The sequence below is a fragment of the Mytilus californianus genome, unplaced genomic scaffold, assembly GCF_021869535.1.
Source record: "Mytilus californianus isolate M0D057914Y unplaced genomic scaffold, xbMytCali1.0.p SCAF_4, whole genome shotgun sequence".
NCBI classification, from domain to species: domain Eukaryota; kingdom Metazoa; phylum Mollusca; class Bivalvia; order Mytilida; family Mytilidae; genus Mytilus; species Mytilus californianus.
This window is the reverse complement of record NW_026262690.1, coordinates 86,439,670-86,561,565: the sequence shown is the minus strand read 5'-3', so window position 1 is coordinate 86,561,565 and position 121,896 is coordinate 86,439,670. Positions and strand designations below refer to the sequence as shown.

Sequence of the window (121,896 nt, the reverse complement as noted above, 5' to 3'; positions counted from 1 at the left end):
TATGCTTCGTCATGAAACTCATGCTACTTTTTATGCAGAGTCGTGGTAGCTTGGACTTATGACCTCTGTGTATTTGATTTTGCAACTATGTTACTACGAGACATCTCGTTAGACTTCGGCAACCACACAGCGCAAGCGCGAGGGGAAAACCTTGATGAAAGAATGGAAAAAAACATGCACTGGAATTTAAAGAGTAATAAACGATTCTTAAAGAACAAATCAAATACACAAAATCACTAAACAACTGTTAAGGAAAATTTTAATTAACAAATGACAATGCATAGAAAATAATTAAAAAAATATCATGGCTCAGTCAATTCACTTATTGTTCATGTGCTCTACATGATCTGTGTTGATTTTTTTTTATCAATGTCAAGATCCTGTTTACTTCGGTAACAAACTTGAAAGCTTGCGATCGACAATCCTGAATGAAATATTATTTGTCGATGGTACGTTATAGATCATAATGAATGTAAAACAACGTGCATACAGTACTTAGTTTAGTATATATGCATATATGCATGCATTGATTCAATGATTTCGATAACATAATAATTACTTGAAACTCGTTTCATATGACCTTAAGCTCAAACTATAATTTTTGTAGTATGAAAATATAACATACAAGAAATTATTTATAGTAAAGCTGCATTACACTATAAATGACCATAGAGACAGATTTAAGCAATTCAAAAATACCAAAATAGTTGTTTCTGTTCCTCACATAATAAAGAGTTCCATTTCAAGTCATCGTTTGAATTATCGTCATAACTAAATGGAAAAAAATTGTAAATTTTAGGGTAAAAGATACATTGGAATAGTAATGGAATTAAAATGCTCATTCTGATCTTGAATTAAAAAGCTGTGTTATGTAATGTTCTTTTCTGAACTTTCTTTTGGGTGCTAGTAAGCTTTTTTTTCTCCGAGAAACTTTGACCCTCCTCAGAGATCAAGGTATCAATCTCAATTTAAATGTCTAGTAATCAAGACGAAATTGGATAAATCTTTTAAAATATTTCTGTTATCTTTGAATGGTTTCAAACATTCACCTCAAATATATGCATATAATATAAACATTTAAAGCGAATATATCGAGAAGAACATGCAAACATGTATATGTAAAACAATTGAGACGACATGTTAAAGTAAAAGCTTTTAATGGATAAAGAATGTTTGTACAAATATTTACATTTTCATATTCTTTTAATGAGAACAGACTCGACTTTTAAACGTAATATTCCCCCTTACACAACAGTTTATATTGTAAAGTCCCGTGACAATGGCGTATTTGATAACTTTGTTATGAAAAGGATATATTTTGAGACATTGTGTTATGCTAAAAGAGAGGCAAAGGATCCCAAAGGGACATTCAAACTCATAAGTCAAAAATAAACTGACAACACCATGGCTAAAAATGAAAAAGACAAACAGACAAACAACAGTACACAAAACACAACATAGAAAACTAAAGACTGGGCAACATGAACCCCACCAAAAACTGGCAGTGATCTCAGGTGCTCCGGAAGGGTAAGCAGATCCTGCTCCACATTTGGCACCCGTCTTGCTGGTTATATAAGTACAAACCTAGTGATAAGTCTAATTCGGTAAGTCACATTCGGGGAAAAGGGGACGGGATTGTAGTTCCGACAATTGGAACATATCCACCGTCTTCTGTGAACCAGATATTCCATACCGGTCAACTAACTCGTGATGGCGTCCGTAAAATTTACGAAGGGAGGATTTTAACTTCACCACTTGGAACTATTGGTTTAGTAGCTTCCTTATGAGTAGCAACCCTCTATTAAGGAAATCATGATATATGAGCTAAGTAGTATTGGCTACACTCTAGAAATTGGCGTATGGAAAGAATATTGGCTTTTGTACGTACATGATTTTTATATACATATTAATTAGTGTTGTCAACGGTTAATCGGTTAACCGGTTAACCGTAGGAAGGACCAAATATCGAATACCAAAAACGCTAACCGGTTAATCGGACCTTTTTTCAATTCTAATAGATTTGATATGTATTGAAAACATTAAATACATTTTGTTCAATTCTAAAACGATTGTCGTGGTAATTAATTTGACAGATCAATTTCCAGTATTTTGATTGCTATTGTTAACCTTGAAAACATAAAATTAATTAGCACAAAGACAACTTGTCTATCAGCTCGGGCCAAGATCTTAAGTAAACATAATCAGCATACATGTATTATGAACAGTTGTAAGCCGACTAAATTTTACGATTTACTTATTTTTTTCATTTTTTATTTATCTATTGCGTAGCCTTACATCTAAATATGCCACCTCCATCGTCCAAGGCTTTGTCATGCAGATCAACGTGAATGGAACTAATGCATACTTGGTCGCCTAATCACTCCACATTATCCTCTGAGACATCAGAGAAAATAAATTAATCAATGTTTTCTGTTATTCGCTGACGTCGGCAAACGCAGTGTTTCTCCAGTACCCAATCGTTGGAAGATAATTTATTAGAATTGATCATGAATTGTTAGTTCTATCTTATGTATCTCTTAATTTACATGTTTTTCAACCAACTTTTATATTTCGCTTCCGTATTGTGAGTCAAATTATGATGTCGGCACAGAATGCTGATTTGATTTTTTAAATATACGCGCTTGAAATACTGTATTTATAATACCACGTGACATTGTTTGTCTTGGTTACTCAACTGACACAAACGAATGAGACTCAAAAAACGAATGAATTCCTCTTTGATCGTCCGCAGGTAAGAATGAGTTTCATAGATTTTCTTTTTCATTGTTCAGGCAGTATTATATGTTAACCCTTGTTTAATCTTATATTTTCTAGTTTTACAATATTAGCATTGCCCTAACTTTCGTTTTCTACTTTCTTATTTCGGTTGAATTTGTGTCGTCGGGTTTGACATGTTTAATTATCTCCAGTAAAATATTTGAGGAAAGAAACAAACATACATAAAATAAACTGAGCATGAGAAATAAGATATCTCACAATAGCAGATCTAAATACATTGGCAAAACATTATTACACATATTCACTCTCTCTTTAAAAGGTATTTTGACGTATAGAAATATATTTGGAATGAAAATACACCTATCTTGAATTTGTATTACTTAGCCGGAAAAGAAAGGCATGTGTTTTTTACTTTATTATTTTTTTCTATAAAAATACGTTTTTTGATCAAAATAATATCATATAAAACATGATACATAGAAATAAGAAGATGTGATATGTATGGAACGCCACAGCTGTCTTATGTGTTACTCTGATATTACGTTATGTTGTTTTGTTATTACTTGATGATATTTTGTCTTTACATAATATGGTTTTGACATTACGTAATGATGTTATGATATAACTCAATATGGAATAGTCATTACTTAATGATGTTTCGATATTACATGATTTGGTTTCGTATTGACTTGATATAGTTTTGTCATTACTTAATATGATTTTGTCATTACTCGATGTGGTTTCACAATTATTCAATGTGGTTGTGTCATTAGGCAATGTGGTTTTAACATTACTTGATGCGTATGTGGCTTAACGTAATGTAGTTGTTTCATTACATGATGTGGTTTTGTTATTTCGTAATGATGATTTGCCAATTCTTTATATGGCTTTAACATTACAGAATAAAGTTTCAAAATTTGACGATTTCACACTACATGATGTGTTCGTCCCAGTAATTGATGTGGTTCTGTCATTCTTTGATGTGGTTATCACATTACTTGATGAGGTAAAACCACGTGACCATTTGGGAAAAACTAGTTCTATTTTTAAACCGATTTCCATATGTTTAATGTGCTTCGGATGAGTGTCGCTATCCATTGAGTTAAAGTTCAAATTAAAGTTCGATTTGTTGTTTTGAGTTATTTGGTATGAAAAAATAAGAAAAAAAGTATTATAAAAAAATAACAATATTTCGGACATAAGGGGAATATCCTCACACCACTTGGTCCGGCCGTTTTTTTTTCTCCTTAGTTCTCAAATGGAAGCAGTATTATAATTAATTCGTGAAGGATTCCACGAAACCCTCTGTCTCGCTTGAGATTGCTGCTGTCACTTTAAAAGTGTAATGTTGACTGTAACAAATCCATTTACTTGTAAAAAGTTTGTTTTTCTGTAGATGCTTTATCGTGATCTTGAAGATTAACTCCTATACAATTTGTTTATAATAATTCATGGAGGTTTACAAATTTATCATGACAAAACTGTTTCATTCGGTAATATTTCCTGCAAAAAACTTATATAAAAATAAGAAGATGTGGTATGATTGCCAATGAGACAACTCTCCACCACATACCAAATGATTGAAAAAATTTTTTTTTGGGAATATCTGTTTCACAGGTGACGACGGATATGTTCCTATTGTAGTAATCACAATCCCGTCCTCTTTTTCTCGAATGTGACCTACCGAATCAGACCAAATCAATCGGTTTGTACTTTCACGAATAACACGACGGGTGCCAAACATTGTGCAGGATCTGCTTACTCTTCCGGAGCACCCGAGATCACCCCCGCATTTTGATGGATTTATATTGCCCAGTCATACCGATCTATCGAGTTAAGCCAATTGCAAATGATTTTTACAGTTTTTTCTTATGTTGTGCTGTTACACTATTGTCCCAGGTTAGAATTAGGGCTGAGCGCTCACAGACTTGTTTAACTCCGCCACATTCTTTATGTGCCTGTCCTAAGTCAGGAGAGTGCAGTTTAATTGTAGTCGTTGGTTCATGTTTTTCATATTTGTTTTTCGTAAATTGCTTTGTTATAAATTAGGCAGTTACTTTTCTCGTTTGAATTGATTCATATTTTCACATGGTGGCCTTTTATAGCCGACTATACGGTGTATTGAAGGCCGTATGGTTGCCTATACTTGCTTACATATACTGCATTTAAACTCTGATGGATAGTTGTCTCATTGACAACCATACCACATCTTCTAACTTTATTTAGATTTCTATGGTGTTTTGTATACTGTAACATTGTTTATCTTTTGTGCGCATACCCCTAAGCCATCTTTTCGGAAGCCCGAGTAAATTTCTACTCGAAATCTTAATCTAAATGAGACTCAAATTCGAAGTCTAGCTCGAACTCTACTTCAAAAGGTGACTCAAATTCAAAGTTGAATTGTAACTCGAACTCTGCCTTCAAATGTGACTCAAACTCGAAGTTCAACACGAAACTCAATGCTAACTCGAACTTTAATTCTAATAATGCCTTGAATTCTAACTCGAAATCGAAGACTAACCCGAGGTTTAACTCGAATGGTATCCCTAACTTTTATTTTAACTCTAACTCAATGGATGGCCACACTCATCCGTGGAAATTGGTTCTAATAATAGAACTATTTTTTTCCCAAATGGTCACGTGGTTTTACCTCATCAAGTAATGTGATAACCACATCAAAGAATGACAGAACCACATCAATTACTGGAACGAACACATCATGTAGTGTGAAATCGTCAAATTTTGAAACATCGTTATGTAATGTTAAAGCCATATAAAGAATTGGCAAATCATCATTACGAAATAACAAAACCACATCATGTAATGAAACAACTAAATTAAGTTAAGCCACATACACATCAAGTAATGTTAAAACCACATTGCCTAATGACACAACCACATTGGATAATTGTGAAACCACATCGAGAAATGACAAAACCATATTAAGTAATGACAAAACTATATCAAGTCAATACGAAACCATATCATGTAATATCGAAACATCATTAAGTAATGATTATTCCATATTGAGTTATATCATAACATCATTACGTAATGTCAAAACCATATTATGTAAAGACAAAATATCATCAAGTAATAATAAAACAACATAACGTAATATCAGAGTACCACATAAGACAGCTGTGGCGTTCCATAGATATGAGTGCCAATGAGACAGCTCTCTATCCAAGTCACAATGTGTAGAAAGTAAACAATTATAGGTCAAAGTACTGCCTTCAACACGGAGCCTTGGCTCACACCGAACAGCAAGCTATAAAAGGCCCCAAAATGACCAGTGTAAAACAATTCAAACAGGAAAATCAACGGTCTAATCTATATAAAAAACGAGAAACGAGAAACAATTATGAACCACATCAACAAACGACAACCACTGAACAACAGGTTCCTGACTGAGAACAGTTGCAAACAAATGCAGCGGGTTTAAACGTTTTAACAGGCGCCAACCTTCACCCTAACCTGAAACAGTAGTGTAACATTGCAACATAGAAAGACACACTATAAAATATCAATTGAAATGGCTTAACTCGATCAAAAAGACATATTTACAAAAACAAATATTTAGTCTTAGATGCATGATTTTTTTTATTAGTTGTTATTGGCTTTGAACTAACTGTCAGTAATTGCGAGTACTCTCAGATCTGTGCTAAGTGTCTTTTTGTTGTTGGGATGTACAAGTACCTGTCCACGTTCACTTTGTGTTTTTGTTGGATGTATTTCTATTTGTATCCATCTGATGAGTTAAGCCTTTTTCAACTGATTTTTATAGTTTGTTCTTATGTTGTACTGTTACACCACTGTCCTATGTTAGGAGGAGGGTTGGCGCCTTCAAACTAGTTTAACCCCGCCACATTCTGTATGTGCCTGTCCCAAGTTTAGGAACCTGAAATTCAGTGGTTGTCGTTTGTTGCTGTGTTTCATATTTGTTTTTCGTTCATTATTTTGTACATAAATTAGGCCGTTAGTTTTTCTTGTTTGAATTGTTTTACATTTGTCATTTCGGGGCCTTTTATAGCTGACTATGCGGTATGGGCTTTGCTCATTGTGTCAAGGCCGTACGGTGACCTATAGCTGTTAATTTCTGTGTCATTTGGTCTATTGTGGAGAGTTGTCTCATTGGCAATCATACCACTTCTTCTTTTTAAACATACACTGAACGAATAAATTTGATCTATGACACAATATAAATACAATATTAATAAGAAAAGGAGGTGTAAAACAATGTCAAAAAGACAACTATAACCTGGGACAAAGTGGAGTTAAATAAAATAACGTACACAGGTAAATTTAAATTATATGAATGAATGACTAGTCATTCTTATGCAAATATTAAATTTTGAAAAACTGAAGAACAGAAATATTTGACCGTTTATATGCAATTTGGACCGCCGGTTACCCGGAAGGCTACGCATTTTCTGCTCCACAAGGTGAAGTTGTTGTGTGGCTCAAGTCAAATTCTTTGAAACTGACATTTACAAAAACAAGATCAACCAAGTGGATTTAGATCCCAGTTACAGAATACCAGTCCAGTACCAACGAATGAAGTCTCTTAATAAATTTACCATCTTTTAAATGGGATATTGTACCGAGAAAAAAATTATGTAAAGATGCTTAAATTTCTAATAAATTCAAAGGGGAAACCATAAAGGGATACTAATATGAGAAAGTAATTGAAATTTGGTAGTTAAATATAGGGATTAAAAAAATCTGTCCTTCCATTAGAACAAAATTGCATTAAAATTAAAGTAATGGGAAAATAATTGCAAATGAATTGGGTGCCTGTATTTGTGAAAGGTAAGGTAGACCTGAAGGAATTATGCAACAAAAAATTTCAAATTGAGATTTATTTAATAGACATTGACATAATATTCGAGACACATGAAGATTTGTTTTATCTATCATATTGGTGTCATGTTAGAGACTATTATTAAATCATATTCAAGAAATACACGATTTTCTTTAGTTTGAGTAGATATTTAGATAATGCTACATTATATTGGCCGCAAAGCTGTTTAATATGACAGACAGTGTTAGATTCTGCAGTTTTATTCCATTCATTTCATAAAAACTACAGCTTCTTGTTTCTGGCTATAATATGCACAAATTAAAGCCTTATACACAAAACTTTTTGATTTTATTGAAGATAATTGATTTCCGTCAGCAAATACCAAAAATAAAGGCAACAGTAGTATACCACTGTTCGAAATTCATAAATCGATTGAGAAAAAACAAACCCGGGCTACAAACTAAAACTGAGGGAAACTCATCAACTTTAAGAGGAGAACAACGACACAACAGAAACACTAAAATGCAACACACACAGAAACGTACTATAAGATAACAATAGCTATTTTCCTGACTTGCTACAGGACATTTCAAGAAAAAATGGTGGGTTGAACCTGGTTTTGTGGTTAGCCAAACCTCCCGCTTTAATGGCAATGTTAAATATAACACTAAAATAAAATTTGTTCTTTTTGAGATGATCATGTGGTCTGATAGGAATAAGATCCCAGTTATAGGTTACCAGTCCAGTGCCCACGAATGAAGTCCCTTAATAAATCTACCATCTTTTAAATTGGATTTTTTTCTGAGATGACAATTTTGCAAAGATGCTTAAATTTATAATATATTAGAAGGGTCTTCATTAAACTTTCAAGTTTTGTTAAATTTTATGTGATTCTGAAATGCATAGGGTGAGATGATTGTCTGAGTAAATGGTCCACATTTTATTTTCGATTTTAACCAGGAAATGAATCAAATGACCTTATTAATACTAAAAAAAAGTATGGTTTTTTAAATGTCGGTAATGACCCTTCACGAATTCCCCAACAATCCATTAAGGCTATTAGATTGAGAAAGTAATTGAAATATGGCAGTCAAATATAAGATATGAAAATATCTGCCCTTTAATTATGGTAAAATTGAAAATTAAAGTAAGGGGGAAATAATTGGATCCCCAATTCCAAGTCCTTACTGATCCTCTTGAACATTTCACATTAAATATCATAAGATTGTTGTCAGTCGTCATTTCTTCACATCGAGCGTTCTTGATGAAAGGAAACACAGAAAAACACTTCGGACGTATGCAAGTGTTAATTCTAGAACAACCTTGCTAATTATCACATAGCAGATAGCAATGCATCATAACAATTGGGATAGACTTCGGATAGAAGCTAGTAGACATCCAGGTTTAGGAATACATTGTCTCTAATCAATAAAGAAGAAATTAAACGAAATCCTCTATTTATGTGACTTAAACTTAAACGAAGTAGATGAAAAAATATGATACATTGTAATATAGTTTTATTCTTTTTTTATGACCAGATGCATTAAGATATGGCTTCATTTGTTCCATGTGGACCCTGTGGTCACGAAAGATTAGAGAAGAGTGCAGAAAAATGGTGCACCGATTGCAACGAAGGATTTTGTAATATATGTGAAAAGGCACATAAATCTATGAAAATATCGAGATATCACAACTTGATTACCATCGACGAATACCGTAAAATTGAAAATGTCAATGTTCGCTTTGAGTGCGAAGAACATGGGTCCAAACTTGAGATGTATTGCAAATTACATGAAATGGCTATTTGTATGGCATGCTTTCCAGCAAAGCATAAAGGTTGCTTCGATGCCATCATTCCTTTAGCAGAAGCTGCAAAAAATGCAAAGACATCTACTGCTCTTGTCGACTTGGAACATACTATTAACAACACATTACAAAACATTCAAGGATTTGATAAGGATCGCGAGGCAGCTGCAGAAAGAATTGAAACGCAAATAATAGTAATAAAGAAAATGATCTTCGATACACGGGAAAATATTAATAAACATTTAGATGATCTGGAAAGGAAATTGTTAAATGAATTAACAACAACATCAACTTCTTATAGGTCACAATATTCGAAATTACAGAACCAACTTAGTAATATTGAAAAAAAAATTAAACCTCTCCAGGAACAAACAACTCAACTAAAGCGTTTTGCCTCCGACTTACACCTGTTCCTTAGTACACATCAGGTGAATAAAGGGGTACACGATGGTGTTAAGTCCCTCAAAGAAGCCTTCCTGTCCTTTAAGAATTATAACATAGACATTGAAATACACCAGGGTATTAATTCACTGTTGAAAGATGTCAACCACTTTGCTAGGATTAAAGTGGACGAAAGTACCATCAGCTGTCCATTTAAGGAAGCAAATATTGATCAAGCCCAAATGCAAGTACAACCTAGAAGATCTGTTCATGATACAAAGCTACAATTGAGAAGAAAGTTCACGATTAAGCAAACAGGAAATGAAATGTACATTGCAGGATGTACAATTTTGGCAAATGGTAACTTATTGATTGCAGACCACAATGGACAGAATGTACTAATGGAGTATAATGAAGACGGAAATTTCATCCGTGATATACCCGTCTCTGCACGGCCATGGGATCTGACAGTAATAGATACCGATCACATTGCTGTTTCTTATCGCGCTTTATGCTACATCGAGGTTATAGATATAAGGAAAAAGATAGTGAAAACAGTGAAATTCAAAAACTATTGTGGTGGAATATCATACAATGATGGAAAGATATATGTTGTAGTGAAAAATGAAGGAATAGTAGTGTTAGATATGGATGGAACCAAAATTAATACAATCAAGTGTAGCACTGATGTTTATGATATCACAACAAGCCAATCAAGAATCTACTTCACACAAATGAAACAGCACACTGTTAACTGTTGTACAGGAACTGGAGAGGAAATATGGAATTTCGAGGATATATTACTTAACTCTCCTGGTGGAATTGCCGTTGACAAAAACCAGAATTTGTTTGTTGTGGGTAAACATTCCAATAACCTTCTGATGGTACAAGATGACGGGAAACTGAGCAAAACATTACGTACTGAAGCGGACGGATTTAACCAACCAAGATGTGTATGCTACAACAAGGAAAAGAATATCTTACTGGTGTGCAACTCAAGATATGGGAGTGCTTTTTTATTTAGTGTTATTTAGTTTCGATACGTTTTGTTAAAAATGACGATGGAAAGTTAAGATAACTGTGCACTCGGACAATGATTTGGTACATTTTATTTTGATAATCGTTAAACTCATTTTCTTAACTGTCAGAATGCTGTGAATAGGGAACTGTTACAAAAATAGGCAAAACACGCAAATGAAAGACAACACTGTCTTCCCTGAATTATTTCATCATTTTCATGGTTTTGTGTATTTCTGAATATAAATCATTTAAATAAAATATAACTTATAAATTCATCAATTTTTTCCACTTCAATCCTCATCGGCAAATTAGTAATTTGAGATAAAGATTTAAATGACAAAATGAGGGTCTGCTAATTTCTATTTTTTATTTCATTTTTCATCTGTACCACCTTCAAATAAAGCTGCGACTAATATAGAAATACTCTTATACGTCTAGATTGTATTATTTGTTAAAACAAAGCTTGTATGTCCATTTCCCAGTATGTAAATAAATGGAGATGTGGTAGATATATTATTGAGACAGCAACCGAAGGACCAATGATTGACCAAAAGAACTCTCTGAGGGAAAAATACATTCTTCAATAGTATTCGGGTATCTATTCAGTGTCACGCTCTAAATTTTTTCGAATCTAAATAAGTTGTGAAGAAATTCAACAGAGACTATCAAAGATTTCAATCGGCATCAACATTAATTTCCAAAACAAAAACATTCAGATATTTTATAAAAGACAATCACTGGCCCGGTTCCTGGCCTATGACAAGCACGTACATTTATGGATGGGTTAAACTCTTTTTTATCTCAGCCCTCCCCTTTCTTATGTCGATCAGCGGACTAACAAAAGTGACACAAAGAACATAGTTTACAATAAAAATCTAAACAGGCATTAAACTCTTAAACAAAAGTACACTAGATACCAAAGACAAAAGAACTAACATAATATAAAAAAAAAAATTATATAGCATCAAAATATAAAATAAATTGCTTCGCCGAGCGCAGCTGGATACGACCGCAGAGGTGCAACCCTGAACAGTTGGGGCAAAAATGGTCACAATATTTGCGCTTGATACAGGTCTGAATTTGGATTGTAATTAAATATTTGACACTTAATAGGTTTCTGACACAGAATAACTGTAGTCAAAGAACTGAGAATTGGTTATATGATTTGAATTTATATTCCATTTTTTGCTTTTGTGCAATACACTTTGCTGTTGCGAATTGATCCCCCCCAAACAATTTTTTTTTACCCCCCCCTTTTTTTGCAAAAAAAAATATTTGAAGAAATTTTCTTTTTAATTTCTGAAATCTGAAATGAGAATAAATTGTCCCCCTCTCACAATTTCTTTTTTACCCCCCCCCATTTTTTTTCACCTCCCCCCCCCTTTTTCCCCCAAAAAATTCTTTCTCTCAAGATATGGTCATAATCTCAATTCAAATTTCCAATGGAGTTTTCAACCATTATTGCCCATTTAAATACATCATAAAAGTCTTAAAATAGAAAATGACATACATAATCATGGCTAAAATTAATATTCCTTAATAAGCATTTTTAAATAGTAACTTCTAAAAATAAATTGACAGCTAATCACCTCAAGACAATACAACATTTCTTTATACATAATTTAAAAGCCGTTTAAGGGATGTAATCCAAACATAACATTGTACTTTTTTTTAATTGTCCATTAACCAGGAAACCCTTGTTTTTCCCCCTTTTTTGCCCCTAATTCCTAAACGGTTTAAGCCATAACCCCCCAAAGCCAATCCTAACCATCCCTTTGTGGTATGGAAACTTGTAGTATAATTTCAGAGAGATCAATACACCGTTCCACGAGTTATTGTCTGGAAACTAGAAAAATGCTTATTTGGGCCCCTTTTTGGCCCCTAATTCCTAAACTGTTAGAACTATAACCCCCAAAATCAATCCCAACCTTCCTTTTGTGGTTATAAACCTTGTGTTTAAATTTCATAGATTTCTATTTACATTTACTAAAGTAATTGTTTGGAAACCAAATGTCTTCGGACGACGTCGCCGACGACGACGACGACGACGACGACGACGTGATACCAATATACGACCGCAAAATTTTTTGCGGTCGTATAAAAAGGAGATGTGGTATGATTGCCAATGAGACAACTATCCACTAAAGTTCAAATAAAATGGATGTAAGCAATCAATTATAGGCAACCATACGGCCTTCAACAATGAGAAAATCCATACTGTATAGTCGGCTATAAAAGGCCCCGACATGAAAAATATGAAACAATTCAATTGAGAAAACTATCGGCCTAATTTATAACAAAACAATGTACGAAAAACAAATATGACAGACGTGAACCAACGACAACCACTGAACTACAGGCTCCTGACTTGGGACAGGCATATAAAGAATGTGGCGGGGTTAAACAAGTTTGTGATGCCTGTATAGCCAGTCAAGTCGTTAAAAACTTCCATTTGTTGCATGTTTTTGAGCGCTCAACCCTTCCCCTAACCTAGCAATCAACATGGTTAATGGAAGAACACTCGAAGTAATTGACCATACTGGTATGCAATCATGCCGGGGAACACTCTAATATCAATTGCTGAACTTCAAAGAAAATTTTGTACAACAAAAATAAAAAAAAAGGTAAATATAAATGCAGAAAACAAAAGCAACATGTATTGCTTCAGATCATAATTTAACGAATTAAGGTAAATCTCCCCCCCCCCCCCCCAAAAAAAAAACCGGACGAAGTGATTATACAACAATATAATTACAATATTTTCAATATTTTAACCGTATTATAGTATTTCTTGAAAGTTCTGTTACTGAAAATGAATTGTAACGACTGAAACAAATTCTGTTATATCAAAGGAAAAGGTCATTTTATTCAATAGATCATTGGTATTAGATATGAGTGTATTGATGTGTAGTATGGTATGCATATGTATTTTCTACATTAATTACACCAACAAAAAAACGAGTCAAATATAGTGTCATCTCAGCTTGTCGCAAGCGTTCTACAACTATCTATTTATGTGCTTCTAACAAGTTCCCTTACTACAATTAAAGAACTTGTTAATTACATTTGTAATAAAACATATGAAAATATTCGCATTAATTATTTTTGCAGCGTCAAAAACGCTATGAACATTTCGTGCTTTTGATGGTCCGTCCATCTGTGTCTATATAAAGCATAAGATTAAGATATGACACTGACCATTTGGTTTCTGTTGTATCTTTAATCAAAAGATTAATTTGTTATATATGAGATGCAAGCACTCGCTGAAATGTGGGTTATTGAGAGACAGAACAGGTATAATATACATGAAAGTGAAATTAAAGAACTTTGGACGATGCTCTTTCTATTTGTTTTTGAGAATGTTCTATTTAAACTCATCATATATATACAAAAGACTCATCTGTGATGAGTTTAAAAAACTTTATTGCGAACCAAATGAAAGTCTTCCACAGAGTCGTCTGCTCCTGACCAGGGTATTTGAACTTTTGTCTATTCTCTTGTCCTATTGAATAAATACAGTAGCTATTGTTCTCTGTGTAGTTTTTTCACTGGGACCTTTAAATTTCTTCTAGGAGAAATCTATCACTCATTGATTAATTTACCTGACCAAAACATTATCTTCTTTTTTTGGGAAAATAGTTGTATAAACTCGCATAAACTGCATGCAATATTGTATTTAATCAATATCAATAATATATTTTCAATCTGTTCAATTATAAAAAGTTTATTTCTGACCAAATTTTTAGTATTGTTCCAATGAATTTGCATGTTTTTGTTGTTGTTCAGTTATAGAATACATTTTATCAAGACCTCAATTTAAACACAATAATTTTCAAGTTTTTATTTGTCAAACACACAAAAAAAGCAAATTTTAATAGGGAAAATATAAAAAATTTGTTCAGAAATCAACTTTTAATTTTTGAATCAGTGTTTATATTGAAACTATTAAAAATGAATTATTGATATTGAATAAAAACAACACCACATGCAGTTTTTTTAGTCCTTATTTAGTACTTGTACATGTATTTTCATTTTTGACAGTTCAATTTTTTGTTCAGGTAAATTAATCAGTGAGTGATAGATTTCTCTTGGAAGAAATTTAAAGGTCCCATCAAATAAACTACACAGAGAATAATAGCTATTGTATTTATTAGATGGGACAAAAGAACTTACAAAAGTTTAAATCGACAGGTAACTTGCAGGTGAATCTGTGGAAAGGTATCATTGGGTTCGCAATAAATAAAGTACAAAGTTGAGGAGCACTGAGGAAATAAAATTCCTAAAGGTTTTGCCAAATAGAGCTAAGGTAATCTATTCCTGGGGTAGAAAATCCTGAGTATTTAGAAAAATTCAATGTTTTGTTAACAGTTAATTTATAATTACGACTATTTCAGTGTACACAGAAGTTTTGATTACTGGGCTGATGATACCCTCGGGTATGAAACCTCCACCAGCAGTGGCATTGACCCAATGGTTGTAAATAAACTCATCATATATACCAGGAATAAAATTTTGTAAGCCAGGCGCTCGTTTCGTCTACAAAAACTGTGAATTCTGTTTCATATGAGTACAAAAACAAGTCGGTCAGTAGCTTATAGGGTATTTAATTAGTAATTAGAATTATCAATCCACCAAACTCAACTGATATGTTTGTCGATCAGATAGTCAAGCATTTTTATGATATTATCTTTGGTGTATTTGTTGGTGGTACTTGTTTGGTTGTTCACAAAGTAAGATTTTCGTTACCTTTAACAAGGAATTTATAGATATAAGTCCTATTTTTGTAGATAAAGAACTGTTTGATAAAAAGATGAAGTCGGTCTTTAAATTGAGCATGGAGAATAGTAGTGTAGAAAATCGGAAGTTTCGATATTTCTGCTAAATTTTATCGATTGTGATTGAAGATTTAAGAACAGATTTTTAGAATGTTTATGAATCCAGATCTGTTTGACACCACTTGTTGAATAAACCCATCACTATATTTCTAAAGTCTATATTTTACTGCAGAAAGATCACTAAGGATGGTAGTAAGACAAGTAGACAGATGTTTAGTTCGTTTTATTGCGAACCCAATGAAAGTTTTCCACAGTGCCATCTCTTTCTTGACCAGGTATTTAGACTTTTGTAAGTTCACCTGTCCTATTGAATGAATACGATAGCTATTTTTACTCTGTGTAGTTTATTCACTGGGACCTTTAAATTTCTTCTAAGAGAAATCTATCACTCATTGACTAATTTACCTGAGTAAAAAAATTTCTTATATATAGACAAAAATACTTTTTTTTATACTCATTAACTGTGTGTGATGATGTATTTATTCAATATTGATAAATCTTTATTGCAAAATTACACCCATAAGGGTCAAGCAATACATACAAACAATTATACATTTTAAATACAAAATTAATTAATAATATATTTTCATTCAGTTTAATATAAACATTGATTCAATCATAAAAAGTTGATTTCAAACAAATCAATGTTACTATTGAAATTTGATTTTTTTTTGTCTAGTTATAGAATACATTTATGAAGATCTTAATTTGAACATCATAATTTTCAACTTTTTATTCATGTCAAACAAATTTTTTTTTAAAAGGAACAATGTTGAAAGTTTTGTCAGAAATCAACTTTTTATGATTGAATCAATGTTTATACATGTATTAAACTGAATGAAAATATATTATTAATATAACATAAATCAACGCTAACATGTTTAACCCCGCCACATTCTGTATGTATGTGCCTGTCCCAAGACAGGAGCCTGTAATTCAGTGGTTGTCGTTTGTTTATGTGTTACATATTTTTTTTTCGTTCATGTATTGTACATTAATTTGGTCTCTTGTGGAGAGTTGTCTCATTGGCAATCACACCACATCTTCTTTTTTATATTTTATTAATGTTTCAACTTTGCATCACTGTTTACATTCAACCGATTGAAAATATATTATGAATAAATATAACATCACATGCAGTTTTGAGTATAAAACTTGGATGGAGAGTTGTCTCATTGGCACTCATACTACATCTTCCTATATCTATTTTCCTCTATTTACAAGATTTTTTTTTACTCAGGTAAATTAATCAATGAGTGATAGATTTCTCTTAGAAGAAATTTAAAGGTCCCAGTGAAAAAACTACATGGAGAACAATAGCTATTGTATTTATTCAATAGGACAGGTGAACTTACAAAAGTTTAAATACCTGGTCAAGATAGAGATGGCACTTTGGAAAACTTTCATTGGGTTCGCAATAACAATGCAGGTAAGGATAAGGTATCAAGAGGATAAATAATTCACAACCTAGTCTTTTTGAAAGGATTATATCGTATCGGTCAACAAATTCGTCTTGATGACCCTGCAACTTATGTAGTATCGATTTCGATCGTACTTCTGGTGGAGCAGTTGTCATGTCAGGAAGACAAACCAGTTAATGAAGTCCGTTTCAATTTAAAGGAACTAACTCCTGTGAAAAAAAGGTTAAGCGCTGATTTTCAAACTCGTACCAGACATTGCTGATATAAACCTTTAATATAAATTACACAGCGATTCTACAAAAAGTGTACAACGCAATTTGTTATATAATTAATATTTACAAGGAGCATTAACACTTTGAAAAATAGTTTATCGGCATTGATTTTCGAAAAAGTCCGAGACATTACTGATATAAACTTTGATATAAATAAATTGTAAACTTGAGAGTGCTTACAATGCAATTTCCTACAGAAATAATATTTCCATGGGGCATAACTTATGTGAAAATAGGTGTTTGGCACTGATTTTTGAACTTTTCAGCATATTGCTAATATAAACTATAATATAGAATTTATCAAAATCTGGAAAGAATTGTTCTCGTTAGAGCTAGAGTTTACAAGACGGACGAATGGATGCCTGGTATTTCTATGTCCGCCGTAACGCGTCGCACAACGGACAATAACCATAACATTCAAAACCTTTATCCATTTTCTGTGACAAATTGACTTAAACGGTTTCCCCGTATCGCCACTCAAATGTAATTGATGCATAGCTCATACGGGGCACATATCATTGCACATTGTATGTGATTTTATATGTAGCCAAGTTACATGATAATTCAATAAGTCTTGATCGTTATCATAATCTGTAGCATATCAAATTTGGGCTTTTATTGTTCTCCTTCATTTTTATCTTTTGTTTGCTGACATTGGATTCGAGACCTTGTAAGACCGCTAAATTAAAAAAAAAAATCTTTTTTAAATTCAGGAGTAAGATATTCAGTTATTGTCTATGTTGCATTATAAAGATATGATTCGTGGAAAAGTTTTTAAAACAGTTCTGACGTATATGGACAATTTTTAAAGCTCATTATTCTGAACATTTTTGCTCCTTTCAGATTTTTTCTATTTATAACGGTTCAAAAATTAATAGACAAAACATTCATTTTACCCCTATGTTCTATTTTTAGCCATGTCGGCCATGTTGGTTTGTAGGTGGGGTCATCGGACACAGTTTTTAAATTAGATACCATAATGATGATTGTGGCCAAGTTTGGTTAAATTTGTCTTAGTAGTTTCAGAGAAGTTTTTTGTAAAAGATAACAAAAATTTCCAAAAAATTGACTATAAAGGGCAATAACTCCTTAAGGGGTCAATTGGCCATTTTGGTCATGTTGACTTATTTGTAGATCTTACTTTGTTGTACATTATTGCTGTTTACAGTTTATCTATATCTATAATAACATTGAAAATAATAACCAAAACCTGCAAAATTTTCTTAAAATTACCAATTCAGGTGCAGCAACCCAACAACGGTTGTCTGATTTGTCTGAAAATTTCAGGGCAGATAGATCTTGACCTGATGAACAATTTCACTCCGTCAGATTTGCTCTAAATGCTTTGGGTTTAGAGATATATGCCAAAATCTACATTTTAACCATGTTCTATTTTTAGCCATGGCGGCCATCTTGGTTGGCGGGCCGGGTCATCGGACACATTTTTTAAACTATATACCCCCATAATGATTGTGGCCAAGTTTGGTTAAATTTGGTCCAGTAGTTTCAGAGGAGAAGATTTTTGTAAAAGTTAACGACGACGACGGACGACGGACGACGGACGCCAAGTGACGAGAAAAGGTCACTTGGCCTTTTAGGCCAGGTGAGCTAAAAACGAATTTAATCAAAGTAAGCTAGAGGCAACGGAACAGTTTCAAATGATAAACAAGTGGCCAACACCGCATTGTTTATACTAAATCAATGATGCGAATCAAGACAAGTTGAATACACATTCAACGGAAACGATTGCAGATCAGATAGGGACAACATATTCCTATCAGACAAGAATGTTAAAGAGAGCGACAACCAATGAGGTGACTCATGACCCAGTGCAAGCATTCACTTAAGGGTTAAATGATTAGCTAGATTTGCGACTAATTATTTAACACTTATATGTATATTAGATAAGACAAAATGGTTTTCTAACAATCAACACAATTTATAGCTGAAAAAGTATTACATTAAACATTAAAGGTTCAATATAATATGGAAACTCTGAGAGATAAACTGTAAGTTTTAATCAACGAACGGTCATTTATCTGCCTTCCCATGAACCAATTAAAATAACAACAGTTAACGGTTTTATAACAGAGAGGTGAAAGATACCAAAGGGACATTCAAACTCATAAGTCGGAAACAATCTAACAATGCCATGGCAGAAACGAAAAACGACCAACAGACGAACAAAAGTTCACAAAACACAACATAGATAACTCAAGACTGAGCAACAAAAAACCCACCAAAAACCGGGGATGATCTCAGGTGCTCGGTACAAACTCAGTGATAAGTCTAATTCGGTGGGTCAGATTCGAGGAAAAAATGACGGGACTGTGGTTACAATAATTGGAACATATCCGTCGTCATCTGTTAAACAGACATTCCATAACGGTCAACCAAATCTAATGGCGTCGGTAAAATTTTCGCACTATGAATTAAACCTTTATTTAAACAAACAGAAAATTCAAAAGAACAATAGTTTATTTTATTTTGCTTGATCATCACAGTATAAAAGGACTTGATCTTATATCCTGCTGTTATACCTGACAGCTTGTATGTACTCGATAAAAACGGGACTTTGTTGCCTATATGTTGCAAGATACCACTGAATGTGTATATTGCGTTTTGCTTGTAATCTGCAATTTTTAAAGACGAGTTGATCTTAAATGCTTTTAGAATCATTAATTTTGAAATTTCCACGGTTAATGGATTCATAAAAGAATTCGATAGTTACACCGCTTGTTTGGGATTTGTATTGACTAAACTAGTTTTCAATGTTTTTGTGAATCGATGTATGTCAGGCATTGTGATAAGTTTTGTTTATTCGTTTAGATTGTATACTGGACATATTTATAAGTTGTTGCTTAGTCTTTGTGATAAGTAGCGCGCTAGTCTTTTTTAATAGTTGTGAACCAGTCCCTGTAATGAGGTTTATGCTAATCTTGAAGTTATGTGCCAGTCTCTCTTCTTTCTTTTGATTCTCTTGATCTTTTAATAAAGATTACCGACATTTTGGTATGCATTTATGTGTGGTATGGTCAAAGAGATGATATTTGTCTTCTTTGAGCATGAAAGGAGGTGTGGTATATACGTCAACAAGACGACAACACAATAACACAATAAAACCAAAAAGTTATTAAAAAAAGGAGGCGCATACACTAAAGGGGATTTAAAAATCTATAAGTCGAAGGTAAACAGACAACGCAATGGCACAAAACGAAAATAAAAAACGACAAAAACACAAACAGTCTACAAAACACTACATAGAACGAAGACTAATAACTGAACAACATGAACCCGACCAAAAACCAAGTTGCTCCGGTAAGGTCAGCATTTCCTCGAATAAAAAACTTGCGTCGAAAACTATTGTCTCTTATTTTGTCATGTTTTTGTCTATTGTGATTAGTCCAAAATCCTTTTTACCTTCCGAAACACCACTAAAGCCAACAGTCCAACATTTACAATATAAGAGTGCAATATGTTTTACTACCAATTAGAAATAATCTATATCTCAACTCTCACTTCCAAGATAAAGTAGTTAAACATTGTCAACTGTTTTATTTCAAATTTACCAGGGATGTCAACGAGTACTCAAATACTCGAATATCGCTCGGTATACCGAGTATCAAATACCAAAATGATACTCGACTATCCAGTTTTATGCTTTTCTTTACAATTACAAAATGTAACTGTTGTTTGGTCTTTTTTTTTAATCGTTTATATTTGATAGTTGTTTATAAAATCATTGATTAGGCTATTGTTTACTGAAATAGTACATGGATAAATGAGCTATTAATTAAGGCCAAGTCACTTGAACTTCTATCAATAAAAGATTAAAAAAAATATCGTATATAGTATAGCCCTAAACAATACTATATACGATTTTATTTTTTGATTATTTATGGATAGAAATTCAAGTGACTGTGATTATGAAATATATTTTCTGTGACTTATTTGACTCCATTAGACAAAGATCTACATAGTGTTAAATGTGCATAAAGGTGTTCCCATTTTGTAGATATTTTTCCGAATGAGTACTCGATTAGCAATTTTTCCACGAATTAACATCCGTAACATTTCCATAGTAAATATTTGGTTTTATCTGTTTTATATATGATTTAATTCAATTGATAATCAGAATATACATATTTTATATTTAATTAATTTACTATTGACTATAAACTATGGACTTCGTTCTTTTTTAGTCTTTTTAACTTTTTTGATTCCAGAGTCACTGATAAGTCTGGCGTACCAATTCTGACCTGGTATCTATGATGAGTTTATCTATTTTGAATTAGACTCCTTGCTGTCAATTGTTGAAGACTTTATATTGCCCTCTGGATATTTTATTGTTATTTGTTTCATTGGGTTGCTGCAAACCCCAAATCTACTTTCATTCATACTTAAATGTTATATAAAGCGCTAAGAAAAAATACCCTATAAATTAAACAACATCACCGGCATACCAAATACATATTTTTTGTAAAAGGTAACCACCGTACTCTGGATATCGATGCTTTATTTGACGTGTATGCATGGTTGAAAAACAGTTCAGAAATTTAACGACGATATATACTATTTCAAAGAAACTATATTATTTTATTAGTTAAAGGATCCATTGTAAAAATCAAGGAAAGGTGAGTCTTAACGGTTTAATATTAATCTATTGCTTACACACGTTCATCATGCATCAGTTTCAAGAATACTGTAGGGCACATATATGAATAATTTTTTTGAAAGGTATTGTTTCAATCTTTGCCCCCGAAAATGTCGAACATCACAATATATTTTTGATGGGCTACATTAAAAAGCTTTCTTGACTGATTATAAGCACGTCTCTGGAAAATGAACCAAATACGTTATATTTAAAGGGACATTAGCTACGAGATATAAAAGTTTTTGAATATGATGTTTTTTTTTGTTCAATCATCAATGAAAGTGAAATAGTGTAATAAAAATTCGCTTTTAGCAGCCGGTTTGGTTCAATTTTGTCCGAATAAGCTAACAAACATCGCTGATGAATTATTCACTTGCAAGTGAATAATTCGACCTCATTGAATCCGTATTCATGTGATTTTAAATTCAACCCCTTAGCAAGAGATGGTTTACAAATAAACTAGGCGTGTTCAGCTATTAAAAGGAAAAGAATGTCAACATTGAAAGTGAAACAAGGGTAAACAATTTTGTTGACTGATTCGATTCACAAAAACTCATTCTTATACAGGTAAAAACGATGATTAACATTTTGTTTTACCTATATTATGAAATCAAACAGGCCTAGAAAAATCCAATTGCATGTGTTCGCTATCTATTTACATACCTGTCCTAAGTCAGGAATCTGATGTTCAGTAGTTGTCGTTTGTTGATGTGGTTCATAAGTGTTTCTCGTTTCTCGTTTTTCAAATAGATTAGACCGTTGGTTTTCCCGTTTGAATGGTTTTACACTAGTCATTTTTGTGGCCCTTTATAGCTTGCTGCTCGGTGTGAGCCAAGGCTCCGTGTTGAAGACCGTACTTTGACCTATAATGGTTTACTTTTACAAATTGTGACTTGGATGGAGAGTTGTCTCATTGGCACTCATACCACATCTTCTTATATCTATATATGTATGTTTATGTTTATATCTGGTTATATGACCGTCAGCAGTCTTCGGAGGTCACCTCCATGGTTAATTAGATGGTGTCTAGACTGAAATATCCGAGAAATGATGATACTTATTATCGAGTCCATGCATCGTAAATTGTTTATTTTTATACTTTTTATTATTTGGATATACGTTTAACCGTTTAAGTATGTTATAAATCAAATATGAGAATTTGAGTCAAATCGGTGAACATGAATTTGGGTCGATACTTCTGCTGGTGGACTATCAGTCCCCGAGGGTATCATCAGCTCAGTAGTCAGTACTTCGGTTTAACAAATCTTTCTAAAATTGTCCGTAAATAAATATTGAAATTATAAGAAACTAAGGTTTCAACTACCTCAGGCAAAGTTGACCTTAGATGGATTTGGCTATTTTTTTAGGTCCTTTTTGGTCATACAGCTCTTTAACTGTTTCGTTTCTTATACATCACTGGCTTTCAAATATTCGGCTTTGAGCGTTCCTGATGAAGGTAAATCCAGAAAAGAGCTTCGGACGCATAAAATTCATAACATGCTGTTTTTATTTTTTGACAGCTAATGCCACTTGAAGAAAGAAAAAGATAGAAACTTGTAGGTTGCCTTTAATATTATCCGCTTAACCTTAATGTTTTAGTTGTTCCAATGACAACTGTGCATTATGTGTAATTTAGCATTTGACTTTCCTAATTTATAGATATTAAAGAGCCTAGTGTAGGTTGATGTATAAGCAATTTAAAAAAAATGGTAAAAAGTAATTTTTCAATTTCAATACAGTTTGATTAAATTTTCTGATCTATTACTTTCAGTTACAGAAATGTTTTGAGTTATTCCCTGATGTTCAGTTGCTGGAGTTTCCCGTCTTCAATTTTGTCAAGGTAATTATACATATAGTCGTCAGCTGAATTCAATATTTGCTGCAAGGTCAACAATGTCAGAATGTTTACATTTGCATGAAGTTCGATTTCTGATTCGTAATTCTTAATGGGTAAGATGTTAGATCTTGGTAGTCCCAATATCTGAGAAACTCGATCTACACTTTCCTGGACGACAGGACTGAAGAAAATTTGTGATAGATCTTCACTTGTAGCCTCACATACTTTGTCTATTTTAGTAAGTAATACAATCTGTGGAATGCCTACAAAAATATATAAATGTTTTTGAAGTGTTTAATTTTAGGCACATATATACAACTATCATACTTCTAACCAATAAAGTTTGCACTTTTTTTTTATAAATTCAGTTAGGTTAGGCAAAATTGACCATGGACTGTTAGGTTATTTTACTCTGTTTATTTAGGCCACTTTATTTACATACCTTCTCATCTTTCTAATTTGATTTTGCTTAATAATTGTTTCCGTCGATTTAGAAGCAAGTATAAAACTCAACAAAGGACAAGGTATGATAAGGACACTTTTTTGACCCCCTGAAAATCATTTTCTCTTGCTGCAATCAACCAACAATTGTATGCAAATGATTTATTGTTTATTTGTACTTTGTCCTGTTATCCTGCTCCAAAATTGGGCGAACGGCAATGTTCATATTACTGTTTACGTCACTAATTTGAGGGTCCTCTTCGTGTTGCGCGTATAAGCCAATTTGATTTCTAAAAAACAGTAACCAACGGTGGAGATAAAACTAATAAATGTAAATCGTCAATATCAAAGTGCAAGGTAAAAACAATTTATGTACATTTTCGGAAAATTTATAATTTATTTGTACAAGATTGTCGGAAAATAAAAAAAAAAAAAAAACAGGAGAAAACATCGGAGGGCCTCGGTTTTCTTTTTGTTTCTAAAGCTAATTCATTTGTTTTTTATATTTTCGGATAATGCACAAGTATTATATATATACAAATCTGTAAAATAAAATACTTCAGATGTTCATAAAACATTGGACTATCAATCATCATTATCCGTAGTTGGTTTTGAATTCGTCTCACAAATTTGTACTAGGGCTTCAAACTACTTGTATGTTGTGCAAAACTGCAAAAATTGCAAAAATAGCCCCACTTAGAATTATTGTCCATGAAAAAATTACTATTCAAATACGTTCAAATCCGTTATATAAAAAACATTAAAGATACCAGGCTTATGATTTAGTATACCAAACGCGCGTTTCGTCCACACGGATAAAAAACGAGAACAACTTTTTCAGAAATACATGTATTCGCAAAGTTATTACAAAAAGTCCCCCAGGATATCACTAGCCCAGTGATACGGACATTGTTTTGCCTGAATTTTGTGTTAAAATTTCGAAATTATTTTAAATTAAGGAATGTATCCTTCTCGTGCATAGCTCCGATTCTCTGCCCGGGGTTGGCTTTACTTTGGTCCTTTTTGGTTTTATCAGCTCTTCAACGTTTTAGGACTTTGAAGCATTTTGGCCTCGAGCATCACTGAGGAGACATGCGCATCGGGTGCAGTAAAATTGATACCGCACACTAGCATAAGTCTCAAAATTTATATTGATTTGTTTGATATAGGATACAAAATCTTCAATACTAGTATCAGATTCAGTGAAATTCTTGGAATCAATGCATCTCTTAATTGGACTTTGATTTTTTCATTATGTACTAAATATATATTTGTTTACCTCTTTGGTTCATGTGAATCTGAAAACCTTTCATCTTTTCTATCACCTTTTCCGGCATTACGTCTACTGTGCTGCCATCTATGACAAATACAACACAGTGTATCTTATCTGCTAACTGTGGGATGGCAACAAATCCCGTTATGTCAGGTGTAACTGGTGCCGATGGATTAAACTATAATGAAAATATACTTTTGCTTAATACCTCTCCCAACCACGTCATTATTTTTCTTTGGTAATTTTAATCTAAAAATCATCTATGTGGCAGTTTTCTTCAATTAAAAATAAGGCGGAGAATACCAAAGGGACAATCGAATTCATAAGATGAGTAGAAACCTACAATACCATGACGAAACCGAAAAACGAAGAAAAGCCTACAACAGTCTACAAAAAACTACATAGGAAACAGTGCAACACGAACACCACTAAAAACCGGGGGATCTCAGCTACTTAAGTAGGGTAAGCAGATCGTGCTCAACATGTGACACCCGTCATTTTGCGTATGGCAAGTACAAATTTGGTGGATGGTCTCATTCAGTGATGTAACAATCGAACAAAAGCGGACAGACTACTACAATTTGAACATATCCATGGAAATCTGTAAAAAAAATCATCAAAGATACCAGGCTTATTATTTTGTAAGCATGACTCATGATGACGCCCGTAAAACTTTGGAAGGGATTACCACTTCCTTGTAAGCAGCAACTCTCTTTCGGGGAAGTTATGATAGGAAATACAAACTCTGAAATATAGCTACATAGAAATTGGAAGTTCTGAAAACCTAAATTATATCGTTTATCGTAAAGTTTTGTTCTCAACCGACACTCGATGTCAATTTCTTGATAAAGGTCAAGATATGAGGCCAACTTAACTTATCTGTGGTATCTTGGGAAGGATAGTTCAACATAATCAGTTGTTACCCCTGACTTTGTATTATGTAGTGACAGGACATCATCTGTATTTTAGACAGCAGAAATTTATCGATGTTCAAATCACACAAGTCCAAGTCGATTAAGAAGATACAAATCAAGTCTATAGACAAAAACCAAGGGAATCGCATGAATCCCAAATAGAGCGAGGCATTTTGTGCGACAGAATAAGCCCTTCCAACTATGTATGCATCACCCGCCTTGTGAATCTACACTCAGTCGTGATGTCGCAATCACGAAAAAGACACTTTCGGAAAAAAATACAGATTATTAGACTAATGTATCCAAGACCACACAGATAGTGAGTGAGACACAGACACATCGTGTCGGTCAACCAACTCGTGATTGTGACCGTATTACTAAAACTTATGTATTGTCAATTTCAGTCGTTCTTCCTCAAACCTCTAGTTGAGTGTCTTTTATGTAAGGAGCACACCACTGTCATTGAAGCCAGAATAGAGTGAACATGTACAGGCGTAATGTCTTTAGTTGAGATATTTAAACTCAATGCCAATTGGGCGAAGGGTATGTTACAGCTGAGAATAAGGAAGTAGATAATTGACAGTTTAAGTTATCATGGCTGTCATAGATTCCAGTTAGAAGTCGTTCGTTTGTATTAATATCGAGGAAAATACACCACCAATAGAGCAGGGAGTTTCACTGTAACTCTGAAGACCGGCTTTGATGGCAGATAAAATTATATGCATATAACTCGGAAAGAGATTTCGTAGATATTTAGCAGTCCTGGTAATAAAAACGGTTTTTTTTTACAATTACGTAGTTTGGATATTCAGTTTAGTGGAGGAAGATCCAGTTCTCCAATTTTTTGGTTGAAATTTCCAAGGAAAATAGAACAAACCTATGATTGCTTAGGATTTTCCGCTGTATTATTTTAACTGATCCTAGGGTTTATAGTCACTATTCTTCAAATTCACTTTAATTTCAAATATTCGTGTTCATGTACTACTATAAGTAAGTGTACCTGGAATCGATCAGGTAAATTGCCGTCAAGAAGATAGGACATTCCATGAGCATCCATTCCCTGGTCAGCTTCAAGTCCTCTAGTATCGTGTAGTCTAAAATTCAATGGTTTCCCGGAAACACTATTTCTGATTTGGTACATTCGGTACTGTAAAAAATCATATAGCATTATTTGTTAAAGGGAATCCATTAAACAGAATTGAATGCTAAAGCTGATATACATCACTGCAACGTACTTTAATATGTCATTTACAATAAAAGTTGGTCAACATTGTTTTCAGAAAGCTAAAATTGTTTCCGATAAGTTTCTATCTGTATTCAGTCTGATAAACTTTTAATAAGCCATTGGTTTTACTCGTTTGCATTGTTTCACATTTTATCATGCTGGGGTCTTTATAGCTTTATGTTTAAGGGCTAATTTCCTTTAAGGTATTTCACACTAGGTCTTTTTGTAGTCAAACTATAAATACGTATGATTTAATGATAAAAAAAGAATAAATAACCAAAGCTTCTGTTTGTGGTTTTTTATTTCACCCATAGTATCTTAATTTCACAAAAATATATAAATTTGCAATATTTAATCAAAATTATCTTCAACAGCTATGTGCAGAACTGAATAACATTTTCATTCTAAGAGCATATAGTAAATTGTTGAAAAAAATGTATCATTTAGACTCTTATATACTCAATTACTAGTATTCGCCAACTTTCGTATTCCACGTAAGTAAAGTAAAATATTGAGAGGAAATTGGCTATAATAAAAATATCGTTTACCATAAAATTATTCACTGCAAAACCCATTCTCCATAACATTGCAGTTGTATACTTTTGAAAAGTATTAAAACATACGGATGTTTTTCTCAAACAATATTTATTTATACATAAGCTAGATTATCAAATAACATCAAGTAAGAGATACTAGGCTTATAATTTTGTACGCCAGACGCGCGTTTCGTCTACACAAGACTCATCAGTGGCGCTCGAATCAAACCTGTTGCAAAACCAAACCAAATAAAAAAGTTAAAGAGCATTAATAACCGAAAATTCCGAGAAAAAAAATGCCAAATACGGCTCAGTCAATCTATACCTGGGGATAGAAAACCCTTATCGTTTTGAATGTTCTAACATTTCATAATCCGTAAATTTATGGGAAAATGATCATGTCAATGATATTTTGTGCTGACTACTGGGCTGGTGATACCATCCTCGAAGAAACGTCTACCATCAGTGTCATCGACCTTGTAATTGTAAAAATTCATCAAAGATACCAAGCTAATAATTTGGTCAGCCAGACGCGAGTTTAGTTTCAATAAGACAGATCAGTGGCACTCAAATCAAATCGAAAATTCCGACAAGTTGTGCCATATATTGATTAGGCAATTTATACCTGGGGTTAGAAAAACGTTACCGTTTTGAATATTTTAAAATTTTATAAGCAGTAATTTTACAGAAAATGAACATCATTGATATCTCATGTTTTCATGTCAGCAAAGGTGCTGACTACTGGGCTGGTGATACCCTCCGGGACGAAACGTCTACCAGTATTGACATCGACTCAGTGGTTAAAAAAACTCATCAGAGATACCGGGTTTAATAGTGTAGTTCGCTAGACGCGCCTTTCCTCTACGTCTCACCAGTTGCGCTCGAATCAAAACTGTTGCAAAGCCAAATTACGAAGTTAGAGAGCATTAATAACCAAAAAGTTTGAAAGTTGTGCCAAATACGACTATGGCAATCTATACCTGGTGGTAGAAAAACCTTAGCATGTTGGACATTTCAACATTTATATAAACAGTAAATTACAGAAAATGAAAAAAATGATATTTCATGTCAACACGACTGTGATGGCTACTTGGCTGATGATACCCTCGGGAACGTAACGTCCACAAGCAGTGGCATCGCCGAAGTGGTTGTAAAAACTCATCAACGATACCAGGTTTATAATTTGGTACAGTAGACGCGCGTTTCTACATAAGACTAAGATAATAAACAGCTGCGCCATGAGCGCATGATACGCCCGTCGTCTTGTGTGAAAATTTTTATGCAATAAGCATAAATAGTTTCTGACATACGGCGTGACATGCGAAAACCCCCCTTTTTTTTTTACAAAAAACTCAATATCTCTAAAATAAAATTTTGAATCAAAACCAAAAAGTATACAGATCTTTAGATTAATATAACTAAGAAGTGTGTAAAATTTTAAGCAATAATCATAAATCGTTTTTGAGATACGGCGCGACATGTGAAAACCCCCCTTTAAAAAAAAAAAAAAAAAAACAATATCTCAAAAATAAAATTTTGAATCAAAACCCAAAAGTATACAGATCTTTAGATTAATATAACTAAGAAGTTTGTAAAATTTTAAGCAAAAATCATAAATCGTTTTTGAGATACGGCGCGACATGTGAAAAACCCCTCCCCCTTTTTTTACAAAATACTCAATAACTCAAAAATAAAATTTTGAATCAAAACCAAAATGTATACAGATCTTAAGGTTAATATAACTAAGAAGTGTGTAAAGTTTTAAGCAATAATCAAAAACTGTTTTTGAGATACGGCGCGACATGTGAAAAACCCCTCCCACTTTTTTAACAAAATACTCAATATCTCTAAAATAAAATTTTGAATCATCACCAAAAAGTATACAGATCTTAAGATTAATATAACTAAGAAGTGTGTAAAGTTTTAAGCAATAATCATAAATTGTTTTTGAGATACGGCGCGACATGTGAAAAAAACAAGAACACACACCTGTTTTAGTTACTAAGTCCCGTAACTCAAAAAGTTTTAATCTTATTTTCACCAAAAAGTATACAGATCGTTTGACCATCATAAGAAACAACTATTTTAAGTTTCATGAAATTTGGATAAGTCATTCTCAAGTCACGGTGCGACATGTTTACGCCGGACAGACAGACGGACAGACGAACGGACAGACAGACGGACAGACAGACGGACGGACAGACGGACGGACGCCGGACATTTGTATACCATAATACGTCCCGTCAAAAATTTGACGGGCGTATAAAAACTGTTGCAAATCCAGATCGAATAACGAACTTTAAGAGCATTAATAACCAAATATTCCAAAAGTTGTGCCTTATACGGTCTAAAGCAATCTGTACCTGGGGTAGAAAATCTCAGTGTTTTGAATATCTTAACATTCTATAAACAGTAAATTTACAGAAAAGGAACATATCAATGACATTTCATGTCAGCACAAAAATGTTAACAACTAGGCTGCTCATACCCTCGGAACGAAACGTCTACCGGCAGTGGCATCAACCGAGTGGTTGTAAAGCTTATCAAAGATACAAAGCTTATGATTTGGTACGCCAGACGCGCGTAAGTTTTTGTTTATATTGTTCTTTTGATTTTCTTACCAATTCAATCCCCTCATTACGTAAGTCTCTAAATGTTTGCCAATGGATAGGTTGATTTTGTCATTTGGATTCGAACCTTACACGTAGCTTGACCAAAGCTAAAAAATTAACTCGCCCTCACATTTTCCCATTATGAATATTTTCTGCTGCTTTTCATTTATCGTTTCAGTTCTGAAAGAATGATTATAGAACCAGCATCATGACATATATAACACACCCAGTGTTCTAGAATTCCCCTTTCCCCGTCACCCGTGGCAAGTTGATTTAGGTCAAGGGAAAGTTGAAATTCAAACCTTTGTTGTCCGTGGGCAAATAAAATCAAATTACAGAAACTTCCTATTCATACAGATCAAACGATCGATGTAACCGTTTGTATTCTTTTATTTCAACCAAAGTCTCAAAGCGAGATCGTTGTTGTTGGTGTAAATCATGCAGGGGTTCTAAAGTCTAGGAGAGAAAATGTGTTTTTCTCTAAAGCTTTTGATTCTAAGTTTAATTGTTGAATTCAGTACATCATGAGGTCGAACAATGAGAATACATATGTAAACAATATAAGTATACTTACATTTATCTAGGCCCCTTTCAAACTATTTTTAAGACCATCCGTTGTTCGACCTTCTATTTAAATGCGTTTTGTTAAAATATATTTTTTCACTTTTTTGGTCTTTTGGAAAATGTTGTGTTCATCCTATTTCGACTCTTCAAAATTCAAGAGTCAATCCTAAATTGAGGTAAATTATATGGCCTTCCAAATACCGTTTCGATTCCTAACAACATCACTGAAGAGACATTAATTGTCGAAATCCGGATATGGTGTATAAATTTTTGCACCTCATGTTTGCGGTATACTATCTTTTCCTCAAGTTTATTGTTTTCTGTTTGGTATTAAATTAATAATTAAGATCCATTGTGTTACATCTGGTGATCCGTTTATTTGGCAATCGCCATGGCAGTCAGCAGGGTTTAAGAACATCTGTTGTTCGACCTGCTAGTCAAATGCGTTTTGTTAAAATAGACTTTTTCACTTTTTTGGTCTTTTGAAAAATGTTGTTTGTGCTGTATTTAGACCCCTCTACCAAGAAATTTGTTTTGCAAACACACGTATAAAAATTGCGGTTTTTATCCAACACAATCATAGGTTTGAACGTTGTTTTTAATTTAGACATGTTTGTATTTATATATATATATACATTAATTGAACATATACTTTACCACGACGGGTGTCACATGTGGAGCAGGATTTCGTAACCTTTCCGGAGCACTTGGATCACCCCTGGCTTTATGGTGGGGTTCGTGTTGCCCAATCCCTAGTTTTCTATATCTGTTGGTCGTTTTTCGTTTTTTGCCATGGCATTGTCAGTTGGTTTTCGACTTTTGATTATCCCTTTGGTTACTTTCGTCTCTCCACGAAGGATATAAATTTCCTTTTAAAAGAGTAACCTTTAGTTGCTTACACAGGTTCTTTTTTATTTTCCTATGAAACACTTATTACAATTTCCTGCAATGTAAGTTTTTCAGAATTCCTTTAAAAAGGAAAAAAAATGTTACAATTGCGTCCAATTATAGACTTTCTTAAAAACGCTGGGACTAAAAGTTTAGAAATGGAAAAAAAAAGAGCTTTAATAGCTAAAAGACGAATAGCCTAAACCATGCAAGTATACATACAGGAAGACAGGGATCTAAATAAAAAGAAGCAGATTTATGAATAAAAAGGACGGTACCTAACATTCAAATAGATCCAAAGTGTACAATTAGAAACTTTCTTAGTTACTAGTAACTGGACTAAAAAAAATAGTATTAAGATAATATAAATTTACCCTTTATCATATACTCACCACAGTTGTTAAGCTATGCTCTGCATTACCACTACATGCCTGTCTAGTTATATACCCTCGGAAAACAGAGTTTATGGTATTAAAAAAACTAGTCTTCCCAGCTCCTACTTGTCCGATCAACAAAACCCGTGCTTGTGGAACTTTCAATTCCTTCAAAGGTGTGTACTTATCTATCTTTTCTTTCAGTGCTTCAAATAACTGATATAAAATAATAAGTTGCAGTATATTATTGATCGTATATAACAATGCAATACCGTCTAAAGGAGTAGGGGCAATAAGGCCCTTATTTGGCCCAACTATTACTGCAAATTTAAAAGTTATCCTACATATTCTTAAATTTGTTCTAACTAGACTAAGGTACCAGGTATTCAGAAAATAAAAACAAATTTGACATTTAACGAGTAACCGTGGTAACAAACCATTGCGAATTCTTATATTTTGTAAAATTTCTCGATTTTCCTTGTTTTTCATCAAATTTTAAGTATATTTTAGATTGGCAAAGTATGTGCACGTCCAAGAAACAACTTTATATTTGGTGAGATTATGTCATTAGTTATAATAAAGCTTCTCTTAAATTATTTTGTTGTTTCGTGGCTGCGCACAATGTTTCCCCAATGGAAATAATGATGGAAAACTGCTTAAATTCTGTATTTTTCGTCATTTTCATGAAAACGGTACATATTATGACGTAATTGTGATGTCATCAGATAAAAAATCTTATGTTTTTCATTTATATTTCTTGACTCTTTGCATTTTTTAACATTATATGCCAATTTGGTATAGTTGTCAAACATTTTATTTTCTTGGGCCAAAACCTGACCTTAATGCCCCTACTCCTTTAAAAATATATTATCTTGACAGAAAATGCAATGGAAGTTCCATGATATTTTAAACATTTTAGGAACTTTTACATGGATAATAGTACGAATAAGTCCTCATTCCATATCAATTTAAAAGCTGCATATGTTTTTAAGTAAATGAATATAATATTCCATCCATGAAATGCAAAAGAAACTAATTATCAGGACAAATACTCAACAGGAGCTTCGACCTTGGGTGTCATGTCTTCTTCTAATTCACAAATTAAACTGTATGCTGTGTCTTGTTTTGAGTGTTAACTCTTTACATTATGTTCAACGTAAAGAAGGTTGAATACTTCTTTGTGAAATAAATTTATCTTTTAAAACTTTTACATCAGATTTTGTTTCGAATTCGAAGGCGAACTTTTCATTTCATCACCATGAGATGCGTGTCTTTGTAGAGGAGACCTGACAACTATGTAAATCTCAGCTAAGTTGGTTTAATTAGGGATACGGGTTTCTAAGGGATAGCCTTCAAATGGAGGAAAGATGGGCTAAAACTAAGAACTGTTCTACCTCTGTATTCCACTGAGGAGTGTTTCTCCATGGTGCTTCAAGAGGTGCATTGGTGGGTTTATCTGAAACTGAGAGTAAATATGATTTATACAATCTAATTTAAAATCAACATGGTTTGCTTCTTCGTTTGATTATTTATTGAATGGTTGTATTTGCTTTTTACCTACTAATTTGGATCCAGTTGTGCGTCAAGAGTATACATTTCTAACTAATGCATTATTTCATAACAGGTAAAAACAGTTTATTGTTTTTAGAAGCCTAAATGTAAACTTGATTCCAAAATATTTAGCCAAAATGATACCATGGCGACGCTTATGATTCAGCTCAAATTTCTTGCGCCCTTCGGGCATTTATAGAAAAAAAATCCCATTGCGACAAATTTCCGCAAAAAATACTTACCCGAAACGAAATTCTACCTAAGTCTGCATTGTGCGAAGCTATTTGTTTCAGACGATATACCCGCCATCTTGGAACTATTACTTAACAAAAGTAAGTGCTGATTGGTTGCTTAATGATGTAGATTCTATTGGCTTGAATGAGTTATAGATAGAATCTATAATACGTTTCGTACAGGAGATGAAATTATACATAGAAGATCAGAATCCGGATCAGTATGGGTTAACCAGACCAGATTGATGAATGTATTGCAATAGTATCGCGTCGGATACACACTGTTGGATAAGCTGATAGTCAAAACTGATAAGGGCCTAGATGGTCGAGTGGCCTAAGTAGATCATCTACAGTATCAAAAGCCTGTCAACATTGAGGTTGTATTTCGAACCTAGTCTAAATAATAATGACGTCTTAAAAGGCTTTTTTATTTTTTTGCTGTGACGCCTTCCTACGTCAAGACGTCAAAATCATTTGGACTAGTTCGAACCCCACATGTAAGCAGTTGCGTTCGACTCCGATCTTAATGGACTAGGATTGCAAGTTTCCCTGCCATAGGTCGGTGGTCTCTCGGGGCTCTCCGGCTTCCTCCGCCAATAATAATTGCAGCCACGATATAGCCAAGCGTGCTGTAAGTGGCGTTAAACACCAACAATCAATCAATCAATCAATCAAAACTGATACATTACGTATTCTCTTTGCTAAATCATCATAATACACGATTCGTTTTTCACATTATTTCCTATGAATGATGTTAGTAAGATCATGTATCACCAGTCATTAATTTACAAAACTATTATAAGAAATGGGATATGAATAGCTCTGTTCACCAATGCGTTTACTCAGTGCTGACCGATATGTAATTATAAGATATTGATTTGTTAAAGAAATGATATTATACAATTAAGAAAGTAAGGGTCTAGAACGTTAATTTCATTTAAAAAAATACAACAAAACGACACGCACGTCAATACTGTATGTGAAAATTTAAAGCATCAATGTATGTGTAACTCTCGCTATGCACAGTAACTGTTTATATGGCAATAAAATCGATGGTATGGATTGACTTCAACATGAAACAATTTAATTCATTATAGTAAAAGTATTTCAGAATCGTTTCAATCTAATCCGAGATCCGAATAAAACCTTTTTAGTCAAATGAATATTTTTTTTTATGTTCTAAACTATCTTATGTTATATTTCCTTTCTCTATGGAACGCCACAGCTGTCTTATGTGGAACTCTGATATTACTTTATGTTGTTTTATTATAACTTGATGATATTTTGTCTTTACTAAATATGGTTTTGACATTACGTAATGATGTTTTGATATAACTCAATATGGAATAGTCATTACTTAATGATATCTCGATACTACAAGATATGGTTTCGTATTGACTTGATATAGTTTTGTCATTACTCAATATGGTTTTGTCATTACTCGATGTGGTTTCACCATTATTTAATGTGGTTGTGTCATTAGTCAATGTGGTTTTAACATTACTTGATGTGAATGTGACTTAACGTTATGTAGTTGTTTCATTACATGATGTGGTTTTGTTATTTTGTAATTTTGTAATGATGATTTGCCTATTCTTTATATGGTTTTAACATTACGTAATGATGTTTCAAAATTAATGATTTTACACTACATGATGTGTTTGTTTCATTATTTGATGTGGTCCTGCCATTCTTGTATGTGGTTATCCCATTACTTGATGAGTTAAAATCACGTGACCAATTCGGAAAAACCTGTTATATTTTTAGATAGATTTCCATGTTGTATGTGCCTTGGATTAGTGTGGCCATCCATCGAATTTTAGTTCAAATTAAAGTTCGGGTTACTGTTTGAGTTATACTTTGAGTTAGTCTTCGATTTCGAATTCAAATCATTATTAGAATTAAAAGTTTTAGTTAGCATTGAGTTTCGAGTTGGACTTCGAGTTTGAGTCACATTTAAAGGTAGAGTTCTAGTTACAACATTAAATTTGAGTCACTTTTTGAGTTTGAGTAAGATTCGAATTTAAGTCTCATTCAGATTAATTAAGATTTTGACTTGAAATTCGAGCTATCTTATATGAGTTCGTAATTAAATTTTCTATCCTGGAACAAGGACTTTTGCTCGGGCTTCCGAAAAGAGGGCTCCTGGGTATGCGTACAAAAGATAAACAATGTTACAGTATACAAAACGCAACATAGAAGTTGAAATAAAGTTAGATGTAGGGTGATTGACAATGAGACAACTATCCACCAGAGTTTAAATGCAGTGGGTGTAAGAAATCATATATAGGTAACCGTACAGCCTTCAACACACCGTATATTCAGCTACAAAAGGCCACCATGCACCATGTGAAAAAATTCAAACGACAAAACAAACGGTCTTATTTATATTTAAACAATCTACAAAAAAATGACACACATTTATACAACGACAACAATATTGAACTTCATGCTCCTGACTTGGGGCAGGTACATAAAGAAAGTGCACGTGGCGGAGTTTACCATGTATGTGAGCGCTAAATCCAAACCTTACATCGGACTGTTACAGTTGTGTAACAGCACAAAACGAGAAAAAATGTAAACTAGACAAAGTGATGCCCCCGCACTCAACTCATTTAAATTCACCGCTTATACCCCAAAAATGACAAAAAAAAGTTCAATTATCTCCCAAAAGAGCAAAAGATAATAAAAATAAAAACCCTGACCACATGCACACCTTCAATAATTGTACAAATAGCCAGCAGAGTGAAAACTTCCTAGCATTCAAACTGTAGGAGGAGTTATCTGGAAACGCTCTTCTTATGCAAGTAAATTTCCCAAAAAATTACAAAAAAAAGTTCAACTATCTCCCAAAAGAGCAAACATTAATTAACATTAAACCCTTACCACATGCACACCTTCAATATATGTACAAACAGACAGTAAAGAGAAAACTTACTAGGATTCAAACTGTAGGAGGAGTTATGCGAAATAACTATATATTAGTATCCATAATGGGACGGACAGACGGACGGACGGACAGGGGTAAAACAATATGCCCCCCAACTTTCAGTTGCGGTGGCATGCAAAACAGTTTCATTTAACTGACTCAATAGATCGGTATGACTGGGTAATAGAAATCCATCGGGGTGATCTCGGATGCTCCAGAAAGGCACCCGTCGTGTTATTCGAGAAAGTACAAACCCAGTGATTTGGTTTTATTTGATAGTTCACATTCAAGGAGAAGATGACGGTATTATGGTTACGACCACTGGAACATGCCCGTCGTCACATGTGAAACAGATATTCCAAAAATTTTATTTTTCAATTAGTGCGAGGTAGATCAGGGAATTCAATTGATTACAAATAAATTTAAAGATTGATATTCATATAAGTTCGCTGAAAAAAAATCGGAGAATTCTTATTTTATAGTATTTATGCTTTGTCGCTAAGTCCGAGCCCCCTCCCCCCGTTTCCCTGAAACTTTAGTGTGAGTTGATTTGAAGTGTTTCATTTAACAATAAAGTTCAAGTCTTTTGATTTGTGTCGAGCCTGCGGCATCAATGTAGCGGCAGTGAGACACAACAAACCTATATTTCGTCGTCGATAGTGGCGTCGGCGTCTCCATCTCCATTTTTTTTTAATTTCTATTGAGTTTAACCTTTGTACTTTTAGAATATCATACTGTATTTGTTTACCTCAACTATTGTATCTTTATTTATATTGTATGTTTCTCTGAAAACTTGTAATTAGTTTTTAGAGAATAAAGTATCTATCCATCTATCTATCTATCTATCTATCTATAGATCGTTAGGTTTCTAGTTTTTTACATTTTTCATTTCGGGACCTTTTATAGCTTACTATAGGGTATATGTTTTGCTTATTGTTGAAAACCATACAGTTTTGTTTTAGTTAAATAAAATCGAATTAAACTGTTTTGACATGATAAATTTGTAAACCTCCATGAAGTGTTTTAAAACTTGTATAGGAGTTATTCCTCAATTTCAAGAAATAAGCATCTACAGAAAAACATTTTTTTTTAAATTTTTTTTTTACCGATAAATGTATAGATAAATGTACAGCCGATCGACATGACGCTTTTACACTTACAGCAGCAATATCAGGCGAGACACAAGATTCTGTGAAATATTTTACAAATTTATTACAAAAATACTGCTTCCGTTTGAGAACTTAGGATAAAAACAACAAGACCAAGTGGTTTAGGGATATCCCAATTATGTCCAAAATTCTGTAAACTTTTTAATACTTTTTTTCTTATTATTGTCTGCCGTTCCCCTTTTTCATACCAAATAACTCTGAACAACCACTCGAACTTTAATTTGAACTTTAACTCAATGGATAGCGATACTCATCCAAAGCACATTAAACAAATGATATATTGAAATCTGTTTAAAAATAGAACATATTTTTTTCCGAATTGGTCACGTGATTTTACCTCATTAAGTAATGGGATAACCACATCAAAGAATGACATGACCACATCAAATAATCATGAACAAACACATCATGTAGTGTAAAATCGTCAAATTTTGAAACATCATTACGTAATGTTAAAACCATATAAAGAATAGGCAAATCATCATTACAAAATAACAAAACCACATCGTGTAATGAAACAACTACATAACGTTAAGTCACATTCACATCAAGTAATGTTAAAACCACATTGACTAATGACACAACCACATTAAATAATGGTGAAACCACATCGAGTAATGACAAAACCATATTGAGTAATGACAAAACTATATCAAGTCAATACGAAACCATATCTTGTAATATCGAAATATCATTAAGTAATGACTATTCCATATTGAGTTATATCAAAACATCATTATGTAATGTCAAAACCATATTAAGTAAAGACAAAATATCATCAAGTAATAATAAAACAACATAAAGTAATATCAGAGTTCCGCATAAGACAGCTGTGGCGTTCGATATTTCTCAGTCCTTCCTTCGTGACCCTTAAAACGCACGGCGCTCATTTTTTTCTTCGCGTGCCTGTTCCGTGTTAGGTCGCACTTTTTGTGATTTCACATTTTACTAATAAAACTGAAACTTAAGTAAAAGTATCCAAAAAGGAAAAAAATCAATCAATACATATGAACTACAAATAAAAACTGGCTTTCCTCTAAAAGCAATCATAAAAACAAAAGCTGACGTAAATGAATGATACTGCGAAGCACTCATAAAATTGAGAATGGAAATGGGGAATGTGTCAAAGAGACAACAACCCGACCACAGAACAGACAACAGCAGAAGGCCACCAACAGGTCTTCAATGCAGCGAGAAATTCCCGCACCCGGAGGCGTCCTTCAGCTGGCCCCTAAACAAATATATATACTAGTTCAGTGATAATGAACGCCATACTAAACTCCAAATTGTACACAAGAAACTAAAATTAAAAATAATACAAGACTAACAAAGGCTAGAGGCTCCTGACTTGGGACAGGCGCAAAAATGCGGCGGGGTTAAACATGTTTATGAGATCTCAACCCTCCCCCTATACCTCTAGCCAATGTAGAAAAGTAAACGCATAACAATACGCACATTAAAATTCAGTTCAAGAGAAGTCCGAGTCTGATGTCAGAAGATGTAACCAAAGAAAATAAACAAAATGACAATAATACATAAATAACAACAGACTACTAGCAGTTAACTGACATGCCAGCTCCAGACTTCAATTAAACTATTGAAAGATTATGTCTTCATCATATGAATATCAGGCACAATCCTTCCCGTTAGGGGTTTAGTATCATACCATCATAACATATATGAGAAGAACATAACCCGTGTCATGCCAACAACTGGTTTTTAAATGAATGTGTTTAGTGCCGATGCAAAGACCCTATAAGTGAATCAATATTAACGCCAAAATATGCAATCTTTAATGACCTGACAACAGTATCGTAACTATATCCCTTCTTAATAAGTCTATTTAAAGGTTTTGTTAGTTTCAGAGGTGAATACTGACATTTTTGTGCTTTATAAAGAATATTTCCATAAAAAATTGGATGTGAAATACCTGAACGTATAAGAAGTCTGCATGTTGAGCTATATTTACGAATGATGTCCTTATACCGATGATAAAATTTAGTTAATGTTTTGACTAGTTTGTGATATCGAAAACCCTGGTGTAATAATTTTTCAGTAATACATAAATTTCTCTCATACCTTTTTAGGAAGGTTAAACTTGTACGATCTTTATACTAAATATCTAATTCAGTAATTACAGAAAAAAGTGTGGAAAATAAATATTTTGAAACAATTCACTTTGTCCAAGGCCCAGTCCTCCTAAAAATGTGTTCGACCAGAGCGAAAAATCAAACTAAATCTACAATTTCTTATGACATGACTATATACCAAATAACTTATCGATATGTTGCGGCATTACAGAAAACTACAAGACAGGCTCCACGGAACCTGTATCGCTCACCTGCGTGGTATAATTGAAAATTTCAATCGAATAGACTTTTTGTAGATATAGGTCTCGTTTTGCTCTATCTACTATAGTTTCCACCAAAAACGGAAAAAACCCCTTTGTCGTCATAAAGGGGCAGTAACTCATATAAAGAGTCGAAGACTCATTCATAGATCTTATTTTGCTGATTATTTTTGCTTTACAGTTTTGCTTCCACCTACTATTAGTTTCCAGAAAAAACTTTGTATTAGTAAAAATCGTCATTGAATGCCAAGGAACAAGTAAATGGCCTTCGTCACAGATTTTGGTAAACTCCTGCTGAAAATCGACAAAAAAATTAATTGTTATATTTGCCAGGTATTAATGAATCAAAATCCTAAAAATAGTTCAACATTTGTATATAATGTAGGTTAAATCTATAAAAAATTCTTTGTCATAGTTATCTTTACAAACTCCTTTCACAACACCCAGTCAGTAAAATTTTCTCAACACCCGTCAATTGATTTTTCTCAACGCCCAGTCAGTAGATTTTTCTCAACACTCAGTCAGTAGATTTTTCTCAACACCCAGTAGGTAGATTTTTCTCAACACCCAGTCAATAGATTTTTCTCAACACCCAGTCAGTAGATTTTTCTCAACACCCAGTCAATAGATTTTTCTCAACACCCAGTCAATAGATTTTTCTCAACACCCAGTCAATAGATTTTTCTCAACACTCAGTCAGTAGATTTTTCTCAACACACAGTCAGTAGATTTTTCTCAACACCCAGTCAATAGATTTTTCTCAACACCCAGTCAGTAGATTTTTCTCAACACCCAGTCAGTAGATTTTTCTCAACACCCAGTCAATAGATTTTTCTCAACACCCAGTCCATACCCTGCAGTAGATTTTTCTCAACACCCAGTCAGTAGATTTTTCTCAACACCCAGTCAGTAGATTTTCTCAACACCCAGTCAATAGATTTTTCTCAACACCCAGTTCATACCCTGCATTAGATTTTTCTCAACACCCAGTCAGTAGATTTTTCTCAACACCCAGTCGATAGATTTTTCTCAACACCCAGTCAATAGATTTTCTCAACACCCTGTCAGTAGATTTTTCTCAACACCCAGTCAATAGATTTTTCATCAACACCCATTCAGTAGATTTTTCTCAACACCCAGTCTATAGATTTTTCTCAGCACCCAGTCAATAGATTTTCCCCAACACACAGTCCATACCCCGCAGTAGATTTTTCCCAACACCCAGTCAGTAGATTTTTCTCAGCACCAAGTCAATAGATTTTTCTCATCATCTAGTCAATAGATTTTTCTCAACACCCAGTCAATAGATTTTTCTCAACACCCAGTCAGTAGATTTTTCTCAACACCCAGTCAGTAGATTTTTCTCAACACCCAGTCAGTAGATTTTTCTCAACACCCAGTCAATAGATTTTTCTCAGCACCCAGTGAATAGATTTTTCTCAACACCCAGTCCATACCATGCAGTAGATTTTTCCCAACACCCAGTCAGTAGATTTTTCTCAACACCCAGACAATAGATTTTTCTCAGCACCCAGTCAATAGATTTTTCTCAACACCCAGTCCATACCCTGCATTAGATTTTTCTCAACACTCAGTCAGTAGATTTTTCTCAACACCCAGTCAATAGATTTTTCTCAACACCCAGTCAATAGATTTTTCTCAACACCCAGTCAGTAGATTTTTCTCAACACCCAGTCAATATATTTTCTCAACACCCAGTCAGTAGATTTTTCTCAACACCCAGTCAGTAGATTTTTCTCAACATCCAGTCAGTAGAATTTTCTCAACACCCAGTCAATAGATTTTTCGCAACACCCAGTCAGTAGATTTTTCTCAACAACGAGTCAATAGATTTCTCTCAACACCCAGTCAATAGATTTTTCTCAAAATCCGATATGATGTTACAAAATAGATTATAGTGTGTTATTAATATTTTTTTGTTGTTGTTATTCATTAGTCAAAATGGTGTTCTTGTACCACAAAACGTCGAAATAAGCGTAAATCGTTGCGTTTTAGAGCAATTAAACGTAGTTTTTTGGACGTTTTTCACTTCCAACACGGTAACAGGTTGGTTAATACATCACAAACGAAGTCGGTGACCAATGATTATTTTATATCAATCAAACGGAAATTAATGTAGCAAAAACATATCAATCTTAAGAAAAAAAAAGATTTTTCCCTTATGTTCTAGTTCTGGCCAGGGTCGTCATGTTGGCTGTCAGGCGGGTTTATCGGACACAATTTTGAAATAAATTATCCAGTGGCTGATTGAGACCTAGTTCAGTTGCAAAAATAGTTTCAGAGGGGAAGATGTTTTTAAAAGTTAACGGAAGGTCGGACGCCAAGTGATGAGAATAACTCATACCAGCCTTTCATGCCATGTGAGCTTAAAATGCGGAAACCATAAATGTGAAGGACAGACGGACAGAGTGAAACCCTATAACCTCCTTCGGCTTCGCCGGTTTGAGACTAATAAACGTACTGAAATATGAACATTAAGGGTACACTGCTTTTTTGTACAAGGACATGGATCAGGTATACTAAGTCTAAAGCTTTATAAAAGTACCAGGATTTTTTCTATTTGAATGCAGTTTTCTTGTCAGAGAGTGCCATAGATCTTAATCGAAAAATATTCATAAAAGATGATACGCATTAGATCTATACGTATATTTTCAGTTTGTCGTTAGGTTTGCGCCAATGTTTATTCCAAGTACATTTTCAATCATGTAAGAGTAATTTAACCTTCCATATATCATAATTGTTCTCATTATTTCAGTAATATAGCTTACCTTCTACTAAATAAACTTCTATGTCCCTCATGTTTCTGTTTCCATTAGTAATGGATTCTAATGTTTCTCCATTTGTGGAGTATGAGTGTCCAAAAGTACCTGCGGCTATATTGAACTGGAAATATCCACTACTTGGATTAATCGTGCTATTAAATGTCGGCAGATCGTGTCCACCACCAAACGTTGGGCCATATGATGAAACATCATATGTAGAATAATTAGTGTTTTTGACCGGTAGTTTTACTGGCTTCCAATTTCCACTTTGATAGAGTCGAAACAAAAATGCATGTCCGTCAACTCGCCAACCCTCAGTACTGGCCCAACTAACGGAGGTATATGCACCATAAACTGAGTTGTTAGTGTTGTACATTATAGTCACAGTTGGACCTTTGTTATTGCACAAATTATGGAACGTGGTAGAATTACAGCCATCCCTAGATGCTTTAAACAAGCATGTGTATCTTTTATTTCCACCGAGCCACTGGTTCATTCGTGTTTGATCCCTCTTCTTGAATTCAACTGCCATATCGGACTCTATTTAAAGAAGATATAATTAAAATGATAATGAGTTATGCTGTATTTACGCAGATGAACAAAACGCTGTAGAAACGAATGTAAAATACAATTATGAAAATAAGCATTTTTGCATAAAATTGATCCAATGCAATTAGGATATTGAATGGAAACTGTTTCATTTATTTGACATGAATGTAGATCTTGTCTTACTTATATTTTTTGCCTATTCAAAGTTTCCCTTTATCCATTATAGTTTTCATGGTAAAAGCAAAACATGGTACAAATCGCAAGTTAAGGAAAACAACGCCTTTCCCCGTGTTGACTTATATTTGTAGATCTTGTCTAGTTGTTTAAAATACGCCTGTATCTATAATAGTTTTCAAGAAAAATAGAGCTAAAAAAACGCGAAAATTGTAAAATTGTCATTTTAGGGCAATAGTTCCTAAAAGCAGTCACAAAACGATTTCGGTTTGTTGACACAATTGTAGATGACTTAGCTGTCTATAATAGTTTTCAACATAATAGCAAAAAAATGATAAAATTGTCATTGAATGTGAATGACTCCTATAAGGTATTCAGCATTTTGACTTATTTGTAGATCTTGTCTTGATGATAAGGTTTGCTGTTTGAAGCTATTATTTGTCTATTATAGTTTTCAAGAGTATAGCCAAACAACGAGAAAAGATATAAAAATTGCCATTTCGGTAATTTTGACTTAATTATGGAACTTGTCTCGCTCACCACATTCGCGTTTTAAATTTTCTCTTTATCTATTTTAGCTTTCAAGATAACAGCCGAAATGGAAAAAAAATGATAAAAATATTCAGGTATAAAGGGCAATCATAGAATTCCTATAAGTTGTCATCTGGCGATTTCGGCAATATGACTTATTTGTAGACCATGTCTTGCTTTTCTTTTTTTGCTGTTTAAAGTTTCTCTCTATCTATTATATCTTTCAAGATAATAGCCAAAACTGCAGAAAATATGGTTCATGTTAATATTTTAGAGCAATATCTCATATTCGGATTCGTCTGACAAGTTTGGCCTAAAAGGACAGTAGGTAGATCTTGACATTCTGAACATTTTTACTTTGCCAGATTTTCTCCACATAAAAGTTTTCAAGGTATTACACAATACTGGATATTTTACCTCGATGGTATATAGTCATGTTGGTTGGCCGTCGGATTCATCGGACACAATTTTTTAAACTAGATCTTTACTCTAAGAATGATTACCGGACCAATAGCTTGGTAGTTTCATAGAAGAAGCCATGCTGGATCTATGTGATCACTCCAGATTTTGAGATTGTGCAGAATTCTAAGTTGAAGACATATCATGAAACAAATTATGTGTTTTTATGACTTGCAGAACTTGAGCTTGATACACCATTTTAATCATCTACTGCCAACTTTTGACATGTTATTTGATCTTAAATTATGAAAATATTGTTAGAACAGCTACTTTATTTTAAATATTCACTTGCATATAGTTCCTTTGTAAGTCAAAATTTATAATAAAGTTTTACTTTTTTGAATCGAGCGTCACTGATGAGTCTTTTTTTTTAGACGAAACGCGAGTCTGGCGTACAAAATTTCAATCCTGGTATATATTATGAGTTTATTTATGAATCAATGTGAAAAAGTAATATATCAAATTTAATCAGTTGTTAAGAATTATGAAAGTGTTTTATCAGTATCTTATGTTTGTGTAATTTATTGAATAAAATTTAGTACAAGATGTGTATAGATATCAAAGTTGATTCCCACGCTTTTTTTAAATGCTTTTATTCCAATAGTAAGAGTACTGATACAATACAATATGATAGACAACTGTCATTATTTACTAACAATTTTCACTCAAAGGTGGGTATTAATTGGGATCATGCACCTCCACTTTAATGCCAATCGTAATTGACCACAATTAATATCTCTTGTATTACATAATTGAATAGACACTTGTGACTTTATTTAAAAAAAATCATTTTTTTTTTGCAAAGAAAAGACAAAAGTCAATATATGTATAAAAATTGCAATCAGGGTCTATTGTACTTGTAAAATCAGTGTTATAATGATCAATTATTAGTCAATAATTTAGGTTAATTTAAGTTACAATTATAATTAATTTGCTAGAAAAAAATAAACAAATATTATAACTCTAACCTGGGCATTTTCTGCAATCAAATTTATATGTTTATTACACATTATATTGCTTTGTTCATGTATTTGAATACAGATTTTTTTTTTCTCAATGAAGAATGCACACCAGTTTAAATAAAAAAATAGTTATTTCATTTTTGTTTTTGAACAAGTGCATTTTCAATGCCTCTTTCTGTAAATTATTAAGTCAAACTTCAAAAAAAAAAATATACTCAGTCTACACCTTCCTTTGAAGATTTCTATTTCCAATCACGTCAAAATTTTCTAATTGAAAAAAAAAGAAGATATTAAAAATCAGTACCCCTTCTTAAAATTGAAATATCAAAAGAATTTGTATCAATATTGAGAAATTTTCCATCTTCGTGCTATTGAATAAATTTTTTTTAGTAATATTATGGAAATAAAATAAAACTGTTCATCTTCAGTGTCATATGATTTTTTTATCAAAAATCAAAAAATGATCCTAAGATGAGTTAGAAAAATTGCATACCAATGTTTCAACATAGAAATACTCCCAAAAGCAGCATTTACAAGTAAAGTTAGGGAGACAAGCTTGTTATATCAAGTGAAAAAAAAAAAACCAATTCTCTTTCTGAATTAAATACAAGAGTAATATATCAGGTTTTTTTGTTCACTACGATACCTGAGAATATGATTTGAAATTATGTACCCAACTCTTCCAGTCTTTCCATAGTGATTTCGATTACATTGATTGTCAGATGTACCTCAGAACAAGTTCACTTTTTTTCTGAGAATTTCATGAGCTGAAAGGGATGTTTATAAAAAGGAAAAATATCACTAGTAATTTTTTAATGAAATAATAATGAAAATAATGACGTTCTACATTTCAATCCTTGTGTTGTCAGTTTTTTTTTTAAACTTATGATTTGAGATTGTCCCTTGGTTTCTTCTCTGTTAAAAGTGTTTAAACACAAGTTAACATTTTGGGCTAAAATCACTTATCAAAAGTTATGATGGTTGTCTCTATATAAATGTCTTACAGAAGCTTGTATAAAGAAAAATTACGTCCTCAGTCAATATCTTTCAGGTCGATATAAATTATCCTCGTATCGACCTCGTATAAAGGCTACAGCTGTATCATGAACGACAACAGACAACGTTTTTTTTTAAGTCAGGGGAGCTTTAAATGTCTTTTGGATTTGGACTGTTGCTTATATTAGAAACATACAAGGAAATATCTTGTAATGTGAAAGTTTTGTTTCAGTTTTTGCACATTTCCTTGATTTCTTTTACAAATATAAAGAATGATGCAAGGAAGCCTTCAACAAATTGAAAGACAAAATATAATATATTATTACTTATATCGGACTGATTGACATTGGAAAGACGTATATACTTTGTGATCTTGCATACGTTCTTTTAAGTATTTGCTTCGCATCTAGTTTCACGCGATATTTACGCTATCTTGACATTATTACGTAACAAATATCGGTTCTCATTGGTTGCCTTACACTACAAACCAGTAAAAGTCTGAAATGGCCTATATCTGTACTCGACTGTACTGATTTTTACTCGACCAGTCTGAATTGGTCTGAAATTTACTTGATAATACTAGACTGTAGTCTGAACCGAACTTAACAGTCTGAACTTGTACTGGACCAGTACTTAACCATTTTATACGCGTCTGAACCATGCTCGACCTAGTCTGAACCATGCTCGACCTAGTCTGAACCATACTCGACCTAGTCTTAACTAACATAGACCTATTTTTTTTTATCTATCTATTGTATTTCATCAATTTAGGAACTGTTTTTAACAACAGCTATTTCCCTTGGCTAGAAATTTGAACAACAATTTGAAATTAAAATGTATTCAATATAGCATTGAAACCAAAATTTCACAATAAACATAATATAACTTCAACACCATATTCATCAACTTACATACATACATATATATCACCTTTAAAATAAAAATAAAACAAGCTGATCAAATAATCTCAAAACTGAATTGTGACTAATATTTTCAATGTTATTCAAAAGTTTTTGAATGTTTCAGATATATTTTATGGTTACTGGACAATTTTCACCATTAACTTAAGCCTAGTATAGATTTATGGTGTCAGTTGAGTTTAGTTTATAATGCAGTGAACATTTTTTTTATTAAAATATATATGAAATAGCATATAAAGCAACTTGATAAATTTAAAAAATGACACCTTTGTATTGTTAAACCAAGAATTTAATATAATCATGATAATAGAACTTCCATAGTAATCCTGTGATAAACTTTTAAAAAAGGAAATGTGTTCCAAAGTTACAGTAAAAATTTATTTCAATTAAATTTCAATAATTTTCGGTCTCTAAAAACACCGCAAAGGACCTCCTTTGTGCACAAAGGAGCACAAAGGACCACAAAGGAGTATGATAAGTGCACAAAGGACCTGAAATTGTTTATTGAATGGGGGAAAGGCATTTCTCACGAAAAAAATATTTTTTTTTTTTTTTTTTTTTTTTTTTTTTATTTTTATTATTTATAACTTCCAATTTACAACATAATACAGTGTATACACAAATAATAACAATATATAATATATAAATCTATTGATATTATCTTAACAATACATCTTTTTATTAGGAAGCAATTTTTTTTTTAAATATACAAATATAAGATAAAGAGTAAAGCAGTCTGAACACCGGAGAGAGAGAGAAAGAGAGTGAGAGAAAATAGTGTGGTGAGTTTTCAATACAATTCATCTAGACATTGAATTCTATTTTAGTATAGTAAATACAGCATTTTCATTTATAACATGTATAATATCAAATTTAAAGTGTATACATTTTTGTACTTAACTAAGTAATCCATCAAAAATGTTCCATTCTCTGTGAAACTGATGTTCACATTTGTTTTTCATAGCAATATTTTTGTCAATTGCATACACATATTTCATCTTCTCTTTTACTGAGTTTATTGACAGTTTTTTTTTAAAACATCTGGTATTATAAACATATTGCTTTATGGTAAGAAAAAGAGTATTTTCTGCATTGCCTTTTGATATTTTTGCAATGTAACCAAACAAAAAAAACTTCTTTTGTAAAAAATACACTAACTCCATTGGTCAGAAACCAATTTTCAATCTGTTCTAATAATATCTGTGTATGTTCACAATCCCAAAATAAATGTTCTAATGTTTCAATTTCTCTATTACAAAATGTACAATTTGGATTATCATAAATCTTAATTTTATGAAGGAATTTGTTTGTAGCTAAGATTCGATGATTGAATCTATACTGCAGCCACTGTAACTTAGTATTATTTGTGACAACAAATGGCATTTTATAATTTTTTTTCCAATGATTTTGATCAAAGCCAAAAATTTCAGTCCATCTTAACTGACTAGTGGGAACACTTTTATTTTTATTTAAAACAATATACATATCTTTAGATCCTTTTGAACTTTTAACAAGTCTTTTAATAGCAGATGGAATTAAAGGTAGTTCTAATTTGTGATTTTTTCCCACAAATGATTTTGATGCTTGATGTATAGCAGATATAATACTATTATATCTCATGAAATTCACATTTATCTGATACATTTCTTCTAATTCTTGATGAGAGAAAAAAGTCCCATCTTCATTTACAATATCATTTATAAATCTTATACCATTTTCAAACCAATCTTTATAAAAAATAGGTTTATTTGCTACCTTTATATTATTGTTAAGCCAGATTGGACTAGCAAGAAAGCATTCCCAACTGTCATATTCATCTTTTTCTCTGAGAAGTTGCCATGCTTTCAGAACATCTTGCCAAAATTTATTTTTTATATTTTGTTGTAATTTTTGTATATAAACACTTCCACAACCATAAAATTTTTCAAGTTCTACATGAACATTTGACAAAAAAATATTCTGCCATTTGTTGTCTGTTTTAAATAATCTCCTTATCCATGTACACTTCAGTGCTAAAATAAATGCACTAAGATTTATCATTTTGAGTCCACCATCTTCAATATCATTTTGTAAAACATCTCTCTTTATTCTATCAATTGGTGAACTCCATATAAAATTGTACATAAGTTCAATAACATTTTTTAAAATATCATCACTTGGATTTGGTAAGGATATAAACAAATGATTTAAAATAGGCAATATCAATGTCTTTACAACAGTAATTCTACCAATAACAGTAAGATTTCGTTTTGACCATTGTTTAATTACACATTTTATTTGTACAATTTTTTCATCATAATTAATTTTTACAATTCTATCAAGATTAACATCAAAGCTTATACCTAATAACTTAAAACATGTTTCTCCCCATGTAAGGTTTCTATTTTGGCATAATACCTCATTACTATACTTTTTATTTCCTATCCAAATAACTTGTGTTTTAGAAAAATTAATATTTAAACCAGATATATTTCCAAACCAATCTAATTCATTTAATGCTTCATTCAAAGATTCTTCTTTACCATCTAAAATAAGAGATGTATCATCAGCAAATTGTGAAAGTTTGTGCTCAGCTTGAGCAACTGTAATGCCATTTATTTTATCATTATTTCGTATTTTTAATGCTAATATTTCAGCACAGAGAATAAAAATATAAGGCGACAAGGGATCACCTTGTCTACAGCCTCGTTCTATAGAAAAAAATTCTGATAGATGTCCTCCCTGATTAACAGCTGATTTAATATTGTTATAAAAAACTTTAACCCAATTAATTATTGATTCTCCAAAATTGAACAACTTCAAGACACTGGTTAAAAATTCTCAAGAAATTGAATCAAATGCCTTTTCGAAATCTATGAGCAATAAAAGTCCTGGAATGTCTTTTTCCTCAGTAAATTGCATAATATCATAAATTAAACGAAGATTTTCTCCAATATATCTCCCACTAATAAATCCAGTTTGATCGAAATCTATCAGTTTATCTAAAACTGTTTTAAAGCGTTTTGCTATGACTCCAGAGCCAATTTTATAAACTGTATTTAATAAAGAAATAGGTCGCCAATTTTTTAAGAAATGTCTAGGTTTATTTCCTTTCGGCAGGCATGTAATGATTCCTTGTTTTTGCGTAACAGATAGTTCACCAATCTCAGTACTGTAGTTCAAGGAGTCTACAACAAAAATTTTTAAATCTTTCCAAAAAAATTTAAAGAACTCTGTTGAAAAACCATCAGATCCTGGTGTTTTATTATTTTTCATATTTTTCAATATCAAACCAGCTTCTTCACTTGTTATTTTACCTTCAAGATTATTTTTCTCATCATCAGTTAATTTTTTAAACTTTATATCTTTCAATCCTTCTTCAAGTTTACTGAATTTATCTCCCTTTGACTGATCTTTATTCTTATATAAATTTTCATAAAAAGATTTCACTTCTTTCAAAATATCTTTTTGTTTTGAAATTACATCTCCATTTTCTTTTTCTACTTTTGGTATTATCTTATTTGTAAAATTTTTTGATTCTAGCCCACAAAAATAGCTAGTAGGTTTTTCACCCTCTTCTACCCATTGTATTCTTGATCGAATTATTTTCCCTTTAATTTTTTCTTTTCTTATATTTTCTAATTCATATTTTTTATTTTCCAAAATCTTTATTGAACCTTCATCTACCTTTTCTTCCAAAATTAGGATTTCATTTCTAATATCTTTCTCTTGTTTTTCTTTTACTTTTTTCTTATAACTTGAATAAGATATAGTTTTGCCTCTAATTTCCATCAACATTGTCTCAAGAAATAAGTGACTGTTAATATTAAAATGGAGATCTTCATTATTTATGTCTTCAATTCTATCTATATCATAAACAGGTGTTACATATTGTTTTTTAACTTCTACTATTTTTTCCTTAACAATCTTTATATATTCTGGATCATACAATAATGAATTATTAAATTTCCACAATCCTCTACCTCGATCAAATGGATTAAATTCTAGATTTAATATAACCATAGAATGATCAGAGCGATAGCTAGGCTCAATATTACAATTATTCAAACAGCATAGTAAATTTTCAGACAAAAGAAAAAAATCTAGCCTTGCTTGTTTAAAGGGGGTTCTTTTTCTCCATGTGAAACGTTTCAAATCTGGGTAAAGTTCTCGGAAAGGGTCAATGAGACACCTTTCCTCAATGATTTCTAAAACTTTTCCCCGAGCATTTGGGTTATTTACATGTAAATAGTTAAAATAATCTATATCAGGGTTGAGAACAAGATTAAAATCACCACATATCATATAGCTATCATTACCAAAATCATCTATAATTGACATAATTTGATCATAAAAAATTGGATTATCTATATTTGGTCCATAAATAGTTACAAGTGTAAAATGTAAAGTATCAACAACTAAGTCTAATACTAAATAATTGCCACCAACATCTTTTTTTTCTTTTAGGACCTTAAACTCAAAGTTGTTATTAAACATAACTGCTACACCTCTTGAATTTGAACTATATGATGAAAAAAAACTATCATATCCCCACATAGCTCTTATATTATTTTCATTTTCACATAAGAAATGAGTATCTTGTAAACAGTAAATATTATAATTCTTTGTTCTTAAATAGTTAAAAACATCTCTTCTTTTAACTTTATCTCCCAAACCTTGGCAATTAACAGTTAATACCTTCAGGGCACACATGATATGATGTCGATAAATACACTAGCACATAACATGACCGTAAAAAATTGTAATAGTAATATCTGATTATTCTCCATATGTATAAAAAATACTAAAGAAAAACATTTCACCAACATATAGAAGCATAAAAAATGATAAGTAGGAAACTCACCATAAACTAAACCAAAACAAAATGTAATGGAATGATATTGCAGAAATGCAATAATTAATAAAAAGAATAAAGGACTGGAAAGAAAAAGATAGAGATAAAAACAAAAATTTAGCATCAAGATGGCAGACATTTTTTTTTATCAAATTAATGTCAAAACAATAGTTTTTTGCAGTATAATTGTTCTTTCAATTTTATATATCCTGTATATGATTTATCAGTTATGACATAGTCAACTATTTTACAAAGTGGAGACAACTTTTATAGTATTAAGATTTGTCCCATGAAAATAAGAAAAACACTTTTAAAAAAAAAAAAAAAAAATTAAAATTCATCAAGACATAATGTACATGTAACAATGAAAGTCATGTACTAAGTTAACTACTTATTTCCTTTGTCTCAATCTAAGAAAAATGTCATCAAAAATATTGAACTTCAGCTGTAGACCATCAGCTATCCTTCCATATACACCACAGTTGAAGTACCATACGTCGCTGAACCATTCAGTCTCATTTAGTCTTTTCATCAATTCAATGTTTCTTTTGGAAATGTCATCATAAAATCTTACATGGTCTTGTAAATTCTTCTTTTCTCGCATCACTCTTCGTTTAACATCGCTACTAAATAATCTCACAATTAGAGGCTTTGGTCCTAATTTATCAGATGGAATTCTATGGATGGCGACAACATCTCTTTCCTCAAGTTCTACATTCATGTCCCTTTTCACTTTACTTATAAAGTCCGCACGCAGATCTTGTCGCTCTCGCCATGGAAAGTTTATAACTCTTATGTTGTTTTTGCGAGAATATTGTTCATTATAGTTGCTGCTGGTAATCGCTTCTCTTGTCAGTCTTTCATTTTGGTGTAATTCTTTCTTTGTTGCAGATAGGCTTTTCATAGCTACCTCAGCCTTCTCCCTCAAGTTCTCATTTTCAATTGATAATGCATCTATTTTCTCTTGCATTTCCCCTATAACTTCTGATACTTTTTCATCAATTTTTGTCTCTAATGATGAAGTAAATTCTTTAAATAAATTCTTCACAATAGATGTTACAATGACTTCCAGATCACTTGACTTAACAAGATCTTTTGTTGCATTTTCAAGGTCTAATTTTTTTTAATCCACCCTCAAGGTTTTGTTTAATTTCTTCTAAGTCCCTTTGTATACTAATTATACCAGTCAGATCAACACTTGTATTTGATTCATTTGACACTTCAGAGTGAGTTCTTTTTGGTTGTTTATTAGGTTTTTCTGTTTTTTCTTTGTCAACTTTATCTACTTTGGCAGCTAGTAAAGTCTGAACAGTGTTTCCACATTTTCCACTTTTATTCACAGATCTGTTACTTGTAAGGCTATTGCCTCCAGGCATGTTGTATTAAATCCTTTGTGATCAAGTAAATATAATCAATAAATAGGTGAACACTTAAATCCAAAAAATGGTTTTCTGTAAATATCACAAAAGTTCCACCAAAATTTTTCTCATAAGTTGGCATCCAATGATTCAGCAAATTGTTATCTATCAGTCTATCCACTTTTTATCATGCAACAATTCATATAAAACACATAAAACTGCAAAAAACTGGGAGCTGACTTTTTACAGTGTTTTCAGCTCGGCAGCCATCTTAATCTTTCAAAAAAAAAAAATATTAATTTTTATTAAAATACTCGAGTTAAATCGGTATAAAGTTGAAGATTTACGAAACCGTGTTCCGTAACCGGTACGGATATGCATAAGATTACGGCCATTTTCGATAAGATGTTAGTATATCTATAATTATATATTGAAAGGTATCGAGAAAACATGAACATATAAATAATGACTGGACATTAAACCGGAGAGAAAAAGTTAAGCTAACACTGTTTGTAATCATTGATCATTTGACTAATCGAATATTTTTAGTTAAACATGTCAGATATGGATTAGTTATTAAAAAAAAAATGTCGAATAAGAAAATATATTGTCCAATGTGAATATAACTGTAAATATGTTTTGTTCCGTCTGTGTTTATGTTCTTCATGTGTGTATATAAACTGTTTTGTGTGAACAACGACAATTGACGTTTACAAAAGAAAAAAAAAAGGCGGGAAGGAGAACCAAAGCAATTACTGACTTAAGTATAAGCAACATATATGCACTAGCACTTCTTACTCCTTTCCCCACCATACCATTCCTATCATCCTATATATGTTAACATTTTGTATATTATAACAATATAAAACATATAAATAAATATGAGTGTGATATACTCGAGAGCCGCCTCAGATGGCGAAGAAGTGATAAAAATAGGGAAAATGATTCCAAGGCCCTGTACCCTGACAATACAATCTCAAGATGAAACACCAAACATTACATCGGCAGAAATGCTACACTACATAAATAGCGAGATCAATTTAGATATATCTGCACTCATAGGCTATTTCCAATCTACAGGCATAAATAAGTTCTCGGCATCTTTCAGAGATGAGCACTCAAAGGAAATCTTCCAAGAAGTATTTAGAGATCAATTCGAGGTTAGGGAGGTTACCTTTAATGTAGTACAAGCACAACCCCTACAATGGGAAAATAAAAAAAGAACCATTGACACTACATTGTTCGGTATACCGTATGAGCTAAAACCTGAGTATATCAGAAACAAAATGCAAAAATATGTAGACATAGGGGAAATAAAATATAACACCTACAAAGATTTCCCAGATATATCTAGTGGGGTTGTTACTGTTGTTGCCAACAGTATCAAAGAAGACATACCAAAAAAAAATTATATAAAAGGGCAACAGATTTCCACTAGATACGAAGGTCAGCCACACGGCAAAAAGTGCTTTAACTGCCAAGCATACGGACATATTTCATTAGATTGTCCAGAGCCACCCCGTAAAGTATGGAGTTCAGCGAGAACTCATCCAACTAGAACAAGAGCTAATAGTAATGAGTCTTTATCTACTCAAGACTCACAAGAGTCACAAGATTCACAAGAAAATACCATAGTAAGCTCAGGGGAAATAGAGGTAGAAATCTACCAAGATAAGGAAACAATGGAAGCAGCTCAAACCAGCACTTCCGATTCTACCTCCATAGAAGAAAATCTAAATGAATCAAAGAGCAGTAACGAGTCAATTGATCATGAGATTATAATTACACCAGCTCTAGAAGTAAAATTTGATAAACCACAGTCAGAGACTGAAAAAATCAAAGAAAAACAAAAAGGCAAAAAAAAAGCCAAACCAAATTGAGTACAATGATCTTATGGAAGATTTAACAGAGATATTGGGCACAATCTCTGAGTCAGACCCAGAAAACATTGAAAAGAAGAACAACAAATAAAAAATAAAGGGTCGGATACAAATTCTGGAGCCTCAGTGGCTCAAGGAAATGGTAGGAGCCAAAACAAACAAACAAAAGCCCAAACAGACAAAGAAAAAAAGAGAGAGAGAATAGAAAGACAAAGAATTGAAAAAAGAAAAATCTTAGCGATAGTGAAAATGAATTAGAAAAAAGGAAGCCAGAGGCAAAGAAACAGATAACAAAAAAATATTAAAATAAAACAATAGACATTAGACAAACAAAATTTAAATTAAAATTAAAGAAAGATAAAACTTTTATATTGTATACTTTATTATTTATTTATGATAAGTATCTTCTCATTACTATTATACTCTCTTTTACTAACCCACATGAGCACTCTTCATATTATATCACAAAATATAAGGAAAAATATAAACACTAAGTATAAAGTTATTATCAATAGCTACCAAGATGCAAATATCATCTGTCTACAAGAAACAGGGGTACTAAAAAGATCAACCCAAATTGATATTGAAGCGACAACAAATTATAAGATCTACAGTTCAGATGGAGGAAATAGAGCAAGGGGTGTATGTATACTAATATCAAAAGATGCAAAAGAAATAATTAAGAAACAAGTTTCGGCGACGCTAAAAGGAAATTTCATACATTTAGAATTTAAAATAGAAAGTAAAAAATATCAACTTCTCAATATATACAGTCCAGAGAATAACACAAGACCACAAACAGAATTTTATGAACAATTAGATAAATATGCTGAACTAATAAATGTAAAAACAGATATAGTAATTTTTGGAGGAGATTTTAACCTGATAACATCAGAAAGACACTCAAAAACAGGAAAAATTAAAACAGGTAGAAGGACAATGGATATATTTAACAGTATAATATCCAAACTAAACATAAAAGATACATACAGATACAGAAATAAAAATACAAGAGTATACTCATGGACAAACTTTGACAATAGTTTCGCAACAAGAATAGACAGAATTTATTTATCCAAACATATCTGTAATAGAATAAAAGAAACATTATATATACCCTTTGCAAGATCCGACCACAAAGGTTATAAGCTAAGAATATTAATTGGCCATATAAAATGGGGAACAGGATTCTGGAAACTTAATGAATCTCTACTACAACAAAAGAAATATACAGAATTGATAAGAAATTTTTGGAAGTCATGGGGAAAGGAGAAATTAAAAATGAATATTTTAGATTGGTGGGAAAAAGGAAAAAAGTCAATAAAGGATATAACAATAAATTACAGTAAGGTTATGGCAACAAAAGATAAGAACAAATACAAGGGTCTGATACAACAACTAGAAGAAGAAGAAAATAAGAATAAACATGATATATCTAATGAAAGAATAAATAAAATAAAAAAAGAAATAGCAATATTGGATGATAACAAAAAAAAAGGAGTTATAATAAGATCAAGGGAGGAATATTACAATGGAGATTTAGAAAATATAGAAATTTTTGAATTAGCTGAAGAGAAAAGGGGCATAAAAAAAGAAATAAGAGAACTTTATGACAAAAATGGGATATTAAGGGAAAACAAAGAAGAAATAATAAACATTGTCAGAGACTTTTATAAAGGATTATATAGTAGCCAAAATATAGAAAACGAAAAATTAACAGACTATTTGGAAGGGGTTAAACTAAATAAATTGGAGGAGGCGGATTGGGTTCATTTGAACCCAATTATGACAAATGAAGAATGCTTCAAAAATACAAAAGATTTTCAAAATAATAAAACACCAGGAATAGATGGTCTAGGGAAAGCATTCTATGTTGAATTTTGGGATATCATAGGTGAAGATTTGACAGAAGTTATAAATAATATATATTTAACAGGGGAAATGACGGAATCGATGAAAACTGGAATTATTACTCTCAGCTACAAGAATAAAGGAAATTTTAGAGATTTGAAACAATGGCGACCTATAAGTTTATTATGTTTTGACTACAAAATTATAACGAAGACCCTAACAAAAAAAATGGCAAAAATAATCAATCAACTAATCGATGTAAACCAGACAGGGGCAGAGCCTAATAAAAAAATCACGGAAAACATATATGGGATAGATTCAATCATAGAACTTATGGAAATAAATGATTGGAATGGCTATCTTGTATCCTTTGACCAAGAAAAAGCATTTGATAGAGTGGAGCATAACTATACTATTCAAGTACTGAAAAAAATGAATTTCCCCCCGGGCATAATAAGGTGGATTGAGATTATTTATAAAGACATAAAGAGTACGATACAGATTAACGGTCATCTTACAAAAGAAATAAAAATAGAACGTTCAATAAGACAAGGGTGCTCTTTATCTATTACAATCTATGCATTAATTATAGAACCTTTGGCCTCAAACATTAGAAACTCGAAAGACATAAAAGGAATAAACCTGCCAAACAGGAAAAAAAATGCGCATTATTCCAACACGCAGATGACTGCTCCACCATAACAACAGAAATTTCAGATTACGATCATCTAGTAAAAGAATTTAAAAGATTTGGCGAGGTATCGGGGTCAAAAATAAATGAATCCAAAACAGAAATATTAGAAATAGGAAGGAAAAAAACAATCTTTACTCAACGGATAAAGGATTTAATTAAGGAAAATGTTAAAGTGCTAGGGATAAAATTTGGGGAAAATAAAATTGAAAAAAACTGGAATCCAATAGTAGAAGCAATAGCAAAAACATGTAAGGAATGGGAAAACAGAAATATAGACATATACTCAAAAGTACAAATAATAAATACATATATGTTGAGCAAAGCATGGTTTGTAGCAAGAGTAATTTTACCAACTCAAGAAATAAAAAGTAGGATAAATAGAGCATTATATAAATTCATATGGAATGGTCCAGAGCTAATAAAAAGAGCAACTTTGAATAAAAAGAAAAAAGAGGGTGGAATTCAAATGCCTGATTTTGAGGAAAAGATTAATGCCATGTGGCTACAAAAAATTAGTGATATGATCACAGGAAAACCAACAATCTGGAAAACCCTATATACGTATTTTCTAGGGAAAACAACAAGAGAATTAATGCCGGAATTAGCAGAAAATAAATATAGCCACTCAGAACAATTTGGGAAAAATGCAAAAAAATTAAAAGAATTATATATACAATACAGAAGTAAAATCAAATTAACAGAAAACATTACAATAAAATATATTTATTATGAAATCATTGGACAAAGGAAAAATTCAGTAGAAGAAAAAAATAAAGAAATAGAATTTACAAATATTTGGCAAAAAGTAGCTGACATTAAAAATGATATTCACAGAGAATTTTTTTATAAAATAATACACAGAGCTGTATTAACGGGAGAAAAACAAATAGATAGAGGAATAAGAGGCATAGATCCACAATGCAAATACTGTAATAGACAGCTTGAAACATATGAACATCTATTTATAGATTGTAAAAAACTAAAAATGTTTAGAACCTATGTGATACAAAACGGTCAGTCAGAAGACCCAAACTTTGAAATAAGTAAAAAATCACTTCTACTGGTAGACATAAAAATGGAACTAATACCTATAATATATGGATATACACATACAGTTTGGGCCTGTAGGCATTTTGAAGACACACTAAATCTGTACAAATTACAAATGAAGTACCATAAGGATAAAGAAATATACCGGAAATATAATTAAAACAAAAATTAGAAAGAAATAATTTCAAAGGATACAAGATAGCAAAGAAAGAAGATAAAGAGAACATAAATAGCAAAAATAAAAATAAAATAGGATGCCGGGATTGGGAGACTACTATGTTAGAGCTTAACTCTAATAGGGTTTTATACCCGTTTAGTCTCCTAATGCCCAAAATTAAAATCAAATTGGAAATAACCAGCCAACCAAAAAGGGAATTAAAACGGGATGGAAAAAAAAAACGAGTAGTCAGTGTGGGTTGCGCCGCGCTATACTACATAACTATATAACAACAACAGAATCAGGGATCTACAGGGAATTAGGAGGAAACAAAAATAGGAACAATAGGAAATTTATATAAATTTAAATTGTATTTAGTTAAATTATATTTGTTAAAATATTGTTTTGTTAATGATAAGATGAAAATAATCATGTTTTTTTATTGCAGAATTAAAATATCGAAAAACTTTCTCACAATAGCACGATGATGATAAAGTGAACAAAAGCCATCTATCAATCAGTCAAAAAAACTGGGCTAGATGATAGATGAGAAAATTTTTCATTTTTCAAATTAAAATTCCGTATTATAAATAAAGTGGTTTATTTCTCCTTTTTCATTCTTCTAAGCATTATGTAAGCACTCTTTTTAGCACACTAAACTCAAATTAACATTCTCAACCACTACGGTTGTATATTGTATTAGTATTTTCAAATAAGTAAGGGACTGGCAAGTTCACACCAATCTGTGTGTTGAGAAGAAAAAAAAAAAAAAAAAAAAGAAGAAAAAAAGAAGAAGAAAAAAAAAAAAAAAAAAAAAAAAAGAATCACTCTCAATACGACTACGTGTCAAGTCTATCTAGACTTCAACAGGTATACTTTTTTTCAAGTTTGTTTAAAATTATGTTTAACTTCAAAGCAATTTATAAATTTTAAATTAAATATTTTATTTTCATCAGCATTGCTTTAAGGAAACTGAACTCCTTCTAATTTTTTTTTATCAATTATCTCAATATATGATAAATCTAATTAACAAGCTACTTAGCGTAGATGATTCTTTATACGGTATTTATTTCTTTTCGTATAATTATTTTAATAGTTAACCATATGCAAAATATCTACTTGCTATTGCAAAAAGTCTAAATTTTGATATTGCGAATGTTAAAATTTTCGAAATGATATATGATTTTTTCAATTATATATATAACCATTTATGTATTAACACATACATAGCAGAAAGTAAATTTCAGAAACTATTTGTTAAAATAATTAATTTCATTTCAATATCCAATTTTTATTTCAAATTTTGATTATCCATTAATCAGGCTGATAAAATACAAATAAATGAATTGAGAAGATGTATATATGTCAGTAACATGCAACCCAACGACACAAATAACCAAATGACAGCTCTACAGACTTTTCTTCATTGTGCTGTGTATACATTTTTGTTATGATTAAGATTCGTCAAGTAAGAAAATTTCGGTAAATACTTTGTTTTTGTGCAGAATAAAATTTGATAAAACAAAGTATATATTGAAATTTCTGAAAAACGGATAGCAAAATTCAACCCCATTTGCTACTTTTAGAATTACTGCCATACCGTTCCCCTTGGTACCTTCAGATTCTTTCCGTCATAGCAATTTAAGATTCGTCAAGTAAGAAAATTTCGGTACATACTTTGTTTTTGTGCAGAATAAAATTTGATAAAACAAAGAATATATTGAAATTTCTGAAAAACGGATTGAAAAAATTCAACCCCATTTCCTATCTTTAGAATTACTGCCATACCGTTCCCTTTCGTCATAGAAATATATTATTCGTCATGTAAGAAAATTTCGGTAAATACTTTGTTTTTGTGCAGAATAAAATTTGATAAAAGAAAGTATATATTGAAATTTCAGAAAAACGGATTGAAAAATAATCAACCCCATTTCCTATCTTTAGAATTACCGTTCCCTTTGTGTCTAAAAAAACGTTTTCGTTATAGCAATTAAAGATTTTCTCCTATACCATTTTTTTATGTGTCATGTTTAAAGACCAGTGACTGATATTTCAGACATTTTCAGACCAATTGACGTATACGCAATAGAAAAACCTTTTCTTAATAAAACAATATAACTTTCATTTTCTTCTTCTTCAGGAAGCAGCCAATGGCTATTCTTATTTAGTTACAGCTGCAAAGACAGAGTACAGAAATATGCCCATATTTGTGCGTCCGTCGGAATGCAATCAAGGATCACTCATAGTTGACCAGACAGCCCAGAATATTCTGACAAAGTGCCGTCTTCACGACGTTGGAACTCCGTATGAGGTTTTCTCGAATGGCGGTTGCTTGTTCGATTCAGTGTTCGTGTCATTGTGCGGAACACAAGAATTTTCAACAGAGTTGCGTGTTCGTACAGCCATAGAAATGATAAGACTAAAAAGCCGTATCATGTCTTTACCCGTAACTCCAAGTTTGATGATAGTATCACCCAATTATGTTGCCTCTGTGTTTTCTTGTGCGTCTCCAGGGGGTTACTCATCAATATGGACAATATTTGCTTTGGCAAATGTTATTGGTGTGCCCATAAAATCAGTGTATCCACCTATGAACGGCATTAACGATCGTCCTTTTAAAATTTTAAACTTGACTGTCATGCCACAAAAGCCATCAATAGTTACTGATACTTTGACAGTTATGTGGACACGTCTTCAAGGCTATCAAACTAAACACTACTGGTATGCTGACCACTTTGTTCCGCTCCTCAAAACTCTAACAACGACAAGTAGAAACTATCGGGTTGATTCACCGTCGCCTCCTTCTCTTAATAGCACTAAAGATTTTCCACCACTCGGTTCATCTGCTCCGAAAAGACGACGAATCCAACGTGACCCATTGTCATCACCAACACCAACTTCGCCAATTTCTGTTCAGGCGTCATCTCCTCCAAGTGCCGTCAAAAGCACACCTTCGAAGTTATTGTTATCACCTTTGCCAAACTTATCACGTATACCAGGTTCTACAACAAAAGCAAATACCATGCAAACATCAACACCAACTCATTCTGCTTCTACATTATTGACTCAAACTGCAAACTCATCTGTGCAACAGTCATCTAACAGTCTTACAAATGGCAAAAATCTAACAGTAAATGACTTGTATCATGCAATTATCGATGTAAACACAACTCCATTGGCAAGCACCGAAAGATCTTCAACAAGTCCATACAAAAAAACATTACAACAAAAAACAGGTTTCCCATGCTGCCAAAGCCAACATAGCCGATGAATTGCTACAAATTTTGTCAATGGTAAATGATCATGACTTTGTGAAAGAGGTTGTATATACACAGGATAACAGTAAGCCACCATCCATCATATGTTACACGTCTGAGCAGATAGCTGACATTAAAACACACTTGCAAGCTGATCCTAGTACAGTCCTGGGTGTTGACAGAACTTTCAATTTAGGTTCAGTTTTTGTGACAAACTTTGTTTATAAAAACAAAAAGGTCATTTCGAAGTCAACTCGTGACCATCCAATATTCATTGGGCCAGTGTTTTTCCATTGAGACGGTTCCATGGAGACTTACCACACTTTCTTTTCACACTTCAAAGCTCGGATACTAACGGAAGTGCAATGTTTCGACGTCAAACTTGGTAGCGACGATGAAGTTGGTTTGATAGTTGCATTAGACAGCGTTTTTTCAAAGCCGGACAGATTACTCTGCACAAAGCACATAAAAGACAATGTAACAGATTACATAAAAAAACAAGCTGCCTCTAACATCTAATCAAAGATCGCAGATTATGTCCGACATTTTTAACGACAATGGCATAGCAACAGCTGATGACACCATAGATTTCGACACCAAGTCCAATGAACTTTGTAACAGCTTTCCGTGTTTTGCCAATTATTATGAGATAAGACTTAAAAACCGCTTGTTCAATTATGTTAATCAACCCTATCGCAAATATGACTCTAACAGACTCTGCACAAACAATAACTGTGAGTCCATGAACCACCGGTTTAAGGTAGCACTGAACTAGAAACCTCATCAATTACCAGAACTTTTAGATAAAATTTACAATGTGATACAACTTCACCACACAGATTTAAGACGCAGTATAATTGGCAACGGCAATTATGAACTTTTTGGAAATTTCAAGAAACACAGAATACAACATTCCAAATGGCACAGTCTTTTCCAAATTGAAAAAGAAGTGCTTTACAGAAAGCTTGCCAGTGACAAAAAGTTTAGTGACAATATGTTAAGAGCGGCAAATGGTTTTGCGATACCGAAGGTTAAACGTCTCGTCAAGAAGCCTGGTCAACGTCACCGGCCAAGGACAGCTGCAGTGAGGACAAAACCAAAATTTTAAATGTTATTGTTAAATCATATGTATTTATTTATCATGTTTGTTTTATCGTAATAAATCATAATTGGAAATATAAAGTTATGACTTTTTTGTTATAATGCAAGTATTCTTATACTTCACTTAAAAATATTATCATACGTAAGAAAACAAAGTGATCATATATGAGACAACAAAAAACAACAACAACACATTACTATCCTATATAATTTTCGAAGTTTTGGTAATGCTTTACCCTTGAAAAATTACAACAATAAAATATCAAGAATAATAGTTGACATTTTTATCATTTATGTTAATATATTTGAACTATTTAAAAATTCACATACTTGAACTACCCCTTAACCCGGATATAAAGTCGGTTCCAAACCGATACCGGTGATAACTAAAAATCGTACATTATTAAAATCGCAATTTTTATAGAAATTGATTTTTTTTTTTTACATTTTTCTTCATGAATTATAATATTTTTATGTTTTGAAATGAATTTTCTTTTCTTTTCCTTTGTGCTCATATCAAACTCCTTTGTGCTCCTTAGTGCACAAAGGAGGTCCTATGCGGTGTTTTTAGAGTGGCATACAAGAAGCACTTTAATAAGGTTTAATTACCTCAGTACATGTATGTTTTACAGGTAAAAAGAAAGCCCTATTTTTCTTAATATCGTGTATTACTTATCTAGTGAATTCAAAAGGCCTTGTGATTTAAGTTTCACATGATGTTGCAATTTTGAATGAATGTTATTTAGAATTTAATACTCTCTGACCAGGTTTGATCTTTTTCATGAGTTTGCCCCAAGCAGGAGGTATTACTTTATACTTCACCACTAATCAGAAGAACAATTTTATTAATTTCTTTAATTTTTATCCCTTTTGATATATATTGTATATAATATATCCCAAATTATAATAATAGATATATTTCTAAAATAAGGTAAAACAATTTCAGTGATTTTGTTGGCTGTTGTTACCTCATTAAAAAGATAATTATATAACTATTGTACATTTTTTAGTTTTTATTTAGGAATTTAGGGAAATTAATTTTTAAAAAAACACATGCCAAACAAGAAGCACCTTAATAAGGTTTATTAATTACCCTCAGTATAGGTGTGGTTTTTAGGTAAAAGAAAATCTTTTTTTAACAAAACTCGAAAACTTTAAAATTAATATAATTAAATTATTACATAAGATAATTTGATTTAACTACCTCTATTTGATAAATCTGAGAATCATGTAAGAATGTAAAAATCTGTTTTTATAATATATCTTTATTTTATTGTGGCTGTTGTCATGTCGGTTAAAAAAGAAATTTATTTTAACAGTTAAAATTTAGAAAAAGTAGAGGTTATTTGGTCAAGTATGGTTCAGACTGGTCGAGTATTGTTCAGACCTTTGGTCGAGTATGGTTTAGACTGCAAAAAAAAAGGGTCGAGTACAGGTCGAGAATGGGTTAAGACTGTTTCAGACTGGTCGAGTAATAGTTCAGACTATTTTCAATGGCAAAGATAAGAGTCAAGTACAAATCAGTCAGTCGAGTATGGTTAAGACTGGGTCGAGAAATGTCGAGTAAAATTCAGACCAATTCAGACTGGTCGAGTAAAAATCAGTACAGTCGAGTACAGATATAGGCCATTTCAGACTTTTACTGGTTTGTAGTGTTATGATGTGGGATAAATTCTATTGGCTAGTATGACATATAGAATTGGGAAATTATCACGGAGAGGAGAAGATATTTAATACGGAAAAAGTTACAGTATGGGTATTCAAGAACCGATCCAATACCCGATCAATGAATAATTTTGTCTTAACTGTTTTACCTTGCTATATAATGTCGCGTCAATTCCTTTTGATAAATAATAGGAGAGGCAAAGATGAACAAGTTTATGAGTGCTCATCTTACTATATATGCATAAAGACAACACAAAATACATATTACTGCCAATGATCTTCAAGAATTTGTCAGAATACATGTATTCCTAGTTCAAATAATTATGACGTCTTGAAAGGCTATTATATTTTTTTTCTTTGACGCCTTACATCCTTGCTATTATATTGTTTTTCTTTGACGCCTTACATCGATGTAAGGCGTCAAAGAAAAAAATATAATAGCCTTTCAAGACGTCATAATTATTTGGACTAATGTATTCCATGTTATAAGACCAAATGATAAAAAACCAGCTACACCAAGAAAACATTATACCCCTGAATTGTGCACTAGAATTTTTGTGAGAATTATCTTGAATATTGAGGAGGCATCTAATAACAAGTTAGTAAAATGGCTCTGTAGGAAAACATGCAGGAGGATATCCATATGCAAATAAATATTGCGTCAAAAATGACTGTTGTTAAAAGTCCCATAACTCTGGAAAGACAAACCATAAAATTTTCTAAATCCAAAGCGAGTCTTGAATCACTAATACCTACAACAGTGTAAAGTTTGTATAGTGAATTGATCCAAGTATACTAGATATATTGCATGACGTGTAGAATACATGTCTTATCATTTCTCTAACTCTCAATCGGAACTACTCGGCCTTTCTGGTTGCACGAAGAAATAACTTTATTGTACTGCATAGCGAGAATGGCCGAGTAGTTACGATTGCTCTAACTCTTCGTCAATTTATCCCTTTCTGCACCCATTGTATAAAAAATTTAATCAACGTGTGGTTCGTTTGATCTCAGTTATTCATTGGTTAAAATCCGATTATGACGTCGAATTTTCTTGCTTTTCTCTGATTTTCCTATTGTGACGGCATGAAAAAAGGCGACCATGCCTGATGACGTCACATAGAAAGAACACATCTTTTTGCTGATCATTCGAAAAGACGGAATGAATTTGCCTGCGTATTGTTTGAAAATCATTAGAGAAACAGATTCCACCACCAAATCTCGTGTAATACGATATTTATCCACTCTCGACAGTTAAATTTTAAAAATTTAACTGTCTCGAGTGGATAAATATCGTATCACACTCGATGCAGTGGTAGAATCTATATTTATCAATCTGACCGTCAAACTCCCATAACGGTGGAATGACAAATAATAAATTTTCAAATTCAAACGGTATCACTGGAACGACGTGGCCAAAGAATTTTAAAATCAAAAGTAAGCTTTCTTCTATCAATTCTAATGTTCTGTTTAAAATTTGTGTGTGAATTGGTTAAAGCAAATTTGAGTTTTTGTAGGAAGTTTTCACGGACTACCTACAGTATACCATAATATGTCCCACCTTAGACGGGTTTATAGTACCACAATGATGAGTATATGCATGAGGAAGATATATTACACTTTCTCCATTGCTAAACAACCGAATCTTACCATAAGTATGATACAGCAAAGCACTTCAAAGCTTCAAGTTTTAGAAAGCTAAAACTTCTTGTTTTGTTTTATCTTCGAAAACTCTTCATAAAAGGACAATGACTCCTCTAAGGATTCAATTGACAATTGTCAAATTTAGAAATATACAGATCTTATCCTGCTGATCATTTTTGCTATTAACAGTTTTTCTTTATCTACTATTGTGTTTACAAAAAATGTAAAAAAAATAGTAAAAACAGTCATTAGGGGCAATACTCGTATAAGGAGTCGAAAAAAGTAAAATAACAAAAATACCGAACTCCAAGGAAAAGTCCTTTATCAAATGGCAATATATATATATATATATATATATATATCAAATGGCAAAATCAAAAGCTCAAACAAATCAAACGAATGGAAAACAACTGTCATATTCCTGACTTGGTACAGACATTTCCTAATGTAGAAAATGGTGGATTAAACCTGGTTTTAAAGCTAGGATGATAAGGAGTCGATCGACATTTCTGGACATGATGATCATTTTTTGCCATTTTAAAATTTCTCATTATCTATTTTAGTTTTCATGATATAAAGCAAAAAACATAAACATTGATAAAAATCGACATTTAGGATAAATACTAGTAATTCAAATAAGGAGTCGACCGGCTATTCCGGTCATGCTTGACTTATTTGTAGATCTTGTCTTCCTGATTATTATTGATTAAAGGTTCTCCTATGTATTATAGTTTCAAATAAAATGGCAAAAATTAGAATAATCATCATTTAACGGAAATAACTCCTAATGAGAGTCATCTTACAGTTTTTGTGTAACTACAAACGGTAGATCTAATTGATTTTATTAATTTATCTAGTATTTTTCATGACTTCCGTTCAAAACTTTATACCTCCATATTTTGATAACATTGAGCCACCTATAATTTCTTATTCGTATAAAAAAACAGTATAACTTTAATTTTTAATTATACGTCAGTTACATCAGACGTCAGTATAGAAAATAATGCTCCTTCAACATGAGACTGTGAAACATCGAAGTTTAGATATGATCCCTATGGCCATGTAATTACAGGGGACCTCAACATCATTCAAGACCGAGAGGTTATAAACTTTCTGAAAAAGGACCAAAATATCGTCCACCGTCGAAAATAAATTGGGAAGAGTGTCGTCAGGTTATTAAAGATGCTCTTTCATCCTATTGTAAAAATGGTGTAAACGGGAGAAATCTGACAAAAAGTCACCTGATTCCTATTTAAATAATTAGATATAAGAAGATGTGGTATGAGTGCCAATGAGACAACTCTCCATCCAAGCAGGCATGGGGTAATGCAAATTTGTAATTGTAATGCATGGTAATGCATTACATTTTTCCAAGGAATTGCATGTAATGTGTAATGCATCAATTTTTGCATTACATGTAATTGTAATTTAATGCATTACTTCAGCAAAAAGTTGTGTAATTTCATGCATTACATTGCATTACATGGCATTACTTTTTTCACATACTATATATCTTTAACAGATTGTTGGATATTTAACTAAAGAGGAATTTAAGATTTCTTGATTTACTAAGAACATAATCATTTGAATATTGATTTTCTATTTTCTATTTACTTTTCACACTTTACATAAATCACTAGATGGAATTATTAACACAACACTGTATACCAGATTGGGTTCTTTTTTTATTTCATACATTTTCCTGCATAAAAAAATTGATATTTGAAAGGTTCATTCAACCTATGCCAACATTTTGAAATTTAGATATAAAATTGTATGAAAAAATGTTGGCATAGGTTGAATAAAATATAACAGATTAAGTGCTATAAAAACAAAAAATAATTAGGGGCCAATCAATTTACAACCAGTTTAAAATTGGCGTTTAAGTGTACCCAAAACTATTTTTGTTACTTGTAATAGTCAAAATGAAGGCTACTCTATGTGTTGTTGATCTCTTTTGTATTAGGAATTAGCATGATAAAACAATTGATGATTGAAGGTTGCTTAACGTCCAATGGCAAATATTTCATGCATGTTCAGGATATACCAGAATCATGTGAATATCATACAATATATGATGAAAATATTTGATTATATTTTTCTAAAAGTAGAATTACGTCAAATGCATGGAAATAATGAATATAGCACTATTTAAAATCTGCTTCACATTGAAAAAGTGTATTTTTCACAGTTCAGTGTTTATGAAATAATTGTGTTTTTGTTTATATTTGTGTTACTTCTTATTACAATAGTGCTTAATTCTGCAGTTTCATGTATTCTAATATACAAAAACACATATTTCGTAAAAACTGACATCACAATTAAATACATTTTTACAATGTTCACTATTACATCATACCAGAGACACATATATATATAAAATTTAAGAGTCTATCCTAAATTGAGGTAAATTATATGGCCTTCCAAATACCGTTTCGATTCCTAACATCACTGAAGAGACATTAATTGTCGAAATCCGGATATGGTGTACAAATTTTTGCACCTCATGTTTGCGGTATACCATCTTTTCCGCAAGTTTTTTGTTTTCTGTTTGGCAATAATTTAATAATAAGGTCTATTTTGTTACATCTTGTGATCGGCCGTTTATTTGGCAATCGCCAATGGCAGTCAGCAGGGTTTAAGAACATCAGTTGTTCGACCTGCTAGTCAAATGCGTTTTGTTAAAATATACTTTTTCACTCATTTGGTCTTTTGGAAAATGTTGTTTGTGCTGTATTTAGACCCCTCTACCAAGAAATTTGTTTTGAATGCACACGTATAAAAATTGCGGTTTTTACCCAACCCAATCATAGGTTTGAACGTTGTTTTCAATTTAGACTTATATATACATATATAAAAACATATCTGATAAAACTGTTAGACACCTGAGATTCCCCCCGGTTTATGGTGGGTTACGCTACTCATATGTGCTTAGAAAATTTTAAGTCTCTGTGTATAGATTTCTATTCTTTAAAAAATATTGTAGATTTAATACACTTTTTAGCTTGGATATTCAGCAACAAGTCACAAGTAAGCAAATCTTGTATATTAAAAAAATCCCAAATAATTTTTTTTTTTTACTTTAATTCTTTTTAATTTCTATAATTTTATATTTATTCATTTATTTATTTATTTATTTATTTTTGTTTGTTTGTTTGTTTGTTTGTTTGTTTTTTTAATTTTATATTTAGAACCACACAATGTGGGAAGTATTTTACCATACAAGAGTGTTCTATTGTAATATTTTTATCTATTTTTTTCAAATATCATAATTTTGCAAGTATTTAACTGTTGTTTTTTTTATTCTAAAGGAGTAATTTTTCATGCTTTAAAATACTGACTGTATTTTACCTGTAATTATTTATTAATTGTTATAACAACACCCTTTGTATTTTGTTTGTAGGCATAGGTTGAATACATATTTTTCAAATGTTGGCATAGGTTGAAGACACCATTTGAAAAGCATTATTGTAAAAGTGTTCCATTGTTGTCAAACGATCAATGAATACCTAATGTCATGATTAAATAACAGATAATGGAACATTGTCATTAAACACTAATTAGTTTGTTTTACAATCAATGTTTTCACCATTTTGACACTTGGTCATAAATTAAGCTCTATGTTTGTTATATAATTAGGAAAGAAATTCTCAGTAAATATTTTGAGTGAAATAAAAAAAACAAATGACATTTAAAAAGTGTAGTTAACATTAAGTCAAATTAAGTATTAAACTTCATCTCTGTAATTTCTTTTTATAGAAAACACAGAAATGTATACCTTGAAACATTAAAACCAAAGATAGAAGAGCAATCAACTTTGATAGATTATGTGAAACAGTCGGGTAGTCAGAACTATCATTTGAAAGTGTTCAGGAATGTGCATGAAGGATGAAACTCTCCGAAACCCTTATGATGTTAAAATGTAATAGTCGTATTGAATAGACTTTTTACATGTCAACTTAAATTCAATACATGGAACAGTTACTGCATGTGCTAGAATATTTTGTGACTTCATGTTGTTTTTTAAAATGTTTGAGTTTTCTTTTTAGTTGATAAAAAATTTTACAAAATGTAATGTGTAATTCAATGCATTACTTTGCAAAAGTAATTGTAATTTAATGCATTACTTTGATAAATGCATGTAATTGTAATTGTAATTTAATGCATGGTTTTGTCAAAGTAATTGTAATATAATGCATTACATTGCAATGTAATTCGCCCCATGCCTGCATCCAAGTCAACATTTATAAAAGTAAACCATTATAAGTCAAAGTACGGTCTTCAACACGGAGCCTTGGCTCACACCGAACAGCAAGCTATAAAGGGCCCCAAAAATTACTAGTGTAAAACCATTCAAACGGGAAAACCAACGGTCTAATCTATATAAAAAACGAGAAACGAGAAACACTTATGAACCACATCAACAAACGACAACTACTGAACATCAGATTCCTGACTTAAGACAGGTGCAAACAATTGCAGCGGGTTTAAATGTTTTAATGGTACAAAACCTCCACCCTTATCTGAAACAATAGTGTAACATCACAACATAGAAAGACACACTATAAAATATCAATTGAAATGCCTTAACTCAATCAAAAGACATATTAACACCAGTGAACATACACTGAACAAATAAATTTGATCTATGATACAATGTAAATACAAAATAAATAAACTAAGGGAAGAATAATAAAAGTAACATGTTATACCGCTGTGAAATGTTAAACAATTTAAGAAAAACAATATGCTTGAACAAAAATATCAGCCATTTGCAATTACTTTAAACACAGGTAAATGAATGTCTGAATATTGTTGATATTCGCATATCAAATTTCGATAATAATTTAGAAAAAAATAAAAGAGTAAGTAATACGCCCATTGCTAGGATTAAAAACAAAATTCAAGTACTGGCAAAGCGTTTTGTGTTCGTACCGACAGACAACAATGTGGTGGTGGTTTTAAGTACATACTACACTAAAGTCCTTAAGGATGTACTTAGGTCAGGTTTAGGAATTTTTATCAGATGTTCGGACTCCTTGGTTTTTTCCTACGATATAGGCTAACATATTTTGCCCCATAACACCCATTTTTTCTTTTCATATAAGACTTCAATAGCTCATAAAAGGTCATTTACCAAAATTTAAGCAGATTCTAAATTTCTTTTCTTTCGATTTGAGACCCAAATAATACCAATGCAAATATAAGGTAAAAGTCCGAGTCAGCCTTTTTCCGACATTTAAAAAAAATTAAATATCTCGAAAAGGAGCTCCATATAAAAATAAGAAGATGTGGTATGATTGCCAATGAGACAACTCTCCACAAGAGACCAAATTACACAGAAATTAACAACTATAGGCAACCGTATGGCCATCAACAATGAGCAAAACCCATACCGCATAGTCAGCTCATGGAAGTAAAATGATTACCTAAACTACACAAAAAACAAGTAAAATATCGTTTCATCTCGGCCTCTATAGTAAGTGTTCTACAACTAAGTGCTTTTAACGAGTTCCTTAACTACTACCAAAGAACTTATCATTAATTTTTGTAATAAAACACATGAAAATAGTGGAATTAACCATTTTTGGAGTGTAAAAAATTCGTTGGAGGTTTTAGATAGATTACGTGCTTTTGATGGTCCTTTTGATTCGGTTGACAGTTTTTACTTTTCCACTCTTTATACTACACTTCCGCACAATCTTATTAAACAAAAGTTTTCCTATCTAATTAAATGGTTGTTTGATAAATCAAATTGCAAATTTATTTGCTGCAACTCATATAAAGCCTTTTTCTCAAATAAGAAAGGTCAATATGCTAGATATACTTACTGGAGGTGTGATGAGATGATAAAAGCCCTAAATTTTCTCCTTGACAACATTTATGTACGTTTTGGCAATAAAGTTTATCGACAGGTTGTAGGTATTCCTATGGGCACCAATTGTGCCCCTTTAATAGCAGACGTGTTCCTATACAGTTATGAATCACAGTTTATGGCCAAACTCAGTAAAGAACCGTCTAAATTCCATTTAATTGATAAATTCAACAACACTTACCGTTATCTTGATGATATTTTTTCGTTGAATAATCAAGAATTCTCTATATATACTGCTGTAATTTACCCAAAGGAACTTACTTTAAATAAATCAAATATAAACAGCAATAACTGTCCTTTCCTAGATTTAGATATTTCAGTATTACACCAGAAACTCTACCAAAAAAATTTACGACAAAAGGGATGATTTTTCTTTTCTTATTGTCAATTTTCCTTTTTTGAAGGGTGATGTTCCTTTTGCACCATCTTACGGTGTTTATATATCCCAACTCGTTTGCTATGCTCGTGTCTGTAGTGACGTTTTGGACTTCAATGAGCGTAATCTATGTATTACTAGTAAACTGTTAAGTCAGGGATTTCGTTACCACAAATTTCTTAAAACCTTTCCTAAATTCTTCAATAGATACAAAGATTTGGTTTGCAAGTTTGGCTGGACCTGTAGAAAACTTATTTCAAACGGAATAGCACATCCTAAATTTTACGGTAATGTTGTTAACCGAGCTTGGAAATTTAGATACGATCCGGGTAAACTTATCAATCCTTTATATAAACTTATTCTAAAAGGTTACCTATTCAACACTGTTATTAAATCTTTGAATATTGTTTTTATTGGTATAAATATTGATTTTGTTATCAGTAAATTAAAACCATACTAAATATTACACATATGTACTTTCATGATACTACAATCTGTCGATACCATTGCACAAGGTCATGTTTTTCTCTGAATGTTAAGGGCATACGATACAGTTTAGATCCCACGGTGATTTTTTTTACGAAAATTTGCATACAAGCTATAATTTTTCACCTAGTCAATTCAAATATGTAATAAAAAATATACCTTCATGTGCTACTTTAAGAGATAAATGGGGGTCGAAATTTTAGACATTTACTCAAAATTTTGTTTTTTTTTGGACATTTCTATCCTTTGGATAGACATACCTAACTTTTTTGTTTCAAAAGATAAACACAAGCGGATTTTTGTAAAAACATTTGGAAAATCTTCTTTACATAAGTATGCTCTAAATTTTTATAACAATTCTTTGGAAATAATTAATTTTTATCAAAGTTTTAGGGTTTTAGAAAAAAACGGCTTTTTTTTTGCTGTATATTTATCTAATTTAAAAAAATTTCATCGGTGACTTTTTCATAAAAATTGGTACAAATAATCTTTATACGTAAATCAAACCTAATGTCATTTTAAAAAAGAGGGGTCCGTGAACTCGTTTTCAAGTTATATCTGTCTGAATGATAAAAATCAGTCGACAAATGCATCTTTTCCCGATATGTCACAGTTTGACGTTGCGAAAAATAACATTTTACGTTAGCAACGTCATTATCTCCCCTGTAACTGTATCGTATGCCCTACCCTGCCAAGTCCTGTCTGTGTTTTTGTTTGATGTTTTTCTTTGTATCGATCAGATTAGTTAAGCCCTTTTCAACTGATTTTTATAGTTTGTTCTTATGTTGTGCTGTTACACCACTGTCCCAGGTTAGGGGGAGGGTTGAGCGCTCACAAACATGTTTAACCCCGCCACATTATTTATGTGCCTGTCCTAAGTCAGGAGCCCGTAGTTCAGTGGTTGTCGTTGGTTCCTGTCTGTCATATTTAATTTTTGGTAAATTGTTTTGTTATAAATTAGACCGTTAGTTTTCTCAATTGAATAGTTTCATATTTTTCATGTCGGGGCCTATTATAGCCGACTATACGGTATGGGTTTTTCTCATTGTTGAAGGCCGTACGGTTGCCTATAATTGCTTACATCCACTTCATTTGAACTTTGGTGGCTAGTTGTCTTATTGGCAATCATACCACATCTCCTTATTTTTATATTCTCAACAATCTGCCTTACCAGATTTGCTCTATAAGTAGCGATTTGAAGATAATAGGCAAAACTTTTTTAAACTAGATACCCCAATGACGATTTTGATTTTTAAATAGTTCAAAAAAGTCACAACGAACGCAAAGTGATGAGAATAGTTCACTTGACCCTTTCAAATTTGAGCCAAGCGAGCTAAAACGCCTTTAACAGGACAGCTGCAAAGTTAACACAAACTATATTGACCTTATTTATCTATGAAAATAAAATATACATCGTAACAAACAAAAATCACAAACAACAGCATAGTACTATACTAACTAACCTGCTATATTGAATTCCTGTGAAAAAAAGTTCTTTTTTCAACCTGAAACTACAAAAATGTCACAAACCGATAAATAGGATTTTCAGAAAATTACTCTAACGTGTTACCAGGAAATAAAATATACCACTATGGAACGCCAAAACTGTCTTATTATGCCCATTTTCATTATATGATGTGCATTTACCTTTATCTTACCTCCTATAGATTTATAGAAATATGATTGGTTAAAGGACTACACGTGGTGATTATGTATATTTGATATAGGGTGTCCTAAAAAATATAGGGTTAGCAACCATACATGGTTAGTTACCATATGGGGTTAGTAAGGAGTTACTTCACTTTCAAAACAAAAATGATGTCACAACCCTTCATAAAAACAACACGGTATTGAGGAAAAATCTGAAAGGATTCAACAGACGAAGAAATTGATGATGAAAGGTTGAAATAAGTTCATAAAACATAATTAAAGCTAACAAGTTGTTATTGTTGGCATAACGGGGTTACTTCCCTTTCAAAACAAAAAAAAAAAGAAATCTGAAAGAAGTAATTATAATACATGTAATGAACGATTGAAATTAATTCATAAAACAAATTTTAAGCTTAAAAGTTGCTATTGTTGGCATTTGTTTTCTGTATAGACAAATGGAAGTAGGATCTTAATACTAAGTATTGAAGACTTGATCACTTTGATAGGCCGCTAGTCAAAATACCACATGTGAAGATAGTCGGTAAGATAAATTCGTTACACGGTGTGCTAGTGACCTAATACGATATATATGGGTTCGCTCTCACCCCATATGGAATTTACTGACCCCATATATATCGTATTAGGTCACTAACACACCATGTAACTAATATTATATGATGTGCACTTGTCATTATATGATGTGCAAACACCTTTATATGGTGTCCAGTTGACATTATATAAACTGCAAATATACTTATATGATGTACAAATATACTTAAATGATGTGCAAATATACTTATATGATGTGCAAATGTACTTATATGATGTGCAAATATACTTATATGATGTGCAAATGTACTTATATGGTGTGCAAATGTACTTATATGATGTGCAAATGTACTTATATGATGTGCAAAGATCCTTATATGATGTGCAAATATGTCTAATCCATTTGGCTCCAATTTAGCAAATAAAATACGTTTAAACTAAAAGGAGATATGAACTTCAACTCGGTGCATTACATTTGCGCGCAGCTTTTTACAACGTTTTCGCGCATTTATTTTACAGCTTCAACTAGACAGTAACCCGCAACATAAAAGGTTACGTGGGAAGCCGCTCATATATACACCTCCAGACTCAAGGCATCGAACTGTAAACAGGGCTAAGGCTAAATTTTTATTTATTTTTTTTTTGGGGGGGGGGGGGGGTATTTTTTTTTTAAATGTTAGATTCCAAATTTCTTGAAAAAGACATTATTTGTTTAAGAAGGGAAGCAAACAAAATAGTTTGTTTCCATTGAAAATGTCTTTCCTATTTAGAGTTAGTTTCTTCTATAAGAAGTTGATACACAAATTTCAAGTATGTTCATTTTTTGTAAATTTTGCATTGCTGATCATTTAAAATAGCTGTTCAAGTTTCTCTGTATATATAACTTTTCTCAAGATATTAGTAAAACAGAAGCAAAAATGAACAAAATCAGACATTGGATGGGTAATAACTCCTGTAAGGCACCGGTCATTTGTAACCTAAAAAACGGGATAGGAGGGAAATGGAAAGGGTATCCAATTTTTTATACGCACGTAAAAAATTGCGGCCGTATAATGGTATGGCGATGTCGTCGTCGTCGTCCGAAGACATTTGGTTTCCAGACAATAACTTGTGTATAAGTGTATGGATCTCTTTCAAAATTGTTCTACAAGGTTCCATACCAAAAAAGAAGTTTGGGATTGATTTTTTGGGTTATTATCTTAACTGTTTAGGAATAAGAGGCCAAAAACAAGATTTTTTCTTGTTTCGGGACAATAACTTGTGTATAAGTATATGGATCTCTATGAAATTGTACCACAAGGTTCCATACAAAAAAAGGAAGGATTGATTTTGGGGGTTATGGCCCTAACTGTTTAGGAATTAGGGACCAAAAAGGGGCCAAAACAATACTTTTCTAATACTTTGTATAAATTGCTTATTTCTTGACCAATTTTAATGGTGTTTAATTCAAAGTCTTGATTTTTAGGGTTCTTGCATATGTTAAATCTAACCGTGTGTATTTAGATTTTGGATTTTGTGCCCCGTTTCAAAATTGGTCTACATTCAGTTCTAAAGGGTCAAACATTAAACTTTGTTTGATTTCAACAAAAATTGAATTCTATGGGTTCTTTGATATGCTGAATCCAACCGTGTATTTAGATTTTTGATTTTGGGCTCGGTTTTCAAATTAGTCCACATTGAGGTCCAAAGAGTCCAAAGTTAAACTTAATTTGATTTTAACAAAAAAATGAATTTTTGGGGTTCTTTTATATGCTGAATCTGAATATGTATTTTTTTTTTTTATTTTGGGCCCAGTTTTCAAGTCCAAATCGGGGTCCAAAGGGTCCAAAATAAAACTTTTTTTTATTTCATCAAAAATTGAATTCTTTAAGTACTTGAATATGCTGAATTTAACTGTGTATTTAGAATTTGGATATTGGACCATGATAGGTAAATGTCCAATTTCAAATTGTTAAGATCTTGGACCACATTCATTCTGTGTCAGAAACCTATGATGTGTCAAATATTTAATCACAATCTAAATTCACAGCTGTATCAAGGTTGAATGGTGTGTCCATACATGCTCAGGATTCGACCTCTGCAGTCGTATCAATCGGCACCCCGCCTGCGCGGAGCATACTATTTATACTCAAAATGGGGGGGGGGGGGGGGCATCGAAATTTGTTTACAGAATTTAAGCAATTCTGTATTTCAAACATGCAAACATTATAGCTTATATGATGAATACACTAAATCAGTATCTGATTATTTAGCAGGAATATATTACACTTGATTCAGATGTCATATCTGTATCTCTTATGTCATCATTTTGAGTTTCAATCTTCATTTCAATATTTGTTTCATGTAAGACATGACCATCTTCTGTTTGTTTAACGAAGAACGACAATATCAGAGATTAATGGTTAAGTCTCTTAGTTTTTGCAGGTTTTCTCGAACTTTTCCTGATTATACTCCTTTCCATATAGTAAAAAAAACTTATAATACACTTCCCCCTACTGTAAACAAAACATAATGTTTAGGCTCAATAGATGTCAAATTTTTTTCGCCTTGCTCCGCTCGCCTCAATTTTTAAGATAAAAATACTAAGTTTCAACATGTTCTTCCAGGACAGTATTTTTCATCTGAAGCTAAAGTTGAATAAAGGTGTGGTAAATATCAATGAGACCATAACCGGCATATCCAAATAAAGTTTTTTGAAGTCGCAAACAACTTCCACACTTGAAGTTCTAGATCCACTACTGATGCAATATTTTATACTTATAATAGAAAAAGAAATTGTATTCATTTTTTTGTTATAACTAACAGATGTATTGAGAAATGTATGTGCGTGTGGGGTGTTGAAATTTTAATGTCTTTGAAAAGGGAGGGGGGGGGGGGTCTTGAATTTATTTTTCTTATTCAAGGTGGGCACTTGAAAAAATAAGAGTAATTCCAAAGTTTCCTCTAAGGTCCCCCAATGAAAGAAAATTAGCAGTCCCTCGGTAGTTAGTTTATAATTTCAATAATGTTTAATTGTTTATTTGTAATTCTGTTTTTGCCTACCATTTTGCGAGGAAGGTTTCTCTATAAATAAGTTATCAAGACAATAGGCAACAAAACAACAAAACACATAAAAGCGCAAATTGCTCAAATGGGACCTTTCCTATAGAGCATATTCAGACTGTTTTCATTACACCCCCTTTTAAAAAAACAAAACTATTGTAGTTTTCAAGATAAACGCAAAAAATTAAAAGCCACCGTTAGCCCTTTTAACAGTTCGGTGCCTTATGTCTGGAGGTTTGTATAAGAGAAATTTAAGTCCCAAAGACCTCTGGATGTTTGTGCGAAGATCATTTCATGTTGCAATTAGCTGTCTAGTTGAAGCTGTAATAAATATGTGAGCAAACGAAATAAAAAAATACTGCTCGCAAATGTAAGTGCAAATGTATTGCATCGAGTTGAAGTTCCTCCCATATCTCCTTTCATCCATCCCGGTATAATTATTCATGCGTAGAAACGTTTATAGTTTATAATATAAAATACTTTTTAAATGACTGTGATATAGCTAAAGTTCTTTTATCATATTTTTGCCACCGCAGGGAAATTTCTCAACTAGCTCCCTTTTCAATGGATCTAAATCTTCCTCCGAAATGTTTGAAACGTTGATTTTAGTTAAATTGCACTGTGTAATTTTTTCAATGAATTGCACTGTCTCACCTTTTCTATAAATTGCACTTTCGACAGCTGATACGAGGCTGCAGCTGCTAGATCAGAAACAGCAAACTTTCATTAAAAAAAAAGCAAGATAATCTCTGGTAGATCAAATATTTGAACTCCAGGTACAGTCGAGGACCCATAATATCAATCTTATTAAAATACCAGACTCAAGCTGGCAGCCACTTTTAGCAGCCAATCAAGATAGCAGCCACTTTTTTCCAGCAGCCAATTTTGATGATATGTCTAAAAACCAAAAAAACTGTATAAGACTCAAACGTTCCAAAAATCTCAATATCTTAGTTAAATATAATTTAACAACGAAATTCGACAATTTCACGGCTTGTGGTGAATCTCAAAAGATTTCAGTCCGTTTTAAATACCAATAATGATAGCAGCCACTTTTTTCGGAGGACACTGTTTGTTTAATAAAAAATTGTACAATTTAAAATCGTTTTATTCGTTCTTTTTATCGTTTTTTGATTCCTTCTGATTAAGAGGTACAGAAACAATGTAGGAATAGAAAATAAAAAAAATCAAAGAACAACTAATATTATTAATAATGGATTTAAGTAAGATATGAGAAATCGTGATATATATATTCCATGAACTTAATAAAAAAGATGCAATGTACGAGAGAAAATCAATTTCTGTATATATAAAATGAAAACAATTCGATATACATGTAATGTTAATGTTTTTTTGAATGTGAACAAGTATTTTTTATAAAAATCCTACGTGGACTATTTTGCACGGCATGCGACATTACTAATTTATTATTATAAAACTGAAATTTTCCTTATCAAATGTGCCATTACAAATAATTGACATATAACTAAAACTGTGGTGGCCAGACGGGCCCTGATCCCAGAAAAATATTTAAGTGGCGAATAGCCTGGGTCAATACATTTGAAATGAGCTAGGTCTGGTTCGGAACTTTGCCGTAGGGATATACCGAAGAGTACCAAATGTGTGGTTGGTATGGAAAATTCGTTAAGTGCCAACCTTGAACCTCTATGGTGGCCAGACGGCCCCGGATCCCAAAAAACTATTTAAGTGGCGAATAGCCTCGATCAACACCTTTGAAATGAGTTAATATGAAAAGTACGTTAAGGGACAACTTTGAACCCCTGTGATGGCCAGATGGGCCCGGATCACAGAAAAATAATTTAAGCGGGGAATAGCCTAGGTCAATACCTTTGAAATGAGCTAGGTCTGGTAAGGTGTGGGCTTGTAGTGGGTTAAATAAAGAAAAGAGAACGTTGGAAGGGTCGTTCATTAGAAGTAATGGTAAACGAAGTGATAAAACAAAACAAGAGTCTTTTTCCTACACAGTAGTTAGACAGTAAACTGAGTAGTAGTACGTGTCCTTGATTTTTTTTACATCTAGTAAACACTAGATTTATAAAAAGTACAAGTGGTAGTTAGGGGTGTAAAATTTAAAAAAAACAACCATAAAGACATGTGTGTGTAGGGTATTAAATAAACAATGGCATCAAACAAACAAAAACATACCGTGTCCATCTGGATTGTCATTTACTACACGTATACCTAATGAAAGTGGTGGTGCTAGGTTTAAAAACAACGGTAAAGCAATTACATCAAATGGCAAAGGAATTAGGGTTAAAAGGGTATAGTAAAAAACCAAAAGACGTGTTGGTAAAGTTATTGAACACAAAACGAATCAAGTGTTACCCCGTACAGAAGTGTTTACTAAGAACGAAGTAATAAACGTGGTATACCTTATACTTCTGGGTTAAGGAAAAACGACTTGTTACACCTAATACAACAAGACATAGCAAAGGAACCTGTTATTAAGGTGAAAGATGGCTGAAAAGTACTAAATGGTGTATTCGGTTCAGTGACCATTGAACCGTTAAAACCACTGGATGTTACTACATTTTTAAGGCAAGTCGAAGTGCTTTGATAAGTAAAATGTTAGAAGCACAAAAGTGAAGAAGGCATTGAAGGTACAATTAGTGCTTCGAGTAGAGCTGGTATAAACAAACCCTGCTACAGGTCACAATACTTACGTGATTCCATTTTTTAGGTCAACTCAGGTTATTGTTACTGAATCAACCAACTTAGACACTGAACTAACAGTACTTATAGAAAAGGTAAAAGAAAGCATAGCAACTTACATGCGTGATGGAAGTGGGTGAACGTTTAGCCACACTGTAGAATTACACCTTCATATGGATAATTTTGTACCCGTTAAGGGTAAGTCTTACATACGACTTCCAGTAAAACAAAAGAAGACCATTATTAACGTGAAAAACAAAGACAACCGTTGTTTTCAATGGGATGTGTTATCGAATAAGACATGAAGAGGTAGATCAGAAAAGTATACACCGAGCGAGTCAATACAAAAAATGGGAAAACGAGTTGAACATGGAGGGGTTAGTTTTTCCAATGTCGTTGAAACACATTGACACATTTGAAAGGCTAAATACTACTGAAATAAACAACATCGATGAAGAAAAATTAGAAGTGTACCCGTTAAGTTTTCAAAGAACATAGAAAAGGACAAAACCCACATAGACTTGTTGTATTTAACCAATGCTTCTAAACAACATTACTGTTGGATTAAAAGTTTATCACATTTGTTAAGTGCCCAAGTGTCATCCCACAATGGTATAGTGTGTTTTTGTCGAAGGTGTATGAACCACTTTTCAAGAGAAGACATTTTAGATGAACATTTAGAGTATTGTAATTAGAAGGATGCAGTGAAAATAGAGATGCCAGAAGAAGATACCTTTATTAGTTTTTACAACTACACACGTAAAATGCGAATTCCTTATGTTATTTATGCTGACTTTGAATGTTACTTAGAACAGATAGACACATGCTAACCTGACGAGTCAAACGCTTACACGAATGCTTACCAACGACATACACCTTCAGGATTTTACTACCGTGTCAAGTATGCTCATGGGAAGTACAAAGAAACAAAAGTGTACTCAGGGGAAGACGTGGTTAAAACATTTGTGGCTGATATGGAAGAGGAGGTGAAGGACATTGCAGACATGTACATGGATAAGAAAGACATGGTGATGACTGCAGAAGACCAGCAATGTTTTAAAGCTAGTACACGTTGTCACATTTGCGATGATCAGTTAGGGGAAGACAAAGTGAGTGATCACGACAGGTAAGTATCGTGGTGCAGCACACAAAAAATGTAACTTAGACTTTCAACTACCCATCTTTGTTCCCATTGTGTTTCATAACTTAACGGGGTATGATGCCCACTTGTTTGTAAAGGCATTGATGTTTACCGAGGGTGAAGTGAATTGCATTCCAAACACCGATGAAAAGTACATTAGTTTTTCTAAGAAAGTGGGTGGGTTAGAAATGCGGTTCATTGATTCATGTAGGTTTATGTTAAATTCGTTGGACTCCTTTTCTAATAATTTAAAGCTGAACCAATTTAAGGCAGTGAAGGCTTGTTTTGGGAAGCATTATGAATTAATGACAAGAAAGGGTGTGTATCCTTAAGATTACATGAAGGGTCCTGACAACATGAAGGAAACACAACTACCCCCTGCTGACCAGTTTTACAACCGACTTAACAATGAACACATTAGTGAGGCTGACTATGCTCATGCACAACATGTGTTTACTACATTTAACTGTCAAACATTACAAGACTACCACGACTGTACTTGAAAGGAGACATTGTGCAATTGGAAGATATCTTTGAAAACTTTAGGGATATTTGTTTAAAGCATTATGGGATTGACCCATTACATTACTACACGTCACCAGGGCTAGCTTACGATGCGGCCTTTAAAAATAAGCAAAGTAAGATTAGAATTGTTACACGACCCAGACATGTTACTTCTGTTTGAAAAAGAGACACGTGGTAGGGTTTGCTCAAATAAGCAATCGACATGGGGTGGTCAACAACAAATACATGAGTGACTACGACCCTTCACAACCAACGACTTACTTGGAATACTTAGGTGCTAACAATTTGTATGGGTTGGCCATGTCAGAACCATTACCAACAGGAGGTTTTGAATGGGTGGACGACCTTAAGACATTGACATGTGGGAAGATGAGGATGAGGTTGGGTACATGATTGAATGTGATTTGGATTACCCAGCAGACATTCACGATAGTCAAAACGACTGTCGAGGATTGCGAGAACGTAAAGCGTAACTATATGTGCCGTTGCCACTAACGATATGACGTCGCGTATCTATGTAGAATATTGTAACTATGTTTATGCTTATGTTTGAATAGAATATTGAACAGTACAGTAGTATTTTCTTGAGAATCAATCTAACCTTATCACAACGCGAAGTACACAACTCGAAACGACTACCCCTTTTTACCTGAAAACATATGCTGCGTTCAAACGTAATTCGAATTCGATTCGCAATAACTAATTCGAATTAGTTTAATTCGCATTCGAAACGTTTTACGTCCGAACATAAATTTTAATACGAATTGCAATGCGCGTCAAATTCGCTTTACTGCCCGAACGACGGTAACTTTTAATTCGCATTATCAATTAAATAACTATAATCTAATTCGAATTACTATTTAGAAAGTGTCCACACCACCGTTTAATTCGAATTAAAGCGAAGTAACTAATTCGCATTAACGAAAACGCATTTCTAATGCGAATTGGATAATGCGAATTAGCCAATTCGAATTCGATTCGAATTAAAAAAAGAAGAGTGTGTTATCGCGATTAGCGAATTCGAATTAAATGTACGTGTGATCGAGGCACAAGAAATGAACAAGGTTCATAATTTGGTACCGCATTTAAACAAACGTGTAAAGTACGTTCTTTATCATAGAAATTTGAAACAGTGTTGTTCCCATGGCTTGGTATTAACCAAAGTGCATAGTGTGTTAAACAATCACGTTGGCTTAAGGTAGCACAATACAAAGATTTTATACCTCCAACTCCCCAGTTTTAAAATGCTCTAACTTTCTTTATAATGCTTGAAAATTTATAAAAGTGGTATTTATGGATAGCTAACAGATTACTCTTTCAAATTAATGCAATGTTAGTATTATAAAACAATTATGTAATTAATTATAATTTTAACTGTGTCTACAAAATTTTACAAGAAATTTTCACTTTCAATTGAAATTAGCTTCTTCATGGATACCACGAGAGGGTTGATTTTATAATATGTTGTTCCTAGAGCCATTATCTACAAAAGGGTGTCTCAGATTTTGGATAGAATGTATAGATCAAATTTTACACCCAATCAAATAATCTCTACTTTTATGTGGTAAGGATGTTTACACTAATTACAGATTTATGAGAGAATGGAATACGATAGCGATAATTTGAGACACCCTTTTGTAGCTCCTGCTGTGTTGATTAAGATAACGTTAAAATTTCTTGTGTAGTTATAGAGATGTCAGAGCTAAATTCATTCAAGTGAACTGAACAAGATTTTGCCATTAATTGCATAATAATTGATTACATAATGATTGCATAACAAAAATATTGCATTCATTTAAAAGATTATTTTTTTATCTATCTATATATACTAAGTACCTCTTTTATTAATGTGTATGCAGTCATAAGAAAGTAACATCATTTTAAAGGTTGGAGATTGGAAGTAAAAAAATCTTTGTATTGTGCTACCTTAAAACTAACATTGACCTGAACACTAACCTTAGAACCATAGCCACCACCGAGTCTGAAAAGAATTTTTTTAAATTGACGAACAAGAGAGGGGCGAAAGATACCAGAGGGCATGCAAACTCATAATTCGAAAAAAAAAAAAACTGACAACACCATAGCTAAAAAAGAAAATGACATGTTAGTACAAACCCGGTAACAAGTCTAATTCGGTAGGTCACATTCGTGAAAAAGGGAGGTGATTGTAGTTACGACATTAGAAACATATCCGCTATCATCTGTGATACCGATATTCCATAACGGTCAACAACTCGTGATTGCGTCCGTAAAATTTACGAAGGGATGATTTCAACCTCACCATTTTGAGCTCTTGGTTTAATAGCTTCCTTGTGAGCAGCAACCCTCTATCAAGGAAATCATGATAGGACATACAAGCCCGGAAATATCGTATCAATTGGGAGATATATACTTCGTATGCGGGCGTTGCTGGAATGTTGCTACATAGAAATAGAAAGTTCACAACTGGGAAGCTAAAATCATCTCTTTTGTCGTTAAGTTTTGCTTTCAACCGACCCTCATTGTCAATTTCTAGATGTAAGTCAAGATATGAGGCAGACTGAACTGTATCTGTTGTATCCTTTATCTCAAGTTCGATTGGATAGATGCGTTCAACATAGTCACTAAATTTTGAATTATTTAGAGAGAGAACATCATCTATATAGCGGAAAGTAAAGTTAAAGGATACTGCTAACTTCTTTTCTTCCTTCCTAAGAAGTTCCTGTATGAAGTCAGCCTCATAAGAATAAAGGAACAAGTCAACAAGAAGAGTGGCACAGTTGGTCCCAACTCAGTGTTTGGAAAGACCATAGAAAACATACGTAAACGTGTGAATGTAAAATTAGTGACTACCGAGAAGCAAGCGTTGAAACTGATAGCTAAACCCAACTTTGACCGGCGTGTGGTGTTTAACGAGTCCATGGTAGCAGTACACATGAAGAAAACCAAACTCAAGTTTGACAAGCCTGTATACTTGGGAGCATGCATGTTAGACATTTCAAAGATTTTAATGCACGACTTTCACTATGACTTCGTGCGTAAAACCTATGGGAACTAGGATCGACTACTGTTTACCGACTCTGACAGTTTAGCCTATGAAATTCATGATTTTTACAAGGACATAATATATCACATTCAAAACAAGTTTGATACATCAAACTACTGTACGGACAACCCGTTTGGAATTCCAACCAACGCCAACAAAAAAGTGATTGGATATAGGAAGATGTGGTATGAGTGCCAATGAGACAACTCTCCATCCAAGTTACAATTTATAAAAGTAAACCATTATAGGTCAAGGTACGGCCTTCAACACGGAGCATTGGCTAACACCGAACAGCAAGCTATAAAGGGTATGTTTAAGGATGAATGTGGTAGTGAAATGATGGCTGAATTTGTAGGGCTTTGTGCAAAGATGTACTCATATCGAATGGATTGTGGTCAACACACCAAAAAAGCTAAAGGAATGAAGAAACAAGTCATTCGACAGAACATTACGTTTAACGATCATTAGACGTGTTTGATAACCCAGCAAAGTTGTCATAGAAAAATGAATGACATTCGCAGTTACCTTCACAACGTGGTGACTGAAGAAATTAACAAAGTTGACCAGTCAGCACAAGATGACAAACGTTACATTTTACCAGATGGAATCAGTACTCTGGCACATGGACATTACAAAATTGAAAAATTACCTTGAAGACGTGTGGTGGCAGAAGTAACAATGCCGGGATTAATCAAACCTTGTAAAAAATGTATTATATAAAGAACAACAACAATTTATCATATGTAAACAGAAGATGGATGATATTGAAAGACGATTGCAACTTCGCGCCCGTTTGGAGGCTAGAAAACTTAAAATAAATGATACGAGTACACAACATTCTACTTCCCAACAAGCCCCTATCAAACGGAGAGTTGGAGAAAGCAGTTAAAACTTTTAAGATACCTCATTTTAGAGGTGTATTTATCCGGGATACCCTTGTCGGGGCTAACTCAAACTATCGTTATACAGAAAGAACACAACCATACAGTTTAACGTTTACTTCATATATATTCGAGCTGCTAAGGCTACGTCCCGCATTGACGTCAACCCTAGATACAATAGGTAAAACGTGACGTCTTAACTCCCGCGGTATTCTCAACATTCTCCGGGCCGCTAAAGGTAAATATTAAATTAAATTACAATAAAGTAAAAATGAATTAAAATTACTGTCTCTCAAATTCAAAACTTAAACTTAATAACTTTAGCACAGTCACTAACTTCCAGATTAGTTATCTTTTAGTTAAATCACAATGAGTCTATTACGTCCACAGATAACAGTGTCTATATTTTCCGCGCACCTGTTCACATAGTCAATGCAATTTTATCATATAATCTGTTTTTGCAATTAGTCGATTAAAATCAAGCATATTTGTAAAAGTCCATAATAAATCAGAACAGTTCATCGGTTACGCATTATTTAGTCCATTTTTTAATATTTTCCCTGGCTCTTCTGGCTGCTTCTCGGTTTGGCAATATCCGGCTTGTTGTCGCACTTGGTTCCTCCTTCTGTCGAGCTTCTTCGTCCTTTGATGTTTCGATGTCTGTACAAAGTTCAAGAGGATACAACTTGACGATCGGACGTGATGTAGTTCCAGTTTTGGTTCGAATAATAGCGGAACGAACTAGTCCATCATTTCCTTTAGTTAGGTTTTCCACAATCCCGGTTTTCCACATTATTCTTCGGTTTTCGTCATGAATCTGAACAATATCGCCTATTCTGATTATCGTGGAATTGCTTCCCGTTTTCTTGTGGAATTCACGCAATGACGTTAAATATTCGGTTTTCCATCGGTTCCAGAATTGTTGTAAGAGTAATGATTGTCTTTGAACACGTTTGATAAAACTTGTTTTGCTCATAAATGTCTCATTAAACATGTCAATTTCACGAGTATCCATGTACGGTAATGTATTTATCCTACGTCCATAAAGAAGATGAGCTGGAGTAAGTGGTTCAAGATCCTCGGGGTCTGAAGAAACATATGTTAATGGTCGATCATTTAAGACGGATTCTATCTCTGTAACAATTGTCTGAAGAATCTCTAAATTTACAAATGATTTTCCTAGGACTTTTTTTAAATTCGTTTTCGTCATTCCAATAAGACGCTCCCACCATCCACCAAACCATGGAGCACGTTTAGGGATGAAAAACCAGTCGATTCCTTGTGCTGATAATGTTTCTTTTAACTTTTTTGAATTACAAAGTTGTTTGATGTCTTCTGAAGCGGATACAAAAGTAGAACCATTGTCGGTCATAACAACTTTCGGTAAAGATTTTCTGCTTGAAAAGCGCCGAAAAGCTTGTAAAAACGTTTCTTCTGACAAATTTGTAACGACTTCAAGATGTATCGCTCTCGTAGAGGCGCAAGTGAATAAACATATGTAGACTTTCTTTATGACATTATCGTTATCTTTTACTTGTAATGCGCCTGTGAAATCTATCCCTGTAGCTGTAAAAGGGTCAGCTTCTTGTAGACGAATCTTAGGCAGTGGCGGTGGATCCGGTGCTACATATGGTAGTCCAACCACCTTTTTACAAGTAACACATTTCCTGAGTGTTTTCCGAACAAACTGTCGGATTGCAGGTATCCAAAAACTTTGTCTCAAATGTACGATAGTGGCATTTACTCCGGAATGACAAATTCTTTCATGGGCATCTAATACAATAAGTTTAGAAATTGTATGATCGTTAGGTAAGATATACGGAAATTTTGTGGACTCCGATAAGGGCGCATTCTGAATTCTTCCTCCACATCTGATGATGCTCCTGTCGTCAAGAAATAACCTTAATTGTCTGATTCTCGGTAAACTGTTCCGTGTTCTACTGTTATACTCCAATGCGTTATATTCCGTAGCAAAAGCCGTCTCCTGACAATTTCGAATCCATACCTCAACCGATTTGGATAGTTCACTTGGTTTTAAATGTTCTAGTGTCCTTAAAGTCTTTTCAATTCTACAGTTTTCTATAAACCGTAGTACATATGACGTGATACGTAACAGTTTCTGGTACGACGAATATCGTTCAATATCAATAATAAAGTTAATTCCAAGTTGACAAATCGAATCGTCCTTTGGTTGGCTAATACATGTATTGTCATTTTCTGTTAACAAAACGGATAAAGACGTGTCGATTGATGTTGATTTTGGGTAAGTTGAACGGTCTGTTAACCAATGCGGACCTTTAATCCATAATGTGCTGTTTGTGTATTGCTCGGCCGTTATCCCTCGTGTTACTAGATCAGCTGGGTTATCGCTTGTAGGACAATACTTCCATTCCCATGATTTTGTCAATTCGTTTATTTCATTCACGCGATTTTGTATGAAACGTTTTAATGTCTTTGTTGACTTAAGCCAGTGTAAAACGATCTGGCTATCCGACCAAAAAGTTAAGTTTTTGCACTCCATCGTTGATTGAAGGTGTTTAGCTAAGCGTGCTCCGATTACGGCTGCCATTAACTCAAGTTGTGGGAGTGTAATTTCCTTTAATGGTGCTACTCGTGACTTTGCCATTACAAGTGCTGTCTCATGTCCGTTACATATATATCCTACCGCACCATATGCCTTTGTACTTGCGTCAACAAATATGTGAAGACTGTGATTTGTTGATCCTGTAGTCTCAGAGAAGTAATATCGAGGAAATACTGTTTGTGTTGCGGTCTCAATATTATCGCGTATACTGATCCATTGGTTACATAGGTCCCCTTCTATTAAACTGTCCCATTTTAATCCAAGTTTCCATATTTCTTGCAATAAAATTTTAGCCGTAATTGTAACTGGACTCAGTAATCCTAGCGGATCGTAAATTCCTGACGAATATCTCAATATTTCTCGTTTAGTTACACGTATTGTCGTAATTTCTTCCTTGTGTGGATAGAAAAGATAATCTGTGTGGCTATTCCATCTCATTCCCAATACTTTCGTGTCTGTGTCCGTGTCTAAAACATTCTGAGATACTGCTTGTTGTCGTACCTTTTCGCTGTTCGAATTCCAAGACCTCAGATTAAATCCTGCCTTAATCATCATTTTTCTTGCTTGCTCAAAGAAGTTTAAAGCGTCATGCTCTCTGTTTATGCTAGTCAAAATGTTATCCACATATAAATCCCGTTCAAGCATTCTTGCGGTATTACTGTTGGTTTGCTGCAAATGTTTTAATAGGGTGGCGCTCAAGATAAATGGTGAGCAAGTTGCTCCAAATAATATTACCTTAAATCTATATGTCATTAACGGACTGGTTACATCTGAAGGGTTACTTAACCATAGAAATCGGGTTACATCTCGGTCGTCTTTGTTGAGTCCTACATGTAAAAATGCCTTCTCAATATCGGTAGTGATAGCATAACGATGAAGTCGAAATCTTACCAAGATCTTGGATAAGTCATTTAACTCTGGGGGAGTGCTCATTAGGCAATCATTAAGACTAGGTTGATTTTGATACATCTTACAACTGCAGTCATACACTATGCGTATTGGTGTTGTACTGGAATCTTTCTTGACAACGGCATGGTGTGGTATATAATGTACTTTGTTAATTGTCGGTTCTGATTCATCAACCCTCTCGATAAATCCGCGACGTTCCTGTTCCTTTATTATATCTCCGTATTTCTTTAGCATGGTCTCATCTTTGCCTATTCTTCTGATAACGTTCTCCGTTCTCCTTTTGGCTACATCATAATTTGACGGTAATTCTTCGTAATCTTGTTTCCATGGTAATTTCGCCGAATACCTATCTCCGAGAAATTCAATTGATGAATCTTGATAGTCTTTCAAATAATTTGTCTCCTTCTCATGATTTTCGGATGAATCTATGCCTATCGATTCAAGTTTCCAGAACGATTCCAAGTTAAATTCTTCTGATTTGTGCGAAACTAGTACGTTAAAGATGCCAGCTGTCGTAGACGAATGTGCTCTACCTGATTGTAAGGGTCCTGATAGCAAATACCCAAGCTTTGATCTTACCGCGGTCGGTCCATCTCCTCGTATAACCTCGTCTTCAATAAAATCCCAATAATAGTCGGCACCAATAAGTAAAGAAATTTCAAAGGAATCTTCTTTAGTAACTGTATGAGCGAGTCTCAATCCTTTCAGATAATTCATATCTCGTTTAACGTAGCGCATGTGATTCTGAAGTGGGACTGCTATGGTAGGTACAATTAGAACTTCAATTGGAAATTTACGCCTATTCTCTGTTTCAATGTGTACGGTGGATTTACGTAGTTCTCTCGTGCTGGTGTTATCCTTCCCAAATGCTGATAGATGTACAATTTCAACTCCTTCAGTTTTCAAATTCAATTTTTTCGCTAGATCATCAGTTAAAAAAGATCTTTGTGCACCTTCATCAAATAAAATATTAGTATCCATACACATACTACCTGACCATACAGGAGCTACAGCAGTCTTCAATAGCACATTTGTGCGCATCTGTGTCGAAGAATGTAAAATTTTCGTATCTTCCTTATTTTCAGTATTATTAATGATATTGACAGATGTAGATTGATTATGATTTTGATTGTTCTGTTTCTCTGGGTTGCTTACAGTTTCCCTGTTACCATGGTTACCTACATTACACAAGCTGGAATGGTGTCTCTTGTTACAGTGTCTACACGTTCTTTTTGATTTACACTCATTGGCATGATGATTCCCTAAACAATTAAAGCATAAATTGTCTCGTTTAACTATAGATATGCGGGCTTTAGGGTCACTAACCTTGGTACAGTATGTTGGCGCATGTATGTCTTTACAAAAAATACATGGTCTCTCCTTAATATTCCGGGGCTGGCCTTTCTTCGCGTTGTGTGCTATGTGTCCTTGTGGTGAATTATTTCCTGTGTGAAATGTACTTATAGATGTGTTTGCAAACTGGTGGTCTATAGAATCAAGATAAGTGCCCGTATTTTGTCCTGCCTCCATGATTTGAATTTCGTTAAGTATACTCTTCCTCAAATCTTTCAAATTCCAACTGGACGGTCCGTGTTCTCTGGCTAAGTGTTGTCTGATTTCACTGGGTAACTTTCTCATGATAATCGGTACCAGTAAAGTTCCATATGACGTCTCAGGTTGTCCGAGCGAATCTAAACCTCTTACGTAGGCTTGACATCGGTCATAAAATAATCTTAAGCTTGTTAAGGTGTATCGTGGTTGGGCAATATCTACAAGAGCTTGTAAGTAGGCTTCCGTAATTCTGTGTGTTTGTCCGAACCGTTCCTTGAGTACATTTATAGCCTCCATGTAATTACCATTTGTAAGCGCAAATCCAGTTATCGTATTTAATGCCTCGCTTTCAAGTTGCGATTTCAGATAATTAAATTTCTCAATGTTTGTCAAAGTAGGATTAAAATGTACAGCAGATTCGTACGAGTCCCAAAACGTTTGCCAATCTAAAATGTTGCCATTAAACTTCGGTAGTGATAACTTGGGTAAACGATGGTTACTAGTACTAGCTATATTTTGTGGAGCAATATGACCTGTATCAGAGCCATTGTAGCTTGTCTGTGGTTGAGCGGCGGATGAAGCATAGAATGGTGTTGCGTTTTGAAAGTTATCAACATTTGCCAGGCGGAAAGGAGGGCTTTCTACATTGAGTACTTGATATGAAGATTGTGTTACATTGGAACTTGGTGTACGGTTTTGACCAATTTGTATAAAATTACGAAAATGTCTAAGTTTAGTGTCTAAATTATTTGAATACTCATCTGTATCTACTATTTCACTTTCAACGTTGTCTGAATCCGTTGCTTCCAATATCTGTTCGTTCAGTTTTTCCAACAATTTCTTCTTTTGCGTAAGATTATCGTACGTTGCAAGTAGTTCATCTCTGTCGAAGTCCGTGTTTTCCTTCGCCTCCTCGAATTTTTGGAAAAGTCTCGTCACTGCACTTCTATTTCCAGTCCTAATATTCTTTAACTTCTCCATCGATGTAATCCTTTGGTTACGGCACCATAAATGTCGGGGCTAACTCAAACTATCGTTATACAGAAAGAACACAACCATACAGTTTAACGTTTACTTCATATATATTCGAGCTGCTAAGGCTACGTCCCGCATTGACGTCAACCCTAGATACAATAGGTAAAACGTGACGTCTTAACTCCCGCGGTATTCTCAACAACCCTACCTTCCCTACCACACCATGAAGAATGTGGTATTTTAAAGCATGTATTTTCCATTCGATGCTTTAAATAAACATTTTTTTTTTTACAGACACATTTGGATTTTATCGAAAGAGAGAAATAAATAGGAGTCAATTGCTTGAAGACTTGAACATGAACTACAATCGTATCACTAACCTAAAATCTCCGAGTCATGCAACGGACGTAGCAACAAAACGATGGGTCGACATGCGGCAAATGAAAGACAATACAAGACGATTAGAACTACAATTACAATCCGAGTGTAACCAGATGAAGACGGATATAAAACGACTAGAGAAAAGATATGATGCAAAACTCGATAAAAAAGTAGATGAGTTTAAAATCACTCTGCAACAAGAACTCGAGGAAAAAGTAAATAAGATTAAAAACTCGACACAACAAAAAATCGATGCACTCGTGGAACGTTTGTTGTCACTGGAAGAGCAAAACAAGGAAGATCTGGAGAGTCTAAGAATGTTTGTCCAATTGAAACATGCTGGTGGGAGATCAAAAACCGTTAGTGGTTCAGTATCTGGTAAAGACAGAGCTCAGATGTTTAAGCCTTCACTCCCATAACTCACATAGAGAAAGTAACCTTTATACTCTTGGGCAAATTGGCAAAGACTATAAAGCTTGCTAAAAGGTTGTCACTGCATGTCTGATTGTTTGATCCAAGAATTTAAGGACTTACGGTATCCTTTCCATTGAACAAAGACCTCTTTCACACCACCCTTGGTTCGTTTTCGCAAGACCTTTACAATACAGTACACATCTTGATCCGTCTTTTGAAGTTCAGGCTCATAAAAGGAACCTTGTACTTCCTCGTCATTAAAATCCTTTATACGATACGTTTTGGTTTGAGTGTTTAACCCATTGGACACCGTAAATACTTCTACCTAGGGTGTATTCCTTTTTAAACACGCCTTTATTTTTTAGTAATTCGAACTGTAACCCCTACTTTAAATTTACCCTGTTTTAATGGAAAAAGGTTACCATACAAGTTCCAGTACACTTTGTATTCGTATTTTTTTTACTAGCAGCTACGTTCCGAACCGGACCTAGCTCATTTTAAAGGTATTGACCTAGGCTATACCCCGCTTAAATATTTTTTTGGGATCCGGGCCCGTCTGGCCACCACAGGGGTTCAAAGTTGTCCCTTAACTTACTTTTCACATAAACCACCCTTGCTTTCGGTACTCCTCGGCAACTCCCTACTGCAAAGTTCCGAACCAGACCTAGCTCATTTTAATGGTGTTGACCGAGGTTATTCGCCACTTAAATATTTTTTTGGGATACGGGCCCGTCTGGCCACCACAGAGGTTCAAAGTTGCCCCTTAACGTATTTCCCATACCAACCATACATTCGGTACTCTTCGTTATATCCCTACGGCAAAGTTCCAAACCAAACCTAGCTCATTTCAAAGGTATTGACCCAGGCTATTCCCCGCTTAAATATTTTCTGGGATCCGGGCCCGCCTGGTCACCACAGGGGTTCAAAGTTGCCCCTTAGCGAATTTTTCAAATTACACATTCGGTACTCCTCGGCATATTCCTACGGCAAAGTTCCGAACCGGACCTAGCTCATTTCAAAGGTATTGACCTAGGCTATTCCCCGCTTAAATATTTTTCTGGGATCCGGGCCCGTCTGGCCACCACAGGGGTTCAAAGTTGTCTCTTAACTTACTTTTCACATTAACCACCCTTGCTTTCGTTACTCCGCAGCAACTCCCTATGGCAAAATTCCGAACCAGACCTAGCTCATTTCAATGGTTTTGACCAAGGCTATTCGCCTACTAAATATTTTTTGGGGATCCGGGCCCGTCTGGCCACGTCAGGGGTTGAAAGTGGCCCCTTAGCGAATTTTTCAAATCACACATTCGGTACTCCTCGTCATATCCCTACTGCAAAGTTCCGAACCGGACCTAGCTTATTTCAAAGGTATTGACCTAGGCTATTCCCCACTTAAATATTTTTCTGGGATCCGGGCCCGTCTGGCCACCACAGGGGTTCAAAGTTGTCCCTTAACTTACTTTTCACATTAACCACTCTTTCTTTCGGTACTCCTCGGCAACTCCCTACGGCAAAGTTCCGAACCAGACCTAGCTCATTTCAATGATGTTGACCGAGGTTATTCGCCACTTAAACATTTTCTGGGATCCGGGCCCGCCTGGCCACTATAGAGGTTCAAAGTTGCCCCTTAACGTATTTTCCATACCAACCATACATTCGGTACTCTTCGGTATATCCCTACGGCAAAGTTCCAAACCAAACCTAGCTCATTTCAAAGGTATTGACCAAGGCTATTCCCCGCTTAAATATATTTCTGGGATCCGGGCCCGTCTGGCCACCGCAGGGGTTCAAAGTTGTCTCTTAACTTACTTTTCACATTAACCACCCTTGCTTTCGGTACTCCGCGGCAACTCCCTATGGCAAAATTCCGAACCAGACCTAGCTCATTTCAATGGTGTTGACCGAGGCTATTCGCCTACTAAATATTTTTCTGGGATCCGGGCCCGTCTGGCCACCACAGAGGTTCAAAGTTGCTCTTTAACGTATTTTCCATACCTACCATACATTCGGTAATCTTAGGTATATCCCTACGGCAAAGTTCCATACCAAACCTAGCTCATTTCAAAGGTATTGACCCAGGCTATTCCCCGCTTAAATATTTTTCTGGGATCCGGGCCCGTCTGGCCACCGCAGGGGTTCAAAGTTGTCTCTTAACTTACTTTTCACATTAACCACCCTTGCTTTCGTTACTCCGCAGCAACTCCCTATGGCAAAATTCCGAACCAGACCTAGCTCATTTCAATGGTTTTGACCAAGGCTATTCGCCTACTAAATATTTTTTGGGGATCCGGGCCCGTCTGGCCACGTCAGGGGTTGAAAGTGGCCCCTTAGCGAATTTTTCAAATCACACATTCGGTACTCCTCGTCATATCCCTACTGCAAAGTTCCGAACCGGACCTAGCTTATTTCAAAGGTATTGACCTAGGCTATTCCCCACTTAAATATTTTTCTGGGATCCGGGCCCGTCTGGCCACCACAGGGGTTCAAAGTTGTCCCTTAACTTACTTTTCACATTAACCACCCTTTCTTTCGGTACTCCTCGGCAACTCCCTACGGCAAAGTTCCGAACCAGACCTAGCTCATTTCAATGATGTTGACCGAGGTTATTCGCCACTTAAACATTTTTCTGGGATCCGGGCCCGTCTGGCCACCACAGAGGTTCAAAGTTGCCCCTTAACGTATTTTCCATACCAACCATACATTCGGTACTCTTCGGTATATCCCTACGGCAAAGTTCCAAACCAAACCTAGCTTATTTCAAAGGTATTGACCCAGGCTATTCCCCGCTTAAATATTTTTTTGGGATCCGGGCCCGTCTTGCCACCGCAGGGGTTCAAAGTTGTCTCTTAACTTACTTTTCACATTAACCACCCTTGCTTTCGGTACTCCGCGGCAACTCCCTATGGCAAAATTCCGAACCAGACCTAGCTCATTTCAATGGTGTTGACCGAGGCTATTCGCCTATTAAATATTTTTCTGGGATCCGGGCCCGTCTGGCCACCACAGAGGTTCAAAATTGCACCTTAACGTATTTTCCATACCTACCATACATTCGGTACTCTTCGGTATATCCCTACGGCAAAGTTCCAAACCAAACCTAGCTCATTTCAAACGTATTGACCCAGGCTATTCCCCACTTAAATATTTTCTGGGATCCGGGCCCGTCTGGCCACTACAGGGGTTGAAAGTTGCCCCTTAGCGAATTTTTCAAATTACACATTCGGTACTCCTCGTCATATCCCTACGGCAAAGTTCCGAACCGGACCTAGCTCATTTCAAAGGTATTGAGCTAGGCTATTCCCCGCTTAAATATTTTTCTGGGATTCGGGCCCGTCTGGCCACCACAGGGGTTCAAAGTTGTCCCTTAACTTACTTTTCACATTAACCGCCCTTGCTTTCGGTACTCCTCGGCAACTCCCTACGGCAAAGTTCCGAACCAGACCTAGCTCATTTCAATGGTGTTTACCGAGGCTATTCGCCACTTAAATATTTTTCTGGGATCCGTCCATGTCTGGCCACCACAGATTCAAAATTGCCCCTTACCGTATCTTTTCCATACCAAGGAAAATTTCAGTTTTAAATCGATTAATTGGTAATGATGCATGCCGTACAAAATAGTTCGCGTGGGATTTTTTTATGAAAATACTTGTTCACATTAAAAAAGAGATAACCATTACATGTATATGGAAATGTTTTAATTTCATATATACAGAAATAGATATTAAAAATGGTTTCAACTAAAATACTGGATATTTGAGGATGCCGAGTGTATGGAAAGCATGTATGTGATTTTTCTATCTTGCATTGCATCTATTTTATTTAGTCCAATTGGTTGGAATTATAAATATAACACGATTCCTCACAAGTTACTTTAATCTATTATAAACAATGGTAATTGTACTTTGATTTTTCTAATTTTTTTATCCTACATTTTTCCTGTACCTCCTTATCATAAGGAACCAGAAACGATAAAAAAAACCACGAAAAAACTATTTTAAATTGTACATTGTACAATTTTTTATTAAACAAACGGTGCCCGCCGAAAAAAGGTGGCTGCTATCATTATTGGTATTTAAAACGGACTGAAATCCTCTGAGAATCACCACAAGCCGTGAAATTGTCGAATTCCGCTGTTAACTTATATTTTACTAAGATTTTGATATTTTTGGATCGTTTGAGTCTTATACATTTTTTTTGGTTTTAGGCATATCATGAAAAGTGGCTGCTATCTTGATTGGCTGCTAAAAGTGGCTGCCAGCTTGAGTCTGGTAATTAAAATTCAAATCTATATAAACTCGCGTGATCGTACACATATGAGTATATATTTTAATTAGATTGCCATAATATAATCCACTTTAGCCGTATGTTAATTATTTTATAGACCCATCGATAAAACCTACACTTTGCAATACATATTTTGACAATTTTGCAACAATATCAGATGTGATTTTTTTTTCATTTTTAAAACAAGGTAGCAACGTGACAAGGTTTATCTCTTTTAAAATCTCATCCATTTTACAAACAATAGTTACAGATTTGAGCCGTAATTCCGGAGATGCAGATCAGAATCAGTTATGACGTAGAGAGTAATCGTTCTAATCATGATCATGTTTATTGACCATAACAACGATGAAAGCACATCATATCAGTACGTTTTGACATCATATAATGAAGTAATCCGAACCACATCATATAATGTTACATGCACATAATATAATGACACAAGCACATCGTATAAAGATGTTTGCACATAATATATAAGGGAAAATGCACATCATATAAGGATATTTGCACATCATATAAGTATATTTGCACATCATATAAGGATCTTTGCACATCATATAATACATTTGCACATCATATAAGTACATTTGCACATCATGTAAATACATTTGCACATCATATAAGTATATTTGCACATCAAATAAGTATATTTGCACATCATATAAGTATATATGCACATCATATAAGTATATTTGCACATCATATAAGGATGTTTGCATATTATATAAGTATATTTGCACATCATATAATGTCAACTGGACACCATATAAAGGTGTTTGCACATCATATAACGACAAGTGCACATCATATAAAGGTAAATGCACATCATATAATGAAAATGGGCATAATAAGACAGTTTTGGCGTTCCATACTATGACCACTGTACTAGTCTTTATGGTGGTAGATGTAGATTATAATCGTGTATTAGTCTTTATATACCATGGGTATGGTGTTGGATGTAGATTATAGTCGTGTATTAGTCTTTATATACCACGGGTATGGTGATAGATGTAGATTATTATCGTGCATTAGTCTTTATATACCACGGGTATGGTGATAGGTGTAGATTATAATCGTGAATTGGTCTTTATATACCACGGGTATGGTGGTGGATGTATATTATAATCGTGTACTAGTCTTTATGTACCACGGGTATGGTGTTGGATGTATATTATAATCGTGTATTAGTCTTTATATACCACGGGTATGGTGGTGGATGTAGATTATAATCGTGTATTAGTCTTTATATACCACGGGTATGGTGGTGGATGTAGATTATAGTCGTGTACTAGTCTTTATATACCCCGGGTATGGTGTTGGATGTAGATTATAGTCGTGTATTAGTCTTTATATACCACGGGTATGGTGGTGGATGTGTATTATAATCGTGTATTAGTCTTTATATACCACGAGTATGGTGTTGGATGTAGATTATAGTCGTGTATTAGTCTTTATGTACCACGGGTATGGTGGTGGATGTATATTATTATCGTGTATTAGTCTTTATATACCACGGGTATGGTGATGGATGTATATTATAGTCGTGTACTAGTCTTTATATACCCCGGGTATGGTGTTGGATGTAGATTATAGTCGTGTATTAGTCTTTATATACCACGGGTATGGTGGTGGATGTGTATAATAATCGTGTATTAGTCTTTATATACCACGAGTATGGTGTTGGATGTAGATTATAGTCGTGTACTAGTCTTTATATACCCCGGGTATGGTGTTGGATGTGTATTATAATCGTGTATTAGTCTTTATATACCACGGGTATGGTGGTGGATGTGTATTATAATCGTGTATTAGTCTTTATATACCACGGGTATGGTGGTGGATGTAGATTATAGTCGTGTACTAGTCTTTATATACCCCGGGTATGGTGGTGGATGTGTATTATAATCGTGTATTAGTCTTTATATACCACGAGTATGGTGTTGGATGTAGATTATAGTCGTGTATTAGTCTTTATATACCACGGGTATGGTGGTGGATGTGTATTATAATCGTGTATTAGTCTTTATATACCACGAGTATGGTGTTGGATGTAGATTATAGTCGTGTATTAGTCTTTATGTACCACGGGTATGGTGGTGGATGTATATTATTATCGTGTATTAGTCTTTATATACCACGGGTATGGTGGTGGATGTATATTATAGTCGTGTATTAGTCTTTATATACCACGGGTATGGTTGTGGATGTATATTATAATCGTGTATTAGTCTTTATGTACCACGGGTATGGTGATGGATGTAGATTATAATCGTGTATTAGTCTTTATATACCACGGGTATGGTGGTGGATGTAGATTATAATCGTGTATTAGTCTTTATATACCACGGGTATGGTGGTGGATGTAGATTATAGTCGTGTATTACTAGTAGTCTTTATATACCACGGGTATGGTGGTGGATGTAGATTATAGTCGTGTATTAGTCTTTATATACCACGGGTATGGTGGTGGATGTAGATTATAATCGTGTATTAGTCTTTATGTACCACGGGTATGGTGGTGGATGTACATTTTTATCGTGTATTAATCTTTATATACGAAGGGTATGGTGTTAGATGTAGATTATAATCGAGTATTAGTCTTTATGTACCACGGGTATGGTGATGGATGTAGAGTATAATCATGTATTAGTCTTTATGTACCACGGGTATGGTGATGGATGTAATTTATAATAGTGTATTAGTCCTTATATACCACGAGTATGGTGGTGGATGTAGATTATAATCGTGTATTAGGCTTTATATACCACGGGTATGGTGGTGGATGTAGATTATAGTCGTGTATTAGTCTCTATGGTGGTGGATGTAGATTATAATCGTGCATTAGTCTTTATATAATTTGAATTTATTGTCTAAAAGAAATGCACTACGAAATAACTGTGTTCTCGGGCCTACTAGTCTTTATATACCACGGGTATGGTGGTGGATGTAGATTATAATCGTGTATAAGTCTTTATGTACCACGGGTTTGGTGATGGATGTAGATTATAATCGTGTATTAGTCTTTATATACCACGGGTATGGTGGTGGATGTAAATTATAGTGGAGTATTAGTCTTTATATACCACGTGTATGGTGGTGGATGTATATTATAGTCGTGTATTAGTCTTTATATACCACGGGATGGTGGTAGAAGTAGATTATAGTCGTGTATTAGTCTTTGTATACCACGGGTATGGTGGTGGATGTAGATCATAGTCGTTTATTAGTCTTTATATACCACGGGTATTGTGGTGGATGTAGATTATAGTCGTGTATCAGTCTTTATATACCACGGGTATGGTAGTGGATGTATATCACAGTCGTTTATTAGTCTTTATATACCACGGGTATGAAGGTGGATGTAGATAATAGTCGAGTATTAGTCTTTATATACCACGTGTATGGTGGTGGATGTATATAATAGTCGTGTATTAGTATTTATATACCAGGAGTATGGTGGTGGAAGTACATTATTGCGTGTATTAGTCTTTGTATACCACGGGTATTGTGGTGGATGTAGATCATAGTCGTTTATTAGTCTTTATATACCACGGGTATGGTGGTGGATGTAGATTATAGTCGTGCACTAGTCTTTATATACCACGGGTATGGTGGTGGATGTAGATTATAGTCTTGTATTAGTCTTTATATACCACGGGTATGGTGGTGGATGTAGATTACAATCGTGCCTTAGTCTTTGTATACCACGGGTATGGTGGTGGATGTAGATTATAATCGTGTATTAGTCTTTATATACCACGGGTATGGTGGTGGATGTAGATTTTAATCGTGTATTAGTTTTTATATACGAAGTGAATGGTGGTGGATGTAAATTATAGTCGTGTATTAGTCTCTATATACCACGGGTATGGTGTTGGATGTATATTATAATCGTGTATTAGGTTTTATATACCACGGGTATGGTGATGGATGTAGATTATAATCGTGTATTAGTCTTTATATACCACGGGTATGGTGGTGGATGTAGATTATAGTGGAGTATTAGTCTTTATATACCACGTGTATGGTGGTGGATGTATATTATAGTCGTGTATTAGTCTTTATATACCACGGGATGGTGGTAGAAGTAGATTATAGTCGTGTATTAGTCTTTGTATACCACGGGTATGGTGGTGGATGTAGATCATAGTCGTTTATTAGTCTTTATATACCACGGTTTTGTGGTGGATGTAGATTATAGTCGTGTATCAGTCTTTATATACCACGGGTATGGTAGTGGATGTATATCACAGTCGTTTATTAGTCTTTATATACCACGGGTATGAAGGTGGATGTAGATAATAGTCGAGTATTAGTCTTTATATACCACGTGTATGGTGGTGGATGTATATAATAGTCGTGTATTAGTATTTATATACCAGGAGTATGGTGGTGGAAGTACATTATTGCGTGTATTAGTCTTTGTATACCACGGGTATTGTGGTGGATGTAGATCATAGTCGTTTATTAGTCTTTATATACCACGGGTATGGTGGTGGATGTAGATTATAGTCGTGCACTAGTCTTTATATACCACGGGTATGGTGGTGGATGTAGATTATAGTCTTGTATTAGTCTTTATATACCACGGGTATGGTGGTGGATGTAGATTACAATCGTGCCTTAGTCTTTGTATACCACGGGTATGGTGGTGGATGTAGATTATAATCGTGTATTAGTCTTTATATACCACGGGTATGGTGGTGGATGTAGATTTTAATCGTGTATTAGTTTTTATATACGAAGTGAATGGTGGTGGATGTAAATTATAGTCGTGTATTAGTCTCTATATACCACGGGTATGGTGTTGGATGTATATTATAATCGTGTATTAGGTTTTATATACCACGGGTATGGTGATGGATGTAGATTATAATCGTGTATTAGTCTTCATATACGAAGGGTAGGTTGGTAGATGCAGATTATAGTCTTGTAATAGTCTTTATATACCACGGGTATGGTGGTGGATGTAGATTATAATCGTGTATTAGTCTTGATTTACCACGGGTATGGTGGTGGATGTAGATTTTTATCGTGTATTAATCTTTATATACGAAGGGTATGGTGTTGGATGTAGATTATAGTCGAGTATTAGTCTTTATGTACCACGGGTATGGTGGTGTATGTAGATTATAGTCGTGTTTTAGTCTTTATATATACCACGGGTATGGTGATGGATGTAGATTATAATCGTGCCTTAGTCTTTGTATACCACGGGTATGGTGGTGGATGTAGATTATAATCGTGCCTTAGTCTTTGTATACCACGGTAATGGTGGTGGATGTAGATTATAGTCGTGTACTAGTCTTTATATACCACGGGTATGGTGTTGGATGTAGATTATAGTCGTGTATTAGTCTTTATATACCACGGGTATGGTGTTGGATGTAGATTATAGTCGTGTATTAGTCTTTAAAAACCACGGGTATGGTGGTGGATGTAGATTATAATCGTGTATTAGTCTTTATATACCACGGGTATGGTGTTGGTTGTAGATTATAATCGTGCCTTAGTCTTTGTATACCACGGGTACGGTTGTGGATGTAGATTATAATCATGTATTAGTTTTTATATATCACGGGTATGGTGGTGGATGTAGATTATAATCGTGTATTGGTCTTTATATAACACGGGTATGGTTGTGAATGTAGATTATAGTCGTGTACTAGTCTTTATACACGAAGGGTATGGTGTTGGATGTATATTATAATCGTGTATTAGTCTTTGTATACCACGGGTATGGTGGTGGATGTATATTATAATCGTGTATTAGTCTTTATATACCACGAGTATAGTGGTGGATGGAGATTATAGTCGTGTATTAGTCTTTATATACCACGGGTACAGTGGTGGATGTATATTATAATCGTGTATTAGTCTTTATATACCACGGGTATGGTGGTGGATATAGATTATAATCGTGTATGAGTCTTTATATAACACGGGTATGGTTGTGGATGTAGATTATAGTCGTGTATTAGTCTTTATGGTGGTAGATGTAGATTATAATCGTGTATTAGTCTTTGTATACCACGGATATGGCTGTGGATGTAGATCATAGTCGTTTATTAGTCTTTATATACCACGGGTATGGTGGTGGATGTAGATTATAGTCGTGTACTAGTCTCTATATACGAAGGGTATGGTGTTGGATGTAGATTATAATCGTGTATTAGTCTTTGTATACCACGGGTATGGTGGTGGATGTATATTATAATCGTGTATTAGTCTTAATATACCACGGGTATGATGGTGGATGTAGATTATAGTCGTGTATTAGTCTTTGTATACCACGGGTATGGTGGTGGATGTAGATTATAGTCGTGTACTAGTCTTTATATACCACGGGTATGGTGGTGGATGTATATTATAGTCGTGCATTAGTCTTTATATACCACGGGTATGGTGGTGGATGTAGATTATAGTCGTGCATTAGTCTTTATATACCACGGGTATGGTGATGGATGTAGATTATAATCGTGTATTAGTCTTTATATACCAAGGGTATGGTGGCGGATGTAGATTATAATCGTGTATTAGTCTTTATATACCACGGGTATGGTGGTGGATGTATATTATAATCGTGTATTAGACTTTATATACCACGGGTATGGTGGTGGATGTAGATTATAGTCGTGTATTAGTCTTTATATACCACGAGTATGGTGGTGGTGGTAGATTATAATCGTGTATTAGTCTTTATATACCACGGGTATGGTTGTGGATGTAGATTATAATCGTGTATTAGTCTTTATATACCACGGGTATGGTGGTGGATGTAGATCATAATCGTGTATTAGTCTTTATATACCACGGGTATGGTGGTGGATGTAGATTATAGTCGTGCATTAGTCTTTATATACCACGGGTATGGTGATGGATGTAGATTATAATCGTGTATTAGTCTTTATATACCACGGGTATGGTGATGGATGTAGATTATAATCGTGTATTAGTCTTTATATACCACGGGTATGGTTGTGGATGTAGATTATAGTCGTGTATTAGTCTTTATATACCACGGGTATGGTGATGGATGAAGATTATAGTCGTGTATTAGTCTTTATGTACCAAGGGTATGGTGGCGGATGTAGATTATAATCGTGTATTAGTCTTTATATACCACGGGCATGGTGATGGATGTAGATTATAATCGTGTATTAGTCTTTATATACCACGGGTATGGTGATGGATGTAGATTATAATCGTGCATTAGTCTTTATATACCACGGGTATGGTGATGGATGTAGATTATAATCGTGTATTAGTCTTTATGTACCACGGGTATGGTGGTGGATGTAGATTATAGTCGTGTATTAGTCTTTATATACCACGGGTATGGTGATGCATGAAGATTATAGTCGTGTATTAGTCTTTATGTACCAAGGGTATGGTGGCGGATGTAGATTATAATCGTGTATTAGTCTTTATGTACCACGGGTATGGTGGTGGATGTAGATTATAGTCGTGTATTAGTCTTTATATACCACGGGTATGGTGATGGATGAAGATTTTAGTCGTGTATTAGTCTTTATATACCACGGGTATCGTGGTGGATGTAGATTATAATCGTGTAATAGTCTTTATGTACCACGGGTATGGTGGTGGATGAAGATTATAGTCGTGTATTAGTCTTTATATACCACGGGTATGGTTGTGGATGTAGATTATAATCGTGTAATAGTCTTTATGTACCACGGGTATGGTGATGGATGTAGATTATAATCGTGTATTAATCTTTATATACCACGGGTATGTGGTGGATGTAGATTATAATCGTGTATTAGTCTTTATATACCACGGGTATGGTGGTGGATGTAGATTATAGTCGTGTACTAGTCTTTATATACCCCGGGTATGGTGTTGGATGTAGATTATAGTCGTGTATTAGTCTTTATATACCACGGGTATGGTGGTGGATGTGTATTATAATCGTGTATTAGTCTTTATATACCACGGGTATGGTGTTGGATGTAGATTATAGTCGTGTATTAGTCTTTATGTACCACGGGTATGGTGGTGGATGTATACTATAATCGTGGATTAGTCTTTATATACCACGGGTATGGTGGTGGATGTAGATCATAATCGTGTATTAGTCTTTATATACCACGGGTATGGTGATGGATGTAGATTATAATCGTGTATTAGTCTTTATATACCACGGGTATGGTGGTGGATGTAAATTATAATCGTGTATTAGTCTTTATATACCACGGGTATGGTGGTGGATGTAGATTATAGTCGTGTATTACTAGTAGTCTTTATATACCACGGGTATAGTGGTGGATGTAGATTATAATCGTGTATTAGTCTTTATGTACCACGGGTATGGTGGTGGATGTACATTTTTATCGTGTATTAATCTTTATATACGAAGGGTATGGTGTTAGATGTAGATTATAATCGAGTATTAGTCTTTATGTACCACGGGTATGGTGATGGATGTAGATTATAATCATGTATTAGTCTTTATATACCACGGGTATGGTGATGGATGTAATTTATAATAGTGTATTAGTCCTTAAATACCACGAGTATGGTGGTGGATGTAGATTATAATCGTGTATTAGGCTTTATATACCACGGGTATGGTGGTGGATGTAGATTATAGTCGTGTATTAGTCTCTATGGTGGTGGATGTAGATTATAATCGTGCATTAGTCTTTATATAATTTGAATTTATTGTCTAAAAGAAATGCACTACGAAATAACTGTGTTCTCGGGCCTACTAGTCTTTATATACCACGGGTATGGTGGTGGATGTAGATTATAATCGTGTATAAGTCTTTATGTACCACGGGTTTGGTGATGGATGTAGATTATAATCGTGTATTAGTCTTTATATACCACGGGTATGGTGGTGGATGTAAATTATAGTGGAGTATTAGTCTTTATATACCACGTGTATGGTGGTGGATGTATATTATAGTCGTGTATTAGTCTTTATATACCACGGGATGGTGGTAGAAGTAGATTATAGTCGTGTATTAGTCTTTGTATACCACGGGTATGGTGGTGGATGTAGATCATAGTCGTTTATTAGTCTTTATATACCACGGGTTTTGTGGTGGATGTAGATTATAGTCGTGTATCAGTCTTTATATACCACGGGTATGGTAGTGGATGTATATCATAGTCGTTTATTAGTCTTTATATACCACGGGTATGGTGGTGGATGTAGATAATAGTCGAGTATTAGTCTTTATATACCACGTGTATGGTGGTGGATGTATATAATAGTCGTGTATTAGTATTTATATACCAGGAGTATGGTGGTGGAAGTACATTATTGCGTGTATTAGTCTTTGTATACCACGGGTATTGTGGTGGATGTAGATCATAGTCGTTTATTAGTCTTTATATACCACGGGTATGGTGGTGGATGTAGATTATAGTCGTGCACTAGTCTTTATATACCACGGGTATGGTGGTGGATGTAGATTATAGTCTTGTTTTAGTCTTTATATACCACGGGTATGGTGGTGGATGGAGATTACAATCGTGCCTTAGTCTTTGTATACCACGGGTATGGTGGTGGATGTAGATTATAATCGTGTATTAGTCTTTATATACCACGGGTATGGTGGTGGATGTAGATTTTAATCGTGTATTAGTTTTTATATACGAAGTTTATGGTGGTGGATGTAAATTATAGTCATGTATTAGTCTCTATATACCACGGGTATGGTGTTGGATGTATATTATAATCGTGTATTAGGTTTTATATACCACGGGTATGGTGATGGATGTAGATTATAATCGTGTATTAGTCTTCATATACGAAGGGTAGGTTGGTAGATTCAGATTATAGTCTTGTAATAGTCTTTATATACCACGGGTATGGTGGTGGATGTAGATTATAATAGTGTATTAGTCTTGATTTACCACGGGTATGGTGGTGGATGTAGATTTTTATCGTGTGTTAATCTTTATATACGAAGGGTATGGTGTTGGATGTAGATTATAATCGAGTATTAGTCTTTATGTACCACGGGTATGGTGGTGTATGTAGATTACTGTAAATTCGGAAATTATTGCGTGCATTTATTAATGCGATTTTGTCATTTTAGACTTAAATGCGATTTTAATTTTTACGATTTTAAGAAAAATCCTGTTCAGTTCATATAAAATATTTCAAAATGCGAGTTTAAATTATTGCGTTTATTACTCTGTCGCATTTATCGCAATAATAAAAACCTCGCAATAATTTCTGAATTTACAGTATAGTCGTGTTTTAGTCTTTATATATACCACGGGTATGGTGATGGATGTAGATTATAATCGTGCCTTAGTCTTTGTATACCACGGGTAAGGTGGTGGATGTAGATTATAATCGTGCCTTAGTTTTTGTATACCACGGTAATGGTGGTGGATGTAGATTATAGTCGTGTATTAGTCTTTATATACCACGGGTATGGTGTTGGATGTAGATTATAGTCGTGTATTAGTCTTTATATACCACGGGTATGGTGATGGATGTAGATTATAGTCGAGTAATAGTCTTTATGTACCACGGGTATGGTGATGGATGTAGATTATAGTCGTGTATTAGTCTTTGTATACCACGGGTATAGTGGTGGATGTAGATTATAGTCGTGTATTAGTCTTTATGTACCACGGGTATGGTGATGGATGTAGATTATAATCGTGTATTGGTCTTTATATACCACGGATATGGTGATAGATGTAGATTATAATCGTGTATTAGTCTTAATATACGAAGGGTATGGTGTTGGATGTAGATTATAGTCGAATATTAGTCTTTATGTACCACGGGTATAGTGATGGATGTAGATTATAGTCGTGTACTAGTCTTTATATACAACAGGTATAGTGATGGATGTTGATTATAGTCGAGTATTAGTCTTTATGTACCAAGGGTATAGTGGTGGATGTAGATTATAGTCGTGTATTAGTCTTTATATACCACGGGTATGGTGGTGGATGTAGATTATAATCGTGTATTAGTCTTTATATACCACGGGTATGGTGGTGGTTGTAGATTATAGTCGTGTACTAGTCTTTATATACCACGGGTATGGTGATGGATGTATATTATAGTCGAGTATTAGTCTTTATGTACCACGGGTATGGTGATGGATGTAGATTATAATCGTGTATTAGTCTTTATATACCACGGGTATGGTGATGGATGTAGATTATAGCCGTGCATTAGTCTTTATATACCACGGGTATGGTGGTGGATGTAGATTATAATCGTGTATTAGTCTTTATATACCACGGGTATGGTGATGGATGTAGATTATAATCGTGTATTAGTCTTTATATACCACGGGTATGGTGGTGGATGTAAATTATAATCGTGTATTAGTCTTTATATACCACGGGTATGGTGGTGGATGTAGATTATAGTCGTGTATTACTAGTAGTCTTTATATACCACGGGTATGGTTGTGGATGTAGATTATAGTCGTGTATTAGTCTTTATATACCACGGGTATGGTGGTGGATGTAGATTATAATCGTGTAATAGTCTTTATGTACCACGGGTATGGTGATGGATGTAGATTATAGTCGTGTATTAGTCTTTGTATACCACGGGTATAGTGGTGGATGTAGATTATAGTCGTGTATTAGTCTTTATGTACCACGGGTATGGTGATGGATGTAGATTATAATCGTGTATTGGTCTTTATATACCACGGATATGGTGATAGATGTAGATTATAATCGTGTATTAGTCTTAATATACGAAGGGTATGGTGTTAAATGTAGATTATAGTCGAATATTAGTCTTTATGTACCACGGGTATAGTGATGGATGTAGATTATAGTCGTGTACTAGTCTTTATATACAACGGGTATAGTGATGGATGTTGATTATAGTCGAGTATTAGTCTTTATGTACCAAGGGTATAGTGGTGGATGTAGATTATAGTCGTGTATTAGTCTTTATATACCACGGGTATGGTGGTGGATGTAGATTATAATCGTGTATTAGTCTTTATATACCACGGGTATGGTGGTGGTTGTAGATTATAGTCGTGTACTAGTCTTTATATACCACGGGTATGGTGATGGATGTATATTATAGTCGAGTATTAGTCTTTATGTACCATGGGTATGGTGATGGATGTAGATTATAATCGTGTATTAGTCTTTATATACCACGGGTATGGTGATGGATGTAGATTATAGCCGTGCATTAGTCTTTATATACCACTGGTATGGTGTTGGATGTATATTATAATCGTGTATTAATCTTTATATACCACAGGTATGGTGGTGGATGTAGATTGTAATCGTGTATTAGTCTTTATATACCACGGGTATGGTGGTGGATGTATATTATAATCGTGTATTAATCTTTATATACCACGGGTATGGTGGTGGATGTAGATTATAATCGTGTACTAGTCTTTATATACCACGGGTATGGTGGTGGATGTATATAATAGTCGTGTATTAGTCTTTATATACCACGGGTATGGTGGTGGATGTATATTATTATCGTGTATTAGTCTTTATATACCACGGGTATAGTGATGGATGTAGATTATGATCGTGTACTAGTCTTTATATACCACGGGTATGGTGGTGGATGTAGATTATGATCGTGTACTAGTCTTTATATACCACGGGTATAGTGATGGATGTAGATTATGATCGTGTACTAGTCTTTATATACCACGGGTATCGTGGTGGATGTAGATTATGATCGTGTACTAGTCTTTATATACCACGGGTATGGTGGTGGATGTATATTATAATCGTGTATTAGTCTTTATATACCACAGGTATAGTGATGGATGTAGATTATAGTCGTGTATTAGTCTTTATATACCACGGGTATGGTGATGGATGAAGATTATAGTCGTGCATTAGTCTTTATATACCACGGGTATGGTGGTGGATGTAGATTATAATCGTGCATTAGTCTTTATATACCACGGGTATGGTGGTGGATGTAGATTATAATCGTGTATTAGTCTTTATATACCACGGGTATGGTGGTGGATGTAGATTATATTCGTGTATTAGTCTTTATATACCACAGGTATAGTGGTGGATGTAGATTATAATCGTGTATTAGTCTTTATATACCACGGGTATGGTGATGGATGAAGATTATAGTCGTGCATTAGTCTTTATATACCACGGGTATGGTGGTGGATGTAGATTATAATCGTGCATTAGTCTTTATATACCACGGTTATGGTGGTGGATGTAGATTATAATCGTGTATTAGTCTTTATATACCACGGGTATGGTGGTGGATGTAGATTATAATCGTGTATTAGTCTTAATATACGAAGGGTATGGTGGTGGATGTAGATTATAATCGTGTATTAATCTTTATATACCACGGGTATGGTGGTGGATGTAGATTATAATCGTGTATTAGTCTTTATATATCACGGGTATGGTGGTGAATGTAGATTATGATCGTGTACTAGTCTTTATATACCACGGGTATGGTGGTGGATGTAGATTATAATCGTGTATTAGTCTTTATATACCACGGGTATGGTGATGGATGAAGATTATAGTCGTGCATTAGTCTTTATATACCACGGGTATGGTGGTGGATGTAGATTATAATCGTGCATTAGTCTTTATATACCACGGGTATGGTGGTGGATGTAGATTATAATCGTGTATTAGTCTTTATATACCACGGGTATGGTGGTGGATGTAGATTATATTCGTGTATTAGTCTTTATATACCACAGGTATAGTGGTGGATGTAGATTATAATCGTGTATTAGTCTTTATATACCACGGGTATGGTGATGGATGAAGATTATAGTCGTGCATTAGTCTTTATATACCACGGGTATGGTGGTGGATGTAGATTATAATCGTGCATTAGTCTTTATATACCACGGTTATGGTGGTGGATGTAGATTATAATCGTGTATTAGTCTTTATATACCACGGGTATGGTGGTGGATGTAGATTATAATCGTGTATTAGTCTTAATATACGAAGGGTATGGTGGTGGATGTAGATTATAATCGTGTACTAGTCTTTATATACCACGGGTATCGTGGTGGATGTAGATTATGATCGTGTACTAGTCTTTATATATCACGGGTATGGTGATGGATGTAGATTATGATCGTGTACTAGTCTTTATATACCACGGGTATCGTGGTGGATGTAGATTATGATCGTGTACTAGTCTTTATATACCACGGGTATGGTGGTGGATGTAGATTATAATCGTGTATTAGTCTTTATATACCACGGGTATGGTTGTGGATGTAGATTATAATCGTGTATTAGTCTTTATATATCACGGGTATGGTGGTGAATGTAGATTATGATCGTGTACTAGTCTTTATATACCACGGGTATGGTGGTGGATGTAGATTATAATCGTGTATTAGTCTTTATATACCACGGGTATGGTGGTGGATGTAGATTATAATCGTGTATTAATCTTTATATACCACGGGTATGGTGGTGGATGTATATTATAATCGTGTATTAGTCTTTATATACCACAGGTATAGAGGTGGATGTGGATTAAAGTCGTGTATTAGTCTTTGTATACCACGGGTATGGTGATGGATGTATATTATAATCGTGTATTAGTCTTTATATACCACGGGTATGGTGGTGGATGTAGATTATAATCGTATATTAGTCTTAATATACGAAGGGTATGGTGTTGGATGTAGATTATAATCGAGTATTAGTCTTTATGTACCACGGGTATGGTGGTGAATGTAGATTATAATCGTATATTAGTCTTAATATACGAAGGGTATGGTGGTGGATGTAGATTATAATCGAGTATTAGTCTTTATGTACCACGGATATAGTGATGGATGTAGATTATAGTCGTGTATTAGTCTTTATATACCACGGGTATGGTGGTGGATGTATATTATAATCGTGTATTAGTCTTTATATACTACTACCACGGGTATGGTGGTGGATGTAGATTATAGTCGTGTATTAGTCTTTATATACCACGGGTATGGTGGTGGATGTAGATTATAGTCGTGTATTAGTCTTTATATACCACGGGTATGGTGGTGGATGTATATTATAATCGTGTATTAGTCTTTATATACTACTACCACGGGTATGGTGGTGGATGTAGATTATAGTCGTGTATTAGTCTTTATATACCACGGGTATGGTGGTGGATGTATATTATAATCGTGTATTAGTCTTTATATACTACTACCACGGGTATGGTGGTGGATGTAGATTATAATCGTGTATTAGTCTTTATATACCACGGGTATGGTGGTGGATGTAGATTATAATCGTGTATTAGTCTTTATATTCCACGGGTATGGTGGTGGATGTAGATTATAGTCGTGTATTAGTCTTTATGGTGGTGGATGTAGATTATAATCGTGTATTAGTCTATAATAGTGCTACTATATATTGCTTTATTCAAAAGCATGTTTTTTTAAAGACAGTTTTCAAATATATATTGATATATATATATAGATTTATAATAGTGCTACTATATATTGCTTTATTCAAAAGCATGTCTTTTTAAAGACAATTTTCAAATATATATTGATATATATATATAGATTTATAATAGTGCTACTATATATTGCTTTATTCAAAAGCATGTCTTTTTAAAGACTATTTTCAAATATATATTGATATATATATAGATTTATAATAGTGCTACTATATATTGCTTTATTCAAAAGCATGTCTTTTTAAAGACAGTTGTCGAAAATATATTTATAAATACATAAATAAATAGATCGATAATAGTGCTACTATATATTGCTTTATTCAAAAGCATGTCTTTTTAAAGACAGTTGTCGAAGATCTATTTATGAATACATAAATAATTAGATATTCTCGACTATCAGTCTCATTGAGCCCTATAGCACAATATATTGTGCATTGCTACTATTATAGCACCTCTTACTAGTAGACAAAATATCAAAATGGACAGTGGGTCAATTGTCTATATGTATACAGATGTATTACATCAAAGAGAAATAGTAGATATTTTAACAAATCCTGAAACATCTCGTACATCGAATGTTCCCCCTTATAAGCCAAAGGCAAACGAAGTTTACTTGTTTCAAACTGGGGCAGATGATTGGAAATGTGACCAATATCTGTGGATAAATAATGGTACAAAATCAGTCACCATTGGTAATGATGTTCTTAAAAAACATTTTTACAAAATCCGATTACCAGGAACAACAGACAATACAAACGGTAGAAAAAGACCAATTGGTTCTTTACAGTTTAAGAAAACTGCATATAGTTTCAAAAGTAACAAAAGCTTAATACTTGTGCATTATGAGGGAGATGAAACGGTGTATGTACCCGTTGGCCATGGGAACAGCAAAAAGTCACATCCTCCTGAGTATACACGCACTGCTCCTTCTGTATTAAGAAAAATAGAACATGACATAAAGTCAGGTGACAAAACTGCCATGGATGTTTACAGGGAAAACATATCAAATGGTTCAGTTTCTGGTGAACACCAAGGAGTGTTAAATGCTAGAAATGTAAAACAAGTTGAGAACCTTGTAAGGCAAGTCAATGAGGAAGAAAGACTGAGCAAAGACGATATATATAATCTTTTGCTCTTGGCATATCACATGGATGGATTCATCCACGAGGTGACAGTTTTCCCTGATCTAAGTTCAATCATTGCTTTACCAGAAATGATTTCTATAGTTAATCAGTTACTTGATGTTAACACAGAAGATGATATTCCGTTTGTTTTCTTCTATGATACAACCTTTAAGTTGGGAGACTTTTTTGTTTCACCACTAGTATTTAGAAATATAATTTTTGAAGATAGACCTATAATGCCTGTAGCTTTCTTGATACACGGTAGAAAGAAAGAGAAGACACATGCACGTTTCTTTTAATTCGTAGCATCGTCATTTCCAAAAATAAACAAAACCTCAGTCCCTTTTGTAACTGATAGGGAGATTGGTCTGGTAAATGCAATCAGAAAGAATTTCCCAGCTTGTGATGTTCTTATGTGCTGGAATCATTTGGTAAAAGATTTAGAATTAAATCTTCAACAAATGGGAGCTGATCAGGCAAACACTGCCCTGTATGTTTCATATTTATAAGACCTCTTAATGTGTGACTCTGCAGCAGAGTATATGACGTTAAAAGATGACTTAATCAGAAAGTGGTCAAAACCGGTAGTAGTGTACTTTGAGAAGATGGAAAAGGACATTCTTACTCATAGTGGCAAATGGGTAATTGACAAATATCAAAACCTTTATGACCCATTTTCTGGTATTACTAATAATGCATGTGAAAGCATGAATGCAGTTATAAAACGGCTTAATAAATACAGAGTGCCAGTTGACTGCTTCATGCTTAGCATGTTTTACTTGCAGAATTATTATATCAATGAGGTGCAAAGGGGTCTAGCTGGTATTGGTAACTATACATTAAGAACCAAATTTTACCATGCTTCTATACCAAAAGATGAAATCAATGTTCCAAAGCAGTTGGTTAAACCTGTTGACATTGTAAAGCATGTTATGTCAGAAATAGATAATGTTCGAGACACATGCATGAATTTTTGAGAATTTTTTTAAATTTTGTATTCACTGCATGATAAAAGACCTAAAAGCACTAGTGGCCTTACGTTTTTAAAAAGATATCAAAAAAAGTAAACGGTCATGATACATATTCAAATTCATTTCTGAATAGTATAATGAAAGTACTTTAGTTAACTGTTTATGTAGATTTTTTGGCAGTGTTAGAAAGTGGTGAAAATTCTAAAAAGGCTACCATTATCCCTTATGGGCCAGGAAAAACTACCGTGCACCCTTAACTGGGATAAATATGTTTACACTAAATCAATAAAGGTATTTTTTTTACCTATTCAATTTGTAAATTTATCAATAAAAAGTTGATTAAGGGCAACTAGAATAAAAACAGACCTTAAATTCCACCCCTGAGAGTGAAAATTGCTGATTCAGCAAATTTTGCCTGATCTGTGGGTAATGATGTAAAAATTTACATAGAAAGTAGAACTTCATTATTTTTATGTAACTTGCAATACATTTTTAATTATAAATGTTCGCTTTAACTTTTCGCAGTGTCTGACACATGTGTAACAACTGGAATTTGAGATGCGACAATATTTTTGACCTTAGTTATTTATCCCTTATAATTTTTATTAACTATGTATTTGCATTCAGGTATCACAGATCAAATTTATTCGTTCATTGTGTGTTAATTTACTTTTTTTGATTGAGTTAAGCCTTCCAATTGATATTTTATTGTGTGTCTTTCTATGTTGTGATGTTATACTATTGTTTCAGAAAAGGGAGAAGGTTTGGTACCATTAAAACGTTTAATCCCGCTGCAAATGTTTGCAACTGTCCTAAGTCAGGAATCTGATGTACAGTAGTTGTCGTCTGTTTATGTAGTTCATACGTGTTTCTCGTTTCTCGTTTTTGTATAGATTAGACCGTTGGTTTTCCCGTTTGAATGGTTTTACACTAGTAATTTTTGGGGCCCTTTATAGCTTGCTGTTCGGTGTGAGCCAATGCTCCGTGTTGAAGGCCGTACCTTGACCTATAATGGTTTACTTTTATAAATTGTTACTTGGATTGAGAGTTGTCTCATTGGCACTCATACCACATCTTCCTATATCTATGAATATGTATGCGCAAAAATCGAGAGAACCTAGTCCAACTACAACAGTCTTTTCCTAATGATTCAGTCCGTCCGCTCGTCCGTCACGTCGTCAGGTTAAAGTTTTGGTTAATGTTGTTTTCTATGAAAACTCTAATGATGTAATATTTCTGCATTTTCAACAGATTATTTACAGAAAATTGTTATCAAAATATGTTTATAAAAAATTACTTTTCTGGTTTTTATGTAGCCGGTTTGGTTTATACCACGCCTCATTTTTAGACTTATATCTCGAATTTGACATACACAGTCATCTCAGTACCAGAATCTATGACAAACGAGACGATTTTAATTTTAAAATTATAAATTTCCCCCACCTTAGTAGCAATATACCAACTTCACCTGCATATGGGATATACATTTCCCAACTTATTCGATATTCAAGAGCTTGCAGCTCTTACTCAGACTTTGTAAAACGTCACCAGTGTCTGAGCAGAAAGTTGATGAACCAGGGGTATGTCAAAGAACGTCTCGTCCTTTTTCTAAAAAAGTTCATCGGAAGGTACCAAGACCTTGTTGATAAATATTCCGTATCAACTTCACAAACAATACATGATGGTCTTGAAGTATAGATTCTGCATACTGACGTTGTTTATCATCTTAACAACGTGTAATATTGTTCTTTCATTTGTCTTTGTTCTATTATTAATATTACTTTTACTGTTTGGTTTGTTTTCTGTGATATCCATTTGACGTGGCTAGGTACTTATACATCCCGTCAATGTGTTTGTATTATCTTTAATTTTTACTGGTGTGTTTTGTATATGCGACTTTTTGTGTTTCTGTGGTTCTTATAACGTGACTCTGTACTTTAAAAGATCCCGTCATTATGTTATTGTTCTATTATATGTCATTATGTTATTGTTCTATTATAAATTTGAAAATACTTTGAACGACAAACGACAAATTTATTTTACTCGCGTAGTGGTATTTACCATATGTGGATTCTTAAGGGTTCTGAAGAACTTCTGGACAATTATAAATCTCGGTCTATTTCTGAAATTAATTCTAACATAACTTTTGATTTTTTAACCCTGTATACCAACATTCCCCATGTGAAATTATAAAATTGTTTTGAATAGACATTGAATGACAAACTTTTTTCTTATGTGACGTTTACATTTTCTGACGTCAGACACGCGAAGCAATGAATGTGGGTCTTAATTTGATAGATGCTTTTGTGTTTTTTTTGTAAATAATTGTTTGTTTTGATATTGTAACACAGTGATGACTGCTGTACCCATATTTTGACTATTTTATTTATAATGTCTGTTTTGTTCACGCATCGTTGTAAATATAACGAAATTTGATAAGACTGTCGTACAAGTGAGAGGTTTAGCGCTATAAAACCAGGTTCAATCCACCATTTTCTACATTTGAAAATGCCTGTACCAAGTCAGGAATATGACAGTTGTTGTCCATTCGTTTGATGTGTTTTGTCATTTGATTTTGCCATGTGATTAGGGACTTTCCGATTGAATTTTCCTCGGAGTTCAGTATTTTTGTGATTTTACTTTCTACTTTTATTCAGACTGATATAAGTCTGATATTTTCTACATAAGGAAATGCCTGTACCAAGTCAGGAATATGACAGTTGTTTTCCATTCGTTTGATGTATTTGAGATTTTGATTTTGCCATTTGTTAAGGGACTTTCTGTTTTGAATTTTCCTTGGAGTTCGGTATTTTTGTTATTCTACTTTTTAGTAGGTAACTGTCTTTGCCGTTTTTCTTGTATTTTTGAAGCAAAGTTTTTCAATACCTGTCATTGAAATTATTTGTTATGGGTAAATCTCTTCTCATTTTCTCACATTTTCTTTTTTCCCCCATAAACGATGAAACGTTAGTTTGGTTCATGTTTTCAATATTTTGCAAAACTCTCATCACAATTGGATAAAAGCAGCACACTGTCTTTGATTACCTTATTTATGTCATATTTACATGACTACATACTAGAGTCTAATACCTAACACCATAGATGTATAAGCCCATAGATGTGGGTTTATACATCTGTCTTAACCCTGATATAAAGTTTATGTATGGAGACACAAATACATCATGGGGACTTAGAATCTGGTATCACCGAAAAAATATAAATAGAACATAGCCCAGTCTGGGATCTCCTTTTGAAGCTCTATACAAAAGAGGGAAGTGCTTAGGGACTTATCATTTTTTACCTGGGAGGGGGGCTGGTCATTTTGAAATCAAACATATAAAATCTTCTTGATCCCCCCATAATATTTCACTATTTTTATTTGATCCCCCCTGTAAAAACATTTAAAAAATGTGACCCCCCCTCTATTAAACATTAACATGCCAAAATTTTAACATGCAAAACACTACCAAGTTATTTCACGGAAATATTGCAAACATGAAATAGTCTTCTAATTTCCTATATTGGGCTAGCCTATTAAAGAAAACTTGTTCCTAAGTAACTCTGTAAAAAATATACTAGTATATGTCCCTCTTTTGCGTAAACGTAAGTTTTACGTTAGGCCTTATAAAAACCTCCATTGAGTCGGTAAACTTTTATATGGAATAGTTCATGCCTTTAGCTTGAACAATTCAATTACTCATTTATTGTTACATTTCATTCATAAATGTGTGATATATCATCTTAGTAACCCCAAAATTTTGTTTTATTAGCCAAAACAGTACAAATTTTGAGGGAATGAGAGGTCTAAATGGACCCAAATGAATCTTTTAATGAAAACAAAAAGGCACATTAGTGGTGTTCGTCATCTCAGAATCATCTGTTTAGACTTTTGTATCAAAATTCAACTGTTTGTATGCAGATTAGATGAATATTTGATCATTTATTGGAGAATTTATTGCTCTACACTATTTTCTTTCATGATGCGGCTTGATTTTATTTCTTTTACAAAAATTTTCACAAATCGCTGTAAATTTTAATTTATACTTAATTTCTCAAAAACTATTAAGCTGATTATAACAAAATGTGAGTGAAATATCGTATATCGGGGTTTTTTTCGCGATATGATGACAAAATAGGCAGGTTAAATTTTCACTATGTATAATTTTCGCTGAGTGGAAAATACACGCGAAAATATAACTGTATCGTATTGTTAAAAATACAAATATCCGTGTATATTGTATGAAACTTTCAAACAATGATAAATCTGGGAATATGCAGTGAAATTTACGCGGGGTCAAATTTTCGCGTTTCTAAAGCTGCCGCGAACAAAGCGAAAATTAAACACACGCGAAAAAAATCCGATATACGGTATAACGACTGGATTGTTCGGGTTATCAAGCACCAATGCATTTAATGGGACAAAATGACACAAAAATGGCAGCATCCAACATCATCTAAGTCATGTGATGTCTTACTTAATTGTCATGATATGAATGGTGGTAAAAATATATTTCCATTTGACTGTTGTAATCATCGGTTCTTCTTCACATTTTGTATTTTGAAGTATGCAATCATTTCCATGTGCAAAAAATATTGATCCCCCCACTTTGAATTTATAAAAAAATTTGAACCCCCCTTTTCCACACACAGAAAAAAACTTGATCCCCCCCTGCATTTTGACCAGCCTCCCTCCCAGATAAAAAATGATAAGTCCCTTAATGTTAGTTTGGCGTATTTAAATTTGTGAGTAAAACATCAAGCTTGCGAATCATTAAAGATAAACTTGTATCACCCAATCAAAGAAGGTGTGGGTCAAATTTCTGATAACTTGTACAAAAACTCTAAAAATTTATAATTTGTACAACATAACTTGTGAAGAATTTATGAAGGAATTAAGCTTTAAACGATGTCTACCCGATTGCTTTCGACACATATAATCACAAAAGTTGAAGGTGTAAAATTAAAAAGTTATATTTGGTGGAAATAAAGATAAATTATTGAACATTTTAATTAATGGTGCTGACTCAGTTCTGTTGACAACTAATGTGTGAAAGGTTGAAGCATGGCAGTGTGAAATAATCAAATGTATCTGTATCTGTATGGAGACGTTATAGAATCCCTATGGGCTTTATTACAACTGGGACGGAGACCGCGATTAGTCTCGATTGCGGCTATACAGTGTTGCTTGGAAGCATTCGGTTGACTTAACTGTCACTGTGTAATCTTGTAGGTTGTTTCAGTCAACAGCAGTTCTGATAAAGAAAGAGTTCTTGTATTGGTCGGTTGCTGAATGTTGTGTTTTGACTGTTTTTCCGCGATGTTTGATATAACACAGTCTGAAACTTCTTAGGTTTAATTTGACGTCTT

The 121,896-nt window shown here is 33.6% G+C and overlaps 2 protein-coding genes across 2 annotated transcripts; one reads left to right on the top strand and one right to left on the bottom strand.

Annotated features, from left to right (window-relative positions):
* The first annotated feature begins 2,685 nt into the window (after window positions 1–2,685).
* Window positions 2,686–11,019, top strand: LOC127738810 (uncharacterized). The gene is made up of 2 exons (XM_052250200.1): window positions 2,686–2,752; window positions 9,082–11,019. Exon 2 carries the CDS (start codon window positions 9,094–9,096, stop codon window positions 10,762–10,764), a length of 1,671 nt encoding a protein of 556 aa, XP_052106160.1. The 5' UTR covers window positions 2,686–2,752; window positions 9,082–9,093; the 3' UTR covers window positions 10,765–11,019.
* A 12,465-nt stretch (window positions 11,020–23,484) lies between these two features.
* LOC127738812 (interferon-induced protein 44-like) lies at window positions 23,485–76,002 on the bottom strand. Its single transcript, XM_052250202.1, has 7 exons — window positions 75,894–76,002; window positions 43,618–44,151; window positions 33,991–34,058; window positions 32,615–32,812; window positions 27,398–27,544; window positions 25,490–25,661; window positions 23,485–24,032 (listed from the first exon to the last, which is right to left on the bottom strand). The coding sequence occupies exons 2-7, from the start codon at window positions 44,141–44,143 to the stop codon at window positions 23,722–23,724; spliced, it is 1,422 nt and encodes a 473-aa protein (XP_052106162.1). The 5' UTR covers window positions 44,144–44,151; window positions 75,894–76,002; the 3' UTR covers window positions 23,485–23,721.
* Window positions 76,003–121,896: the final 45,894 nt, after the last annotated feature.

Bases quoted from the DNA above. Each gene is read 5' to 3' on its own strand.
- LOC127738810 (XM_052250200.1), top strand. From the start codon at position 9,094: ATGGCTTCATTTGTTCCATGTGGACCCTGTGGTCACGAAAGATTAGAG.
- LOC127738812 (XM_052250202.1), bottom strand. From the start codon at position 44,143: ATGGCAGTTGAATTCAAGAAGAGGGATCAAACACGAATGAACCAGTGG. The intron at 27,545-32,614 runs GTGAGTATATGA...GATTTTTTACAG, and splicing joins AGCATAGCTTAACAACTGTG to TACCGAATGTACCAAATCAG. The intron at 24,033-25,489 runs GTAAACAAATAT...ATATTTTTGTAG, and splicing joins GATTCACATGAACCAAAGAG to GCATTCCACAGATTGTATTA.